Source organism: Thermobia domestica, chromosome 8 (assembly GCF_964235325.1).
Source record: "Thermobia domestica chromosome 8, izTheDome1.hap1.1, whole genome shotgun sequence".
Lineage (NCBI taxonomy): Eukaryota > Metazoa > Arthropoda > Insecta > Zygentoma > Lepismatidae > Thermobia > Thermobia domestica.
In genome coordinates, this window is record NC_137461.1 from 150556768 (window position 1) to 150700946 (window position 144179).

General features: G+C 35.8%; 3 protein-coding genes across 3 annotated transcripts in view; all 3 read left to right on the forward strand.

Moving 5' to 3' along the window:
* The first annotated feature begins 9719 nt into the window (after positions 1-9719).
* On the forward strand, positions 9720-53399 carry LOC145691497 (uncharacterized). Its single transcript, XM_081766906.1, has 4 exons — positions 9720-9823; positions 24681-24813; positions 42935-43026; positions 53247-53399. The coding sequence occupies exons 2-4, from the start codon at positions 24687-24689 to the stop codon at positions 53397-53399; spliced, it is 372 nt and encodes a 123-aa protein (XP_081623032.1). The 5' UTR covers positions 9720-9823; positions 24681-24686.
* Positions 53400-70217: 16818 nt separating this feature from the next.
* LOC145693280 (uncharacterized) lies at positions 70218-113637 on the forward strand. Its single transcript, XM_081769126.1, has 4 exons — positions 70218-70602; positions 82002-82112; positions 104328-104475; positions 113429-113637. The coding sequence occupies exons 1-4, from the start codon at positions 70450-70452 to the stop codon at positions 113455-113457; spliced, it is 441 nt and encodes a 146-aa protein (XP_081625252.1). The 5' UTR covers positions 70218-70449; the 3' UTR covers positions 113458-113637.
* Positions 113638-125602: 11965 nt separating this feature from the next.
* The window catches only part of LOC145693282 (alpha-tocopherol transfer protein-like), a 52112-nt gene continuing 33535 nt past the window's right edge, over positions 125603-144179 (forward strand). Inside the window, exons 1-3 of the mRNA XM_081769130.1 lie at positions 125603-125706; positions 136918-137098; positions 141723-141814. Coding sequence (XP_081625256.1) covers positions 136930-137098; positions 141723-141814 — 261 coding nt within the window. The 5' untranslated portion in view covers positions 125603-125706; positions 136918-136929. The remainder of the gene's footprint in view (positions 125707-136917; positions 137099-141722; positions 141815-144179) is intronic.

Genomic DNA, 144179 nt, shown 5'->3' on the forward strand with positions numbered 1-144179 from the left:
GCGATCGTGATTTTGTAGTTCGGGTAAATGAATTGGAATCTCGTTTGGACATAACGCTCTGACAGATATTTGATAGAATAAATCCTCCCCGCTGTTCTAGTGGCTAGCATGTGCGCCTTTCTTGTACATGTCTTGGGTTCGATTCCCAGTGGGAGAGCCGTTGGGAACTAATGTTGTATGTGACACATTATGACTCCTTTAAAAATGTACAATTTTAAATTTAAATGCAGCAATATGCCACAATTGAGAATTCCAATATACGATATTGACATGGTGAACTACAAAAAGAAGTGAAATATGAACAAAAACACCAGAGGTGCAAAAAGTGCAGCCAAGTTCGTCAGCCTCAAAAAGTGTTGAGATGAGGATGGATGAGATGGATGACTAAGTAGATTAAATTTAGCAATATTAAAGGAAATGTCAACCACGTTTGTTTTTTGCTTCTATTTTTTTTACTTTTTTCATAACTTTTTTTACAAAAAAAAAAAAAATGAAATACCCCCAGACAACAACGGGTGCAAATTATGCTACTTTGAACAAACATATGCACAAAATATTGCTATTGTATTGGTTTATTTCTGAAGAACAAAGAAAAAATTAAGCATTCATATATGTCAATCAGCCAGCACAAGAATTTCGCTTTGTTTTCACGTTTTATCGAGAAAATCCCTTTTTCTTAAATTTCCCTAGATTAGAAAATTTCCCTTAAGCTACAAACACTGACTAAAAGTAAAAAATGTTGTTTCAACGCCTTCTCCAATCCTTGTAATTGACATAAGAGTCAAAAAACCAGCACATGTGTCGATTCCACATATTGATACCTGGTGCTAAATAATTAACTGTGTTCACCATCCGAAAACGTACGATTGGTCTTTGCGGCACGATCACCGATCATCCGAAAACGTTTAGTCTCGTCGTTGTTAGGTTTTAATGAACATCGGAAGCAATGAACATAATCTGGAACAACTGATTTAGTTTGAAAGTTCTGGTATTAAACTAAAAATGTTGAATTTACTATGCGGCAGTGTATATTGTGAACATCCTTAAGGTAGAACAAAATGATGAACTCGAAATTGTTTCTCCCTCTACCATTTTGTTTACAAAACGTTCTTAGATACAATTACCTAGGTATAATTGCAAATATGTGGTTTGAAGACTGAATGGAGTCCCTTAGTTTGGTATTGGTGATGTCCAAAACCCCAGTCGCAGTGAAGGGACATATATATGGAAGACTATTGAAGCGGAGTTGCAGTCAGTCGGCGGGTGTAGATATTTCTTAAGGCCCAGTCGCAGACGAGCAGGGGCGGATCCAGGACGGACTTCTGGGGGGCGGTGGGTTGTAATACTGCTACTTAGAGCTACTTTTAAGAGCTCCAAACTCTTGGATGGGTTTTATTTATTTATATATAAACTCGTCTGGCCCCCTGGATCCGCCACTGCGAGGCGAGAGAATGAGATAGGCATTTCCGAGGGCCCAGTCGCAGCCAACGGAAAAAGGAAATCTCGAGACACAGATGCATCCAGAAGATTGCGATAAGAAATTCTCAAGACCTGTCACAACCAGGAGAGGCTGAGTAAATCTCAAGTCCAGTCGCAACCAGGTGATACGGTTGGGTTGGATCTCTCAGAGCTCAAGACAAGGAGCTTCTGACAGACAGTCAGACTGTACTTAGCTGGTGTGTTTTAACCATGGTTAGAAGTTTGGGGGGAGCTTGCCTTCATTCTTGTTTTTCAATTCTTATGAGTGTTTTCGAACGTAATTGTGTTGAAGCGACCACTCAGACAAAGTGGGTCCGCGAATGGTCTGTTCTCTTTGGTCTGGCAGACCGCTTTCTGTGTATTGTCCGGCGTTAGTAAGTTGTTTGGTTGAAGCATGTTTTTCCAGTATGTTATCAAATCTTACTTGCTCCTCTGGCTCGTAGAACAGGCCTTGAGGACCATGCAGGGGATAATTCCGTGGGCCGGAGGATGGTCTTGTGAGTCCTCGGGCCAGCTCAAAAAATCCCAGCTGTAAGTGGCACTGTTCATCTCAGTGACCCCGAAAACTATGGATTCGACACTAATATCGATCATTTTAGATCATTTTTATATATCCACCTTCTAACTCTCCCAAATTGCGGGGCTAAGTTTGATTTAAACGGCATCGGAAATGTCACTGTTCATCTTAGCAAACCTCAAAAACTGTGGATTCAACACTAATATCGGCCATTTTCTTCATTTCTATATCTCTCCCCTCCCCCCTAAGTTTCACCGATAAAAACCATTCCGTGTCCGAATCTCATCTGTGTTGGAAATATGATCTAAATCGGTCTGGTAATTTAAGATTATTAAGTCACAAACATAGTTACTTCCATTTTTATTTATATAGGTAGAGATAAGAAAAAACTGAATCTGTTTATGAAAATAGATTTTTAGTTCACTTTGTCTGGAAAATCGTATGTTCGTCGAAGAAAGTACTCAACGACAAAAGAACAAGAAAAATGTGTATAGGTATGCTTACAAAAAATGCGACTGGAACTGTCTTCACCATCTGTCAATAGGAATTTCTGCTCTCGGTGATTTCAGTCCACTTTCGTGCCTATTAGTTCTTCTATTGTCTGTAGCATCCTTCTGAAACTTATATCTGGATTTGTGTAATACCGGTACTGTTTCATCCTTTCGAAAGTTGGTATCTGCCAGATCTTTTGCTACTGTTTGTACCAGAACCCTTCCTTGTTGTTCTTCTTTTGTTTCTTTTTTTTTAATTTGTTATGCACGTATTAAAAGAAAACTCGGTTCCGTAATTTATCTCCTTCCGTAACTCGAAAGTACACGAATCCGTAATTTATGAATTTTCATGTAAGAATCTGTAAAAAATGAACTTAGCAATTTACAAAGCACGACTATTATTTCTGGGAAGACTACTATTTTCATTTCTGTGACGTAGGTAGGTGAAATTTTCAATGTTTTAGGCACGATTTTCTTTTCGTAATCGTAAAATTTGATGGAGAAGTTGTTAGTAGTATACAACATATTCAAGTACAGCTCTATACAATGAAATTAAAAATAAACGATTTGTAAAAAAAAATGTACTTATAAGAATATTAGTCATAAAAATTATCAAGAAAACATCATAGTGTGTTACCTATAAAATCATCTGTACTGACGCTGTTGGTTCTTCACTAGCTTTAATCTTCATTTTATTAAATATGCGTCTGTTCCTAATTTTCCCATGAGTTCATGCATGTGTATTTCAGCCTGAGAAACCACTTCATTTCTACACAGTATAATTATAGCTTTACATCCTAAATTACACTTCCAGTATGATTTATCTTTTGCTTCCCTTTTAACACGATACATATAGTTCTCATAACGCAACGGTTTTCCACGTCCCAAATGGGCTTTGTGGTGAACAAACACCGTGTTCGTGGGTTTCCTTGGGGTTCTTCCGTTTCCTCTTATTTTATACTGTTGTCATCGGACCATTACATTCATTTCTCATCATCACCATCTCTTTAAGCCTAGCCGGCATAATCATGCGACCTAAAACTGAAAGATTTCATTTCATTTCAATCGTTTTCCAGCCTTTTTCCTACTAAAAAAAAAAAAAAAAAAAAAAACGGACATGATTCAATTATTACTGAAATAAATTTTCTTCAACACTGAAATTACAATAAAATATTATATTATATCTGAAATGTTAAAAAGTTCTGCCATCAATAAATCAATTCTGACAATCGTAGAAGTAATAGTAGTAGTAGAAGTAATTGTACAACGTGGGAAATTAAGATAATAAATGGAATTGTTTGCCTCTCGAGTTCGGAAGTTATAGCATGTCAGGTTGGCATCACTGGCTTTAAATTAGGAGCGTAGAGTGGGGAAAATTATCCAACTTTGACATATTAATGAGTTAAACAAGATTAAATCCTTTGAACGTAAATCATCATGTGTAGTGTTCGAGAAAATTCATAAAGACAGTTTTTCTCATTAACTACAAATGTATACTCTGCGACAACCAAGTTAACTATTAAGATGAAACTAACACTAAAATATACGCCCATCAAGCTTTTCATAATAATCCTAGTACGACAGTGGTACACATCTTCTTAATAAGATATAATATTCTGTTTGCAGCGGTTGTGTCTATCCCCCCAAGGTCTTTAAAGACCCCCCCAAATTTACCCTCCGTCCTACCGTAATTTATCACTTCCCCGCTAAATTCAGCATTCCTACTACATTTACCCTTCTGCCTTACAAATGAACATTTCCCAACCTTACATTTACCAATTTGCAGTTTACTCAATAAAAAATTATATCTCTCCAATTTTTCTCATCGGTGAGCCTCCCTACTCTTCGCCTACCATTGCTCATTTTTAATATGAACTTAGCTAATTTTGTTATCGGAAATTTTGTCACAGTAAATTCGTCACCGGAAGTTTTGACACCAATTATTAGTATGTAGGTAATCTTGTTAACGGAAATTTTGACACAGTAATTTCGTCACCGGTAATTTTGCCACCAAAATATTAACATGTAGTTGAGTTTATCATCGGAAATGACCAGTGTCTTTTAGAACATAATACAATAAAAGAACAAAAAGTTTTTGAACTTACTTTCCTTAATCTTTAACTGATATTCCAGAACCTAACCGAATAGAAGTAGAAATCGCTATAAAGAAATTATAGAAACATAAATCATTAGGTGTAGACGAAATTCCGGCCGGAGTTAATTTTAGCTGGAGGCGAAAAATTGTAAAACTAGACACACAAACTCATCTCCTTATCTGGGACAAGGAAGAATTGCCACAAGAGTGGAAAGAATCAATCGTTCTCCAATTCACATGAAAGGCGACAAAAATGATTGTAATAATTATCGAGGTACTTCTCTTCTGTCAACTAAAATCCTCTCAAACATTCTGTTAGCAAGATCGACTCCATACACAGATGAAATTATTGGAGATTATCAGTACGGATTTAGATTAAATCGATCAACTATCGACCAGGTATTTACCATTCGACAAATACTCGAAAAGAAGTGGGAATACAATACCCCGGTACATCAACTATTTATTGATTTTAGAAAGGCGTACGACTCGGTTAGGAAAGAAACATTTATACAACATTCTTACAGAATTTGGAATGCTGAAAAACCTAAGTAGATTAATTAAGATATGCTTAAATGAATTCCAAAGTAAAGTCCACGAGCTTTCACATCGAGAATAGCCTGAAACAAGGAGACGTGCGTTGTTGCCATTATTATTCACCTTTGTCCTGGAGTACGCTATAAGGAAAATCAAAAATAGCAACCAGAGCCTAGAGTTGAATAGTATTCACTAAGTTGTGGCGTATGCCGATGATGTAAATTTAATAGGGGATGATAGGAGAACAATAGAAAGAAATGCAGAGCTTTTATTAAACGCTTGCAGGGACATGGATTTAAAAGTAAATGCAGAGAAAACTCAATACATGGAAGTTTGTCGGGATTGTAATATGCCAAATTATGGATGCGTTAACATACCAAATAATACTTTTGATAGAGTAGATACTTTCAAATATCTAAGATCAATATTAACAGACGAAAACCATATTCACAAAAAAATTAAATGTCGACTAAAAGCAGGGAATTCGTGTTATTATTCAGTTCAAAATTTCTTGTCGTCGCGAATTCTGTCGAGAAGCTTAAAATATACAAAACGATAATCATGTCTGTTGTTCTGTTGTAAAACATGGTCGCTTACTCTGAGGGAAGAACGTAGACTGAAAGTATTTGAGAACAAGATCCTCAGACAAATATTTGGACCGAAGAGGAACGGGTATGGGGAATGCCGGAAGCTTCATACGAGGAACTACATAATTTATACGGTTTACCAAACATTGTTAGAGTCATCAGGTGGGCAAGTCATGTAGCCGGAATGGAAGAAGGTAGGAACGCTTTGAAAGTTTTAACTGCAAGACCTATCTGAAAACGACCATTTAGAAAGACCTAGGCATATATATATATATATATATATATATATATATATATATATATATATATATATATATATATATATAGGTATGCGGACAAAATCTCGCGGCCGAAACATCGCCGCCCAAAATCTCGCCGGCCAAAACCTCGCGGGACAAAATCTCGCCGGGCCAAAACCTCGCGTGGCCAAAACCTCGCCGCCCAAAACCTCGCGGGACAAAATCTCGCCGAGCCAAAACCTCGCGTGGCCAAAACCTCGCCGGCCAAAACCTCGCGGGACAAAATCTCGCCGGGCCAGAACCTCGCGTGGCCAAAACCTCGCCGCCCAAAACCTCGCGTGGCCAAAACCTCGCCGCCCAAAACCTCGCGGGACAAAATCTCGCCGAGCCAAAACCTCGCCGCCCAAAATCTCGCCGCGAATGAAACTTTTCTTTAAAATTTACCCAATGTGTTTCCTAATATGCAATTCCACATTACAAATAATAATAATAATAATAATAATAATAATAATAATAATAATAATAATAATAATAATAATAATAATAATAATAATAATAATAATAATAATAATAATAATAAAAATAATTAATAATAATAATAATAAAAATAATATACAAAACATCGTGTGCGTGGGCTTTCTCGGGTTATTCCCGTTTCCTCCCACTTTCTTTATTCGATCATTTCCTTCATCCTGGTCATCTACGTCTCCTTTAACCTATAGGACATAATCAAGGGACGTCGTAAAAACTCATATATTGTTTCATATTTTCATAAATATTATTAGATTTTTGTTAAAATTTTAAGTTTTTGGATGTTCCAAAGTTCACGAAACTAACCTCGTTAGTTGTCATTACTTTCCTTATGCAGACTTTCTTTCCCTATAACCAGTTTAAAAACATCCTGTCGCCCTACCTTCACATTGAAATCCTCTAATACAGAAATAGAATTTTCATATGGTATCGCGGGACTTGGTCAAATACCCGTGATACTTCTTCTGAAACAGCGTCTTTTATACCGTCATCCTTATCATCTGTTGGAACATTTACATTTTGGTCAGGCGAGATTTTGGGTATGGCGATATTTTGGGGCGCGAGGTTTTGGCCCGGCGAGATTTTGGCCCGCGAGGTTTTGGGTGGCGAGGTTTTGGCCAGGCGAAGTTTTGGCCCCGCGAGATTTTGGCCCGCGAGGTTTTGGGAGGCGAGGTTTTGGCCAGGCGAGGTTTTGGTCCGCGAGGTTGTCGCCGCGAGGTTCTGGCCGCGAGGTTTTGTACCCAAACCATATATATATATATATATATATATATATATACAATTAAACAGTTATATATTTTTGATGTTATATTTGAGAGATGAGAGAAAGCAGAAAAGGAAAAGAATCATGTTATGTGACACATACCAAATTATATTAGTAACAGGTTATCAAAAATCTTTGTTATTTTACAAATTGTGTCACGTTGCTGTGTAAACATTTCTAAGATTTTTCTTTAATGCACGAACAACATGTTTCCAGTAATGACGTACTGGGAGCAAGGAAATTAGAGCTCAGAACCGTTAAATAAGGTTCAAAATAAAACTTTTTCTTTTGAAAACATGTCAGGTGAATGTAAAAGTATGTGTCATAAACCAAAATGAGTGAGAACAGTTTGGCATGATGATGGATTTTATAAGATTCCCGCCAGGATGAATTTCAATACACGGTGGGGGATGATAGCAATAATGCAGAAATACTGGTAAACCACGTTCAGTACAATTCGAGATATACCGCGAGGAGAAACCGGACCCCTCCTCCTACTAGCTACCTCCTGAAATCATCATTGGTTGGGTATGTGTGGCATAGGAATAGTTAACTATTATTTCTCGTTCCTTCATAATTAAATTAGAATGTAAGAATATTTCATCTGAATATTCTGTATTATTTGATTGAAAAAAAAATAAGTGAGTAAAGAAATAAAAAGTCTCTCAGTTTAACGTCCAACGATTATGTCCTTTAGGCTAAGGGACACGATGATTAAAGCAAGTGCATGATGATGGATGAATTGGCGGGATGATAAAGTGGGAGGAAACGGGAGTACCCCGGGAAATACTACGGACACGTTCTTATCCACCATAAACTTACTTGGCCGGGGGTCGAACTAAGGACCCCACTCATCAGAGATAAGAGCTATACCACTGAGCCACTGTGCCACTGTGCCTGAGTAAAGTGTATATCCACGTGATTGGATGTAGTACTTATCTACGAACTTTTTCGAAGGAAAACCTTTTGGAATAGTCAAATTTTCAAATCATTGTAACTTTGCTCCTATCTGTTCAAAATACTTCACAACGTAATCATAGCATTCGAGACAAAGATAGTGTGGATGTATATACAATGCCCGTCCGATTCATTTGCCTTATTAATGTTGAAGAGCCCACCAAAAATTTTAACGTTTGTTAACGTTTATGTTGCTATACCCTTAGTTGGCAACTACAATAAGTGTGATATAGGATGATTTTATTAATCTTTATAGATTTGAAATTTGTAATAGTCTGACGTAGTGCCATTAAAAAAAAAAACTACAACTGTATGTTGGTTGGCAACACTGTTAAAATGGTGGTATTGATGAGTATGTCAAACAATGTTGCCCTGCCGGTATTTACATTATGCAAAATTTCGGTGCTTTTTTTTTATTTATTAGTTTAAAAGTCATATGGGCGTTTCAAGATAAAAAGTCTATCCAGTATACAGGGTGTTACAAAAATTTTTGTCACAATATTCCTCGCATCAAAATAAGAAAGAATGTTCATATGGAACCGTCGTCGAAAGTGCATGGTTTCGTAGTTACATAGTGCTGAAAACGTGAAAAGGTCCACTACTATGGGACGGATCGTAGTCGTGTCAAAACATCACTGAGGAACTACTATGTGAATTTTCCAAATATCCATCTTTCAGAACCTCCGGTACTTGCACAATCGTTTTTAGAGAGGCTGTTTGGGAGTACTTGAACTCTAAAAATTGGCGTGCAAGTACTAGCGCATTTTTAAACTTTGATATTTGGATAGTTCACATACCAGTTCCTCAGTGACGTCTTGACCCGACTACAATAGGTTCCATAGTAGTGGAGCTATGGACATATAAAATTCACTTATTTTACGTTTTCGGCACTCTATAACTCCGAAACTATCCACTTTTGAGCATAGGTCCATTAGAACTTTTTTTTTCTTATTTTGATGTAAGGAATTTGTTCCCAAAATATTGTGTCACGTTTTTGTAACTCTGTATATAACATGTATATATGGATATGCTATGCTGTTTATCCTGCTACTTCTTTTCAAGGATAAACAGCCTTTTATTGACCCCAGAAGAAATCCAAACAAAGAAATAAACAAAGAAAAATCTATACATATCTTCCTGCCAAAAATTTGCGTCAGCTTGCCTCATTCAATAAACATTTCCTGTATGTTCCTACAAAACCTATTGTTTTTTTTAATTTCTCTTTTTTCTTTTCTTTGTTCACTTTTTGTCTTTCTTGCTTAGTTTTTCCTAACACAAGTGTAAGTATACATTCTTACTCACCTTTGGGAGACCCAGGTATTACGCAATATATAATTCCCATGCTTTTTTTTTCTTTTTAGCTCTTTCCCCCTTTCTTCTCTAGGTGATCATTTAAACCTAAGGCTAAAGTTAAAACAAGTTTTCGTGCAAGTTCACGAATATTTTGATGGACTCTGAATGCGTGCGCAATTTTTTCCCTCATTTTTTTTCCTTTAACGTGTTTCTTTCATGAAGAAAACTGTTTTGGCCTTCACATCACTGTGGTTGCTTGCGAAAGATCACAATCGCTATTAAGTATAGCAGTAATACTGACGCTCGGCTGGGAAAGTAACTACTTAAAAAACAGGTAGGATGAACGAATTTCCATATTATTTAGTTTTCTCAGAACATTTTATTCACTTTAATATTAATTATATGGTTCTAACAGACTTTTCTTGTGAACAGTTTTAGAAGATTATGTACTGGCTGTAAAAATGAAGATGTTTAACATTAAAGTATCGGACGGATGAATATTCAACGGTTAACTAGAGGTAGATTATTATATTGAGAATGGGCGAAATCCCCCAACAAATTTTCGGTTCTCCCCTAAACAAAAGCAGCGAAAAGGCCATTGTTGGTAGTGACGAATAGGATAACTTCGTAAGTAGACTAAATTTCTTTCAATTTATCCTTCTAAAACAACATTATTATGATATAATTATATTACATCGAGGAAAGATACCAGTAGGGGGAACACGCCCGTTTCATCTTGTTTCGCGGCTATCCCTCGAGTTGGAAGAACATACCCGCATTATGTGTGAAGATTCGATCGGCAGCAAAGTTAGTCGTCGGTAAGTTCGGTAAGTAAAAAATATGTATTTTATGCCAATAAAAGTAATTTTCCTCTCTTGGAGAATAAAGTGGCCCCCGGTAGCGTATTCTTTAACACTTTCGCCTTTAGAGGTAGCGGGCCCGCATTCGATTCGCGATGGGAACTCTCGGTTGGAAAATTGTAAAAGCTTTTTAAGACCAGCCATGCTAAGTAAGATTTTCCCTGCGTAACTCACCTTTTACCTACCTTCCTCATACTTTTCTTGCCTAATTCTGCGGGTACTGTGATCTTCGGCCGACGTTATCCCTTATACATGACGGGCTAACGGCCACATCCCTTACATGGCCATAGACACCGAAGGCCCAGAAACCTCATTCCTAATCCTAATATATTATTTATTGTAATTACATATAAATAATAATAAATACAAAATATAACTCTTTCCCTTTTTCTATAAATCTTTCACCGATCGCCCTTAATAATCCAATAGCATCTCTTGTGCCCTTACCTCTTCTAAACCCGAACTGCTCCTCCTCAACTTTTTCATTTGTTCTTCTGTTCGAAAACACCGAAACATATGTCAATTTCTCTCCGGAAAAAAGAAGGAATAACAAACGCCATCGACATGAAGAACAAGATTGTATGATGTTACTTGCTAATATCTCTTGTCTTTAGTTCGTAGAAAATGGGAAAAGGTGATATGAAAATGTATTAATTATATTGCTAAAGGAACAGATATTATCATGTGAAAAAAACAGGTCATATTCTGTGTAAAAACGCTATAGAAAAAAATCAAATACATGAAACATAAGCATATTGTTTGTTGTTGCAAATGTCCACCACTTTTTACTTTTTTTCACTCTATTTGACCTGATGATGCTTTTATTCGATGCAGCGTACCAAAAAACCTATACTACATAGACACCTTACATCCCTATTTCAGGCAACAAAGGAACTCCGTTATTTTCGCCTTCCCTCTCCAAAATATTTTTCCCCTAGAATTTTCATGGACTCTTCGGTTTTGTAACCCTCATGTCTAAGGCGACGTATTACTAAAGTTTCGTGAATGAAGGAATTCTTCATTTTTAAAAGTCTCTTTTACTTGTATATACAATCGCTACATATTCAAAAATTAGCACAATATCGGTGCACCAGCCTTCCCCTTATTTCTCTAGGCCTATATCTCCAGAACGGTTGAGATCGAGGGGTTTTCCCTCTAATGGGTTTAACTGTACACAAAAGCACTTCACTTGCGCAAAAACTCGTCCACAATATCGTGTCACACTTGAATCGTTTTCCTTGTGAGACAATGTGAGACGTGGATCTATGAGATCTGAACCACTTGCACTTCCAATAAGAATCGAATCCGGTTTGGGAACATTATTTTAAAATCTTATCCCTCCTTAGGACACGTATTTTAATCAAAGTAACAATGATAAAAACTGCAAATACCAACTGTTTTCAAAACTGTTTCCTTTTAGACGGTTCGAAGGTGTGGACATGTGTACCGGACAAATATAAAAACAATCATTCTGCTTTATATACCAGATTATTGAGTTGTACGTTCCATGGTTGTGCCCTTTTTGACTAAAGGAGACGATGCGAAATGAAGGACGATAATGGCATGAGTTCTGAAATAGCATTACTCATATTCTAAGCACGATTCGAACTCGTGGTAGACAGATCTTCTGATTGCTAACCTAATGTCTTAGACAGCTTGTTGTATTTTTCTATATGTTTTTACTAGTTGACAGGGATGTACGCAGGAATTTATTTCGGGTGGGGTCTAAAGCGTTCCGGGGGTGTCCAAATACAATTTGAGGCTAAATTATATGAAAATTTCTAAAATTGATCCTAAAAGTAGACTACATTTACAAAAAAGTTGGGATTTCGGGGGGAGGGGTTTCGGACCCCCAGCACCCACTCCCTGCGTACGCCCCTGCTAGTTGAAATACCCCTTCTTCGTGCAGGAAAAATAGGCTTATGGCAGGTACGCTATTTGAATCACTCACCACTTACAACACACATTTTAATGAAACTGTAATAACAAAAATCCATAATGTCAGCCCTTTCCAACCCTACCCCTGACCTCTTTTCATCTCCGTATCGGTGGGGGTTGAACTTGTACTGAAACGGCATTAGGAGTACCACTATTCATCACAGCGAGTTCAAAACCTATGGATTGGACAATTATATCGATCGTTCCTGATTCTTTTTACATGTTACTCTCTTTCACTAGCAACCTGATCCCCACATGTCAATAAGGGATTAATTTGGACTTAAATAGCATCAATAGTGTCAGTATTCATTTCAGCAACCTCTGACAGTATGAATTGGATACGAACGTCACTCATTCCCCCTTTCTCATCCCCATCCCAGTAAGGGATTAATTTGGGCTTAAACGACATCGGGAGTGTTAATATTAATTTCAGCTATCCCGAAAACTATGGATTGGACACAAATACTGATATTTTCTTCTTTTCTTTTTTTACGTGTCAGCACTTTCCATCCCTCCCCCTCACTCCCTCACACCCCATGCAGAAAATTGTCAGGTAATAATCATAAGGCCCTGGGAGATCTAAGGTAGATAATCATGCCAATTATCATTTTAATTGATTCAGTAGTTATTGCGTGCACACAAACTCGTATTTGCTTATATACGTATATATGAGTACCCACCACTTTTATGGCATACTGCATTTGTCAGTAGCAAACCTCTGTGCCACTCAGCTAGTTTATTTACTAACAATACTCTCATAAATTCACACTTGCTTCATATGTTAATACTCCAAACTATTTTTCAACTTCGTCTAATTTCAGCATGAACTCTTAACCACAGATACCATTGCATGGTAGCTGGTAAAAAAAAAAAATGCTAAAAATTTTGTTGCAAAAATATGTATCTGTGTATAAGTCTTTACTAGTATATGAGTCACAAATAAAACTTTCTGTGTCACTGTTAGAAATATGTGTATCAAAATTGGAAATGAAATGAAATGAAATCTTTCAGTTTTACGTTCCACAGGAGAACAACAGTGATGGTGAAAAATGAATAAAATGGTGCAATGAAGAAAGTGGGAGAAAACGGGACAGCGCCGAGAAAAACTCTCACATACTGAGTTTGTCTACCACAAAGCCCACTTGGCGCGAGCTGGGATTGAACACGTGTCAAAGTTACGAAAAGATAAAACAACAATTGATAATGTTTCTACTTAATAGTACAGGGCAAGTCAAAATGATAAAACACGAATTAAGAAACGTATTCTGTGAAATCTAATAAATATATGTTATTGTGAAACATGTACTGAGAAGGGTAACTTGTCAAAGTTTTCCTCAAACACATCGCAAGTGTTCTATGTGAGCACCTCGCGTAACACGGCACACATCAAGCCGATAGTCTATCTCGTGCCAAACGTTTTGTAGCATGTTTTGCTCAATATCAGCAATGGCTGCAATGATGCACGGCCCGAATCTCTGAAATGTTCATACCACTTACGAATGTCCTTCCCCGCAGGCGGGTCTTTCCAATGTTTGGTTCGGAAATCCCGTTGCACTCTAATTACACACTTGTTTACATGATAATCAAGCACACAGAAAGATCTTTGTTTTGCAATCCATATTCCTTAATTGCTAGCTGCTGACTCTTAGCGGTAGAAAGTGTAAACTAAACTTTGATCCTGAAACTAAACTTTGGTTGAAACTTGAGATCCTGAATCGCTTACAGAAAGCCGTTTGTCACTGTCTATTCATATTTCTGTTCTATTGTGCTAAATGTTGAAACCGAAAATCATTAATTTGAACCACTTCTCGTTTGAATAGAGAGTTAACAGAAAAGATGGAGCCTAAGCCAGGTAAGCTCAATCAAATGCAAAAAAAAAAAAAAAAAAAAAAAAAAAAAAAACTGCATCTCGATATCTGAACGTTTTTGCTTATAGAAATCAGTATTGAAACCGGAAGTAAAGTTCAACTACTTCCTGTTTTAGTAGAGTGTTGTCGATAGTCATGATATGTTGTCTTGAGACGTTGATTCATTTGTAAATAAAAAATAGCTTATCACTTTCTGTTTCCTGTTCATGTCGATAAACATTGAAGATCCGGTTTGAATACAAGGTTAAAGGAGAAGATTAAACCTACTCTTTGGACATTGAATCAATTGCAAAATGCATTTCTTGATAACTTTTACCATTTTTGCTCTACAAAAATATATTGAAACCGAAAGTAATAGTAAATTTCAAACCATTCGGGTTTGGTAGAGTGTTGTAGAGAGCCATGATATGTTATCTTGATACGTAGTGATAAACGTTAAAACCGAAAATCTCTAATTTTAACAACTGCCGGTTTGAATACAGATTTAATGGAGGAGATAGAACCTATTCTATGGATGCTGAATCGATTACAAGAAAACCGCATCTTGATAGTTTTTGGCATTTTTGATCTACGGAAATAGGCATGGAATCCGGCAGTAATACGCGTAGTAAATTTGAACCACTTCTGGTTTCGGCAGAGTGTTCTAGATATTCGTGATATGTTGCCTTGAGATGATGAATCTTACTTGAGTTGCAGAAAAAACGCTTCTAGCTATGTTTTCGTTTTCCTTTTATATTAATAGACAATGCCTTATATATCGAAACCGGAAGTAATAGTAAATTTGAACCACTTCCGGTTGTAAATAGACATGTCTTAAAACGTTGAATTGTTTGCAAAAAGAGCGCTTTTCGCTATGTATTACGATTTATGTTCTATGGAAATAAACGTTAAAATCGGAAATGGCGAATTTGAACCACTTCTGATTTGAATAGAGGGTTAACTGAGGAAGTGGAACATTTTTTTTGGACGCTGAATCGATTGCAAAAAATCACTTCTCGATATATCTTACTATTTTTGCTCTGATACCAGTAGATAGACAGACGGGCGGACAAAGCCGTTCTATAAGACTAATACTATATGTGTGTGTCTGTTATCAATTTTTTCGCATAAAAATAAAAGCGCCATTACCGGTAAATGTCCTACACAGAGAAATCCTCTTCAGATCTGATAACCTACCAATCCCCCCTTTTTTTTATCAGTTTTCGACTCAGATGAATTATCGGGAGGTCAAAATGTACACATGTATCTCATAGATTGTAAGAACGCCTTGGGTGCATGCAACCATCATTACATATCAGTTATGCGGGCTAACATCAGAAGATAAATGACAAGGACATTCTTCGTCTGTCTCTTTTCATTCACGTTGTGAATTAAGACTCGGCTCCAACAGATGCTTACATCTAATAAATTAATTACTAATTAATTATATATTTTCCACATTTATTAGAATAATTTTATTTAAAACTTTCTCAAAACTAGACCTAATACATACAAAGAAATTTCAGATTGAGGTTCAGGAAGTCAAAATATATAAAAGTCAGGTACTTTCATGCAGAAAAGACATAAAATATTTAAATTTACTGTCTAGTGTTATTTGATTTTGTAGGAAGTTTAACCTTTATCAGCTAAAGTAAAGGGAAATGATAAAACCATTATTTTTTTTTTTCGAAATGAAGCTTAATCTTATTTCTCACGACGTTATATGAAATGAACTAATCATCACCATTATTATTATAGGTATTCTGCCTTTATTGGCAGGTCGTTTGCCGCAACTAAGATGATTTCATACTTCATGCTTCATAGTCTTCAGTCAATCTTTTCGTCTTCATGTACTATTTTTTTGTTTTGTTTTGATACCGTTCATTAACTTAGCTTCCTTCGTCTCTCCCTCTCTTTGCTTTCACTGCATTCTCTAGCATGTCTCTCATGATACAGTTTCTTCTTAGCCAACATCCCAACCAGCTTCTCTTTCTCTTTCCAATCCATATATATATATATATATATATATATATATGAAATTGACTGTTTGTGACTTCATACTCTTGACCCATCCGACTGATCTTGATCAAATTTTCAACATAGATGAGGTTCGGGAATGGGATGGATTTTATCATTTTAATTTGATGGTATAACGTAGGTAAGGGGAGGGAGGAAATATATAAAAGTGATCGAAAATGACCGATGATAGTGTCGAATCTATTTTTCGGGGTCACTGAGATGAACAGTGACACTTCCGATGCAGCTTAAATCCAAATTAAGCCCTGCAACTTGGGAGAGGGATATATATATATAGAGAGAGGGTTGATTAATTCGTGTGTCAATTTCATTTGTTCGCTGTGCAAAAGTGGTATTAGGTAAAGCCGTGCAATTTGGTCTAACTTTAGAGAAGGACATAAGTTTTGTTTCGCCATAGAAGCATACAGATGACCTTGAGAACCCATTTGACATGATGAGGTACGGACTTTGCGTTGTTTTCAGTGTATTCAAATGTGTTCTCAAGATGACCTGTGACCTTGATCTGACCGTGACCTCTGACCATGACACTTGATTGACGCATATTTGGTCGGCTTGTGACATAGAATCATACCATACAGCTTTCTCTTTGTTATCACTTCGATTTACGTTTTTTCAGGCTGTTTCAGAATTTACCATTGCAGTCCCATAAGGAAAAAATCGAAATTTGACCTTTGACCCTATATCTCTTCAATCTTTAGTACGAGTGGCATGCTTCTATGGCGAAACAAAACTTATGTCCTTCATCTAAAGTTACGCCAAATTGCACGGCTTTACCTCATACAACTTTTGCACAGTGAACAAATCAAATTGACACACGTATTAATCAACCCTCTGTGTATATATATATGTATAGATAGATAGATATATAAATGATCGATAATGACCGATATTAGTATCGAATCCATAGTTTTCGGTGTCGCTGAGACGAACAATGACACTTCCAAAGTCGTTCAAATTCAAATTCAGCCCTTTATGTCCAAAGGGAAACGTATTCTCCCCGAGCAACGAATGGTTATTTTGCCAGTAATATCTAAAATTGTTATTTTCTCCCACACCATTTCCTACACTCTCTCATTCATTTTCTCTTTGACCCAGCTTATTTTTTTTGCATTCTTTTCAACATTCATTTCAAGAGTTTCAACTGTTTTCCATCACTTTTGTGTAATGTCAATGTTTCTACCCTATACAATACAATTCTCCATACGAAGCATTTTAAATATACTCCATAGTTCTGGATAATCACAATAACATTTTAAAACACATTTTTCTGACCAGAACAAAATGAATTATTAAAAATCGTAAAGTTTTAAATAATTAATTTTGTTCTGGTCAGAAAAATGTGTTTTAAAACGAAGCATTTTATGAGTCTTTTTCTAATGAATATTAAAACTAATTATGAATTAGAAGTAAACAAATAAATTAAACAAGTAAACTTGCCATCTCACTAATCTGACAGTCTAGAACTACATGAAAGCAATATGGTAAAGTATCTACGTATACTTGAAAATAAATCTATTTCATTTTAAAACCTGAAAGGACAATTAAAAGTATAGCTTGTAAAAAAAAAAAAAATCAAGGAAATTTTAATTTCAATTAATTTTACTTTTATCATAGATTTTAGAAATGGTTTTATTGTCCATTATTTTAGGCGAAATAAGGACCCTTCTTTTGTAATCTTTGTTTCGACTAAATACATAAATCTTGTTCATACTATTGTATCTTATGAAAGTAGATGACAACAGTCTTGATTGAGTAGGCTTGTTTGTATGTGGTATTAAATCTTCATGTCATTAAACCATTAAAATATTGTCCTCTCATTATTTCTTAAAAGCCTTGACTTTAACTCATTCAGTAACTTGACAAACTAGTTTTGTAAATAGCTGGCGGGTGAGCAAATAACAGAAAGTGAATTAATTTCTCGTAAGATTCCCGATTACCTTATTCTGTCAATAACTAATGGAGGTCACGAAACAATCAACATTCTTTTGGTGTTGAAAATCATATTGCGAAATAATTTGCTTCCTGGGATAACTTTTTGGGTATGAATAAAATAACAAAGTAATATAATTGACAAATTATTTATTTATATAAATACTAGGTCTTGGTTAAGTTTTTGATTCTGGGAATGCGAGAGTTAAAATCATGAAAATTGATAATAAAAAATTATTACCTTCTCTAATTATTCATTAAAACATCTTGGCAAAGATCTGTTAGAGTAGTGGTTTCCCAAAAATCGGTGTGAAAAATGGTCCAGGAAGAAGTTACACTATTTTGGACAATCTGTAATGTTTCCGTGTTTCGTCTATTGTAACGAAATAAAAATATTTCGTTATAATTACTTCAATCTCAAAGAAAATCTCTTACATACTGTGTTACCTTCACGGGTATGTCCTTTTGCTCAAGATGATGAAAATGAAAAGTGAATGGTAATAATAAAATAAATGATAACAGGAGAATATGCTTAGAGTCAAACTACGACAGACAAACCTTATTACTTCTAGCCTAAAATCTTATACTGTCCAACCATACACGACAGTCTACTCAAAGAAAACTTAACTTAAAATGTAAGGTAGAAACATTATAATCTAATCTATTCGTCACGGTTCAACTCGCAAATAGCTAAACAGGAACGTTAAACTCTAAAGAGACCAAACAGAATTTTCTAATTATTGCAACTATGCGAACCTAATTTTCCAAGAATTAGGGTCAAGGCTAGGGTTATCAAGTCTAGTGTAGTTAGAATGGAAAGCCAATAGGAAAACGATCATTAGGAAGACCTAGGCGCAGATGGGAGGACAAATTTAAGATTAATCTTTCAGAAATAGGAATAGGAATCCAGTTGGCTAAGGACAAATGTCAATAGAGAGCTTTTGAAACAGGGCTTTGAACCTGCGAGCTCCATAAATCATAGAGTAGGTTGGTTAGTTTTCGAAGAAAGCGATTTTAATTTGTTATCAACTTTGACCAAATACATTTATGTTTGGAACACGAATGATTTTATTTGGTATATTTTTTTTTCATTGATTTTCTTGAGCCAAAATTTATATCGATCTGGTGATTTCTCACGACTTAGAAACGTAAGAAAAGATACTTTCTGTCCTCAGCTTTAATTGCACGAGAATTACAACAGAAAACACAGCAGGTGTTAGGCATTTCTACTTCACTTCACAGACACAGCATGCGCTGTACTAACACGTGTTTTCTCGGGGGAAGGGGCACTTAGTATTCGGAGAGGCACATTATTTTTACACAGTACTATTATATTTATCATATTATAGACGTATTATTTTGGTCTCCTCCGGGGGAATCTCTCAGAGCTCCGGGAGACAGTGCCATCCTAAAAACATGTCTGGAAGAAACACTGTTTCGCACAACAAACGTAATTACTGCTATCTCTCTACTCTTTTTTATACTAATGCTGTAGGATAAAAAAACTAACAAAAACGTCCCTCAAGAATTCAATGATGCTTATCTTGGTAGATGTTATGCTAAATAACACATTATTATATCTATACTAAATTGAGCATTAAAACTGAAATTATAGCTACTTTCCAGAATTGTCTTACGTCACCCTACTTACTTATTTTCATTTTACTTGTCAACAAACTAACTATAATTCAGACGACATACTTCACACGTTCTCACGAAATAGTGCCACTACATTCCTTGACAATAGGGTAGGTAATGGTGAAATTGGATCACCTTTCCACAAAACGTCAAATTGGAAGTTTTTTAATATGCTTTTAAACGAAAAGTACATCTATAATAATAAATGAACATTCATCTAATAGATTATAATGAAAAGTTTATAAATTTTATAGTTCTTACTCTAAAAATTTCACTTTGTAACAGATGATAGATCGATCCGATTTACCACAAAGTTGTGAGGTAAATCAGATCAATGTTGGGGAAAATCGGATCACGTTATTGTGATGCAGCAAATAAACTTTTTCTTACCAAGAACATTAACACAACGTTCGTAGAACCACGCTTTACAAGTCAGACACTGTATCCAGTCTCCCACCTTATGACTTTTTTCGTGATAGTAGTACTTACTTCAAAATCCACAACTCCATACTTCATTGACTGCTGTCTTATTTGACGATGTGACGTTTTCCTCTTCGACACTCTGCCTCTTTGCTTTCAATTTGTCCTTAAGAGCATGAATATGTGGATCTAATCTCAGATGCAGAGAAGATGTAGGATGTCTTCGTTTTTGCTTCATTGATGTGTTCTTATAAAGGATTCTTTGCTTTGAATCTATGGCACTTGTAGATAGGGTGACTTAGTTGTTTTCAAAGTGAAACATGATAACGAAGATGAACTCGAAATTTTATTCACAAATTTGTGTTCTGGTACAGCTGATGGATTGAATGGCTATATACCAGTAACCTCAAATCCTTTAATACCATTACCAACAGTAGCTGCCAAATTCCACGCCTGTTTGAAGATGCAGCTAAAACTTAACTTTGATATTGTCACCGGAAGGATTTTGGTGAAGTCAAGATGTTGTCTGCTGGTTGAAATATGCCTTTAATGGCTTAAAAACACAAACATCAAACCGTTGCAGAACATGTGTTGTGTGAGGTGGCAACAACAACCTTCTATATCGTATTTTTCACACACGTCTACCACATATTTACTCAACATCACTCACAGGTGAATCGTGCGGAGCTGCCGTTTTTCTTTGAAGAGATGTAAATGGAACACCAAATACTTCTGCGGCCTTCCTTATAGAATATTGTCCTTCTCGAACAGCAGCAACAGCTTCTTTCATAGCAACAACTGACCAGGAAGCATTAGGGCCATGAACAGTTTTACGAACATAGTTTCAAGGCATATGTATTACAGCATATTTTTAAATAAGAAATGAAATCTTTTGCATAACATCCCACAATTATGCAAGCTAAGTGCTCAAGAAGACGGATGAAATTGCACATGAATGTTGATGAAAGAGTTCGTGAAATGATAAAGTGAGAGAAAACTGGAAAATTTCGAGAAAATCTACGAAGACGATCTCGTCCACCACGAACTCACGTGCCCTGGGATCGAACCAGGGACTCCTGGAACTAGAGGTGAGAGCTCTACCACTGAGCCACAGTGTCCCCTATGATCATAGCAACATCATATAAGAGCTTTAAAAAATAAAACGATATATATATATATATATATATATATATATATATATACGAGTATATATATATATATATATATATATATATATATATATATATATATATAGAGAGAGAGAGAGAGAGAGAGAGAGAGATAGGTAGTTTCAATACATTCCCAATCTTCCTACAAACATCTCAAGCAAATTATAAATTCAGTGACCCGATTTTCTCCCAACTGCACTTTTCTTGTTTTTTATTTTCCTTTTTTACACAGTACGTTTAATAATTTTTGAACAACTTGTTGTACAGCCTCATGATGCATGCGTCCATGGGCGGCGATTAGGGGGGGCAAGAGGGGGAAGTCCCTCCACTTTTTTGAATGACCACTTAACTCTCTTAAATTATATCATCTATTTTTCGGTGATAGGCTAGAGTCTTCATTATTCGATTGAAAAAAGGACCAAAAAAGCTTTTCACTTCTATTTTTTTCTCAAGCCTGGAGGCATTGTAGAACACGTTACATATGCTTTCACGCTTTTACAACCTTTCGTCAAACATAATGCTAGAAACAACCAGGAAAACTAACATTGATATACAAATATTCAGATCATATCCCCCCCCCTTACTTTTAACGTCCAAACGCCGCCACTGCATGCGTCAGTGAATGGAACAATGAAAACCAAATATAATTCTCACAGTTAGAAAATAGCTTATTTTGCAACAAGGAAAACTTACATTTGTTATTTTTTGTCACTCAGAAAACACATAATGTTGTCACTAAACAATGTTGCCTGGAACTCTTCTGACGCCAAATCAACAGCGTCTTCAGTTAGTACCCATTTCTTCTGAGAGATGGCACTACAATGCGTTCCACGTCGACGCAAAAAATATTCTTTTGGTGTTCAATCACAAGGGTTGTTTGTGACTGATCAGATTTTCCCCATGGTCCGATTTCCCCGCACCTATCCTACTGCTTTCGTGGCATCATTAGCACTACTTCAAAGTTTATCAGCGATTTGTAAACATTATGACGTTCTTTAAAATATTTAAAGCTAATATTTAAAGCTCATATGTATATCAAGTTTTATCAAACATTACGTAAGGCAGAAATAATCTTAAATTCTGAAAATTTTTATCCTGTTAGTATTATCCTAGATACAGCTAAAAGTTGACAAAAATCTTCACTAGTTTTTTAGGAACAAATGAGACCTTGTTTCCTTGATTTTAAACAATTTTCAAAATAATCAGAATCCTACTTTGTAACCGAATAATACGCATTACGCATTTGATTCCAGATTTAATTCCTGGTGGTAGTGCAGAATTTTCAACGGTGACTAGCTTCGTGAGGTAATTAGGGACCTGGTTGAATTAAGGGGTAGCGAACTTTGCTGTACAGAGTCAATAGTATCGATTATGTCAATTATGTTAACTGTTTGCCGACCTAACTTTAAAATATCATTTTTCCCCAGCATACGAAGGATATTTTGAAGTTTTTCAAAAATTCTATACAACAATTCGGTATTTTTATATTTCAAAGGCATACAAAGCAAAATTATATTTAGAACTACAATATAATTAAAAATTATATTTTAGATTATTTCTTCGCATTGATAGAGGTGACAATACTGATGTTAGCATATATGAAGAAACTTTTTTTTTTTTTGTATTACCAAATTTATGTTTAGGTCTTATGTTAGCTTTCTTCACGAGTATTGTATTGTATATGCATGCGTAGTCCAGAGATAATGCTCTAGAATACAAACAGGCAAGGAGATAAGAAGAAACAGGATTTGCAAATGGCGAGCTACATCCATTGATCATCGTCCTGGATATTAGATTCACGACGTGCATAACCCATCACTCGTCCGGAAAGTGTTAAAAAAATATCTCTTGGTAACAGGCCCACAATATGGTGAGACAAAATATCATTATTTGTCTAAACGTCAAAAGGAAAATCGCGTTCATAAACCTATTACACATTTCAAATGTCATTTATTTTGTATGGGAGATAGATATTTGATTGTTTGTTTAATCAATTTCAACGTTCCTTTCAGCACCGAGTCTGTATGAGACGTTTATTTGATTATTGAAGTGTGGCATCTTTTTCCAGTTCACAGGTCATAAGACATGAATCTACAGTTTGAGGTAGAATCAAAGTATCGTAATGCATCCAAATTTCTATATTTTCCCACGGCGAATCGAACCGTAGACCAGGTATACCAAAGGCACGCGATAGCTGCTAAACTAGTTGAATCGGTGATACATCTTTCAGTGAAAAAAAAAAATCAGTTGCTACGTCCCTTTCTCAAGGCGTTCTTCTTCTTATTATTATTTTAAAATTATACTCATAAAGCTCATTTACCGACCAGAGATGGCGTAGGTGAATAAAAACTTGATCTACGACCCACTGATCCACCACTTACTGTGACCTACTCTGACCCACCACCCATGTGACCCACTCTGTGGCACTCAATTTTTGCAAAAATTCGGACCTCCACTTATCTCTTAGGATATGTATTGTAATGAAACCAATATGATAACATCCCAGTTGGGATTGGAGCCTAACTATTTACCAAAAGTCATTTCATTTGGCTTAACATTTGGATGTGATTATCACGCACACATAATTACATTCAATTTCTTATATAATAATTCATAGACTCCTATATTAGAGATGATTCAAAAATATATTTTTTCTAGTAATTAACTCCTAAAAAACCGCACAGTCTGTGTCTCGAAAACCAAGTAGCAATTCCAATTGCTATTATTACAATAACAAATATCAATATTTAAAAGTACCTGAAGTTTTTTTCTTCACTTAGGTATACGTATCTCAGGCAAGTAAATAGAAACAAATAAAAAAGGAAGAAAAATTAAGGCCTTGAAAGTAAAACGTAGACCAATTCACCAGTGTTTAGAAGATGCTGTCTACAATGCACTGAGCAGGGTGTGTCGGCGGGTCAGAATGGGTCGTAGTGTGTCACGTCCTGTTGACCCACGACCCATTGACTCATTCACAAATCTTTACCCACGACCCACTGATCTCTGTTACCGACCATGTTCGTTTGTGCTTCTTTTTTAAAGTGTTTTTTTTTTCGCATCAAAGAATATCCACAGTAAGTGGTAGTTACACTCATTCACTTAGAATCGATCCGAACTCAAAACTTAACTCATCTGATCTACAACCCACTACTCACTTCATCTCTGATACTCATTATAATTTGGTATTACGTCCTAGCTGGTGTTCAATAAATATATTAGAAATACACAAGAAAATAGCATATTTTAGCTTTTTATGTAACAAAGGTTATGATAAGTTTCATTTGTACATTAAAATGTTTATCTATATTCTAATCTATATAAAATTCTAATATCAGTATGTCTTCATCTACTAGGTCTCGATGGCAGAGATAACTAACCCAGTTCCCAAAGATATACCTCAAATAGATTATGCCAAAGCCTATGACGATGCTTTCAATGATCCTAATACTAAAGAAGCTCTGCAAGAATTAAGGGATATGGTTTTAGGTAAGTCTGTTTCTTTAAAATTATTTATATACCGTAAGACGGGGAATTTAGCACATCAGCGGTTACTTTGCACAAAATATGAAAAGAGTTGCACAGTCCTCTGTCGGTAAAACCATGAACTGTAAAGAGAAAGTTTCAATTGCTACCGTAAGATGGAACATCTAAGTGTATTTTAGCCATAATATTGGCAGTTAACTTCAGTTCTAATTACCGGGAGGGTTTGTTATTGTAGAGGTATGGAAAGCAGTCACTGTAAAAGCCGACAAAATTTGAAAGATATCACCTACAAGAATTTCCGTTAAGTCAGTTTCGTAGAATACCACTGTGTATAATGGGACTTTGAGACAATAGTTGAAATTGAAGTGTGAAATGTTTTAAAGTCATAAAAAAAGAAACTGGGAATCGAGGTTATTTGCACCGGTCGAAAGTAACCCCTTAGATAGGAAATTACTACTGCTGGTACCTCCTGTCTTCGAATTTTAGGTAAATTTCCTATTTTGGGAAAATGTCGGAATGGATTGCTTCTTAGAAAATAAATTAGGAACAGTGGCGGATCCAGGAAATTAGTTTGAAACGGGCTTCACTCAGAAAAGCTTAGTTTTTTTTTTAGAAATCACTAGACTTTTTTGGGGGTGGGGACTTGAAGCTTATACGCGTAGGAATTACTAACATTATGTTTTTTTATCAATAATAATAATAATAATAATAATAATAATAATAATAATAATAATAATAATAATAATAATGCAATTTGGGTGGGTTTCAGCCCGAGGGTCCCAAACGTAAATATTCCATTCACGGGGCTTTTTTTTTTTTTAGCTGTGGGGCATATGCTATACTATCAGAATATTGTCCTGTGCCGGCACCCCCCCCCCCAAAAAAAAACCTTTACAAATATCGATATTTCGTACTAAGTACTGGTAACAGTACGATCATTCTAATATCAGTATTTGTTGACTGCATGCAGTTTCATGTAAGAAGTAAAAAGTGTAAATACTGAAAGGAAAACATTCCAAAGAAACATTATGTTCATATGTTGAATATATTTTTTTATGTTATGCAAAGTATCCCCACCTATGAGGTTACTTTGCACCAAAGTTGCACCAAGGTCTTATGATATTTATAAATTGGAATTTAGTACCTTTTTTTAAAAATTCTAAACCTCTCCAATACATCAACACTTTTCATAATGCCAGACTACATGTAATGAGTTATAGGAGACAGGACTGTTTAAAAAGGACTCTTGAATTCGTATAAAATTCATTTGAGATTTGTAGTCTGATTTTCTTGTAGAGATGGATACTAAGACAGATATTTGGAGCTCCAGACGTCACCAAAATGAGACATAGAACAATCTCTATCTCATTTCATTTGGAATATTTCATTAGAAACAAAGTACTGAATTTACTCAAAATGCATTTCATTCCTAAGGTATGTGCATGATAGAAAAACAATTTCCTGAATATGAAAGTAGTCATGACCTTGTTGGGGGCAATAGGGAGCAACTTTATCCCTGATCACTTGGTACAGTGAACCTGTCTATGTTGACCATCATCGGTTCCATTGAAAACTGGCCAACTTAGAGAGGTGGCTAACTTACAGAAAATATGTGTGATTGGTGTATTTTTAGAATAGGATTTCTAGTATTACTTGATTGTAAAATTTTAATAAGTAATGGCACGACAGTTACTTTTAATATATATATATATATATATATATATATATATATATATATATATATATATATATATATATATATATATATATATAGAGAGAGAGAGAGAGAGAGAGAGTATTTATTCGTTTTGACGCATTGCACATTCTAATTTTGTAGGGAACTACCTCTTGTTAATGAGCTACAAGTGTTTTCCTTGGAGCAAAAGATGTTTGAGAAAATCTTAAGGGAATTCATACCTCAAATCCTCTACTACCTTTCAACAAACCGTCAGGTGCCAATAGTTGACAATTGAGATGGTTAGCTTTAAAACGTGAGAATTTTACGGAATTACTAAAGCTCCCCACTGAAGAAATAAGCCGATATAGCTAATGGTTTTTATCAAAACAGACAAGATAAACAAATACGTATGACTTTTCCTGAATTGCTGTATGTGCTTCTCCTTATTCACATCTTCCTTCACCACCCGTTTATCAGGGTACTGTTCTGGCCATTGACCTCCAAGAACAAATCGTGAAAATCCATGCTTCTTTGTATCCAGTCACAAATACAAAACATCTGTTTCTCATATGGGAACAGGAAAGAGTTAAGAAAAATAACAAAACGGTATTTTGCATGGCCAAGATACGCAGGTACCTAAATTTATAATTATCATCATAGGGTAAACATTGCTTCATTGCGGCCAACTTCCAAGATAGACAGGTGGCCAACTTACAGAGTAATAATTAACGAATATCTTATGGGGAAAATGCAGGTTCAAGACGAGGCAGGCCAAGATGAGCAGTAGGCCAATTTAGAGAACAGTAACCCGGTATGAACCTTAAAATTGTAGATTCACAGTAGTGGTTCATAGTAATGTGAAATACAAAAATATACATTTTTCCCTAGGTTTTGCAATTTGATTGCTATAAAATTAATCATTTTGTTTCAATTCCTCGCGGCACACCAGCGGTCCATTCACGGCACACCAGTGTGCTGCGGCACACCGGTTGGGAAACGCTGTTTTAGATGTACACAACATATATATTAATTAATACAGGAAAATTTTGTGTTTGAATGAACAACAATAAATACTCTTACATAATAAATTGCAAGCGGTAATTTTGACACAGATCTCATGCTAAGCTGTAGGTCCAAGTTTCATATAGCCTCGCTGCTGAACTGGACGCTAAACTCAAAATTAAATCAAAATCAATGTAACATAATTATTATTGACGCATATTGTATAACTCTATTAAGTACAGTAAATATATTAAATACTGTATAGGGTGAAAAAACAGGTAATAACACGTTTTGACATGTGTTTCGAAGAATCGAATCTCTTTCGAAAATCCAAGGGAGGGTAATTGCCCCCTTGCCTCCGCTGCAGGCGCCCATGATACGAAATGTATACTTTGCTGAAAATAGAAGTCATATTGATTTTTAAGATACAATATTTTATTTTCCATCCTTAATCTGATTTTTCTTTTTAAAAATATCAATATCTCAACGACAGTATTTTAACAATGTAGCTTAACTGTTTGAAGAAGTGTCCTAGATCCAGTATAAAAACCGCAACAGACAAGATCGCTAGTATTTGTATTTTTCATTTAAGATAATGAAATACGTTTTTAAGATGATTAGACCATTGTTTCAGGGTTCTTTTATGTTTCACCTACAATGCAAGAAGAAGAGAAGGGATAGTTCACTAAGATGCCCATATGACTCGTTGAAAACTAAATATTCACGAATTTTATACGAAAGAAGCAGGTGAAGAAAAAAAACATCACAGTTCACGTAGGGGCATTTTCTAATCTATGTATAAACATTCATGTAAATCTATGTTGATATTTCATAGAGGCGCAACATTTACAGCTCATTATTTTCCATAATTGTACGTTTCTGGAGTTTTGTGTCAAGTATACAGAAGAAGACAAAACATATTCTCAGTAGTTAATGTGCAACATATTTAAAGTTTCATAAAATCGTCAGTAATGTTAACTTACTGTGAGAGTCGCCTTGAGTTTCGAAATTCCGACTCCTCACCTTGACTAGAAAATGCATTCTAGTTAAAGATGTTTTGCACTTAAAACATAGTGACTGCATTATTATTATTATTATTATTATTATTATTATTATTATTATTATTATTATTATTATTATTATTATTATTATTATTATTATTATGAAAAGAAAAATACATGTAACTTTACAAATTACCTACATTGGATCTGAAGTGTATGATATTGATTCAATCAAATGTTATAGTTCCGTAAGATATACCAGTGAAATAAAGAAATATATCAGTATGTTTTAAAATATGATTAAATGATAACACTAGAAACATAAAAATGCAACATAGAAAAAAATATGTATTGTATACAAGTATGACACTTCACCGCCCTTTTCCAGATGTTCGTCGGATCTCAAGAGGACATCTTGAGAATACCTTGAGAAATTTCTTAAGAATCTCAATTTTAATTTCAATCTTAAGCTGGATCGCTAGCCATCTTTAGGGTTAAACCTTCTCACTAGATGGCAGAGCATATTGCGATACATGCGATGTTGCCACATGAGTTACAGATAGAAAAGTGTTTAGACACGATCGCATTTTATACATGATTTACAACAAAGAGAAATGAGAGCATTTATTTCCATTTTACTCAATACTGCCTGCTTTAAAAAATGAATTAATTATATTCTTTGATCAAAAGTGATTTTTTAACTCATGAAACGTTATGCGTATCTTTCAAACTAGATGTCTTTACGGTGCAGATTAAGAATACCTATACTAATACAAAATCATTACATAAATTTCATCTTCTGGACAAAACAGACTCTTAGTACGCTCAAGAATGGTGTTTTGTAAGCGTAATTGTAATCCTTGGTGTAAAACTTATCTCTAAGGGCAACTCTATTTGCATTTAGGGGAAAATTATATCATTTCTATGGTAATAGTTTCTTAGAAAAAGGCAGTTAAACGTTATACATTTATTTATAATTAGATACCTCTACGGTGCAGATTAAGGATACGTGTACAAATACAAAATCATTACCTAGGTAGACAGGACAAAACAGATTCTTAGTAGATTCAAAAATGTTATTTCATAGACAAAGTTGCAATCCTTGGAGCAGCTTTACTTTAGAGGCTTAAATATCATGGCTAACATCCCAGCGTTTTCTGGGCTCAATTCGACTCAAACTGCATTTAAGGGTAACGAGAACTACTTTTATGGTAACATTTTCTCTGCAAATTATAAAGATATACGTTTATCTATAACTAGATGTCTCAAAGGTGCAAATTAAGAATAAGTATACAAATACAAAACCATTACACAAATCCGATCTTTTCAACAAAACAGGCTTAGTTCCTTTAAACAAGGTATTTTGTCAGTTGTATTCCCGTGCAGGTATTTTGTAAGTTATGTTCCCCAGTGCATATATTTTGTTAAGTTGAATGTCTTAGTGTAACTTTACCAGTGTTGGGTAAGTTACTTGTAAAATTGTAACGCGTTACAAGTTACTTTACTTTCTCTTAAAATGTAACGCGTTACTTGCCCCAAAAAAGTAACTGTTACTTTACTTCGAAAGTAACGCGTTACTTTTAGGTCTGAAACTTTAAATATGTGAAAAAATGATAACTTCAATTTTCCGTACTACTATTACTACTGCTATTATTATTATTATTATTATTATTATTATTATTATTATTATTATTATTATTATTATTATTATTATTATTATTATTATTATTATTATTATTATTATTATTATTGCACGTTCTGAATCGCTTTATGTAAATGCAAGGACACATTTTTACTTGATATGTGAACATTTTCATATAATATAACATTGATAAAATGCCATACTGTGTTATTCGTGGGGATGGGCACGAGCGACTTCGAACGAGTTTTCTTTGAAACTCGTATCAACTAAAAACAGACATCTTTGAGCTCGACCCGAGAACTCGGCTCGAAAAATTTCCTCCAACTCGACTCGAGTTGGGGTCGAGTTTCGAGTCGAGTCGAGCCAAATCCGGCGTGTAGTTTCGAGTAAATTCTTCAGGTATATTAGATAGACAATATAATTATTATCAATGACACTACTACTACTACAACTTTATTATTATTATTATTATTATTAATTATAACAACACTGTATATAAACATGAAAGATAGGCGGTTTATATTTGAATACTAAAAAAAAAAAAAAAAAAAAAAAAAAAAAAAAAAAAAACTAGCTGATTTTCAACCTCTGTAGTCGTGAAGTCTACGAGTCAAGGACATTGTTAACGAGCTTCTGAATTTGGGTTGAGAGTCTAGGTTGAATATTCGGGCTCGAGCCAAACACTGTTAAAAGTTATAGGGCACTGGCCAAATATCTTCAAAACTGCTCGGCCCGGGTTTAGAATTGTCAACGACTCGAGCAGCACGGCTCACAGTTCATTCAATATCGACCCGAACCGAGAAGTGAGCCGAGCCAATAGCTCACCCAACCGACTCGACTAGAACCCTCGGCTCAGCTGAGCCGAACCCAGCAAATGGCTCATCCATACCAAGCCAGCTCGAGCCGATGTTTCACTCCAATCGAGCCGGCTTGAGCCACCTTCTCAGTTGAGCCGAGCCGAGCTGAGCTTGTTATAAAAAAAATTCTTGTGGTCTCGCTACCGAGAAGAGATGAGATGCTATCAGTGTCCCCTCTTGTTATCAACCCTAAAAGTATTCCATATTATGTTTAGCTTACATTTCTCATGGCTTTCGCTTTCCAGTGTAATCAGGCCATGATTTCAAGACGAGTTTAAACGAACGAACCATTTATCAAACTCGACTAGACTTGAAACTCGACGCGAAAAACTGAATCGGCTCAGAACTCGATTCGAGAATATTACCTTTGACTTGACTCGAAACTTGACTTGAATTCGAGTCGAGTCGAGTTTTAGCTTGACTCGTGCTCATTCCCATGCGTTAGAAAAAATGGTTGCTTATTATTATTCTGCTAAACTAATTATATAATAATAACAATGTTGTTATGTAAAATTAAAAATACAGAATATAGAGAAACATTACACTACAACTAATAAAATGAGAACATATGAACTGGGGGTTAATCAAAACTTGCCAGTAACTCTAAAATCGATACATGCTTTTTAAAGCTAGTTTCAAATTCTATAATCAACAGGACTTTAGGATAAGCAAACTGATCTGAAAGAACTCCAATATTACATACTACCAGCAAACTATTTTCTAGTAATAACGTAAGCCTGCTCATCAGAACACAGTTTATTCATATTAACCCCTTACTGTATATCGTTAATTATGGCACCCTAGTTGTTGATAAATATTTTCCACCGGGGTACTTCAGACACTTTATTTTTAAATTCTGTCAGCCATCATCCTCAGTTCTTAAGAAAAACTTATTCTTTCAAATGTTCGAACGGTAAAGTATTTTCGTTCTCCATCTTTATAAAAACAACACCAATCAAAGTAAAATAGACTACCAGTCAGTGGCGGCCGGTGGATTGTGGTTTCGGGTGTTGCAGTACGAACGATAAGAGACAGAAGATATAAAGTTGACTCATTGACTAATCAGCATAACTTTAGATACAAATGCTATGTGACATGTTAAATTAAATAAAATTCTGTTTTTAAAATATAAAAAATGCAGAACATTTAATCCGACTAATCACCTTAATTAATTAGTAAGTTCATTCTTCTCTCTTTGATTGGAGCAAATCTGTCTAATACATGCTGGTTGAACTCTAGTATTTTTATTGTCAGATCTTTTTCGATGGAAAGCATAACCAATGGTGATAACCTTTCTTGGGACATTCAATTCCTTGAAAGTGTCAATTCTTTCTCATGTGTAAAAAAACTTTTCGTCTTTTGCTGACGCCATAAGCACAGTTAATATTAATTTCAGAAGCTTTGTAGATTCACTAAATATGTCTTCTAGATTATTGTGAACGATTCATTCTAGCAAACTAAGTCCCTGACAGTGATCCGAATTCCTCTTCAGCGTTGACTGAAGAGAGTTCGTAACAGAGATTAATGTTATAAAAAAAAATGTCCATTGAACACACTTTACTCACAGTTTATCCAGGAAAATTTAAAATAAATTGAGAAAATGTATCTGGTGCAAACAACACTACTGCCATAAGATATCCTGTAAATTTAAACTGGATTTTTTTAAACACTCTCCTGAATTGCCCTTTGCTTGTTTTGTCTAAGCCTTAATTGCAAATTTTTCCTCAGTTGAAAGCTGGTCAATGTTTTTTGAAAGTTATTTACAGAAGTCATGGTATACAATTCATTCAGAATTTGTAGGTTATATACAGAATTAAAGCACACACAATAAAATTAAACCTAATAATTAAAAACCAAACCAGCTGATACAAAAGAGGTACTGGTATATGAATTCTGAATGTCACATATTCATACACACACACACACACACATGTGCGTAAAAGAAAAAAAAACTACATTTCAAATCATCCGTCTTGGTTGTTACGCAATGCACGATGAACACAACATACTTCCACATGAGGCAAAGCAACGCTTACCAATGTGATATGTTCTGGAAAGGAAACCTCGAAACCCGCGAGATGAAGGATCCGCATGTAACAGAAGCCAAAAATCAAAGAACATAAAAACAAACAGCACTGCCAGTTCTACACCCAGAAATGTTAACTGGGAGGGGTCCAAAGTATTTGAGGGAGGTCCAATACGTCTACATAATATGGAACCTGTCTTATACTGCACCCGAAAAGATGGTAAGTAATTCTTACTTACTGTCACCTATATTTTTAGAAAAAAAATGATAGAACAATTATTTTTATAAGAAAAGAAGAGTACATGATGAGGCGTAAAATAAAATATTTAGCCTACATCAATCGTTTCTCTGTTAAACAAGTATAGTTCGTTAAGAAAGTCTACAAATGTTAGTCAAGTTTCGAATTTTTTGGGAGGTCCGGACCCGGTGGACCCCCTTCCGTGGCTACACACTGATCATTCCTAACTAGTCCCAAATTCAATGTGGCGTTCCCCATCATACAGTTTTATGTGGAAATTATCAAGAGTATAAAATATACTTGGGGGGGGGGGCGATTCTACATACTGACTTATTAATATTTGATTCACAAATTACTGTAGAAGAAGCCCTCATTATCAACATAAGCTAAGAATTAACTTGTAAATGAGGGTCTACTTTCATTTGTTTTCTCCTTTACTAGATATTTTCTTTGTTATTTTGTAATTCTGCAATCACTTTTTTTTAATTGTCATTATATTGATTTGCTTCAGTATGGTCCCGTAATTTAAAAATATGAATGTATAAAAACAAATTCCATTTCTATTTACTAGTGAAAGAAAATTCAGAAATCTTATTTAGCGCGAAAAACCTTCTCGTTCACTGGAAACCATGCTGTGTTGCAGAAGCACTGCAACGACCAGTCCCTTTAACTTCTGAGATAGGGGAAAAGAGACTTTACATTTGCTCCAATTGCCGCGCTGAAGGAATCTGGTCGTTGTATGCTCGCTGCAACACAATATAAACTAAAGACTCTGTGACGGATTATTTTTCGCTTTTTAAAACGGATTAACGGAACGGACAGTTACAGAAGTAAAAAATATGTTATTTAAAGTGTATATATGCAAGTATTAAAAAGTATTTTTTTTTTGTTCTTCACTACTATTGATAATATTTTTTTTTCTTGAAATACTTTGGTCGTTGCGCAACGCTGCAACACTAACATTAGCCGCCACTGCTACCAGTATCATTGCACTCCTAGTTCACTCATTGAATGTATTGATTTGGAGCTGTCAAAATCTATGACAAAACCTTCCAGGTGCTTGCAATCAGTACACGTGATTTCCCTAAGGCTGTCCTCATCTTCAAAAAACAGCAAATGGCACTACAAACGCAGATGGCAGGACAATATTAAGATGGATCTCGCAGAGATTGGAATACCAAGTAGAAACTGGATGCAGTTAGCTAAGGATAGAAGTCAGTGGAGAGCTTTTGTGAACGCGGCATTGAACCTCCGTGTTTTATAGGCCATAGAGTTAGTTAGTTAGTTATTTTGATATGAGGAATCACCTCTTACAGTTTGTCGATGTAGTTCATTAACACCCTGTATATATAAACGATATATGGTTGTGTGATACAATATATCTCCGCACTAAGGATTATCAGTAACTGAAATTTCTTGCAACTTTCTTTTCATTTTTTTTTCGGTTGCGTTGGTTCTGAAAGCTCTACAAGTCTATTCACATACTCTATCCGACCTGTACGGGAGCACTGTGCAAGTAGGCTCTTCCGGTAGATAATAAGTAACGCGCGTGGCCTGTCTTTAGGCATCAGGCTACCCAACTCATTTGATCTAATGGTTGCTAGTTCAAGGTGATTCTCGACTCAAAACTTCAGCTATACAAAAAAAAACAGGAGCAAATAGTTAATATAATAATTTACGGAATCGCAATTGCTTAAATTACTAGTACTTATAAGGGTGATGGTCCTAGGTTCAATATTTAATCGTTCCTGTTCGGGAAAGCCAGATATAAGGGTATAGGGATGGTATCGAGACGAGACGAGACGAGACGAGACTTTGTACAGTCTCGGTCTCGTCTCGGTTGATAAATAACGGTCTCGGTCTCGGTCTCGCCTCGAGTAAAAGATCACCGTCTCGGTCTCGGTCTCGTCTCGGTCAACAGATGCTTGTCTTGATCTCGGTCTCGGTCTCGAGTTCCAAATCTCGGTCTCGTCTCGAAAGTCTCAAAAGTCTCGAAATAAATAATGTGAAATTAAAATAGTAAAACTATTATTCTCGTACAGTCTGTCGTTTCCGCTTATTTTTTCCTTTCATTTTGACTTAGAATTATGGTATCGTGTACCTCTTCGTAGCTAATTTGCTAGTGCTAATGCTTTCCATGCGCGTATTTCAGGTTCAATGATCAGTGGATATATCACGCTAAACCCAAATAGAACCCATATTTCACTTTCAGCAATAGACTTTGTCTCATATAGCCTCAGAACTGCGTATACAATTAAACTCTATTAAATTAACTCCAGTACTCTACAGTAGTTTATTTCCTTCCTTTGAATCAGGATTGTTCAATACCTCCTAACGGATAACGCAACACATAGCAGCACGAATGTATTTAATCGTACCGAAATTGAAACTTTACAATTTCTCATTTATTATTCAATACATTCTGTTTGACTGTCATTTTAAAAACAAAACATAACGTTCATTATCTTAACAAATAGGGTAAATTATTACTACAATATACGTAATTTGTTTGAAATTGATGAAATGTTATATTACCGTTTCACATCTCCGTGTTTAATTGACACTTTATAACACGAACGTCCTGAACCTTGTGGTGGGAGCTACTACACTCATCTTTGCTATCTGAGGTCTCGAGTTGGATCACAAAACAAATTAGATTCAAAGTCCGATGTTTCGCATAGTTCGCGTCTCATTTTAAGTGCATTCTCTTTCTTATACAAGTTCATAAGGTCGTAATGCATTACGTAAGCACATATCCAATGCCGTAACAGATTAATCTTATTCCTGAGCTCTCAACGGTGCATGCAATCTTTATTCGAGAAATCTAATCTTGCTTCATTACGTTGAAATTTTATATTGATTAAAAATTACTTGCGAAACATGGACATACAGGTAATTCGAGTTATCTGTATCTATTTTTTCTCACTCGCCAAAACAAGTCATTCTTAACTTTCTAGTTTTCTTTTGTATTAATTTTCGTAGTTTTGCTGCAACATGATGGATTGAATCGTCTAAAATATTTTTTTTCGCTCTATGATTTTCATTAAATTTTGGATCCATTTTTACCCTACCTTACCTAGTAAAAGTAATATATTTAGTCTTAGTTAAGGAACCGGTTTTTCGTATCTGTAAAATTACGAAATTATGACTTGGTTTAGTTTACCTCCGAGGTCCAGATATACTAAAATCATCACCATCATCATAATCAACCATTATCAATCCATTGCTAAATGAAGGTCTTTCCAATTCTTCTCCACAACTATCTAACTTGGGCAATTCTTTTCCAGGTTACTCCTCAGTGGCTCTTGATTTCGTCACACTTTCTTGTATGGGGAGGTTTCCTAGGCTGGTTTTGTCTCGTGGTATTCAGTCTAGAATTGTTTTCGTCCGTCGATCATAATTTCTTCTTGCAATACGTCCAGCACACTTTCCAGCTCATATTAAATTATTTAATTAGCACCATCAGTATTCATTCCTATATATTTGGGGTACAAATAGTTCGAATTCACTACTTTCGGAGTACAGACACGCTACTTTTTTAATCTTCAGATCTGGCAACTCTGACTGAATGATTTAAATCAACACAATGTGAGGACCCCCATTTGGTCTAGCGGCTAGCACTCTTGTTTTCGGTTCGCGTGGTCTGGAGTTCGATTTCCGGTAGGGGTAAAGTTGAACGACCGAAGTGGTTCGGATTCCACTATAATCATTAGCTCCACGTCTCCTTTAGCCGTCCTAGTATAACTGTGGGACGATAAACTAAAACAAAACAAAACAAAAGTGAACACTGTGTATTACTAACTGTAAGTTCTTGAATTATTGCATATAGCTATTTGGTATAGATCGAGTTTGAGGTGGTCGGTGGTCAAACTAAAGCAAGTGAAATGTAATTAGAGTGTAATTAGAACTTTTAATTAAGCACGCTCTTAATCTAAAGTGTACACCAGGCCTAAGGCTTAGGGAGAATAACTAGTGTTACTGAAAATATATCAGTTATATTTAATTTCAGTCACAATTTGCATTTACATGTATTGCTGGAACGAAGACTTAAACATTAACATTATAAGTAGCCCAAAGACTATGAAAACCGTCGTCTCTTGAAAGCATTCTTGTACCATGAAACAAATTACGAGTAATTTTAAAATATTTTGTAGTTTATCTATTTGCACATATTTAGAATAATATTTAGCAATTTATTTAAGTGAGCCACACTGCTTAAAATAATGTAACTGCGACTTGTTGTAATTAAGACAACCAGAAACTATTGTTGTAATGTTATAGAAGCAAAGGAAAGCAATGATCATTATAAAAATTTAAGACAAATACATCATTTTAAGCAGTATAACAATCACTACCAATGTGTTTGGTATCTCTGACAGTGTTGCCAGATCTACTGATTTTGCAGGAGATCTCCTACTTTCTCTCCGTTCTACTGATCTACTGCGAAAGAAAATGAAAAGTGAACAATCTCCTGCTTTTTCTTATTTGAGAAGTTGAAGTAATCTATTATTATTAATATTGAATTTTGAATGTTTCCTCACATAAAAAGATGAAATTTCTCTGTTATAATACACTAAGCTCTGTAGAGCGTATAGATATAGAGCTTAACTGTATATAATATGAATCCAAAGAATACAACTGTACGTCATCTTCTATATGCATTATGGTTAGAGTTTTTACGACTTTCTGTAAGATTTACAAGTAAGTGTTGTTTAGCTTGAGACTTGGGTTGGAAGAGTGGCTTAGATCATTTCTCCACGATCGTCAGCAAGAAATCGTCTTACGCCACGATCATGTGTGACTGTACCATATAGCTACGTTATCGCTATGTGCATGAAAAGAAATTTTCCCACTCCACTTTGCTCTTTCACTACGTTTTACTTCACACACGTGTGTATCAAATAATACTAATATAAAACGGGACTTTTCCCTTTCATTTGCTCAACGTAGTTCATCGGAAATGAATTCTGGACTCCTTGTTTTGACTACTGCACCCGTAATAATGGCAAATTTTACTGCTCCCCCTTCCCCGGATTTACATTCAAACGCCACCACTCTATGTGTCTACTGCTTTCTCCTGTTTTTTTATCTTCGAATCTCCTGCTTTTCCAATTGACTGGTCTGGCAACACTGATCTCTGAAACGATTTGAAATAACAATTGTTGTAAATGGCGTTATAAGCATTTAAGTCTTTTGAAAGCATCTGCATGATGAGACGTGATATGTCAGCGCGTTTTCAAAGTAAAGTCTTTAGAAACATTTAAATTTTCCGTTTCTTGTAGCTTTGTTCCTTCATTCATTCGAAATATATTATACCATGATCACAGTATTTGACGCTAAGGTACAGTTGATGCGCATTGCACCGTCCATGCCATTTGAGTTATTAGAGATTTCCAAGCTACACTAAATAATGTATGGGCTATTGTGGTTTTGTTAAATAACTAAATTAGAAATATGTAATACTTTACGTAGCGCAATTTGAGAAAATACAACTATTTTGCTTTAGCAACATTGCTTGTTTATCTAGTGATATTGCAGAGTATCAAGAAAAATTTCCCAACTTGGTACAAAATTTCAGCATTTTTAATAAATATATATATATCGCAGATCCTTGGGGAGGGCTATAGGGACTATAGCCCCCTTTAACGCTCAGGTATGCACTGGATAAAATGGGCTTGAATCCTATTTCCTTTGCACTGGATAAAGCGGCAAACCATGGTTTAGCCCCTCCCTTGATCATATACTGGGTCCGTGGCTATATAGCCAGGATGGCCCATTTTAATCTTTCCACGGAGATATCTCGAAGACGGTTGGACATAAATGAACCAAAGAAAATCTCAAATAGGAAATGCCATGGGGCACACTGAATGGTGTTGTCGCGGCGCCTCACGGGGCCGCCTTTCATGGGGTACCAGGGCCAAACTTTAAAATTTTAAATGGAAACATGGGGCGAGTAATACCTCGTTCCATAGATCTTTAAAAAGTAAAAAGCGTTGTGGCAAAAGATTTTTCATATGGGTCACCGTTTTCAAAATGGCCGCCAAGACATGGTGCCTGTATCAGATAAAACGTCCAGTACCACTAGATCCCTAATATGAAAATAGTTGGAGATAAATGAACAGAATAAAACTCGTATAGGAAAGCACAGAGAGTATTTATCATTCCACGGCTCGAGTATAATGCAACGGGGAAAAAGATTATTAAAATATAATTGACATGATGCAAAAGAGGAAATGATAGAAAATTATCTTTCCGATCTCTGTCCGTAAGTAGGTGAAGCGGGAATGAATGGTAAAATCTCAAATGAGAACCTCACTTTTAGCTATTTGCAATAGATATGGTTTGTCTGAAACACTTGTGTGTACAAATGACTGGTACTATAATGAGTAAAAATAAAGTGAAATAAGGTGAATAAAAATAAGGTGAAATTCAAGTTTAACAACATTTTACTCGCCGCTTCGCCCCTGATAACTTAACGCATTGCGTGCTAGATTTTTGGGACATATCTGCATCAATATGTACCGTTTTGTTACTAAGGATCACAACTGAAATTGAAAGTTATTCGGAATGTAACTGTGGACATCTCAGTGAAACTCATATTCTATCACATGCAAGAAGACATAGAAGGAAAAGAAGCGAACCAATATCATGCAGAGGACTGTTGAACAAACCCAACGTTTGTAAACCTTGTTCTAAAATTGCATTGTTTGACAAATTTGTTTCGCATTTCAGTTGATTCATTTTTGCATCAAACCATTGCGCGCAATCAAAATGGAAGGTACCATTTAATAAGAATTTTACATACTTTATCCCATTACAGAGACATTAATCTCTTATAAAAACACATTTCAAATAACTTTGTTTCTTAGATACAATTTGCAAAAACTAAGGCTCTTATTAGCAATATCACCGATCCTTCCCGCTTCACTCACGTACGGAGTGAGGTTGGAGCGATAATTTTGTAGGAGTTAGATTTCTTCCTTTCCATTATGGCACTTTCACTCTAATCATCTTTTCGACTGTTGCACTCTAATCATCTTTTCGACTGTTGCAACATTCCCGAGCTATAGAATGATAAATACCCTCTGTGATTTCCCTTTCTAATATTTGTTCTGGTGTTTTCATATTAGTGATACTGGACATTTTACCTAATGCAGATACCATGTCTTGGTGGTCATTTTGAAAACGGTGACCCATATGAACAATCTTTTGCAACAGCACTCTTTAGTCTTTAAAGATATGTCGAACGAGGTATCAATTTACAATATTGAAGTTGCGCCCTGGGCCCCCATGAAGGGTGGCCCTGGGAGTCTCCGCGACAATATCAATCGATGTGCCACATGACATTTTCTATTTGAGTTTTTGTTCGATTCATTTATGTTCAACCGTTTTCATATTAGTGGTCTGGTACTGCACGTTTTACTGTATCTGATAAAGGCAACATGTCTTGGATTGGAGGCCACTTTGAATACAGTGCCCGATATGAAAGATCTTTTGCCACAACGCTTTTTAGTCTTTCAAGATCTATAGAACGAGGTACCACTCACCCCTTGCTTCCATTTAAAATTAAAGTTGGGCCCCCGGGAACCCGTGCAGGGCGGACCTGGGTGGCAACGCGACCATATATACATATATATATATATATATATATATATATATATATATATATATATATATATATATATATATATATATATATATAGAGAGAGAGAGAGAGAGAGAGAGAGAGAGAGAGAGAGAGAGAGGGGGAGAGAGAGAGAATTCTAGTTGCATCAGCAGTGGGTTTTGTTTCGGGAGATGCTTGAGGAACGAATAAGAAACATTTGCGTTGTACGTGCAATGCAAAAATTTATCACAAATTTATTTCGGGAGGGGTTTGAGCCCAATAACCACCCCCTAAATACGCCACTGTACATGAGTCAACCGTTCTCATATTATCTAACACAGCAATGAAACAAATTTTGAGTGAAGGTAATTTTAGTATTTATCAATATCAATATTCGAGACGAGACCGAGAGTTTCGAGACTGACCTAAGTCTCGTCTCGGTCTCGTCTCGATTTATAGAGGTCTGTCTCGGTCTCGGTCTCGTCTCGGTGTTTAAAAGTCCGTCTCGGTCTCGGTCTCGTCTCGGTATATAAAACTTAGTCTCGGTCTCGGTACCATCCCTATAAGGGTATGAGATTCGATACTCGTTTGTTCCAGTTCGAGAAGACCAACTAATAATATTGGGATTCGAACCTTGGATCTTGTTATAGGTCTTCCTTAAAACATCATTCATTTGTAAAAGACTAATAGATCCAATAAGGAACCGGCAAGTAAACAAATAGTCTCACTCCCACGGTCTTGGGATTCGGGCGTTTTACATATCAGAGGCATAAGCCGTATACCCACCGTCGCTGGTACGTCAGCTCCAAGATACACTGGTCAATACCTGTAAAAAATACAAGGTGGGACAGCAATGCATGATTTACGCCAGATGGATAGTGGGTCGAGTCGAAAGTAAACATTTGAATTTCACCACTTCACAAATACCTTACCTGTTTAATTCTACTCTAAGCCATGTACACTATTAGAAGGTAATATCCTCCATTCGCTGCGAAAGAGACAATGTAGATCACACACTTTGAAATTATTAAATATTATTTCTCATTGCATATTAAAATTGAGATATTTTGCAAATCACTTATATTTAACTTTTAACTTCAATAAATATAAAACATTTACAAACGTGTGAGAACACAAGATTTGACTTAGAAAAAAGAATGGCCCAATCACTGTGGTATACGAACCGATACGTAAGCGCGCACGACGATTCCGGCAACTATACGGAATAAAATTCACTAGTGCACTGTTGGATAAAAATGAGTTTTGCATCGTTTTCCATAAATTTCCTCATTCGGAAAAGTCAACTACAACCGGTGGATATGTCTACGTCGCTTACTAGAAGTCGGTGCTCTCCTTGACATTGCGAATTGTGAATTTCCGTTATATTATTATGTTGTTTTCATTATTCACTGGTAAATGAAAAGGTAATGATTTGCTTACTTAGATTCGAGTGTTGTGTTGCTCAAATCATCTTATATTATTCTTGGGAGTTAAACACTAAAACTTTACATACTTTAATGGTCTTCGTGAAGACAGAAACTTAGTACATTCACTTCACATGACGGCTAGCAGGACACACACGCTTCTCTTCATGCGTCACATAGTTGCCAGTTAGCAGCGCAAGAATACACTGACAAAACTAAAATATAGTTCGTAGAAAACATTAAGTTTTGACTTATTCTATTGCTAATAATATACAAAGAATGGTTCATAAGTTAATAGAAATCACATTAAAAACACTAATTGTTCCAATAAGTCGTGGAATTGACGATTATTGATAGATTTTTACATTGTCACGTAAAAGTCTGTCATCGTCATGAGGACTTGTGCGTAGGTGTTTATCTCGAGAGTAGCAAAATTCCTCTTCCTTATATGGGCTGACGGGAGGAAGCAGGGCTGTCTGGAAAAGTGAGGCACCTTTTGAGTGACAAATTCCTGAGCATTGTTCTCCTCCAACTGTTAACTGGTTGCGTTTCATTTCTAAGAATTGACGTTGGAAAAATACGAGGGTTGATTTAAAAATTCATGCCAGTCCATCTTGTTATATACTTACTAATCTTTTGTCTTTTTTCAGGTGAGAAAAATTTGAAAACAGGGACTGACGACAATTTTCTAATGAAATTTCTTTGGGTAAATGACCTAGATCCAAAAAAGGCATTTGAAAGGGTAAAGTAATATTATTTATACTAGAAGAGTTTATACTAGTATATTATTTATGCTAAGGAATTCTATAAAAAGAAATTCTCACTTACACATTTCTACTATCTTGAACTTCTAAAGTTATTACTATCTTGAACTTTTAAAGTTATTCTGTGTTCCCCGCATGGAAGTTATCTCGACACTAAGTTATTGTGTGTCCCCTTTATTAAGATTATCTCAACTCTTAAGTTATTGTGTGTTTCTTTTATTGAAGTTATCACGACATAAATATGTTATACTTTAACTACATCCATACGATAAATTAATGTTTAGTAGACGATTTAACAGCAACTAAATCTAAAATCGAATTGTAAAAATATGTAACAATTGAGAATGGAGCTGTGGATCTGGATTTAATTAAAACTCTTGAATTGATTTCAATATGTCACTTTGAAGAGAACAAAAGATGCTTTTTTCCTTCCCAATATAATGCATATTATTAGATTTTAATAATTGTGATACAAAATTGGATAATCAACGTGCTTTAGATCTAATAATAGAAATGTCGGACTATCATCTATTTTCTTCTCTCTTCTTATGACGGAATTATTTCTTACATTCTAACTTTAAAAATACAACAGATGTTCATAGAAAAAGTTGTTGTAGTTTTAGATTTAATTAATGTGTCTATAGCACTTCAAAGTATTGGTCGCTATATATGCTTGCGTTGACATGCACTTATTTATCATTCTTATGCATGTATGTGTGCATATTGGTTTTGTTTGAATGCTTATTTCATATTATATGTTGTATTCATTTGTACCAAATTTTGAAGTTTTGGAGGCCAAAATTAAGAATACATTTATTGTTATTTGAAAATAACATTAAAAAACAACATATGCACCATTATATTCCAGATTTTCTGTCATTTTCCCGGCAGCCCCGTAGTCTGCGTCGCTATTGACCTTCTGTAGCTTCTGATTAAAAAAAAAAAAAAAAGAAAAGAAAAGAAAAGAAAAAATGGCACATGGTTTTCATAGTACTGTTTTGAAACTAACTTAACGCCATTCAAGGAGTGCCACAGAGACCGAAACAAGCGATACTCTGACATGCCAGGTCTGGGCTATATGCTGACATCAAAAACTTTCCAGCCAAGTTCTCTCAATTTATTACGTTAGAGATGTATGCGGTCTGGCGTTATCAGTGTAGTATATGACACCCGAGTTCCGGCCGTTTCTTTTGAATTGCTAGTTTAACTTGCACTAATTGTTAACAGCGCAGGTCCGAGTATATCATTCTACTAGGCGGCAACAGCTCATATCCAGCATGCCTTTACAATCTCATCAAACGGACAGCATAACTTTCCTGGGCGTCAATGTGGACTTTGCCATAAATTGTGGAGCGCAGCTTCTCCTTATTTTGATACTTTTCACCATTCGTGAGTGACCGTTTCAAAAATGGCACGAGTTCGTTACGTTTAAGGTTGGTTTAAAAAGACAAGTTTTCAAATTTTTAGAAAAGAAACTTCATAATCTATCGAAGGCAATAATTTGTGCAGATTTTTTATTTAGAAATTTCTTCATTGTTGGAATGGTTTGATTGTTGAAATGGATATCCAAACCTTTAACAATGGAACTGTTTCAACAATTAAGAAAATTCTGAATAAAAAATCGGCACGGATTGTTCCCTTTAATAGGTTATGAAGTTCCTTATGTAAAAATTTGAAGTCTCTAAGTTGAAATTTGTAAGAGAAATTGTAAATTTTCGTGAAAGGTAAAAAATGCACGGGAGAGATACGAAGACTGTAGTGACATCTATCGGCAAAACTTGTCCCTTTACACTAACCTTAAGTAGAGATTTGCAGAAAGAAATGCCATAGAGTAAATCGTTTTGAGTCAGATCATGTGACACTCAAACGTAGAGCTTCTTTTTGTAGCTAACTTTCTCTAAAACGTTTAATACTGTTTGCTGATGGATGCTTAGGTCATTGGCGATGTAATGACTGCTTATATGCTCTTCTTGCTCAACTTTTGTTAGGATATCGTCCACTTTTTCTGTGATTGATCGCATACTGTAATAAGCATTATGGACATCGAAACGTGTAGAACGAAAGCAACTGAATCACCTTTTGAGCCTGTTTCGATAACGTATCATGCCCGTAAACAGCACACAATTCTTCATGGTGATGCATAGCATTTGTGCCTTTATTGAAATAAAATTGTAAAATGTAGTGTAGTTTTCACAAAAGTTCATTCATCTTTACAGCGCAATACGTTTCGCCTGATTATAAGATTTCCAGCACATTTTGCACTTGTACTAGCTTCAACTGTCAGTTGTCAAATGACGTTAGCCCTGACCCGCTAAAATATTTGCAGATTCCAAAGCTTTGAGGATAGGAAGATGCAATTCTGTAATCTTATTGGCCGACACAAGTATGACATCAAGAATAGATTAATTGAATCGAGAAAGATGTCTCATACCATAGCAAACAGCACTAGTCGTACTTAGTGTTCGTAGTTAGAGGGAAATTTCCCTAATGTAGGTAAATTTAACAAGAAGTTTTTTTTTTCGATAAATTGTGAAAAGCCAGGGAAATTCTCGCGCTAAGTAATTGACCAACATAAATGTTTAAATTTTTCTTTGTTCTTCAGAAATAAACCAATACAATAGCAATAATACAGTGTGTCCGTCAAGTTGTGCAACCCAAAGTTTGATTGTGTATATCTTTTGATCTAAAAATGATAAAGACCTGCGACTTGAAACAAATGTAAACATGTTCTATGCAAATATTTTCGAGATCATGACCAATGCTGGAACTTGTAACGTTTTTGTGTAGTAACGAAAGAAACTACCGTAAGTGTAAAATAAAAAAATGTGCAAAATGAAGAAAATCAATATTCAGTTGCAGAAAACTGATTTCCTGTGGGTGAATTCCTGTATATATGCACAGTATGCATCAACATTTATCCATTGTTGCTAAAATGTGATAATGTTGATGTAATGTTGCCATATAAAAAGGCTATTTAATGCGTCCGTAAAATGGGTATATTTTGACAGAAACGAGGCTCCTGGCAACAATGTTGTAAAATTACTCCAACAGATGTGTTTTAGATTAATTAATGATAAGCACATAATTGATAATATGAATTTTTATGCAAAAATTTGCGATATCTCCACGAAACTCAATGTCCGTGAACCTGGTCCCTCCCACATCGGCACTAATTTTAAAAAAACATGCCAAAAATTAGTGCCCAATTAGTGCTGACGACCTGTAATGTTAAAAAAAAATTGTGCCGTTACACAGACTTCAAAAAACAAAAAAGATTCTGGGTGGGGCTAGGTTCACGCTAGCCCCACCCACTCAACCGAACGAGATGAAACCTATACCCAAAGTTAGAGTTAAATTAGTGCTGTTGATACCGCATGAAAAGAAAATTAGTGCTATTATCAGAAGGCCGAAATATATTCGAAAATGTTCAATGTCGGCATCATCAAAGAAAACAAAAGATCCCTCATTTTTATGGTAAGATATACAGTACTAATCTTCTTTCTATGCTGTATCGTCAGCACTAATTTAGCACTAATTTTTGACATACTTTTCCAAATTAGTGCTGTTACACAAATATCAAAAAACCAAGAATATGTGGGTGGGGCTAACGTGAACCTGGCCCCACCCACTCAACCGATTGAGATGAAACCTATGCACAATGTTAGTTGTAAATTAGTGCTGTCGATACCGCAGAAAAAGAAAATTAGTGCCATTATCAGTAGGCCAAATATATTCGAAAATCTAATATGGCGGCATCATCAAAGAAAACAAAAGATCCCTCATTTTTATGATGATATATAGCACTAATTTTCTTTCTATGCGGTATCGTCAGCACTAATTTAGCACTGATTTTTGGCATAGTTTTCAAAATTAGTGCTGTTACACAAACGTCAAAAAAACAAGAATATGTGGGTGGGGCTAGCGTGAACCTGGCCCCACCCACTCAACCGATTGAGATTAAACCTATGCACAATGTTAGTGTTAAATTAGTGCTGTCGATACCGCATAGAAAGAAAATTTGTGTCATTATCAGTAGGCCAAATATATTCGAAAATCTAATATGGCGGCATCATCAAAGAAAACAATCGATCCTCATTTTTATCATACTATACAAAGCACTAATTTTCTTTCTATGCGGTATCGTCAGCACTAATTCAGCACTAATTTTTGGCATAGTTTACAAAATCAGTGCTATTACACAAACTGCTAAAACCGCACTACTGTTTCCTTTATTGCTTATCTGCAGGTGTTGAGTTATGTCATGAATCTCCCATATGAAATACATTTGGATATTTTATTGTTCCAAATCCAATCACATTCGAAAGCACTAATTACCTCTAATAGTGCAATTGTTAGTGATTCGTAAGTGCTTCGTAGTGTACCAACAACTGAAGTTAATGCTTTATTAGTATAGGTGCTAAAAATAAAATAGGTTTGAACGTTAGGGTGAAGTTAGTTGTCCCACATCAAGTACTAACTAAAAAATGAGTGGCATTCGTTAGTACATCATTAGTGCTTCGAAAAACTAACAGTTGCAATAATGTTGGACTATTAGTTTAGTTATGGCCAATTACATGTCACGAAATTCACATAAGAAATATATGGGGAATTTTTCATTGCATTGATTCCCGCCAAATTCATATGCACTAATAATCTCTTCTAAGGAAATCGTTAATGCATTTTTAGTTCTTCTTTGTGTACCAACACCTAATGTTAGTGTTTCGTTAATATAGGCCGTGCGTGAACTTGGCGCCCCCACTTCAAGCACTAACAAAAATATTAGTACCATTCCTTAGTGCATCTTTAGTGGTTGTATGAAACACTAACAATTTCGTTAGTGCTTCACTGTTAGTGTATTTATGTCAAATTACATGTCAGAAAACACAGATAAGAAATGTATGTTAAATTTTTCATTGCGTCAAATTTCCGCCAAATTCAAAAGCACTAATGATCTCTTCCAGTGCAATCGTAAGTGCATCATTAGTACTTCTTAGTGCAGCAACCACTAACGCTAGTGCTTCATTCGTGTAGGTGCTAAAAGTAAAATATCTTTCGATTTTGCTTGAACTCCCCCCCCCCGAAAAAATTAGTGATATTTATTAGTATATCGATAGTGCTTTCATTAAACACTAACAGCTTGTATGGAATTTGATGTTTCTGAAGTTGGCCCTTCAATAAAAATCTTCAATAAATTACAATATATGGTAGCACTAACGTTAATGCTTAGTACGTTTAAATGCACTAACAATGCTATAACGATTGACGTTAACCCCATGTTTCTACATCAATTTGTATAGATATGGATATTTCTGGAGTTGTACCCCAACTAAAAATATCCAATAACTCGTAAACTCTGATACCACTAACATTAGTGCTTAATGCGTTTACGCGCATTAACGATGCACTAAGGATTGCCATTAACCCCAAATTTCTACGTCAATTTATATGGAATTTGATATTTTTGAAGTTGGCCCCCACCAAAAATCTTCAATAACTCGTAAACTCTGATATCACTAACGTTAGTGCTTAGTGCGTTTAGTGGACTAATGATGCACTAACAATCGCGACGTTTGTTGTAATTTGGAAGGTGGGAGCCAAACTTCAGACACGTCGCATAGAAAAATATTAGTGCTATGTATAAACCTGCTTGTAGTTTTCTCCCATCTCTTCCAAATTACACCAAACGTCACACATCGTTAGTGCATTGTTAGTGCACTTAAACGCACTAGGCACAAAGGGTAGTGCTATCTGAGTTTACGAGTAATTGAAGATTTTTGGTGAGGGGCGAACTTCAGAAATATCAGATTCCATATAAATTTATGTAGAAACATGGAGTTAACGGCAGTCGTTAGTGCATCGTTAGTGCACTTAAACGCACTAAGCACTAACGTTAGTGTCATCATATTTTGTGATTTATTGAATACTTTTGGTGGTGGGGCTGCTTCAGAAATATCAAAATCCGTACAAATGGACGTAGAAACATGGGGTTAACGGCAATTACAAATCCATCATTAGTGGGGAGAATAACTACATATGAAGTTGGCCCCTACCAAAAATCTTCAATATCTCGTAAATTGTGATTGCACTAGTGTCATTCGTTAGTGCTTCCTAGTGCACCGACAACTAACGTTAGCGCTCCATTAGTGTAGGCTCTACAAGTAGAAAAACATTTGGGACCAGCGTGAATTTGGCTCCCATTTTAAGCACTAACGGAAAGTAAGCTTCATTCGTTCATGCATCGTTTGTGCTTCTCGAAAACACACATAGTTTCGTAAATGCTTAACTATTGATGTAGATATGGCTAATTACATGTCACGAAACTCCATAGGCGTTAAATTTCCACCAAAATCAAAAGCACTGATGATCCCTTCTAGCGCAATTGTTAGTGCATTGCTAGTACTTCTTAATGCACAACAACCTACCGTTCCTGATTTATTAATGTAGGTGCTACAAGTAAATACAAAATTTTTGAAAACAGCGTTAACTTGGCAGAAATAATGAAAATATTAGTGCCATTTTTGTCGTTTTTGTAACAGCACTAATTTTGAAAACTATGCCAAAAAATTAGTGCTAAATTAGTGCTGACGATACCGCAAAGAAAGAAATATAGTAATATGTATAGTATGATAAAAATGAGGATCGATTGTTTTTTTGATGATGCCGCCATATTAGATTTTTGAATTTATTTGGCCTACTGATAATGACACTAATTTTCTTTTTCTGTGGTATCGACAGCACTAATTTAACACTAACATTGTGCATAGGTTTCATCTCAATCGGTTGAGTGGGTGGGGTCAGGTTCACGCTAGCCCCATCCATTTATTCTTGGTTTTTTGACGTCTGTGTAACAGCACTACTTTTGAAAACTATGCCAAAAATTAGTGCTAAATTGGTGCTGACGGTACCGCATAGAAAGAAAATTAGTGCTATGTAAAGTATGATAAAAATGAGGATCGATTGTTTTCTTTGATGATGCCGCCATATTAGATTTTCGAATATATTTGGCCTATTGATAATTGCACTAATTTTATTTTTATGCGGTATCAACAGCACTAATTTAACACTAACATTGTGCACAGGTTTCATCTCAATCGGTTGAGTGGGTGGGGCTAGGTTCACGCTAGCCCCACCCACATATTCTTGTTCTTTTACTTCTGTGTAACAGCACTAATTTTGAAAACAATGCCAAAAATTAGTGCTAAATTAGTGCTGACGACACCGCATAGAAAGAAAATTAGTGGTATGTATAGTATGATAAAAATGAGAATCGATTGTTTTCTTTGATGATGCCCCCATATTAGATTTTTGAATATATTTGACTTACTGAAAATGACACTAATTTTCTTTTTATGCGGTATCGACAGCACTAATATAACACTAACATTGTGTATAGGTTTCATCTCAATCGGTTGAGTGGGTGGGGCTAGGTTCACGCTAGCCCCACCCACATATTCTTGTTTTTTTGACGTCTGTGTAACAGCACTAATTTTGAAAACAATGCCAAAAATTAGTGCTAAATTAGTGCTGACGATACCGCATAGAAAGAAAATTAGTGCTATGTATAGTATGATAAAAATGTGGATCAATTGTTTTCTTTGATAATGCCGCCATATTAGATTTTCGAATATATTTGGCCTACTGATAATGGCACTAATTTTCTTTATATGTGGTATCGACAGCACTAATTTAACACTAACATTGTGCATAGGTTTAATCTCAATCGGTTGAGTGGGTGGGGCCAGGTTCACGCTAGCGCCACCCACATATTCTTGGTATGGCCACCTACATATATATACCGGTAAAAGACTGTAAAAAAAACGTATGGTCTATAAAAGGAAACAAGTGATAACCAAAAGAGATTAGTCGCAACCAGTGGCGTATTTACGATTTTGTTTCGGGAGGGGCTTTGCCTGGAAATGTGAAAATTCTGCAAGATACTTCATTTACTTTACTATACTAAGTAAGATTTCAGGGGGGGCTTAAGCCCGGAAGCCACCCCCCTAAATACACCATTGGTCGCAACAATACTGTAAACCATCGAAGTAAACAAGGCTGGATTTAGAGAAGTGCTGGATAAGAGATGGCGCAGTAAACACTAAATATTGGAGAGCTTTGCTCTCATTTTTTATCCAATTTTTACTATTTACAATTCATTACTTTGGACAATTTTATTATTTGTTACAATCTTCATATACTGTTTTTCATTTTCAATATGTTCATGCGCCGCTTATTCTTCTTTATTACATTAATAGTGTGATACACAATTATATTTAAAATGCAAATTCGGTTATCTTGGCACGTGTCATTTCAGTACATATTCTTATTTCAAACAATTTATAATTAAAACAAATATAGTGACGTAGTCCACAGGGTTCTAAGGCCGGGACTTCCTTTATAAATCTCCCGTAAAGGAGGTAACTGAAACTGAGAAGTACTACCACAAAGCGCCATCAAAATAACTTTACACATAAAGGTATGAAGTTACATTTTTATCGTTGAATTACCTTTTTATAACCCAAGGAATTATTTTCTATTCTTCTCTATGTAATATAATCGTTCGAAATCCAAATAAGTGCCAATATATATACACTAGATTCCCGAGTATCTGGCTCGTGACTATCCGGCCTATTTTTCTTCTATCGTAATTAAATGAGGAAGGCAAGATGTTGCATTGGCAACATTGCCAAGGCATTTTTAGCGGGCGTCTGCTATGATCCTCCTACGTGTCGTGTGCAAAATAAGTTGTGACAGGAAAAGAGCAGCGTTCTGTTCCTTGTTCATTGTTCCGTCAGTGTGTAACGGACTTCAATCAGTACGTAGAGTACTGTATTAGTAAATTGTCCTAATGGTATGCTTAATGAGTTCATAGAACTCCGGCTTATCCGGTTTTTTGTTATCCGACCTGCCCTTCCGCTACATTAGGCCGAATATTCGGAAGTCTACTGTATATAGGATGTTTCACAATACATATGGGAAGTCTTTCTACTCACGAAAGAAAACCAAACATAGTCAATATGCACGTAGGTCGAAATCGGATTTGTTTCTTAGTTACAAGCTTCGCAACACGAAACAAAATGAAGATCTTTGAACAAACATTATTGGTTTAACAGGAACCGGTGTAGAAAAGTTGACAGGAACCCACAATTCAAATGGGTTTCAAGCTGTTAACGGTAATGAGAACTTTCGCCATTTCCATGTTTCAGCCCACTGATTTACATGAGGAATTATTTTTTCTGTTTTCTTTGAAATTAATTAAATTTTTAATGGTTTAATGTCGACCCGTGGCGGCTCAATAATACTGTTTTCACCTCTGATAAATGGGGGTCCCTGGTTTGATCCCAGCTCGCGCCAAGTGAGCTTTGTGATGGACAATCACCGCCTGCATGGGTTTTCTTGGTGTTCTTCAAATTCCTCCCACTTTCTTCATTCCGCCATTTCGTTCATTATCATTAATAACTTCGTTGCTTAACTGTAGGACGTTAAACTAAAAAAGAATATTTTATTTATGGACTGATTTTCTTCTAAGTCTACTTAAATTGTTTGCTTAAGATGAGATTATATGAGACATGGACCTACAGTTTCAGTTGAGTTGATTTTGAGTTTAACGGCCCTTTCAGCAGCGAGGCTATATGAGACGGGATCTACTGATTAACGTGGAATCCGAACCATATGAGCCCCCGTCGCAAATCGAACCCAGGTGTCCCATGCCAAAGGCGCGTGCGTTAACCGCTTAGCTACGAAGGAGCTCTGGATCTACAGTTTAGTATAGGATCCGAACCACCCGCCGGGAATTTTTGCACTAATACGTGCATGACTAATATTTGCACGATGTCTTTTACGTTTCTTGTGCGATAGGTGATCTGTTATCTAATGACCATATTCTTTAATATTCTGTATGTCTGGAACGGTGCTGTATAACGTATATATTGACCAATACAAGTCTATCCGTTAAGAACCATCTGAAGTTCCATTCTTAAAGAACCATTCTGTGCGTATTACATTCGAGTTACGCTCCTTCATCTATTTATATGTGAGGATAAGGTTAATTTTAACTTCAAACTCGTTAGTATTGGCTATTAAGAAGGCAGATTTTATATACATTCTGTGGAAGATTTTAATTTCAAGTATTATAGGTCGAATATAATTTACATTGTTTTCTTTTTCTCACTAATAATATATTTCACCATTGTATTTGTAGATAATCAAATACTACAGAACAAGGAAAGATAAAAGTCGTAATTTCTGTCATGAGAATCCATTGAAGTACAAACATCTCTTTCCTTTAAATTTGTTTCGACTACTAAAGAACAGGGACAAAGATGGAAGACTTATAGTAGTGTGTTATGAATAAGGCCCGGATTTTTATGTTTTTACATATTTTTTCCTTTGTATGTACGCTGGTGAAAATATGAAATGTTCGCAAAATACGAAGTAAGAAGCCATATAAACCAAAATCACGTTACATATTTTTACATATTTTGAAGTCTGTTACATATTTTCCGTCTACTGTACATATTTTTAAATAAATTCAGTTTTCTGGCTCCTTTTCGCTAATTTTCTTTAAATAATACGCAAATAAAAATAGGCCTATATATGTAATAACAACTCAAAAAGTACTTTATTTAATTATCTGTATTTTTTCTCTCACTTTGTTCAACCGATTTGCATTGAGGGAAAGCTAGGTTAAACCAAATCGTACACTCTATAATATGCAAAAAAAAAAAAAAAAAAAAAACCGTCGTCAGTTACCGCTTTCAATCCTGAAAAAAATCTGTTTTCTTATATATAAATAAAGAAAACAATATAAGGATTTTTGTGCTTATCGCCTTTGCAAGCAGACGCCACTCGGGTGTGCCGACAAAACAAACTAAAACGCATACAGTTGGCTGGCTTTCTCACCTTTTTTGTATGTGCAACCTCTACGGAAACACAAGAAACTCAACATTGTGCAGGGAGAAACAGGTGCGAAAATTGCCCGAAAGTTGCAGTCAGTTTTGAAGAGTAATCCAGGATAACTAACATTGAGGACTGCATGCAGGATATTGGATGGAGAAGAAACGGAGGCACCTGAGGAAATCAGTCCTGGAAAATGTCATTTGCTGAAGTTCGCGCCTGTCACTTCCTGCGACGTGGAAAGGTCTTTCTCAGCCTATAAAAGGATCCTGACTGACCAACGACTCTCTTTAGCTCCTGAACAATTGGAAAAGTATGTAGTGGTTCATTGAGCATCAGCAAAGTAAGCGCTTTTTTTTCTAAGATTTTTTCATCATATACAATAATGTGGTTTTCATTTTTTCTGAGACAATTTCATTTGTTACTAGTAAAAGCTTGAAGTATCTGTGGCAAGTGAGAGATTTTTTCGAATACCATCATATAAAATACTTAGTGGTTCATGGTGCGCTCCGAAAGTAAGCGCTTGTTATTTTAAATATTTTTTTCTCTTTTGATATTCAATAATGTGATTTTCATTTCTCCACGAGACAATTTTATTTGTTCTTAGTGAAAATTTGAAGGTATCAGTGACAAGTTAGTGACAAAGTTTTTCCATTGCGTAAAATTATTTAGTGGTTCATTGTTCGTCCCAAAAGTAAGTGCCTTTTGTTTAAATAAATATTTTTTTTGTGTTTATATGTTCAATAATGTGATTTTTTAACTTCTTTATACATATTTTCATTTGTTTCTTCTGAAAATTTGTACGTATCTGTAGGAAGTTATTTACACTTGTTAAGCTTTTATTACATAAATATGTTACAGTATATTAATTAGCTAAGAAAATAGCACAGACACAAAATAAACACGAAAAAATATTTTTACATATTTTCATATTTTAAACATATTTCTTACATATTTCATTGATTTTTGCTACATATTTATGTACATATTTCGGTACTTTGGACTACATAAAAATCCGGGCCTTAGTTATGAAGGTAAGAAGTTTTTAATTTATTTCAGCAATAATTCTCATAACTTCTTTTGATCTGACGTGAATAACACACGATTAATACTCGTTGGGTGAAAAAGACTGTTATAAATTCTGTGATATTGATTCTTGTTTATTAAGAAACATGTACTGTACATGTCCTTTGTTACATAAGAGAGCAAAAGAAAATATTAAATTTCAACATAGACACCTATGTTATTAACCAGCTTACTCAAACGGCCAGAGGTGCAATATTGATACTTTTTTCTTTTCTTTTCTTTTCTTTTCTTTTTTTAAGGAAGTCAGGTGGGATGTTGGCAATAACTTCTTAAATCCATGCGTTTTATCCCTAGTTTCAAGGCCTCCCAGCTGTCCTATTTTTCCTATATTTTGGAAATTTGTGTATGTTTGTCCCATATTTTAATCTTGTCCTTTATTTCCTGTATTTTTCAGTCATTGGATTATTAAAAATACAAGCCAAGGGTAGTTTCAGTGATAATTTAAATTGCTACATATTAGGAATATGATAAATGTGTCTTAGCATTTTCTTCTGAGGACTAGTCACTAATTCTCACTCTATTTTCCCATGTCTACTCTTTTTTATCTTTGTTTCCTATGTGCTTGTTCTTCCCCAGCGAAGCTTAACAGGAACCTTGCCATGCTCTAGTTTCTTATAACGCAAGGTGTATCAGTGTTTTCTTTCAACAGTGTTTGCAGCAGTATTGGCTGGCCATTGAGGTGTGTTGGTATTCACCAACTTTCCCAGTGCCTTCCAATATTGCTGTGCATAATATATAGTGTTCCCGCGTCCTGGTCCTGGAAATAAAGTGTGTTGTGAAAACGCCCGGGAAAAGTCATAGAAAGCAGAAAAAGTGTGAAAATCCTAGAAATTATTTATGAACTGGAAAAAGCCTGAAATTTATAGTGTACTTAGGTATAACAGTTGTTAGAAGTGTGTATGTAATTCTCAGAGTTATGATGAATAAAATTCCTTTTACATTGTTTATTTGAGAGGGAAATACAGTAGAGCGTCGATTATCCGAACGTCGTTCAACCAAACGACCGCTTAACCGAACTGTGTACTCGCTCGCACCTGTTACTCTCCCACCCTACCGTCCATCATCCCCCTCACTCCCAAACCAAGTTTTCCACAGTAGTCGCCGCACTGAGCCACCTCTGGCGGAACATTGCTTCTAATGGGGCCTTCATAAGGCGCTGCTGACCGGCCAAGCCGCCAGTCGCTGTGTTTCAACAATCAGCACACTTCTGTCGGTTTGGCACTGGCTGTAGAAGTACAGTACAGTACAGTACAGTACAGTTCGATTATCCGAACAAACCAGTTTTCCGAACACCCATGTCCCCCAATTACTTCGGATAATCGACGCTCTACTGTACGTTGATCATTTTTCTTTAATCAGAGAATCAAGTCATTTATTCCAATCAGTTTCTTTTTCTTCTTTTTTTTTTCAAAACAATGTAGCAGGTCTATTAAGTTTTAAAAGCAAAAGGCTATATATATTCTTATTTTTGTTTTAATCTAAATCTTGTTTCCAGTTGCCTATTGGGGTGAAGGGTGGCCTTTTCTTACAATACATTTTTATTTTATTTTTATTTATTTATTTGTGCTTCAGATCATAATATTCTATTGTATAAACCAAACTGTACTATATTTTTTAAATGTCCTGCTGGGAGGCCTGAGCTTCACAAGAAAAAATCCACAAGATTGGCCATATCTTCGTGCCAAATCAGAATTAAGTCCGCAAATTGCATCCTTCGGTCACAGTTACGAATTTCAACTTTTGTTTCATAATACAGCTTCCATGGGCGAGTTCTTTATGCAAAACCACGTATTGTATGCTCTGATGATCCACTTTCGCAAGCTGCTTAACATGTTGATTTTTTTCAGGCTGTGGGCAAACATTTTTTGAACTCTTACCACATTTTCCTTCGACCCTGATGTATTATAGATGGGTGGCCACTTCTTATTACATCATTGAGCTTGCGGTAATTTATAAGCTTATATGTGGTATTATATAGCTTATATTAGTGTGACAATACTTCACTTTCTCTGAACGAATTATAGCATTCACCCGATTAACTGCAGGCCACCAACTCTGCACTAAAACGATTTATTTCCGCACTTCATAGCTCGTAGCTTTCTGAGCTCGCTCATAAACAGATAAGCGGTTCGCCATGTTTGTTTACATTGCGTAGCGGTCAACAATTGGCTTAATTGAAGCAGGTAATGTAAATCCACTGCCTGACTCACTGATTCCCTCATAAACCGATATCAGGAACTACTAGACCTAGAAATTTCACATTTTGTGGAAACGTTCCTCTTGCACCATAAACTGTGAGATAACATGGGATTTTAAGAAATAGGTATTCTAATGGGGGATGGGGGCTTGTATTATTTTATACCGTTCGGTAGATCTCCGAAACTGTTACACGTAAACCCTTGAAATTTCCGTAAATATTCTCCGTTCACCCTTGGCTGCAAATAAGCCAGGTTTTTGAAATTATGTATCCTAAGGATGGATGGGTGTTAACTATTTTCTTTTGGTGTTGGCAGGTCTCCAAAACTATTAGAAGTATAACATTGAAATGTTGCACAAATGTTCTGCTTGCACCCAAGGATGCATATAAGGCAAGATATTCAGAATCACTTATCCTAAGGAGAGATGGAAGAGGCTTAAATAGTTTCTTTTGATGTTCGCCAGATCTCCGTAGCTATTAGATGTAGAAATTTGCAAGTTTGTAACAAATGCTACTCTTGCACCCTAAGCTGCATATATGGTGAGATTTTGCAAATTGTAAAGGTGGGGAAGTAAATATAAATGTATTTATTTAAATAAATAAATAAATAAATAAATTTATATTTACTTCCCCTCCTTCTCCCTCATACTGCGTGCCTGAATTTGGATTTAAATGGGATCGGAAGTGTCACTGTTCATCTCAGCGACCCCGAAAACTATAGACTGGACACTAATATTGGTCATTTTCGATCATTTTTATGTATCTCTCTTCTCTCCCTCCCGCAAGTTGCGGGTCTGATTTTGGTATAAACGGGATCAGAAGTGTCACTGTTCAGTTCAGTGTTCCCCAAAACTATGGATTCGACATTAATATTGATCATTTTCGATTATTTTTATATATCTACCTTCCCCTTCCCCCAAGTAGCGTTTCTGAATTTGGATTTAAACAGCATCGAAAATGTCATTGTTCTTCTTAGCGACCACGAAAACTATGAATTCGACAGTAATATCGGTCATTTTCGATCATTGTTAAATCTTCCTCCTCCCCTAAGTTGCACCGTCAGTGTGATATGATAGGAACCATTCCGGATCCGATCCTTATCTATGTTGAAAATTTGATCGAGATCGGTCGGGTGGTTTCAGAGTGATGAAGTCTGTCATTGTCATTTTTTATACGTATCTCTCTCCGTTCCCCTCCCCTACGAAGTACCGTTGAAGTGAAGTGATAAAAACACTCCCACACCTAAGTCTAATCTATGTAGAAATTTGATCGAGATCGGTCGAGTGGGTTTTGAGTTTAGCGTCCCTTCCAGCAGCGAGGCTACATGAGACATGGACCTAGTGATTAGCGTAGAATCCGAACCACATGAGCTCCCACCGGGAATCGAACCCTGGTCTCCCACCGAGATCGGTCGAGTAGTTCAAGAGTAATTAAGTTTTATTTATTTTTTATGTCTCCAATCCTCCCTCTCCCCTAAATTCCACCGTCAAGGTGAATAGAAAAAAGCACCCCCTGGTCCGAAACTCATCTATGTTCTAGAGTTATTAACTCACAAATATAGTCACTTTCAATTTTATAATATACAGATTAATAAAAACAGACAGTTTTGATAATTGAAGTAGTAGAATGAATTTAAAATTTGGCAAGTAAATGAATCGGCATACAAATGATAATCAGCACGAAATTAATTTATGTCTGGATAAGACAAAAATAAATATGAAAAGAATTTTAATTAGTTTTTTTGATTAAATTGTCCCCTATGGTGCACCAAGATGGCTTATTTATTATAGTCTGAGATGCATTTATTTATGTAGATGTTAGTTATCGATCGTTTCATTGATGAGACTATGCAGATTCAAATTACATACTAAAGAGTCCAAAGATAAAATAAAAACATGTTGCTATCTATTGAAAGGTCTTGCATCGCTACCTTTCATACAAACAAGAAGCTCTATGTAGTAAGATTAACTAAAATAGTGTGTTAATTATGCCGTGCCCCTCCCACAACCAAGATTTAACTCTATTAACAATCCTTTAGGATACAATTTAAACAGTTAGCGTCAGTGTCTTATCAAAACTATCCCACAGGTGCTACATGTGAATGTTGGACAAGAAAGCTAAGAGAATTCAAATGGTTGATTGCATTCATGTGAAAGAGAGTGAATATCTGTTAATAGGGTCTATGCCAATAGCATGCATATTATTATAATATGTAAAAATATATGCAAATATTTTGCAAAGAATAATATGCAAAAAGCTAGAGGCGTATCAACTGAGTACTAAGCAATTCTGTGACCTATTAATGTTTTTTTCTTATAAATATTTAGCATATTATTCTTCAATAAACCTTTCGAATGAAGGTGGCTTAAACTTTTGTTAAGGATTCTAAATCAAAATACGATGGAATAATTAAATTAATTAGTACATATAAAAAGAAAAGTATAACCTTGCTTTCTTGCCCGTAATTTCAAAAATGTATACATCATTTAGGATAGAGAACTCACATACCTTTAATAATAAAGCAGCTTGTTCCATATCGCCACCATCCAGTACAGTACTGTATATTTTGTATGATCAAATAAATTTTGTTGCTAAGACATCTGTCTGTAATTTTTCAACAGTGAATCAATAAATATTAAAATAGCTTTGAGATAGATATTGTTTTTCTAAATAAGCATTAGTTTAATGACGTCTAAGTTTGATCAACAATAAGTAAACAGAAAAGGATTAAGCATTCCGTTAGTAAACTTACCTGAAGTATCAGAAGCAAGTATTATCCCTATAATACCCAGAGTGTGATATCATAGAATCAAAAAAATATGCTTTCAAGTACTTCTGGGAGGACAAAATGACAAGAAGTTCAGCAATAATCCAGTAGGTGGTGTTGAGCGTACTGTTACAGATGTGTCACAGTGGGCATTAGCAGCAAAACACCATTGTATTCAATATAAAGAAGTAAAATCCCAATGTTACATATATGTAACGCGGGGTATTATAGGGTTATGATAAGCTATGCCAACAACTACATGAGGTCATTAAGATGAAATTGCAGTGTAATTCTTTCTTGTAAGTTATTGACAAGGTCACATATCCTACATTGTGATTGCTAAATTGACTATCTTGGGATTCCAATTATTGTGGCATTCCTTATTGATCTGATCTGGCTGTCTCTGATTATTTTTCCCAAATTTGAAAAATTCCTGAACTGACATAATTTTAGAACAGTTCTAACGTCCAATATATTACAAAGACCTGGTGTAAAACAGAGTCAATACGAATTTTTTTTTTTTTTTTTTTTTAAAAAACGGTTAGAAAGCTATAACATTAGTATATAAAGTTCATCACTCTCAATGATACTATATTGAATAACTATATACAGATGGTGATCAGAAAAATGGAAACACCTGTAGTTGGCAACACGTCAGAGGTGTCGTTGCGCCCGCAGTGCCGGACCGCTGGTGGTGGTGTGTTAGGTCGGTCTCCATACTACGTCAGGCGCAGTGGAACAGCAGTGTCCAGTGGCTGCAGCAGACGGAGGTAGTGTAAAATGGGAGACACCTCAGATTTTCAAAGAGGGCAAATTGTTGGTGCGCGGTTATGTGGAGTGAGTGTGACGGCAGTGGCTACTGTGTTAGGTGTGTCGCGTGGGACAGTGTCGAAGGTGATGACGGCCTACATAACACACGGGAAAACCATATCGGGGAAGCGGAACAGTGGGCGGAAGAAAATCATGAGTGACAGGTCACGCCGGGTATTAAAGCACATTGTCACGCAGAACCATCGTGCCACTGCGGAGCAAGTGACGGAGAAACTCAATCAGCACCTCCCCCACCCTGTTTCGACAATCACAGTCCGCCGCGAATTACATGACATGAACTTACGGGGTCGTATTGCACGGGCCAAACCGCTCATCAGGGACCATAACGTTTTCGCACGCCGCAAATTGTGCCGCGAACATGCAACTTGGACCGTTGAGGACTGGAAACGTGTGATATGGTTGGATGAGCCATCCTTCACCCTATTCCCAACCACGGGCCGTGTTTATGTGTGGAGAACGCCCAAAGAAGTTCATGATCTGCAGCGTCTCCGCCCAACTGTGAAACATGGCGGCGGCTCGGTGATACTGTGGGCCGCCATATCATGGTTTTCATTGGGTTCTGTGGTGACACTTAGCGGACGAATCACTGCCAACGATTATGTCGCAATTTTAGGAGACCACTTGCATCCTATGGTCCGGATGTTGTTCCCGGACAATGACGCCATCTTCCAGGATGATAATGCACCCATTCACACAGCTGGCGTTGTTGCAGCGGGATGTGAGGATCATCGGGATGAAGTTCAACACCTCCCCTGGCCCGCCTAATCCCCAGATCTCAACATAATTGAACATCTGTGGTCCGTCTTGGAAACACGACTCCGGCGACGATTTCTACCTCTGTCACAGAACTGGCCATGTCCATGAAGTTAGCAGGCCACCTATGGCAGGCCAGAACTTCAACATCACAGATCGTTAGTGCTTCGTTAGTGCTCGTTAGTGCCGCAAACCCCATCGTTAGTGCTACAAAAATAACGTCTGAATTTTAATAGTTACTATTGGCCTGCTAACTTCATGCCAGCAGGCCAACATATGAGAATCACACCATAAGTGAAAGAACCGGTTTGAGCATCGTTAGTGCTCGTTAGTGCTGTAAACATTGACGGTAGTGCTTCTATATATACAGTTTTTAGGGTAACAAAATGGGTCAGTTTTATGAAGCTAGCATGAACTTAGCAGGCCACATATGGCAGGCCAGAATTTCAAATTCACAGATCGTTAGTGCTTCGTTAGTGCTCGTTAGTGCCGCAAACCCCATCGTTAGTGCTATAAAAATAACGCCTCAATTTTCACCAGTCACTATTGGCCTGCTAACTTCATGCCAGTGAACTTGGCAGACCACATATGGCAGATCAGAATTTCGACTTCGCAGTTCGTTAGTGCTTCGTTAGTGCTTGTTAGTGCCGCAAACCTCATCGTTAGTGCTACAAAAATAACGTCTCAATTTTAATAGTTACTATTGGCCTGCTAACTTCATGCCAGTGAACTTGGCAGACCACATACGGCAGACCGGAATTTCGACTTCACAGATCGTTAGTGCTTCGTTAGTGCTCGTTAGTGCCGCAAACCCCATCGTTAGTGCTACAAAAATAACGTCTGAATTTTAATAGTTACTATTGGCCTGCTAACTTCATGCCAGTGAACTTAGCAGGCCACCTATGGCAGGCCAGAATTTCAACTTCACAGATCGTTAGTGCTTCGTTAGTGCTCGTTAGTGCCGCAAACCCCATCATTAGTGCTATAAAAATAACGCCTCAATTTTCACCAGTCACTATTGGCCTGCTAACTTCATGCCAGTGAACTTAGCAGGCCACCTATGGCAGGCCAGAATTTCAACTTCACAGATCGTTAGTGCTTCGTTAGTGCTCGTTAGTACCGCAAACCCCATCGTTAGTGCTATAAAAATAACGCCTCAATTTTCACCAGTCACTATTGGCCTGCTAACTTCATGCCAGTGAACTTGGCAGACCACATATGGCAGACCGGAATTTCGACTTCACAGATCGTTAGTGCTTCGTTAGTGTCGCAAACCCCATCGTTAGTGCTACAAGAATAATGTCTCAATTTTTAACAATTACTATTGGCCTGCTAACTTCATGCCAGTGAATTTAGAAGACCACATATGGCAGACCAGAATTTCGACTTCACAGATCGTTAGTGCTTCGTTAGTGCTCATTAGTGCCGCAAACCTCATCGTTAGTGCTACAAAAATAACGTCTCAATTTTTAACAATCACTATTGGCCTGCTAACTTCATGCCAGTGAACTTGGCAGACCAGAATTTCGACTTCACAGATCGTTAGTGCTTCGTTAGTGCTCATTAGTGCCACAAACCTTATCGTTAATGCTACAAAAATAACGTCTCAATTTTTAACAATCACTATTGGCCTTCTAACTTCATACCAGTGAACTTGGCAGACCACATATGGCTAATTTCATGCCAGCAGATCAAGACCAAATCTACGTAGACCACAATTTTGATTACACCCGTTATTAGTGACTTGTTAGTGTTAGCTAGTGCTGCATATTCCATCGTTAGTGTTCCACAGTTAAGGTCTAAAATTCTACAAACTTCATTTTCCTCTCAAAATTTCATGCAAAAAAGCCACGCACTAAACCTACAACAGACCACAATTTTGATTACACCCGTCATTAGTTCCTCGTTAGTGTTTGTTAGTGCACCATATCCAATCGTTTGTGCTTTACAGATAACTGGTACATTCTTGAAGAAAACCATTATTGGCCTGGTAACTTCATGCCAGTAGTCGAGGGACGAAATAGACGGCAACCCACAAGTTTGGTTACATCTGTCATTAGTTCTTCGTTAGTGCTCGTTAGTGCCGCACATCTCATCGTTAGTGTTCGCTAGTACTGCATATCCCATCGTTAGTATTGCATATATAACGGCTACATTTTTTAAAGAAATCCATTGTTGCCATGCTAACCTCAACCCAGGAAACGAGGAACAAAATCAACTGGAGGGTACAATTTTGATTACATATGCAATTCGTGCTTCATCAGCACGCGTCAGGCGCGCATATTCCACCGTTAGTGATCCAGTGATAAAGGCTACACTTTTTAAGAAAGCCAATATTGATCTGATAATAGTATGGTAGCAGACCAGTGACGAAATCTACGGGAGACACACAATTTGATTACGCCCGTCATTAGGCTTCATTAGTGCTCTTTTGTGCCTCATATGAAACCGTTAGTGCATCTGTCATTACTTCTTCGTTAGTGCCGTACATCCCATCGTTAATTTTCGTTAGTGCTGCATATCCCATCGTTAATATTCCATATATATGGGCTACGTTTTTAATAAAGCCATTACTAGTCTTTTAACTTCATTCCAGCATACTAGGGACCAGAGAAGACACAATTTATATTACATCCTTCATTAGTGCTTAACGAGTGCTCGTTAGTGCAGCATATTCCATCGTTAATGGTTCACGAATAACAGCTACATTTTTTAAGAAGCAAGTATTGGCCTGCCAACTTGATGCCATCAGAACAGGGACGAAATCTAAAGCAGGTTACAATTTAGATTACACTCTTCATTAGTACTTCATGAGTGCTCGTTAGTGTCGCATGTCAGACCGTTGATTCCTCAAAGCTAACGGCTACATCTTTCAAGAAAAACATTTTTTGCCTGCTAAATTTATGGCAGCAGAGCAGGGATGAAATCTATGCAGACAACAATTTTGATTACATCTGTCATTAGTGTTTCTTTAGTGCTCTCTAGTGCCACACATCCCATCGTTAGTGTTCGTTAGTGCTCCATATCTTATAATAAGTACTGCACAATGTCGACTATATTTTTTAAGAAAGGCAGTATTGGCCTGCTAATTTTATGGTAGGAGACATAGACGAAATGCGCACAAGAACACAATTTTGATTACACCTGTCACTAGTGCTTCTTAAGTATTTCCAGTGCCGCTATCCCACCATCAGTGATCCACCGATTACGGCTACATTTTTTAACGCCATTAGTGACCTGTTAACTTCATGCCAGCAGACCAGAGGCGAAAACTACGGTAGACCACAATTTTTATTATACCCGTCATTATTGCTCATTAGTGCTGCATATCTCATTGTTAATGCCTTACAGATAACACCTATACTTTTAAAAAAATCCATTTTTTCCTTCTAATTTCATGCAAACACGTCACGCACGAAACCTACAGCAGATCACAATTTTGATTTTATCTATAGTTAGTGCTTCGTTAGTACTCGTTAATGTTGTATATCATATCATTAGTGCACGACACATTACAATTAGTATCAAGTTGGAACCACCACTTTTCGACTGGGAAAAATAAATAATGTCATTCGTTTGTGCTGTATTAGTGTTGGTCAGTGCAGAAATTTCAGCGTTTGTGCTATCAAAATAACAAAGTTATGAACAATTTAAATTTCGGGGCCAACTTGACGTCAAGCTAGCCCCGCTTTTTTTTCCTTAATTAAGATAGAATTGACTTCATAATGGCAAACTTTGTGCTACGTTAGTGCGGGTTAGTGCCCAAATATGAGCGTTTGTGCTGTTCAAATAACGCCAGTATAATGAAATAAATTAGCGTCAAGTTGGCCCCGCTCTTTTTCCTAATTGAGATAGAATTGATTTTGTAATGCCAGACCTTTGTGCTACGTTATTGCAGGTTAGTGCGCAAATTTGAGCGTTAGTGCTGTTCTAATAACATCGTTATAACGAAATCAATTTCCGTCAGGTTGTCCCCGCTTTTTTCCCTAATTGAGATAGAATTCATTTTCTAATGCCAACTGTTTGTCCTACGTTAGTGCTTGGTCGTGACTCAATTTGTCCGTTAGTGATGTTGAAATTACACGTTCGTGAACTTTGCGCCTCCACTTAACGCATTATCGATAAAATTAGTGTCAATCATTGTTGCATCGTTAGTACTTCTTAGTGCACCAACCCTAACGTTAGTGCTTCATTAGTGTATATGCTACAAGTAAAACCCCTCTCGGGTTCCAAATTGACGCTGGTCCCCACTTTGAGGACTAACGAAATAATAAGTGTCATTCGTTAGTGTATCGTTAGTGCTTATTACTTCACCAACCGCTAATGTTAGTGTTATCTGTAGGGCATTAACGATGAGTTATGCAGCACTAATGGGCAATTATGACGGGTATAATAAAAATTGTGGTCTACCGTAGTTTTCGACTCTGGTCTGCTGGCATGAAATTAGCAGGCAAAAATGTCTTTCCTTAAAAATATATTCGTTTTCTGTGAAGCACTAGCGGTGGTATATGGGGCACTAACGACTACTAACGACGCACTAATGACGGATGCGATCGAAATTGTGGTCTGTCGTACATTTCGTCCATTGTCTGCTGCCGTTAAGTTGCAGCCATTAATGTTTTTTTTAAATGTAGTTATTAACTATGAAGCAATAACGATATAATAATCTTCAGTAACAAGTACTAACGAAGCACTAATGACGGGTGCCATCTGTCGTAGGTTTCGTCCCTGGCATGCTGCCACAAGTTAGCAGGCCAATAACAGCTTTTTACAAATTTGTAGGCAATATCTATAGAGCAGTAACGATAGGGCATGCGCCACTAACGACCACTAATGAGTGCAATAGAGATTGTGCTCTGGGGTAAGCTCTGTGGGACGTGTGACATGCAGTTACGTGAGGAAAATCGATTTCTTAAATATTACACTGTATATATCCGTTGTCTTTGAAGCACTAACGAAGGGATGTATAGCACTAACGAGCACGAACGAAGCACAAACGATATGTGAGGTTGACATCGTGATCTGCCATAGGTGGCTTGTCAGCTTCATGAAACGGGCCTATTTTGTAACGCAAAAATCTGTATATATAGAAGCAGTAACATTAATGTTTATCGCAATAACGAGTACTAACGCTGCTCAAACCGGCAGTTTCATTTCTGGTGTGATTTCGATATGTTCGCCTGCTGGCATGAAGTTAGCAGACCAATCAAGCCAATACTAACTATTAAAATTGAGACGTTATTTTCCTAGAAATAACGATTGGGTATGTGGCAGTAACGAACACTAACGAACCACTAACGACGTGTGAGGTCGAAATTCTGGCCTCCCATAGGATGCCTGCCAAGTTCTTTGGCATGAAGTTAGCAGGCCAATAGTGATTGTTAACAATTGAGACGTTATTTTTGTAGCACTGACGATGGGATTTGTGGTACTAACGAGCACTAACGAAGTACTAACGATGTGTGAAGTCGAAATTCTGGCCTGCCAGTTCATTGGCATGAAGTTAGCAGGCCAATAGTGACTGTTAAGAATTGAGACGTTATTTTCGTAGCACTAACGATGGGATTTGCGTCACTAACGAGCACTAACGAAGCACTAACGATCTGTGAAGTCGAAATTCCGGTCTGCCGTATGTGGTCTGCCAAGTTCACTGGCATGAAGTTAGCAGGCCAATAGTAACTATTAAAATTGAGACGTTATTTTTGTAGCACTAACGATGAGGTTTGCGGCACTAACAAGCACTAACGAAGCACTAACGAACTGCGAAGTCGAAATTCTGATCTGCCATATGTGGTCTGCCAAGTTCACTGGCATGAAGTTAGCAGGCCAATAGTGACTGGTGAAAATTGAGGCGTTATTTTTATAGCACTAACGATGGGGTTTGCGGCACTAACGAGCACTAACGAAGCACTAACGATCTGTGAAGTTGAAATTCTGGCCTGCCATATGTGGCCTGCTAAGTTCATGCTAGCTTCATAAAACTGACCCATTTTGTTACCCTAAAAACTGTATATATAGAAGCACTAACGTCAATGTTTACAGCACTAACGAGCACTAACGATGCTCAAACCGGTTCTTTCACTTATGGTGTGATTCTCATATGTTGGCCTGCTGGCATGAAGTTAGCAGGCCAATAGTAACTATTAAAATTCAGACGTTATTTTTGTAGCACTAACGATGGGGTTTGCGGCACTAACGAGCACTAACGAAGCACTAACGATCTGTGATGTTGAAGTTCTGGCCTGCCATATGTGTCCTGCCAATTACATTGGCATGAAGTTAGCAGGCCAATAGTGACTAGTGAAAATTGCGGCGTTATTTTTGTAGCACTAACGATGGGGTTTGGAGCACTAACGAGCACTAACGATCTGTGAAATTGTAATTCTGTCCTGCCATAAGTGGCCTGCTAAGTTCACGCTAGCTTCATAGAATGGACCCATTTTGTTACCCTAAAACTATATATATAGAAGCACTATCATTAATATTTATAGCACTAACGAGCACTAACGAAGCTCGAACCGGCAATTTCACTTATGGTGTGATTTTGATATGTTGGCCTGCTGGCATAAAGTTAGGAGGCCAATAGTAACTATTAAAATTGAGACGTTATTTTTGTAGCACTAACGATGAGGTTTGCGGCACTAACGAGCACTAACAAAGCACTAACGATCTGTGAAGTTGAAATTCTGGCCTGCCATATGTGGCCTGCTAAGTTCATGCTAGCTTCATAAAACTGACCCATTTTGTTACCCTAAAAACTGTATATATAGAAGCACTAACGTCAATGTTTACAGCACTAACGAGCACTAACGATGCTCAAACCGGTTCTTTCACTTATGGTGTGATTCTCATATGTTGGCCTGCTGGCATGAAGTTAGCAGGCCAATAGTAACTATTAAAATTCAGACGTTATTTTTGTAGCACTAACGATGGGGTTTGCGGCACTAACGAGCACTAACGAAGCACTAACGATCTGTGATGTTGAAGTTCTGGCCTGCCATAGGTGGCCTGCTAACTTCATGGACATGAACTGGCCGATGCCCTGCACGAGGAATGGTGTAAAATGCCACTTGCTACCATTCACGATCTCTATGCCTCCATCCCACGTCGCAAGGCTGTTCTGAAGGCGAAAGGTGGCCCGACGCCATATTAATCTGGTAAGTTGCAATTTCGTTCAGGTGTTTCCATTTTTCTGATCACCATCTGTAGGTTCATCCCTATAGCTCTAGTCTTGACGAAACCATGAACATTTCCACACTCCATTCTACAACGAGAAATGTTCTTTTCCCATCGAGGATCAATTGGTTTTACAACCAGGTCCAGATTTAAGCAATTACTAGAATTGCCATCTCCCATTGCATCGAATTGATAACAAAGTGATACGTATATTGTGTTAATCGAATTAATAGGAATCAAATTGAAGATAAACGAGAATAAATTACTTTTGAATACTAAAAATAGATTACGCAATAATAAATGTTATCACCCCGATGGTGATCCTTCATGAAGCGTTACAATACAAAAAGTTAATGAAAGTTTCTTCACATGTTAAAATATAACTCAGATCTCCCACAATTGTTATTAAAATTTAATAATAATAAACTAGCAAATGTAAAATATATAGCAGAACGAAAACATATCAGAAAGACATGTTACCAAATAAACCAATAAATGTGTGAGAAAACATGAAGGAATAGAGTGAAACAAATAATCATGTATGTAAACATAAGTAAGAAGATTCAAATTAGGTCTAACTTGGAATGACCGTGTAATGAAAGAAAGCAATTATGTAAACATAAGAGTGATGATAATAGAACCTGATTAGGAGAGATGAAAATAATAAGCAGAAAAAAAAAAGATGTCTTGAATAATGACTTCCATGAAAAAGGAACGAAATGAAAAGAAATCTTTAAGTTTTACATCCCACGGTTATGCCAGCTAGACTAAAGGAGACAATGGTGATGAGAAATCAATGAAATGGTGGAATGAAGAAAGTGGGAGAAAACGAGACAACCACGAAAAAACCTACTCACACGGTGTTCGTCCCATGAAAAGAGTTTGTCGAATTCTCAGCCCTGATTTTACGCAGAATACTAATCAACACATTCATCCACATAAGTACAAAGATGAGAATGAAAGTAGAAGATCTAATGTACAACGCCTACTCCCTCCCCTCCCCCCCCAAAAAAAGAAAAGGAAACTGTAATATATTGGATAACTAAAAATGTAAAAGAAAATAGTATAGTGTTAATCCATTAGTAAAATTTTCAAGATTTAAGACTAAAAGATTTTATACAATAGAACAATACAAAACGAAAAAAAAAACTCTAAATAACATATAATGGAGAGAGAAAGATTCACACACAACACAGAAAAAAAATCTACTTTGTTTCCCACAGTCTAAATAAGCTGGCTGAGATTAGAGTTTCTGCAGTAGCAGAAAGAAAGTCACTGAGAGACTCGTTTCCAGAATTAACATGTGTCGAAGTAGTTCTATTTAACTAACAAATTAATGAAACATTCAATTATTATCATGGATTGTAACACAATAAATTTATAAATAATGTGTGCAAAAAAGGATGACGTAATAAGTTAATTACAACAATCTTAACGCAGTGCTCTACGATGCCAGGTTACGAGTACAGGGCAACACTATGGAGTCTAAACAACAGTTATCCATACGTTAACAAGTATGACGTGAAACACATCTACATAAAAAGTCTCATGGCAATCAACCTGTTCGTGAAATATATAATTCAAAATCAAATATGTTTGTAATGCTATTTGAAAATTAGCTCAAACAATAATGCTATAATTATTTTGTATACAGGCAATTTTGATCCATCTAAACATACTTTCGAAGATCTTACAATAATGGACGATATAGCAGCTACTTTGTTCCTTGAGGATGAGCAAACTACAAAGGCACGTGGCGGTGTACTAATCCTCACGGGTACCGGCTTCAAATGGCAAGTTATGAGGTGGATTACCCCCAGCAACATAGTCCTCTTCGCCAAAAAATTTGAGGTAAGCCTCTTTTATAAAATTAATTTTAATATGGAAACAATACAGTTTATAGCTATATAAATATCACACACAAATGAAAAAGAACTGCATTAAAAAGATCTGGAAACTTCCGAATTCTTCTTGTGTGGGTTATCTGATTGAGTATGTGTCATATAGCATGATTATCTCATGTTACGCAAAGATCATTAATCTTCTTTTTTTTACACGTTATTGTGATAAGCCTCGCAACAGCATCCTCAAACCTTCACCGAGATTACAGACAAAAGATCTCCTCCAGTTCCTTATCAGAGGGTAGCGTTCCCAAAACTGATGCAACGTTCCCTCTTTGTACTGCCATGCTGATGCGTTGCAGTAGAAAAGAGGTTGCTCTAGCATCTCCTGACGATAAAGAAATGCGGTGACCAACTTTTTTTTTATAAAGTTAAGGGCTTCGGGACCCCATTAAGCACCCGATTCAATAGCTATAGCGACAAAATCATATTTGTCGAGTAAATTGCTATACTTCCTGCGTTTTTCTGTTTCTCGGCGAGCAGCCACGTTGCCAGCTTGTGCTGAGGAAGAATGTAAATTTGAAGGAGCGAAGATGTCGGAACAAGTAAAATCCCATAGAAGTGCTTTTCCTTTCTTCCACGGTATTAGGGTCATAACATCTGGCCTCTTGCCATCTGCACGACTGCATCCCAACGGTTCACATATAGAAGGAACGCCTGCTGAAATTAGTGCCCTCATGATAATGTCGTTGACGCTGGAGTGGCGTGAATGTCTGCCCGCACTATTGGCACAGGAGAGTCCATGAAGGCCCTTCTTGTCTACGACACTTCTACAGGCAGGACATCTGTGTTGCTCGCAAACATCTGCTCCCAAACGCAGTGCACTGGCAATTCGAAAACTGTCTGGGAAGATGTAATCCTAAAGAAGGTGACGGGATAGCATGAAGCCAAGCGCCTGCTTCTGGAGATGATGTAGCTAGAAGTCTGGCCTTATCTTCTGGGTTATCGGATGACTGAAGTAGAGCTGAAAAGTAATGACTTATAAGAGGATCGTCCCAAGAGGATTGTAGTCCTCTCTTATCAAGGTCAGGTGGATCTGATCCCACTATAGATGATCACTTAGCAATGCTATCGTTGACATCCGAATCCGATACTAGGCTAAGATCTTGTTGGAGAATGGTCTCGATCAATGGCTTAGCGCCATAGAATGAAGACAGGAAGGATGAAATAGCCAGATCCATGGCGCGACGAATGCCGAGACCTCCGTGGTTAACAGGAAGGGACGCCTGCAACCAAGAGTTATTGTTGAGTGAACAATTCAGGATAGATTCTAGACCGGTTTTCAAGGTGTTGTCATAGCATTCCAGTAGATCAGCATCCCGCCAAGAAGGAGCACAGCGAAGAAAATATAGCAGCCTTGGCATGGACAATGAGGCACGTAGTATGTAAAAGGTAGAGTGAGCTGAAATCAAGGAAAGACGTGTAAAGAAGAATTCTAATTTAGAAATTTTGTCTTTTAATATTGTTCGTCTTGCCTCATTAGATAATGCTGCTCCTAATAAGCTGGCGTCATCTGTCGATATTCTTTGAATCCCAGGCGCGGCTTCGTCAAACAGCTTGAAGAGGTTATTAGACTGTTCATTGGAAACTCCGAGAAAGCTGACCTCACATTTGGAGAAATTCATTTGCAATCCGATCTCCTTAGCCCGTCTACGGATCATTTCTAATGTCTCTAGTACTGTATCCTTGTCTCCAGCTATAGTCCCGTCATCCAAATACCATATGTTCAGTTCTGTATTTATACTATTAACGATGGATTGTAAAGTTAGTGCGAACAAACCAGGGCCAAGAGGGTCGCCTTGTTGTACGCCACGCTGAGAGAGGATTATTTCATCTCCTAAGTATAAGTTGCTCGGTAACATATAATTTAGTTATATAATTTCACTAATATGAAATAATTATTTTACTTTCTGTTCCATTTTGAAAAATATAGTTCATATTTACGAAGTTCACTCCTAAAAATAATTTAATTATGTATCATTGTAGCACTAGCTTCATTCTCAGTTTTCATTAGATGAAGTGAATCCTTATTTTAATTGTTATTAGTGTTGTCCACGATACGAGATAACAGGTTTTTTTTTTTTTTTTTTTTTTTAATGGTGAGATACGACACGAGAAGAGCTACTCCAGTAGAAACAGACACACAGAAAAAGCACTTTCGCTTTATCTTTTTGAGACGAGACAACCCCAATTATAGTCTCCAGGGCAACATTAATTGTTATTTACCAGACCTAACCTTTCATTTCAGTGGAAAAGATAGTAATTACTGGAAATAAATATAAGCTATTTGAGGTTATTACCTGTATGAGATACAATTTAATTCATAAGATATAATTAATCGCATCGATTCGTCGAAGTTATGTAATATACACGACATTTTCTCTAATTTCAAGTTTTTCCGTCATTGTTAAAAGTAAGCTACCACTTATAGAACTGGTATATAAGTGTTTCATCTCGTATAAAATAAAAGGTCTATCGAACTGAATTTCTACTTTAAGTACAGCTTATTAGCAGATTATAATGAACTTGTACATGGAACTTCCCATCGTGCAGTTTAAAATCATTTAAAAATAATTTTAAAAAAAATCTCGATTGTTTGAAAAAGTGAAAATGGATATTTACTGTTTCAAAATAATGGAATATAAATAAAACAAAATAAAAGCTTTTCAAACAGAAGTTTTTCATTATTTTCATTATTTGTTTATTCTCTGAACTACTTCAACACAATAACTATCAAAACACAAGTTTTTATGTTTGTCATGTCTGTAACAAATACTGAGGCATCAATGATTTAATTTCATGTTGTATGCATTCGATAAATACATTTTTCTTAAACAACTTTATTTACAAGTCATCATTAATACACAATAATTCCCTAAGTAAATGTTAATCTCCACAACAATGGAACTTAAAGTAGAGTTTGCGGTTCTCTGGATGTCTACAATGAATTCATAATGTATTTAGATCCTAATGTAAAATGGTTTCTAATTTAAAATAAATAATTCATACAAAATATTAGTTCATTGATTGCCACTCTCCTCTTAAAAAAAAAGTTAATATGACTTTTGATTTAAACAGTAAAACCATCATAAAGGTGTCATTTCGCCATAAAATACTGCATATTAGAAATCGAACTGTTAGTTTTTCCACAGTTACTGTAGTGTGGTTACTTAAACAACAGCAACTGGTGTTTACAACAATGTAATGAATAACAGGCTCAGCTTTTCTGCGAAATATTTTTTTAAGAATATCTTAAACAGAAATTCTAGAGCTGAATCACAGCAAAGTTTCTTTTACTTCTGTATACATGAGAAGTGTCCAGCTTTCAGTTTTGTTTCACTTGGTGACTTTTATTCTTGGTCTACTTTCGTCTTAAGAGCCTGCCTTACTAAAAATAATACAAAATTTACCATTTTTCTTTTGCTTGTTTATTCATCAATCAGGCACGAAGCCAAAATTTCGTGAATGGGGGGTCCGTGACATGAAATACTGTGGTCATCACACCAGGGGATCGATCATTCTAAACAATTTTACTGGAACATATATTGGTTCGTTTAGCCAGGATTTCGTAACGGGGGGAGGGGTAACATGAAATTCTGAAGGCCCAGGAGCTCGATCAATCTAAACTACTTTACTATCAACTTATATTGGTTTGTGAGGATATGTTGGTAAATATTTTAATAAACTATGAAGAAATCTCGAGTAAAATAATAATAAAAAACGTATTGAAAACGATTATACAATATTTACATCCTTCCTCTGTTTATTCAAATATAACAATTTTCCTTTCATTATGACTTCAATCATTATAAAAAGTACATACTCAATAATGTATTATAAAATATTCTGCAATATCTGCGTTCCTTTTTCTGTTAAATCAAATGTTAGCAGAACTTTCTTTCCACATATATTTTTGTGTATATTATTCCGACAACTATTGTCTGCTTCAAATGACAGGTTAAAGAAACAGTAGAAAATTGTTTTTGAAATAATATGTTTGATATTGCAAGGATGCGATGACGAAAAATTACGATAAAAAATGTCCATGCTGTTACACAACGGCACTATGCTTTCGGAAGCTTGAAATCTCCCTGACTAGTAGCAGAAATTTTGAGAATTCCGCAACTTTTCTAGAAATTTCAAATTCCCGGACTCTTCCAGGATATATCGGTCACCTCGCAACCATGTATTGCAAGTAATACAAATTTCCTCATAAGAAAGAGTAACCAAAAGCTTCCTGTAGTTTATTTTTAACGCTGATCCTTCTTGTTCTCATTTCATTTTGCTTCATCCTTCATTAATCTTTTTTAATTTCTAGTGTCGAAGGGGGAAGGGGGGTCCGGACCCCCCTTGGCTACGTGCCTGCATCAATGAAAGGAGATAATGAACTGCAAGTCACCACAATCATAGATAATGATATTCTACAACAAAAAATATGAACCTGAAGAATGTTCAATGTTGCCATCCATAGAAATTGCAGTGTTGCCAGAAAAACAATTTCCCTAAAATCTAAGTTAAGGTAGGGAGTAGAGGAACAAACTCATTTGCATTTGGTTACGTATCATATTGTGTTGGTTTCCTGTGAACTACTTTTTAAATAATAGTTGTACTTAGTTTGTAATAAACAAAATAGTTTTAACATACAGTTATTAAAACTAAATAATAATGTTAATTAAAAAGTAGTTCACATGAAACCAAAACAACATGATACGTAATCAAATGCAGTTGAGATTGTTCCTCTACTCGCTGTCTTAACTTAGATTTTAGGGAAATTGTTTTTTTTTGGCAACACTGTAATTTCTATGGATAGCAACACTGAACATTCTTCAGGTTCATATTTTCTGTTGTAGAATAGCATTATCTATGATTGTGGTAACTTGCATTTCATTATCTCCTTTCACTGATGAATAGTCAAGCAAAAAAAAAAAAAAAAAAAAAGGTAAATTTCGTATCATTTTTAGTAAGGCAGGCTCTTAAGTGTTGTCCACGAGACCGTGAAATTTCTCATACCGTGGGCAATTCTACTCTGAAATTACAATTTCGATCAAATATTTACAGCGAAACACCACAATAGAAACAACAGTGATAGAAAAAACAAAGAGAGAAGTAAACATGGTGCATGAAGTCCGAAAATAAATGAATCAGCTGAATATTCCACTTCTGGTATCAATGAAAGTGCAACGCCCCAAAACGTAATTTCGAGTCTCTAATTCATTAGCTGCTAGCTAAAGAAAGCCTGCTATATTTCATATTTATTTTCATTCAGATTCGTTTTCTTACGCTTCTTATCTTTGATTCAATTTTCCTTCAAAGTGTCTATTCTCGGAAATTTAAAGAAGCGTCGTAGTAATACGTTGTTTTACTGTAACGTTAATAGGTGAGTGGAAAATATAATCATTTTTTTAAGTTCTATATTTTATATACATACATTTCATTAGATCCCACCGAAAACCACTGACACCAGAAATCGTGTTGGAATCACCTTCAACTTGACCCATACATATCAACACAATTACCCTGCGACAGTGTTGCCAACAAGTTGGCCCAAAAAGTCGCTGAATGGGAGATAAAATTACTCCAATTTTGAGTGAAAAGTCGCTAAAAAAAATTATTCCTGGAATTTCGCCTCTCTCTCTCTCTCCACACACACGCACACACACACACATACACTTTATATATATTACTTTATGACCAATTTCAGTTCAGTGAAATAAAAAATGAGTTTAGAGAAACGAACAGAAGTAAAAATCTACAGAAGTAAGTAAAATCTGACAAAAGTAAAAATAGAATCTTACATCCACTTCACTTTTACTTACGTTTCTACAAATTATCAGCTTACTATTGGTAATGCTATGTACTTTCCCAGCTCATCACTGCTTCCGCTAATTCAAATAAACAGAAGAAAAACAAACATGTAGGCCTATCTAAACTGATTCAATCTAATAGTACTTGATTACAGAAAGACAAATTGTTCGTAGTACACAAGTCGATAGATTTACAAGTAAGTCGCCAAAATGTTATTCAATAATCACCGAAAAAGTCGCTAATCGGAAAAGATATTTTTTGTCGCTATCCTGGATGTCGAATCCCCTAGATTTAGCGACTTTTCCCCCAAATTGGCAACACTGCCCTGCGACCTACTGTTGCAACAGTTTGACAGCTCCTCGTGATCATAAATTCTCTGCCAACGAAACACCCATTCGGCAGACGAAGTTTCTTCGTGGGAAAAGTCAAGGTTAAAATAGACTAAGGATAAATAAATATTTCTTTATTTCTGTTCAATTTTTCTGTATTAATTGATATAAAAATAATATTCAGGAATTAACTTAGTAGAGCCCTGTTTATACGAGCCCCGATTAACTGAGATCAGGGTTAACCGAGGTGAAGTGTACGAATGCGGCAATCGGTATAAATTAACAAAAAATAATTTTTAAAAAAATCCAAAAGAAATCGAGAAGATTGAAACGCTCGAACCCAGGATCACTACCATTAAACTTTAGTGCACATGACTATCTTCAGGAGTATTTTGTAAGGTAATTTTGAAAAATACTGTACTGTGCAGGGCCACACCCATTGGGGTTCCAGGGGTCCGGATCCCCCAAACTTCCTAGCTCAACATACATTTGTACACTTTCTCAATAAAACTATAGTTGTTTAACAGGGAAAGGATTGATGTTGCATGAAAATTGGATCTTATACTTCATCTGTAGTCTTACAAAAACATTCTATCGTTTTTCTGCAAGAGTAAAAGTATTTTACAATTACTTACGTCTTTTCGAGTGGAGAATAATACCCGTTCAGTACTACATAGACGTAGTAGCTTGTACTATTGGACACCCCCACAAAGCTCGAACCCCCCCCCCAACAAAAAATTCTGGGTGCGCGCCTGGTATTATGAGTTTTTAACCTATACTAAAACGATTAAACACACTGTACATCAATTACAGAGGTTGTTCAGTCTACATTTGGCCAATACATCTGTAATATAGCCCTCTTTGATTATTATACTGTATCTCACGCCTTTACTACTGTACGTACAGTACTCTCCTCCATTTCGGGGAAAGTCTCTATTATCCGAGTTTTTGGTTATTCGCAGTTAATCAAGTCCACATTAACTCAGATAATCTTTGTTTTACTGTAATAATCCTTAAATTATTTCCAACAATGGTTAACTCCACACGATGATAATGATAAATATAATTTTAATAGTCCTATGTCATTTCAACCACGCTTTGGGTCAGCAGAACTGTTTTCTTACAAGTGGTCCACATTACAGTAAATTTGAGAACTGCTGCATTAGAGAATGATCTACTAATAACATAATTCATTAATATTCTTATCCGTAAATCAAGCCCCAAATAGAAAAATATAAATGTATATATGAAGACTACGTTGTTGTTTCTGTGAAATACAAGTATTCCGTTAGTTTTGCTTATTATACTGTATCTCACGCCTTTACTACTGTACGTACAGTACCCTCCTTCATTACGGAGAAAGTCTCTATTATCCGAGTTGTTGGTTATTCGCGGTCGCAGTTAATCAAGTCCACATTAACTCAGATAATCTCGGCTCTACTGTAATTATCCCTAAATAATTTCCAACAATGGCAACTCTACACGATGGTAATGATAAATACAATTTTAATTAGTCCTATGTCATTTCAACCACGCTTTGGGTCAGCAGAACTGTTTTCTTACAAGTGGTCCAACATTACAGTAAATTTGAGAACTGCTACACTAGAGAATGATCTACCAATAACATAATTCATTAATATCCTTATCCGTATATCAACCCCCGAATAGAAAAATATAAATCTATATATGAAGACTACGTTGTTGTTTCTGTGAAATACAAGTATTCCGTTAGTTTTGTAAAGAATTAACTCGAATGAAGAGTCAAAGTGAAATTAGGACACTTCCACTTTTATGAGAGCTCAAGGATCAAAGCTTAAAGTTTATCTTTCACATTTGTATACGAATCGTTAAATATCCGTACTTTATCAACAATTGCAATATTCTTCAAAGTAGATTTTACAAGATGGTAAACATACTCTAATCTATTAGCAAAAATGTGTAAGTATTCATTATCTTTCCAGGAGCAGGTGTTGTGATTTAGCTCAATCTATCATAATACCACAGTTTAGCCGTGGTTTCATATTTTGATATTATTATTATTGTTATTATTATTACTATTCATAAATTTTGAATAATATCTAAAAAGTATTCAACTTCGTTCTCATCCTTAACAACACTCGTCACGCTATTTCCTAATAGTAAAAAGTCACACTAATAGGTGCCGGTATTTGCACTGTCTATTTGCTGACGTTAATAGGCGTCGCTAGTGTGCATGTAATTTGCCGATTTAAAACTATTATGACAATTTAATTGCATTTTTAAAAACTGCATTATTTCAATTTAATTTTTCAAAGTACAACAAGGTCCATAACCATATTCATATTTGAGCATTAGTAATTAGTTGGTTGCGACTTAGTAAGTGTGTAAACTTTAAAAGAAAGCCTATAAACAATTAGAGCTCTTAATTATCACCATTTTAAGCTATAGTGTACAATGAGCTGAAGGTTTGGGTTCAACTAGTCTTAACAATGAAAGACGAACGTCCCAATTTGTGCATCACGAAATTTCTAGTACGCTAATATGCCGCTAGCAGAGATGGCGTGGGTCTACAATGCACTGAGTAGAGTGAGTCGGTGGATCAGAGTGAGTCACAGTGGGTAACATCTGTTGATCTATGATCCACTAACTCGCTCAAAAATCTTAACTCACTGCATCTCTGGTCGCTAGATATGGACTTACTTCTCTGATTGGTGCTAATAGACATCGCTGACTTGCTATCCCTTGCTACAGAATAGTTTAAGTCGCCACAATGTTTTGTATAACGAAGTCCTTGAATAATTGCATAGATATGGAAATATAGTATGGAGTTTTGAGTGTTGGTGCACAAAATTTACAAAAAACTGTAAGCAATTATAGCTTTCAATTAACCACGATTACGCTTATAGTGTACAGCAGGCCGAAAACTTGAGGGCAGTGTTGGGTAAGTTAATTGTAAAAATGTAACGCGTTACAAGTTACTTTACTTTCTCTTAAAATGTAACGTGTTACTAACGCGTTACTTGCCCCAAAAAAGTAACTGTTACTTTACTTCGAAAGTAACGCGTTACTAATGCGTTACTTTTAGGTCCGAAACTTTGAATATGTGAAAAAATCTTATTACTTCAGTTTTCCGTACTACTATTACTACCGCTATTATATTATTATTATTATTATTATTATTATTATTATTATTATTATTATTATTATTATTATTATTATTATTATTATTATTATTATTATTATTACTAAAAAAGTAGTTGGTTGTCAACCTCGCTAGTCATGAAGTCTAGAAGTCAAGGATATGTTAACGAGCTCCTGAATTTGGATTGAGGGTCTAGGTTGAGTATTCGGGCTCGAGCCAAACACTGTTAAAAGTTATAGGGTACTAGCAAAATATCTTCAAAACTGCTCGGCCCGGGTTTAGAATTGTCAACGACTCGAGAAGCTCGGCTCACAGCTCATTCACTATCGAACCAAACCGAGAAGTGAGCCGAGCCAACAGCTTACCCAACCGAGTCGGCTAGAGCCCTTCGCTCAGTTGAGTCGAACCGAGCAGATAGCTCATCCCAACCAAGCCAGCTCGAGCCAATGGTTCACCCCCAAGCGAGCCAGCTTGAGCCATTGGCTCAGTTAAGCCGAGCCGAGCTAAGCTTGTTATAAAAATCTCTTGTAGTCTCGCTACCGAGACGCGACGAGATGCGAGCAGTGTTTCCTCTCGTGAGCAACACTAAAAGTATTCCATATTACTGCTTAGCTTACATTTCTCATGGTTTTCGCTTTCCAGTGTAATCAGGCCATGATTTCAAAACGAGTTAAAACGAGCGAGCCATTTATCCAACTCGACTCGACTCGAAACTCGACGCGAAAAACATGAAATCCGCTCGGAACTCGACTCGAGAATATTACTTTTGACTCGACTCGAAACTCGACTTTGATTCGAGTCGAGTTTTAGCTTGGCTCGTGCCCATCCCTATGCGTTAGAAAAATGGTTGCCTATTATTATTCTGCTAAACTAATTATATAATAATAGCAATGTTGCTATGTAAAATTAAAAATACAGAATATAGAGAAACATTACACTACAACTGACAAAATGAGAACACATGAATGTGGGGGTGAATCAAAACTTGCCAAAAAATCTAAAATCGATACAAGCTTTTTAAAGCTAGTTGTTCCAAACTCTATAATCAACGGGACTTTAGGATATGCAAACTGATCTAAAAGAACTCTAATATTACATAGCATCAACATTACATCAATAAAGTAGGCCTGCTCATTAGAACACAGTTTATTCATATTAACCCCTTACTATATGTCGTTAATTATGGCACCCTAATTGTTGATAAATATTTCTCGCCGGGGCACCACTTTACTTTTAAATTCTATTCACCACCATCTTCAGCTTTTTTTTTTTTTTTTTTTTTTAAAAAAGCATTCTTTCAAATGTTCGAACGATAAAATATCTTCGTTCTCCATCTTTATAAATTCAACACCAATCAAAGTAAAATAGACTACCAGTACCATTGCACTCGTAGTTCAGTCAGTAAATGTATTGATTTGGAGCTGTCAAAATCTAAGACAAAATCTTCCAGGTGCTTGCAATCAGTACACGTGATTTATCTGAGACTGTCCTCATCTTTCAAAAACAGCAAGTGGCACTATATTTTGTTATAGAAATAAACAAATCAAATTTTATCTATGAATGTATTTGCAAGCCCACCAACATAAAGTTCGTAAGGCGAAACGGGAAAACGCACATCGAGATTTCCCGTTCAGCCTTACATTAAGATGAAAAGTGATGATAGGTTTTACATACAAATTTCATTGCTAGAGGTCATAAGGCGAAACGGAAAAGGGCGAACAGTGCAGGAATCGTCGGTCACTGACATCGTTCATGCTCCATTGTTCCATTCTGAGAAATTCAATTACAGGACAGAAACATTTGTTTCGAAAAAAAATACATATATTGTAGTTACTCATCCGAAATGTAACGCGAAAAAAGTAACGCAAACTAGGTACGTTACTTAAAAATTTGTAACGCGTTACCGTTACAGTTACTTTGGAAAAATGTAACGCGTTACTAGGAAACGTTACTTAAAAAGTAACGCGTTACTTACGTTACGTTACTTCCCAACACTGCTTGAGGGACGTAGTAATCTATAATTGTGTAACATAATGAATTTGATTTCATATCTATGTATTTGTTTTGTTAACGTATGTATTCCTTTGGTTTCAGATTCTACCATTACATGAACAACACAGTCATTTCGTTAATATTCCATTCCTTCTACGCGCACCAATTGCTATTGGCTACGCTTTAATAAGCAGCTTCGGAATAGCCAGTAACGTAAGTAGTAATTTGAAATTTATATTTTTCATACGGTTGGTCTCTGATTAGTTCTAAGTATTTCTTCTCTATGAGTTGCTAAATTAAAATTTGCTTGGTAACAGTAATTAACTTAATCTTGTATTATTCGAGTCTAGTATTAAAATCCATTTCTGAGCGAAATTTATTTTATTTGAAAAAAAAAAAAATAATGAAATGCCTTACGCCCGTTAGGCTATGGGAGACAATGATTAAAGCAAGTGAATTATAATGGAAGAAATACAAATACAGACTAACTGTAGATATACAAACTACAGTTAGAAATACAAACTAACTGTTAATACACACACCTATAATATTTCGTATTTATTTATTAAAATGTTCCGTTACAAGAACGAAGCATTCCTTATCTGAGAGCAACTAACAACGAAGAATACGAAGAATGTCATCCAGAACCCATTCAAGCAATGCCTGTGTAACAAATGAAAAATTTAGTCCCGATATCTTGTAACGGAATTTGATCCGGGATTCTCAGATTATGAAGCGCAAACAATAACATCAATTATGTTTATTTGTCTCTTTCTATGATCTTCTTTAGCCTAAAGGGCATAATCGTCAGACGTTAAACCAAAAGATTTCAATTTTTATCATCTTTGTATTATTTTCGTTTCATTGTTTATCAATCTTTCAAATATAATTTCAACAAAAGACGCAGTATCATTGATGCTTATGGTTTATTAATAAAGTTATAAAATAGCTCATAATTCTGATTTTGTATTTATCTTTAAAATCCTGATTATTTTAACCAATCCAGTGCCAACTGCTTTCTGAGATAAGTTAATTATGAGTTTGACGTCACGGAACTTCTGATATACTGTACTCTGAGTTGTCAATATGCAGTTCTTGCCAACTGCGCTTGTAAACATTTTGAAAGAATTCTAGTATGATGGGTTAGTATTGCATCTTCAGAAGTCAAACTTTAACATATTCTTCCTTTATGTATATAGTAACGGGTGCACATAGCCTAATTTATTATCACACTATTCGGTGAAAACCTGGGTACGGTAGAGGCATCAAAGTAATGTGCACACCAAGAAAGCAAACTATATAGTTTGCTAAGGGAAAACTAGTACAATTAATAACATTCATATATAAACTATGATTTGAGCTCAGTAGAACCACAAAGAAACATATTATCTGTAATGAAACGTATCGAATACTGCGTAAGAAAATCTAGAACTAATACAGTAAATTACAACTTCAATATGGCTCCGAAGCCTCCATTCGTACAGCTTCATTTACATATCAGTCTCTACATTGAACTATTGTGCCATTACATTTATTAATGTTTAGAAATCTTCGTAGATTCTATATATATGATAAAGATATTTACGCGTATGTACCATGCTAAAACCAAATCTTTAATTCATACTAACTGAATCCCCTTCTGTTTCTTCAGAATTATGGAACTTATGCTTTATACGTATTCGTGATTTCCAATATTGCACCACAAAGCTATGGAGTGGGATCGAATTAACTCAGTTGACGCATGAGTAGAGGTATTTTTTTTAATTAAGCGATGAAAAAAATATATCATTCAGTTACCAGACTTTTAACATCTCTTATCAGTCATTTCTAAGTAATCTGTATAATACAGCATAAAATATAAAGTTACGAGAAAGCTGGAAAGAGGCAATACACTTGTAACTTTCTGAAGATAAGAGTATTGCTTGTTGTTGGCACTTAATCTTGTTTTCACGAGAGAGCGTAACAATTTTCTCTCAAGTAATACTTAAAATTGCCAGTCTATTATCTGTATCACTTGATGCCGTTTTTTGTAGTCTGATGGAAGGGATACGGTAACCCGGACAAACCTACTCTGATCCGATGACCGAGACAGACGCGCTCTAACCCGAAGAAGAGAAACATCGTCATTTGTATATATGGAAAGTTTCTATGAAGCTGTTATTGTAGTTTTAACAAACACGCTATTCACTCTTCTCTCTCTTTCTGTCTTATCACTAAATCTTCTTTCTTTCTTTTCTGTCGTGTACGTCTCTGTGTGTGTGTGTTTGCGTGTCAAAGCATTGCACTGAAAAACAACTACAAGGTTTATCAGGGTACTAGCGCATGATAATCATAGAAATAAAAAGCTACATGTTTTTCTGATGAAGGAGTGAGCCTGTGGAATCTGCCCTGTACTCAGCCCAAATAATATTTTGTTAAATCTTTTTGTATAGTTGGTGCTCAAACTCACTGTATCCAGGTACATCCGAGGATTTTTTCTAAGACCGATTACAGGAGGGAGGCAGAAGTCTGACACGCATTAGTGTATACGTGCATATACTATTACAACAAATCAATAATAAATAACACTCTGGTTCTAAAATTGAGCCACAATCTAAAATTGAGCCACATTAAAATAATATACACTTCATTCGGCCGCTTTTACTTCCATTTATTATTTATATCTGTATATATGGTTGTCCCTGACAAAGTTGCCCTTTTCATAATTCTATTTATTTATATTCTTATCTGGTTGTCCTGCCAACCACGTATTGACAATCTCATTATTTTAACATATGAATATCTTTATATATATATATATATATATATATATATATATATATATATATATATATATATATATATATATATATATTAGCATTATCGACAATATTTTGAAACATTTCTTTCTCTTCTTCTGCAACCAGCCTGGTACATATTTCGAATAACTTATTGTCCAAATTTACAAGAAAATATACAAACGTACTGTTGTATATTATGATGCCCGAACGTAATTTCCCTTTTTATTCATTAACTATCATAAAAAGGGAAAATAATTCTGGACCGTTTATATACATATGGAAATTATTCGAGTTTTCGAATGTACCTCGTATATTTAAAATTACAATTCATATAACTATACATATATATTATACCTAATTCTATAACAATATCATTATCATATTTATTTATCATATTTATTTTTAAAAATATTATCATCATTTTCATTTATTTATACGTTTTACCGACGATAAGGCACATTCGAAATTAGATTAATAAGTTATTTAAGACCTTTTTCAGGTCCATTAAATGCTGGTTATAAGCTATTTGATTCCTTTTCGGGGCCATTAAATGCTGGTTACAAGCTATTAATAATTATTTACTTGGGCATCATGAAGAAGGTTTTGAAAAAGATGTATGTGATATTCATACAGTCGTTCTTTGAATATAACATGATCGAATATAAGATGTAGTTAAACAAAATATAAATTAAGATTGCAATATCGATAATAATCAGGACATAACATAAGAATTAATGTCTTATTAACATCATAACATGGACAATGTGATTGATATTGCATTTTGGCAATCATAGGAAAACACATAACATTACGATATTTGTAGACATAATTTGAGTAATTGCTATCATATACATGAATTCAAGATACGAACAACACATGAAATCATAATGACATTTGAAGCAAAATCAATTGAGTACGGTCCCCTCAGACGCCGTAACTCCAATTTAAGTTACATGTCCAACAAACTCGTTATAGAGAACAAAACTTATTAACTTCAATATATATATATATATATATATATATATATATATATATATATATATATATATATATATATATATATATATATATATCCTCTCATTACAAAGATGCTTTTCAATATACGTCAATAACATGGGACACGAATGATGAGATTGATAGTACACATATCAAAGGAAACACATAACATTAACAGATATGTTGATATAAATTGAATAACTGTGATCATAGACATGAACTCAAGATTAAATAACATAAAATAAAATACATTAAACCGATTGACATATCCATAGAGTATGTTTGTTTTTCTTCAACGCAGATTCAATCCACTTCATATCAACATAGTCTAACCCAAGTCACGGTGTCTTATAGCTTCAGTTAGGTCACATTGTATTGCACAATCTTGGGAGTTTTCTTGACGATTATGCAAAGTTACAACATACGGTTTCCTATTCCTATGTAAGTAACTACTGCCATCTGTATATCTCCTATTCCTATCAAAATAATTTCTACCATCTGAACTTCTATTTTGCACAAAAGGGCGACGGTTGTTGTTCCTGTTGAAATTACGGTTGTTATTTCTATAATTCCTGTTTACGTTACCACGGTTCGTTTGCATCTGGTTACCGGTAGCATTGTTTATTCTGCTATCGAATGTGTTTTCAGATTGTATACTTAAATTGCGCACTGGGGCATATTGTACATGACCCCGATCAGAGTTGCTTTGACCTTTGTCCTGTCCTCTATTACAGTTTTGTGCTACAAATTGACTTTCATAACTCTGAACAAGCATTATTAGAAGATTAAAGTTAACACATTGCGCAGACATTAAAAGCTGTTGTAATCTAAAAGGCAATAGTATCCGGATAGAAGCGATAATTCTTGATTCTGGATGACCCGGATTTAACGCTCTCAACTCATTAAATGTAAAAATTACAAATTATGTAATACTCCTATGCAGCTTTGGATTGAAGGGTTTCGATCTTAACAACGCGTCTCTATTTGCTATCATGAAGTCGTTTTCATAATTGGAAAGCAATGCATTTTTAAAGTCAGCATACGTACGGAGGTTATTCCTAATGGCCTTAAACCACGTTATACATGGTGGCAACAATACATGAGGCAGTAATTTCAAATATTGTGATTTATCTATGTCTATCAATTCACAGTCATCTTCAAATTTTTCGAGAAATCCCCTCGCAGTTATATCTTCCGGTATACCACTAAATTTTGTGATTGACTTCACTTCACTAACACGCAAAGATTTATTTGTTTTAACCCTTAAATACCTGTGGTCCCGCTTCTGCAGAGATGATCGCCTCACTCTTCTTTCTCCTTCTGTACTATCTTCATTACTCGAAGATTGGTTATCTTCAAGCGTTGTTCGGTGATGGTGTGCAGATTCCCAATCGTTGGATGTGGGATGTACAGGATTCATGTGCCCACCATCTTGCACTGCGCCTTCTGACATACGATTTTCTTTTCTGAAATTCAATTCATCCTGCAGTTGTTTAATTCGGTTGTCATGTTCTTCTACGACCGTCTCGATAACGTTCACAGAATCTTGAATGTCAGTACACCTTTGTACTATTTTGCCCATTTCAACCTCATGATGTTCAAATTTAGCTTTGGTCTGTTGGTTAATTTGTTGCAACTGCTGTTGCAAACCGTCATTGCACTGTTGCAATTGCTCCAGGCGCTCATCAATGTTGGGCTTGCTGATTCGTCTTTTGATCTAGCTTTTCTAACTGCTGATTCAATTAAGCAAATTGTTCTGCTTGTTGTCGGGACATTTCCTTGAAAATTTCCAACATATTGGATGAATCTATTGTTGGGCTGTCCATCGTTTCACCATGTATGTCACTCATTCTGCTCCGATATATAACTCGGCCGCTTCTTAAACAAATATAATTAATATCTGACTCAATTTTGGTCGTTTTTTACTGAACTTCAAAAACGCTCCTTCTCAATTCCCGGGTTTCCGGTGCCATTTTTTAATACAACAAATCAATAATAAACAACACTCTGGTTCTTTTATCGTAATCTAAAATTGAACCACATTAAAATAATATACACTTCATTCGTCCGCTTTTACTTCCATTTATTATTTATATCTGTATATATGGTTGTCCCTGACGAAGCTGCCCGTTTCATAATTCTATTTATTTATATTCTTATCTGGTTGTCCTGCCAACCACGTATTGACAATCTCATTAGTTTAACATATAAATATCTTTTTTTATATATATCAGCATTATCGACAATATTTTAAAACATTTCTTTCTCTTCTTCTGCAGCCAGCCTAGTACATATTTCGAATAACTTATTGTCCAAATTTACAAGAAAATAATAATACAAGAAAATATACAAACGTACCGTTGTACTATGTTATATAAACCAACACTTATTTACGCACACATCTTATTAACTACAGAGAAAACTGTTAAATATATTAAGTACTACTACCAAACCCGAAGTCCTGCGCAAGCGCAGAACACTACTATATGTCTGAATGATTGAATATGATACAAAATTTAAAATATTTATGACTAGCAAAGTAGTTTTAATAACACGTTAATAATATCTTTAATTAAGAATTTCTCGATAATTACTCGAATTTAAGACGTCCTCGAATCGAAGACGCACCCCAATTTCGCTGGGTTAAATTAAGGTAAAATAGTAATGTGTTCCTTTTTTACTGTTACTAAAGCGCTCTTTGATATTGGTCATTTTCGGTGAGTTTTATACGTCCCTCTCCCCTTCCCATGTTGCGGGGCCTAACACGATAAAAAATATCCCAGGCCCGAATGTCATATATGTTAAAAATTTGATCGAGATCGGTTGGGTGGTTCAAGAGTTAAGTTCTATTTATTTTTATTTATATATCTCCTCTCCTCCTCCTATCCTAAGTTCTACCGTCGAAGGGATATGATAAAAAAAATTAAAAAAAAAAAACACCCCAGGTTCGAACATCTATGTTGATAATTTGGTTAAGATTGGTTCAGTGTTTTAAGCATGACGATGTCACAAAGACACTCACTTTTATTTTTTATTATTATTATCTTTTTTTTTTTTTTTTTTTTTTTTACATATATATGTCCCTCTTCTCCTCCCCTACATTGTGCCGTCAAAGTAAAATGATGAAAATATCCCAGGTCCGAACGTTACCTATGTTGAAGGTTTCGTCGAGATCGGTCGGGTAGTTCTAGGGTTATTGTTTTATTCATTTTCATATATTTACCCTCCTCTCCTCCCCTCCTCTCCTCTAAGTTCTACCATCAAAATGAAATAATGACTTCCCAGGTTCGAACTTCCTCTATGTTGAAAATTTGATTGAGATCGTTCGGGTGGTTAAAGAATTATTAACTCACTAACATGGTCACTTTTATTTTTATATTTATTAATTTTGTATATCTCCCCCTCCTCCCCATCCCTTACGTTATTCCGTCAAAGTGAAATGGTAAAATACATCCAAGGCCATGAACATCATCTATGTTGAAAATTTGATCGAGATTGGTCGCTTGGTTCAAGAGTTATTAAGTTTCATTTATTTTTTTATAATTCCCTCTCCTCTCCCTTTCCTAAGTTCTACCGTCAAAGGGAATAGTTGAAAACACTCTCAGATCAGAACTGCATCTACGTCAAAAATTTGATCGAGATCGGTCGGGTGATTTAAGAGATTAAGAATAGGCTTAAGATGGAATCCTAACCACGTGAGCTCCCGCCGGGTATTAAACTCAGGTCTCACACGCCAAAGGCACTTACGCTAACCGCTTAACCACAAGAGAGCTCCCCAAGAACTGAAAACGCTTTAAAAATCCAGGAGCAGTTGCCCCCTTTGCCCCCTGTTGCGGGCATCCATGACAATTTTTCAAAAATGTCTCAAGGGAATTTGTTCACATTTCATAAATAAATGTTTCATTAAAACCTTGTAATGTTATGTAACTCACTTCTCATGAAGAATTCACAAAGGTTAAGTTTACTCTTAGGGATAAGTTTCTTTTATATAAAGCGACCAGTGCTTATAAATCTGAAACAGATCGAGATAGAAAGAATGATACTAAAAATGAGACAGGAAAATATTCGAATACACATTGATTGAAGCGTTCTGTTTACTTCACAGAATCACCTATATTAGGGCCCCGGGGGTCAACTGAAACTTTTAAATAGCAAAGTAGGATTTTCTGTTTATATACATAACTGAAAAGATACTGGAGAAACAAACAATATTTGTAGGAGAATTTTTTGCGTATAATTCATTGTTTATGAAACGACTACCGTTTAACTGAGAGTTTTATCTGATGGCTCGATGGTGGCTATTTCCCAAACGATTCCTTACAGGGAAAACTTTATCCTGAAACTTGTTTGTTTTCAATGTTCCTTTCAATGATGTATCAAATTACAAAACATATCATTTAAAATTGAGGAGTTTGATGTAATAGGGGCGAATGCAAGAATGAGCCTTTTTTGCATCAAACGCATTTGTGGCTTTTGCCATGCTTGTTTAGCCTCCTGGTAACATTTCAATTCAATAAAGGAATAAAATGCTGTATATTACGTTGTTTTATGTACGAAAAAACACTACTTAAATTTTCAACACCGTTTTTCTACAACCGTATGTTTCAGACTTACGCCCTTATTGCATCAAACTCTTCAATTATCGGATTGTCCCTAAGGCTAGGACAGAAACCTCTGTGAAGGCAAGCAATTTGCTCATTTCCGTACGCCTTCTGATATTTTCCTACCTTTTCTTTTGTTTCATCTTTTTATATTGATCTGTTTTAGACTTATAAGCATTGGACGTACTATCTGAATGTGTAAGAAATCACACTTACATAGTGACCATTTTGTAAAGGGTATCTCACACACACAAAAAACTTTATTCTACAAAAGTTGTTTGTCCATGGTTGTATAAAATCTCTTCTCTAGGTGATAAAATATACATCTCTTCAATGGTGTATAACATTCAATGCTTTGCTGTTTAATATTTTCGGATGACTACTTGGAGCATAATTGAGAGTCCTGTGGCAAGCAAACTGCTTTATTCGATGCACCCTCTCATATATTCTTATCTCACTTGTGCTTTTGTTTCATCCTCGTATCTCCAACCGTTTGTGATTTATAAGTATATGCTGTCATTCAAAAATTGACAATCGGTTCCTTTAGATTTCTGACATAAATTTCAGAGCACGCTTTCGAGTTTACTCATTTCCACGGCCACTATTTCCTGAAGGCAATGTTTATGTTTTGATGGTACTGTAGTCGATAATCAGTTGCTGTTTTTTGCTTACATTTACAAACAGACATTCCTTTTCATTCCTCCTCATTTAATCATTCATCTACTGAGTTTGATTTCTTTAAAGATTTCTACAACATATATAACCATCCAAAAGCCGATATGCCTTAGATCTGGAGGTGACCTGGTTTTTGAATGACAGTCTGGACTAGGTGCTTTATCTAAAACATCTGGTATATACTAATTTTGCAAAGGTATCGGTAAAAGTGCATATTAGCAGTTATTGTGCACGGCAGCCACATTGACATTTGACCTTGAAACGATCTGCTTATTGCGCCAACCTGTGATTAGGATTCCGATTCGGTGTACATACTATATGGTCTTAGTCAGACGAGAACTTTTGAAAGCAACTTCCTCGCCGAAGGTTTGACAATAGAGCGTCCTGATATCATTGGCTTACTCCAAACACGAGTTCGTTTGTACTGTAGTGTAAATTTGCATAAAATAGAATTTGAGCAACAAAATGGATCAGTTGCTACATTTCTTGATGAAATATTTTTATTTTAACCTCTTAAAATTAATTTGTACACTTGCTATTCATGACATCTCACATATGCTACCATATACAGGTTGTTTCAAAAAAAAATATATATATATATACAGATGGTGATCAGAAAAATGGAAACACCTGAACGAAATTGCAACTTACCAGATTAATATGGTGTCGGGCCACCTTTCGCCTTCAGAACAGCCTTGATGCGACGTGGGATGGAGGCATAGAGGTCGTGAATGGTAGCAAGTGGAATTTTATACCATTCCTCGTGCAGGTTATCGGCCAGTTCTGTGAGAGAGGATGGAGATGGAAATTGTCGCCGGAGTCGTGTTTCCAAGACGGACCACAGATGTTCAATTATGTTGAGATCTGGGGATTGGGCGGGCCAAGGGAGGTGTTGAACTTCATCCCGATGTTCCTCAAACCACGCTGCAACAACGCCAGCTGTGTGAATGGGTGCATTATCATCCTGGAAGGTGGCGTCATTGTCCGGGAACAACATCCGGACCATAGGATGCAAGTGGTCTCCTAAAACTGCGACATAATCGTTGGCAGTGATTCGTCCGCTAAATTTGACCACAGGACCCAATGAAAACCATGATATTGCGTCCCACAGCATCACCGAGCCGCCGCCAAGTTTCACAGTTGGGCGGAGACACTGCAGATCATAAGCTTCTTTGGGCGTTCTCCACACATAAACACAGCCCGTGGTTGGGAATAGGGTGAAGGATGACTCATCCGACCATATCACACGTTTCCAGTCCTCAACGGTCCAAGTTGCATGGTCGCGGCACCATTTGCGGCGTGCGAAAGCGTTATGGTCCCTGATGAGCGGTTTGGCCCGTGCAACACGACCCCGTAAGTTCATGTCATGTACTTCGCGGCGGACTGTGATTGTCGAAACAGAGTGGGGAGGTGCTGATTGAGTTCCTCCGTCACTTGCTCCGCAGTGGCACGATGGTTCTGCGTGACAATGCGCTTTAATACCCGGCGTGACCTGTCACTCATGATTTTCTTCCGCCCACTGTTCCGCTTCCCCGATGTGGTTTTCCCGTGTGTTGTGTAGGCCGTCATCACCTTCGACACTGTCCCACGCGACACACCTATCACAGTAGCCACTGCCGTCACACTCACTCCACATAACCGCACACCAACAATTTGCCCTCTTTGAAACTCTGAGAGATCTCCCATTTCACACTACCTCCGTCTGCTGCAGCCACTGGACACTGCTGTTCCACTGCGCCTTACGTAGTATGGAGACCGACCTATCACACCACCACCAGCGGTCCGGCGCTGTGGGCGCCACGACACCACTGCCAACCCATATATCTGACGTGTTGCCAACTAGAGGTGTTTCCATTTTTCTGATCACCATCTGTATATATATATATATATATATATATATATATATATATATATATATATATATATATAACAATTACTTAAAATTTTACACAGAAGTACTATAATTATCCCTGTTAGTGTTAAAAATTGTAACACAGTAACTCACATATGGTATGTAACCTCTCTTTGTTATTCTACATACATCAACTCAGTAATCAATTCCTTCCAGACCAGTTTCAACATAGTTTCATCAACAGTTTGCACTGCAGCAGTAACGTGCTGTTGCAGTTCACCAACATCTTGGTGAGGAGGTGATTTGCACACAATGTCTTTGAGATGTCCAGAGGAAGAAAAATCGGAGACGGATAAGTCCGATGATCTTGATGACTAATTTACAAGCTGTTATTCATCTGCCGTAGGCAAACGACCTTTCTTTGAAAATGTAGTGTTTCCTTGAATTGTTGATACCACTTGCGAATGGAGTTCTTTGAAATGGCTAAGAGCATATAATTTGAAGTACTCACCAACTACCTCTATAAAAATTGTTGCGTGAGTACCTTAGGATAGGGCACATATTAGTTCCTAAGTAAAGTCTTGACCCGACTATGGTAGGTCCCATAGTTTTGGAGGCTGTGGACCTTTAAAATTATTTTTTTTTATGTTTTTGGCAGTCTATAACTCCGAAAGGAAGCATTTGTGCACCCAAGTTGGTCTATACTTTTTGTCTTATCTTGGTGTCAGGAATCACCTCCCAAACGTTGTCGGTGTTGTTTTGAAACATCCTGTATACAGGGTACGAAATCCTCACAGTCGAAGTGGAGGTGGGGATGAGGTGGGATAGGAGTGTAAAAAGATAAAACACTTAGCACTGGAATGCTTCGATATAGAGCGTTCACATATTTAAACATCCATAACTGTTAAACTATGTGGAATTTGGGATGTGTTTTTGCCCTTCCATACGACTAGGACACACGTTAATTATAGATTAAATACATTTTCGTTACTTGAGAATTATTGAAAGTAATTTACAATATTTTGACCATAGTGTCTTTGTTGACCCCAATAATTTACTAGTGGGGTGGATTTTATTTGAAATATTTACAAGTAGGGTTGAGGATTGTTCCACATCCAAGGATTTCGCACTGTGCCTATATATAATATTGAAAATTTTCTGAATGCGGACTTTGGTACAGTTTGTCGAAGGTGACCGTCCTGCTGATGGCATCCCCTGCACAAGATTAACATGTAATTACAATTTATTTTAGCTCTGGGGTCATCTGTCATTTGACTAACGCTAAGGAGATAGAGCCCACTTGAACCTATGCCTGGAAAAATACCAATTACTTGTTCCTGTGACTCAACGTAAAGTTGTGGATCCAAATTCACTATAGAACAAATGCTGAAAAGGGAGTTAAAGTTAAGAAATAAAAAAAAAATAATAAAAATAACATTGGCAAGATAAAAATATCTATGACATTCACTAAATGTTTCTGAACCTTGTAAACCTTAGTCAAGACCACAGTTTTTATCAGTGCATAGCTATAGAGAAAAAGGAATTTTTTAATTATGCAAAGAAATAAAAGTATTTCGCCAGAGTATATTTTTGTAAATATAATTGGATGTGTTACAACATCAGCATAATGAAATTAAGTTTTAATATAATGTAAATTTCGTTCGAGATCAACTCCATTTGGGAAGTTTTCGTCCCTGTTACCCTTGAGCTGTGCTGTCCAGTCTCTTAGTAATTAAAATTTGCTTGTGTCTAAAAAGAAGAAGAAAAGAAAGAAAGGAACAGGTAGATAATTATATGTGGATGAACTGGATAAACTAGATCTGGCATTGATTTACAATACACGATTGTCTTCAAGTTTTATAGATGTACGCCCAACTTATTTCTAACGCTGAGCGTGTTTTCGGTTTCAATAGCATTAAAACTCTCGAAATAAAAAGCTACTTAAATTTTCAGCATTTCCATAAGCAATTCAAAAACTTATTCGGCCCATGAATTAAAAATTATTATATTATGGAGAAAAATAACAAAATTTATTTCTTTTTCTTTTTCGAAGTTTATTGAATATCAGCTCAAGAATGTTGGAACCTCTATTGAACAGCATCGTGAGTTTCGATCTTAAATCGTAATATGAGAGTTCTACAGAGATAAATACTCTATGAACACTTTATAAATTTTACCATTTTTCCATTTAGCCCTATATCACTGTTATGGTAGATATAATTTTAACCTTCTTGCAACCTGGGAGTCCAAGGTTTGAATCTCGCAGCCAGTCCTCCACACATTTTTCTAGTATTTCCCTTGATCACGTTAATCAACTTCCTTCCAAAATATCGTATTAACAAATTTCATTATTTAATTGTGTCAAGTGAAAAATCTTTGATGCACAATCATAAGAGGTTAACTAAAATAATAGTAATTTTTCAGATGAGCAAAAATAAATTTCAATATATGTCGCTGTAAAGCTTAAAAATCGTCAGAATTTATGAAATGTGGTTAGAAGCACATTCCTAATTGCACCCAGACATACTTCCATAAAACCAAATGAAAGATAGGTTACAAATGTGTCTTGACACTATTCCTCAAATTACTTCATTTTTTTCAGCGTTAGGTTCGAGCATCAAAAATTAAAGTTGAAATATCATTGATCTCATTGGCAGTATTACATTACTTTGTTGCTGGTTACTCTTTATATTTCTTACGAACATTTCCCCTACATGTGATTCTGACTAACAAACTCAAGAGAAACTTTTAATGTTATTGTAACATGATCAATCATTGTATATTCTGTGCCCAAGATGCTAAAGAAAAAATAATATTGAAAAGTAGTCCACAACCTATGGCAATCTCTTTTAAATTCTCTGAACATAACAGAAGCAATATTTCAAGGCTGAGTTCATCTATTTAGAATGATGGAAGAGTCAAGTAAGTGAATGCTCTCAAGGTCATGAGAATGGTCACGTGGTGCATGCGTATGTTTGTATGTAAAGGACAAAAAGAAAATAAAAGACGGAAATTACACAACGAGAAAGAAAGAGAGGCAATTTAATCGAAAGATGTTAACCCGATAGAAGACATTAATATTGTTTACCAGAAATTCATAGTGCGAAATATTTATTGTAATAGAAAAACTTCTGATTATTAACCTACAAAGAGTTTTGAGTAACCAAATACCTATTATTTTAATTATACATATTATGAGTTTAGCCTTTCGGTTCCTTTTGAAATAAACCTTTTGAAAATTTAAATGAAATAAACTTAAAATAGTCGGAGAGCAAAGCGGGATTTAACAACTCACACAGAACGCTCTTTTGACTCTAACTTGATCCTGGGAAAATCAAGAATGAATAGGCCTACTTACTGTAAAGACTTCGTTTAAGACAAATCAAAATATTTTAAATACCCTCTTACAATTTAGAATGTTAAATCTGGATCTTGTTATTTTATACTATTTTATGCAAGTAAACATATTATTTACGCAATTGGATAATGCATTTACATATTTCACTCTCAAATTACTTCAATGCACAATGTGTTACTTTTATTTAGATCCAAAATTGAAATAGAAAGCAAGATACGTTTAACATGTATTTTCTAAGAATGTAGGGTAAGCATTCGTGTACTCTAATTCGTAAACAAACAATTAATCATGGTATTTGATATCTGTTAGACTTCGAACACATGCAGTGGTGTCATTTCGTCTACTCTCTGCTGGCAACAACGTGATGCATTGTCAACCATAACCATATCAAGTTTTGCTCCACCATACACAAAGTTACTGTATTTTGTTTATAGGGATGGGCTCGAGCGAGTTCGACCGAGTTTTCATTGAAACTCGACTCGACTTCAAAATAGACATCTTTGAGCTTGACTCGAAAAATTTCCTCCAACTCGACCCGAATTTGACTTGAGTTTCGAGTCGAGTCGAGCCAAAACGAGCCACATCGAGCCAAATGCTGTGTGTAGTTTCAAGTATTTTTTTCAAGGATTCTACATAGACAATATAATTATTATTAATGATACTTACTACTACTACTAGAATTTTATTATTATTATTATTATTATTATTATTATTATTATTATTATTATTATTATTATTATTATTATTATTATTATTATTATTATTATTATTAGCCGGCTCGATCCAATGGCTCACCTGAACCAAGTCGGTAGCTCATCCCAACCGCGCCGGCTAGAGCTGTTCGCTCAGCTGAACCGAGCTGAGTAGGTTGACATTACTACCCGGCTTGGGCTTCAGCTTGGGCTCAAAACTTCGACCGTGCAGGTCTCAGCCTTGATGGTAAGAACTGCAGTATTTAGTTATATTGGTGCTCACGACATTTGAGGCTGTCTAGTTATAAAAATCCATTGTCGTCTTATTAATCGAGATGGAATGTCTCATCGCGTGAGCAACAGTAAAAATATCAAACTTACTGCTTACACTTCTCTAGGTTTCGCTTTTCAGTCTAATCAGCAATGATTTCAAAACGAGTAAAAACGAGCTGAACGAGCGAGCCATTTATCAAACTCGACTCGACTCGAAACTCGACCTCAAAACAGTGACTCAGCTCGGAACTCGACTCGAGAAAATTACTTTTGATTCGTCTCGAAACTCGATTCGAATTCGCTCCGAGTTTCGAGTCGAGTCGAGTTTTAGCTCGACTCGTGCCCATCCCTATATGTTTATCTCTATATGTCTCTAAAAGTCTGAATATGTATATACGGTATCCCTTTTACGGTTTCCACTTTTTGAGGTAAATTTTAGACTTTCACTCAAACAGCTACTGTTTCCTTATTATTTATCGTAGGATAATGGTTCATACCTCGTTCTTTTTCAGGATAGAGCACCACTCGCTTCTCCGTATTAGGGTAAATGCATGTCGAAGATACCTCGCGATCGAGGTCGAGGTACAAGTCGCGGTCGCTACCTCGATGTCTAGGTCGCGATGGATGAAGGGCGCACATAGCGAGGAGGTCGCACCCTCGCTGTTAAGTTCTCAGTTGTCATGCGTTTCATTGCTGTGACGCATGTGAAATTATTCCGTCAGTACATAAAAATCACTGCGAAACCACATTTTGAAATTGAAAGGACCAAACAGTTTATAAATAGGGATGGACGCGGGACGAGATATGAAAAATGGCAAAGTTTCGTCTCTTGTTTCGCAAAAATATTTGAGTCTCATCTCTTGTTCATCTCTATCAATATTCTAAATCAAAGACTTTTGCCTTTTATTCAATTTTCTGTGAAGAAATGCCCTCTTTCAGCACTGAGGCGAGAAATCGTTTCCCAGTAAAATTTAATAAATAAATAAATAAATCAGGTATGTCTTTAGGTTTCGAGGTAGAGGAGGTATTAACTGCAGCACATGAAGTTTCGGTACTGCAATTTCATTATTCGATGTTTCCTCCCTGTGAATACGTGCCTGTCTTTACAGGTATTTCTTTACCTTATATCAATAACGAATTTAGAAGAAACCTTTTTTATTAATCTCGGAATTGGGGCGGGGGCGTGGAGTTTTTAAGCATAGATATGATTAATAGTAGCTTCTTTTTTTTTTCTTTAAAAATTCTACAATTTACGGACTTCAGCACGAAAGCTCCCTCCCTGTGACTGCCACTGCCTTTTATAATAATAAGCTACAGTATAATTCTCAAATAAATAAGTTATCTGACATTCCCATTTCAGTTGCTATTCTCTGTTTAAAACGTGCCTATTATGATGTTTGTGTTTTTTTTATTCCATATTGCTGGAATATTCCTCATTAGTTCTGTTAATATGTATTTCATAATCAAATATAATAGTGCAACAAAACCTCTTGAGCATAAACACACACACTCCTCTGCAGACGAAATTCTAAACAAATGAAGACTTTATTCCGTGCAGCGCATTCAGGGAGAGCCAATGAGAATACGAACCACAGCGATGCTTCCGCTGAACATCGATGTAAAAACAAACTCAGTTGTTCATCATCGCGACCACTAATTCACCCTCGCGGTCGACCTCTAGGTCGCGATGTAGCGTGCATCTTCGGCATGCGCTCACTCATTTGAATTCATGGGTTTGTGCCAGTATCGAGGGTGCGACCGCGACTTAAACCTCGACCTCGATCGCGAAGTATGTTCGGCATGTCCCTACCCTTATACACCAGAAACGTGAAATCGGGGAAAACCGGGAGATTTTTGATTTTTTCAAAAATTTGCGCCCCTCTGTCCCGGGCTTGGGTTCACGTGGGGGATCTGCATATAACATTATTGCATCACTACTATTTGACCCAGAGTCATGGTTTAAACGCCATTTTCTTCAGTATAGCGAGCCCTTTCCAACGATACTACTCACATGTCCGTATCATATACCTAAACTGGAAAAATTGGGAAAAAACAGAATTTTTCTGAGAGAAATTACCCCCACGAAATAGTTGCGTCCCTCAGGGGTGGGCGCAGGTTCACATAGGGATCTCAAAAAATTGAGAAATACTCAAAGGTGCATACAATTCGTATGCAAAGTTTCAATCGGATATCTTGAAAAGTAAAGGCGTGGAAAGTTTTTGAAATTTGCTTTAAGAAAAACAAATCACGCCCCGCCGCCCCCACTTGGCGCCGCGAAGTTGACCATCCGATTCCAAACTTTGGGGTGTTCTTTTGTCCATCCTTGGTTTGACCAATTAAAAAAATCACTTCTAATAGATATCCATCACTTTCTGTTGTAATAAAGGAGTAAAATCAGAGGTGAAACATCTTCTTGCGGTATTGAATCTTTATCAAAAAATTGCTTATCGCTATCTATTTCCATTTTGTTTGTTATGCGATCAGTGTTATAACCAAAAACCAGTAGATGTTTACCACTGCCGGTTTAAACAGGTAAACGTCGAGACAAAATTCATTATTGGGACGCTAAATCTGTCAAAAATAAAAACCACTTTTCGAAATCCCTTAAAATCGTCTTCACCCTATGGAAATAAATATTGAAATAGGAAGTATTAGTAAATATCAACTAATTCCGGTTTGAGATAGTGTTCCTTCTGGTGATGGTACGTTCTCTTTAGACACTGAATCTATTGTTGAAAATCACTCGTCACTATCTATTACAGTTCTTGTTCCATAGCGATCAACGTTGAAACCTTAATTCTGATTTCTACCACTACTGATTTGAACAGTGGTTTAACAAATGAGATGGACCCTATTCTTGGGATGCTGAATCGAATACATAAAACGCTTCTCTATATCTTTTACTGTTTTTGCCGTTGTAAATCACCATTGAAACCGGAAGTACTAGCAGATTTTAATCATTTCTGGTTTCCGTAGATTGGTGCAGGTAAGATAGGATGTTTTCGTGAGACACTGAATCGATTTTTTTTAAAAAAAAAAACCGCTTGGAGCTATTTGTTACCATTTATCGACGTTGAAACCGGATTTTTTTTTTTTTTTTTTTTTACTATTTTCAGTACTAGAGGGAAACATTTTATTTTAATAAATTATATACTAATATACCTAAAGAAAAACGTGAAACTTACGTCGGTGGACAATCTTGTCATCCCTTGGTAAAATCGGAAATAACGCTACTGCATGTTGCTTAAAGCATAGAGCGTCTCTAAGGTTGCTCTGTCAGACACGCGACTTGTGAAAACTCGTACTTTTTAAGCTTCACTCTTCATTTTATTTTTTTCCTTTACAGATTGAGTGTTCTCATATGCTGTTACTATCTTCAATGCTCATTCTTCGCATTGTGACAATAGGTTTATGGTTTGGTATTTGAACCTCTATCCCCGTTAGATATCTATTTCAATGATAGTGTAATGATAAACATTCGTAAATCTCGTCCCTTCCCTCCTTCATGCTGAAGGGAATGAATTTGGAGTTAAACGAAATCGGCAGTGTCACTATCCATCTTAGTGGCCCCGAGAGCTATGGATTAAACACTATTATTGGTCGTTTTTTTATTATTTTTACATGTCACCTTTTCCCATCCAATCCTTTCTTTCTTTTATGTCGATAATGTAACAAAAGCCCAAGTTTGGCTATGATCTACTTAAATACCAAAAGTTACCTAATTCATATACCGGTCTGGGGGGGAGTTGCCTGCTAGACATCGCTATTTTCATTTTTATCTATTTAGAAAAGAACACTCTGCCCCCCTTAAAACGAACATTTTCACAACTGCTGGAATGTAAGTCCCCTTATTTCTAATGAGGCGATACAGCGAGTTTTTTTTTTTCTAACTTAAAGGGCTCGTGAGAACTATAGTTTTGACATAAATGTTTCAATAATTCTACTCCTCTTAAGATAAGCTATTCCCGAAAAGTAATATAAAATCCTATTTTCGGCCAAGATTCACTCATTACCAAAAATCATTAAAATTGGTCTAGCGGGGTAGGAGGAATTAACCATCAGTGTTACACTTCATTTATAGGGTCTATATATGTTTGAAAACAACTGTACGATGTAATATATACACAAGTACAGTGTTAGCCATTAATCAATGAAAATCAATTGCAATTAATCAATCAATTCAAAGTAATTGCTGGGGAAAATAATTTCAATCCAATTAATTATCAATTACATTCGATTGCAATTGAATGACTGAATTTAATTGCAATTACTTTCAACTGATTGATAAACTGTAATTGATTCTCGTTTATTAGCAATAAACAATTGGGCATTTCTTACTCCAATTGTTAATTGCAATTAATAATTAAATTTACTGATTAATTGTATTAATTCAATTTGCAATTTGTCCAACACTCGAATTAGGTAATCTATAAAAATTATACATGTTCAGCTACTGGAAGGAACCAAATTAAAACTTATTTTGTAAACATAGTAAGCTGTTCTATGAGAAATGTTCTAAAAATTAAGGCAGTGAACTTCTACTAGCTCTCATCAATAAGGCGAGTAAGGATCTAATGCCTCTATCGGTTATCTACCATATATGTTTAGTGTATTTTAATATCTATCTCGTTGAAAATGAAATGAAATCTTTGAGTTTTACGTCCAACGGTTATGCCGGTTAGACTAAAGGAGACGGTGATGATGAGAAATGAATGAAATTGTGGAATGAAGAAAGTGGGAGGAAACGGGAGAACCCCTAGAAAACCCACGAGCACGGTGTTTGTCCACCACAAAGTCCACACGGCGCGAGCTGGGATCGAACCAGGGATCCCAAGCACCGAAGGTGAACGCTCTACCACTAAGCCACCGCGCCCTTCTATCTATCTTCTTGAGAATACCATACAATCCCTTTACTATTTTTATTATAAAGTGAGTTTGATTCTCTTTGAATAACAATATATGAACGTTCTTGTGTACCTACATTGTATATTATTACAGGAGTTACAACACAGAGTCGTGACGCCCCTCAGCGTCGGCTGTCTTACGTTAGTCTAAGTGTATCGTGACGACGTGGCCAAGGGCGGATCCAAGGGGGGGGGTATAGGGGCATATAACTCAACATGCATATTTTCGTCTTTCATTTACTTTTCTTTTTTTCTTTTTCTTTTTTTAATCAAAATCACAAGAAAAGTAGTATATATCGTATGTCTTCAGGTAAACTCATCCGGTTTTCATCAACTTACCGTAGTGGTAATCCTTGATCCACTTAGTACGCTTGTGAAATATTTTTCTCTGTAAGGTTTTGGTTTCCTAGCTATGAGACATTGCAGTTGATGTTTGAACTTTGTGAAATTTTTACAGAAAAAAAAAAAGACTTAGAACAAAAATACATGGAAGTATTAACTTGGGCGTAAGAAAGTAAATGATGATACAGTTAATTAGCTATGTTGTAAACATGGTGTGTAATAAAGATTTGTTTAAAAAATGATTGAAGAATGTTTTCTGTGTTAGGTTACTCGTTGAATGAGATATATTTTAAATTACGTCCTCTGTCTTGTTGGAAAAGCAGAATCTGTATATGAGATCCAAAATCGATTTAGCTCAGTGACTATGTATTATCTACCTCTTCCACTTTTAATTATTTAGTCCTGTTATAGTATTTCAATTCTGTGTTTTTACATTTAAGGTAATGCAATCTAGTATATATATATATATATATATATATATATATATATATATATATATATATATATATATATATATATATATATATATATATATATATAATACTTGTAAAATTTATTCGGATGACTGCTGATCGTATAAAATATACATCGTTGTTGTAAGATATGAAACGGAAGGATAATAGAAAGTTTGATTCATTGTTATAGATCTAATACTAAAATATAATTTTGTCATTATCAAGTAGTCATTATTGAAGGTAAACACAATACACTTTTAAACGTTTTTAAGTAATTCGTAAACATTGTGGTGTACTTTAATATTGGGGTGTAATATTAAAATTCTGATAGCCATAATACCGTTAATTAATGTCAACAAATTATCTTGGAAAGAATTTTGAAAAGAATTTTTGTTTTCCAAAACGCCTGTCACAATTTAATAAGTTACACTTTTAATTTTAATTATGCAAACGTGAATATGTATGTAAATGATGTAAGAAAGGATGCTAGGATATTTACAATGATTTATTTAAATATAAAAAAAACAATATAAAACTAATTAATTGAAATTATAAAAGTGACATTTAAATGGAAGACATTTCCTACTACATAGTAAGAATCCTAAACATTTACTATTGAAAAATCACAATTCGACATTTATCCATATTCTAGGATAAGAGAAGGATTGTCAGTTACGTTAATACTTGGCAGAAGAGACCAGAAGATCCAGCCTTTGTTGAGCAGGAGAGAACCATCTCGATGCTCCGAAATACGGAGACTTCTAAAGACAACTGCCTTGCCTCTCCACCGTTCTGACTGGAACCCCGAAGCAAACTTACGGCAGTCTTGTATATGAATCGTGTAACTGTGGTTAAATTCCTCTTAACCTATTTCTGTTATGACCCACTTACCTACAGAAGGCTCGTAGCTTAGAATAATATTTAGAATTTTACTGTTAGTTAGAAACTTCTGGTCTCTTCTAACTCAAAGAACATCAAGAAATAAATAAATCTCTGGTTCTTCAACCTGTACGAAAAAAATATTTAAAATATATACTTTTTTCTCGATTGTGATTTGCACCACAATATACTCTGTAGGTCAATGAGTAATATTAACAACGATTCACAGATTTATATTTATCTTAGGGAATTCCTAGGCTATACGATGCATACCATCAAAAATCATTTTGTGTTTTTGTATTAAAATGTGCGATGAAAAACCATGTTATATTGAATGTAATGTAGATGGAGTGCTTAAGATTTTTGCAATAGGATGAAATATCTAATTTATGCTGTGTTCTAGAATGAGGGCTGAGGACAATTCTTGGAAGAAACTGTTCCACACTTAGATCTATGAGTACATGATTAGTGATTGTACTTTCTCATAAACAAAGGAAAAAATGAGGTGATCATTTGTAATAAAATATAATTTAATAATTTTTCAGATTTGATATATTATAAAAAAAAAAAGTGTCAAAGGAAATTTCTTTTCTAAAATTATATTCGTAATATTCCTTGCAGATGTATTTCCACTACAGAAATATTCAGGCCTTACACAATTATTTTGATCCATCAATTCTACCGGAAAGCTTGGGTGGCTTGATAAGCGATGACGAAGCTTTTGTAGATTTAGAAGAATACATTTCACAAAGAGAAGAAAGATTAGCAGGTATGTAAATGTAGTTGTTAAATCTTATGTTACTTGAATTTACTTTTTCTTTAGTTACTGAATCAATATCATAATTTTAAAGAACTAACACTCATGCCACTGGTAAAAAGTGCCCACCTTTGAATAAATTTTTAATTGCGCTTTTTATACTAAGTTAAGGACATTAAGACACCTAGAACTATTTTCAAACACATCTTTTTATGGGGTCACGAGAAAAATGACCTCAAACTTAGAATTTTTGAAGTATCGTTTACGTCAATGGTGAAAGTGTCTAGCTTGGATTCATGCCTAATTGAACTTTTCATAGCAATTAACTGGACACTGAATGCAATGAATTTATGTTACAATATATTTGTCCATGAGATTGCAAGAAAAATAACCTCAAAATTACAATCTTTGAAGCACCGATGATGCCAATGGTGAAAGTATCCACTCTTGGATACATTTTTAAGTCGACTTTTTGTACTAACTTGAAAAACTTGAATCCAATTGAAGTATTTTCAAACATACCACTCCATGGAGTCGCGAGAAAAGTGATCACAAAGTTAGAATATAATAAATCTACATATTCGGATTTTGACGTCATTTCTCTCGTAACTCCATAAAAAGATAAGCACCTGTCCTGATTCGTGAGATGACCAGCGTCCCGACGTAGCTCAGAAGCGACTTTAAGGTGTGGTGACTTTAGTCTTGCTGTTGAAACTGGTGACATCATTAGACTTCCAAACTATGCTATACATAAGTGTCGGATGTATTATAGAACAGTTTTGTCCATCTGTCCGTCTATTAACAGATATCAGAGCAAAAATGGTAAGAGAGGTTTTTTTTTTTTTTTTTTGGCAATCGATTCAGTGTTTTAAGGATAGGTTCCAAATCCTCCGTTAACTCTATATTCAAACCAGAATTGGTTCAAATTAACCATTTACGATTTCAACATTTATCGCTGAAGAGCAAAATGGTGTTAGACAGCGACAAGCGCTTTTCTGCAAACGATTGAGAGTCTTAATAGAACATACCATCACAGCCTGCAACACTAACGAATACCGAAAGTGGTTGAAATTTACTACAACTTCTGGTTTCAATAACGAGATATCGAGGTTCGATCTCTTCGCAATTGATTCACCTTCCCACAATAAGTTCCACCTTTTCCATTAACACTCTATTGAAACCTGAAGTGCTTCAAATTAACCATTTCCGGTTTCACTATTTATCACCATAGAACAAAAATTGTACTATAAAGCGACAAGCTATTTCCTGCAGTCAGTTCAGGCTATCAAGATAACATAGTATCACAACCCTCAACATTTTATCAAAACCGAAAGTGGTTGTAATTTACTACTACTTGCATTTTCAATAGAGAGCAAAAATGGTAAGAGATATCAAGATGCAGTTTCTTGTAATCGATTCACCTTCCCAAGAATAGGTTAGGTTCTATCTCATCCCTTAAGCTCTATTCAGGTGGTTTAAATTAACAATTTCTGTTTCAACCTTTTTCACCACAGAACAAAATGAGTAAGGCATAGCGAGAAATGGCTTTCTGATATAGATTCAGCGTCCAAGCAACAGATTCAGTCTTTGATCTTGATCTTATTAATCTATTGCAACCAGTAATTATAGATGTACTATTTCAAGTTTAAATATTGAATTTCCATAGTTTGGAATCCTACTGCTACAGTAGTTTTACCCTGTGAAACGAAACTCACTTGTTTCTTCTTAGTTTTACTCGTTCCAATCTGTAAGGCAGGTTTGAAGAAGTGCTAATAATAGATGTCAGCACAATTTCCCTATCTTTCTAATGAATTGTATAGAAAGTGTTATTGTATAGAAAGTGGAATATTCGCAATACTTCGTGCAAGATCAAGATATTTATATTCAAACATTATCCAAAAACAAATTAAATCAATAATTACAGAATAATTCGAACACTTTTATGCTAATTTGTTTCTTTTATTATTGATAGGCTTGTTTATTGAAAGCATGAGTCTGAAGAGTACAATGAAGTGTTCTCCAGAATGTATAAAACAACACGATCGAAAAATGTACGAATTAACTTCTGAACAAGGCTAAAATTGAGAGGGAACGCGCGAGGACGCCCTTCTCACACTTTCAAAAATATCTGTTGCGTCGCCCCACTTCTTAAAAAAGTTACAATGGGCAAAGATAGGTACGCAGAACGGCGTGACATCGTCCATCCCCCTAGTTTCAGATCCACTCTTATCCCTGCTTCTGAATATATATTCAACTTGAATTTGAACTAACTTTGAATATTCGTCTCTTCAATTCCGTTGAATTAATTCGGATATTGTCCTCCTTACAAAATTTATTGGAAAATTGGAGGAAAGTGCTGCAATCTATTGATGAAGTCGTGCCTTTACACTCATCGTAAGTGCTTATGTGCGGAACGTAAACAAATAAATTCAATACCGAATGATGAGCTGTACTATATCATACTTTCCTTATGATACTCTCCGTCATGCTATATGGCAACTCATACCTTGTAAGTTTGTAGTTTGCAGTTGAGTTTGTAATGCTTTTTCAAACTTTATCTCTTAAGTGATGTGTTATGTTGTGTTGATTTTGTGTCTAAGAAATTTTATTCTGTACGTACAGTTTGGAAAGAGGATCGGGAAAATGTTAATATATAAATTAGAGCAACGTATTTAATTAGAACAGAACTGAAATATAATTACAAAATTTAGGAATTAAATTAAATAAATTTGTAAATAGTAATATGACAAGTAATAAAAACACTTTGACATAGTGGAAATTAATAAATAAGTGTGAACAAAAAATAAACAATGTTTCACGAAGTGGTACAATTTCAACATTTTTAAAAGTTTCACATTTTTAGTGCTTAAGCTTTGTAGAATTATCTCGGTAATATGTTGACGAAATTTAGTTGAAAAAGCATGACATTGAATATGAAGGTCAAGGGGAAAAAACTAGGAATGTCACAAAACTGTATTTTCGAGAAAACGACGCTTTAATATTGAAAACCCCGTACAAAATGAAATATTTTCCCCTTTCCTTGGACATTTCTACATCTACTCATGCATGGCATATACAGTCAAATAGTACCAAGAGTCATCAACAGATAGGGCAAAGCACCCGTTAAAGCACACACATGGACATTCTTTGTTTTTTCTCCTTACCCTTCATATACCATACATATAAATATAACGTTACTAACGATAGGAGAGGAGTACCGTAAGTCTTGTATTGATACTTCCCGCTTCGGTGAATGTGGTAGATGCCGTGTAAATTAAACCTTCGAAAGAATGATGTAATTAGTTTTCAGAAGTAGCCTACTCAGGTAACATTCGGCAAATTATCCTGAGTTTCCTGATGAAAATTAGGAAAAAATAAAGTGCTTTTATTTACGGATTTTGAGAAATAAATTAACGTAACAATCTACTTCATCTCTATCTAATCTAAATAATTCTTTGAAATTAGTCAGCTTTTCTATTTTTCTTTAATGAAAAGGCATTTCTTGACAATTTCTTGCTTACAATACACATATTAAAATTTCAGTATATAATGCTAAAGTATAACTAACCTCCCAGTTAACCTAATTAAATCATGAGTGGCCACAGAAAGTCAGTGATTACGAGTCACAAAGCTTCAATGTAGAGAGAGACCAAATGCCAATCAAAAACACCTGAAATCGTAATTCACGGGGTCAGAGTAGTCCCATAACGATGTTTTAATTTTAAGGATACACAGAATGTGTACCAAATCCGTTCCTTTCAATTTCGAACTGTTGTAACTTGGCAATCAACTATAAGAGACGATTGTGAGACATTTATTGTATTTTGCTTCTGAAGCCGTAGTAGTTGCTTCCTTACTTATCTATTTAATGGAAACATCTGAAAACATTGCAACTTACCAAATTTATATGGCTTTGCACTACCCTCAGAATAGCTCTAATGCGTTGTGGGATGGAGTCATAGATTCCATGAATAGTAGTAAGTGGAATATTACACCATTCTGCGTGCAGTGCATAACTTAGTTTCGTGAGAAAGGATAGAAGCAAAAATGTGCACTGAATTTGAGACACCAAAACAGACCAGAATTGTTAATTATGTTTAGCTTCGAGGATCGGGCAAGCCAGAGGAGCAGTTCAATTTATCTTTATGTTCCTCAAACCATGTCGCAACAGTTTCAGCTGTGTGAATTGGCACAATATTATCCGGGAACATGTCATCATTGTCTGGAAACATTACCTGAACCATACAATGGACAAGGCTTCCTAAAATACCGACACAATTACAATCAGTAGCGCGACCGTTTAGTGCCAACTCATAACTCACCAAAAGCCAGGATATTTGAGGCCCATAACATGACAGAGCCGCCGCCACGTTTCACCATTGTTTGGAGGTACTGCGGATCAACGCTTCTTTGGCTGTCCACCACACATAAACACGACCTGTGGTTTGAAATGCGATGAACAATGACTCATCAGACCCTATCATATGTTTCCAGTCATCAGCGGTCCATGTTGTGTGTTGACGCTACTATTCAGGTCGTGCTAAACCGTTATTATCCCTTATCAGCGATTTCCTCTTGCAACTCGACCCCGTAATGTCCATGTCATGTGACTCGCAGTGGACTTTGTCTGTTGGCTACAAGTGATGCTGCTTGTGTTTTCTTGTCATTTGCACTATAGTCGCACGGTGCTTCTGAGCGACAATTCGGTTTAATGCTCAGCGGATCTGTCGCTGAAGTTTTTCTTCCTGTCACTGTTCCTCTTTGGCGATGCTATTTTATCGTGAGTTTTGTAAACTGCCATACATTGAGTTCTCACCCTCGCGACACTACCAGCAAACTTGCCACTATCTTATTGTTATTAAAGATAATGTGTGTGCGTGTGTGTCAATAGATTTTTGCACAATAGAGAGGTGTTACGTAGAACTACAAAATTATATACTCTCCGGATGGCATTTAACCACACGTTTAGGAAAGAAGGGACATATCAAGTGGCTGGGAATTGAAAGAGGCAACGCCGAAGGCGTTGCTAATCGTTATTTATTTTACTTATTTCTTTATTTTCGACTAAGGTGGCAACGCCGAAGACGTTTCCCGGGAATTAACGAAAATGTGATTTGATCTGGGAATTGACAGGGACAATTCGTATAATAAGTTGTTTTCTGTTGTACTATGATGTTTTTCCTTTCTTTTCATACAGGCTGTCAATTAAAATTCGGGAACGTCGGCTATTTACAGATAGTAATCAATTACTCTATGATCCACCAAAATAATGCTTCATTTTTACCAGTGTAATATTATTTGCTTGACAGAAAGCGTTATTTTTGTCCGTAATTTGTTTTTTCCAATAATAATAATAATAATAATAATAATAATAATAATAATAATAATAATAATAATAATAATAATAATACTATATACACATCGTACGTGATCCGCAGAACTCATCCGATCGTGACTAAACATGACATAAAGGCAGATCTGGACTTGGTTAGTATTTGACTAATATTTTAGTGTGCAGATCCTTAGTTTCCAAGCGATGGGTCATTAAATTTGGGGTTTGAAGTTAGACAAGTTTTTTAGTTTCGCTAATGTGTGTTCAGAACAAGAATTAGGAGAAAATGCATGGAACAAATCTTCTAAATGTTGATTTGTGATTGAATATTAACCTGTTATGTGTTAAGTAACGAGGGAGTTAGAGAAATAGAGGATGGACGTAGTAGGACTTCAGGAAGTTAGGTGGGAAGGAAATGGATCTGAGAATTCCGGAAATTTTACGTTCTTTTACGGGGAAGGAAATAAAAATCACCAATTAGGAACGGGGTTTTTCGTTCACAAACGTATATTACCAGCAATTAAACGGGTTGAATTTGTTACTGACAGACTTTCTTTTATTACTCTTAAGGGACGGTGGTGTGATATTATTGTTTTAAATGTACATGCCCCAACGGAAAATAAGGATGACGATATAAAAGACAGTTTTTACGAAGAAGTGGAACTGATATTTGACCAACTCCCACGATACCATATGAAAATTCTATTAGGGGATTTCAATGCGAAGGTAGGACGAGAGGATATTTTCAAACCGATTATAGGGAACGAAAGTTTGCATAAGGAAAGTAATGACAACGGTGTTAGACTCGTGAACTTTGCAACATCCAAAAACCTAATCGTGAAGAGTACAAAATTCCCACATCGCGACGTTCATAAATACACTTGGACATCTCCAGACGGGAAAATACATAACCAAATTGATCACGTTTTAGTAGATAGAAGAAGGCAATCTAGCATAATTGATGTCCGGTCGTTTAGAGGGGCTGATTGTGACACTGACCACTACCTGGTAGCAGCGATAATACGAGAGAGGTTATCGTTGAATAAAGGTAATATTCATTGTCCGAAAACGGAGAGATTCAATTTAAAGAAATTAGAAGAGAGCCAGGTAAGAGAGGAATACCAGATTGAAGTTTCGAATAGATTTTCGGCTTTAGAAGATTCGGAGTGCACTAGTGTTGAGGATACCTGGATTGAAATTAGAGATAGCATTAAAATTTCAGCAAAAGAAAAATTGGGACACACGGAAATACGTAGTAACAAACCATGGTTCGACCAGGAATGCATAAAACTAGCAGAGAAAAGAAAACAGGCAAAATTACGCTGGCTACAAAATCCGAATGAAATGATTACTCAAAATTTCACAGATATCAGGCGGGAAACTTCCAAAACTTTTAGAACAAAGAAACGCGATTTTCTGAAAGCTAAAATTAAGGAACTTGAAGATAATAGTAAAAATAAAAACATCCGGGACATGTATAAGGGAATCAACGAATTTAAGAAAGGCTATCAACCTCGTGATTATATATTAAAGAAATCTGACGGCACAGTTCTCACTGACACGGATAGCATCTTAAATAGATGGAAAGATTTCTTTGACGATTTGCTTAACACGCAACCAAAAACTAGTGTTCGTGGAGAAAAGGAGATACACACCGCAGAACCGTATATTCCAGAACCCAACCGAATAGAAGTAGAAATTGCTATAAAGAAATTAAAGAAACACAAATCTTCGGGTGTAGATGAAATTCCGGCTGAGTTAATTTTAGCTGGAGGCGAAAAATTGTGGAACAAGATACACAAACTCATTCTCCTTATCTGGAACAAGGAAGAATTGCCTCAAGAATGGAAAGAATCAATCATTGTTCCAATCCACAAGAAAGGCGACAAAACTGACTGTAATAATTATCGAGGCATTTCTCTTCTGTTAACATCCTATAAAACCCTTTCAAATATTCTGTTAGCAAGACTGACCCCATACGCAGATGAAATTATTGGAGATTATCAGTGCGGATTTAGGCGAAATCGATCAACTATCGACCAAATATTTACCATTCGCCAAATACTCGAAAAAAAGTGGGAATACAATCCCCCGTTCCATCAACTATTTATTGATTTTAGAAAGGCGTACGACTCGGTTAGGAGAGAAACATTATACACCGTTCTTGCAGAACTTATAATACCGAGAAAGCTAATTAGATTAATTAAGATATGTTTAAATGAATCCCAAAGTAAAGTCCGGGTAGGAAAATTTTTGTCCACGAGCTTTCACGTCGAAAATGGCCTGAAACAAGGAGACGCGTTGTCGCCATTATTATTTAACTTCGTTTTGGAATACGCTATAAGGAAAATCAAAGATAGCAACCAGGGCTTACAGTTGAACGGTATTCACCAGGTTATGGCATATACTGATGATGTAAATTTAATAGGAGATGATAGGAGAACAATAGAAAGAAATGCAGAGTTATTATTAAACGCTTGCAGGGACATGGGTTTAGAAGTAAATGCAGAAAAAACTAAATACATGGAAGTGCATCGGGACCGGAATACAGAAAATTATGGATGCGTTAAAGTACTAAATAATACTTTTGATAAAGTGGATAGTTTCAAATATCTAGGATCAATCTTAACAGAGGAAAATCATATTCACGGAGAAATTAAATGTCGACTAAAAGCAGGGAATTCGTGTTACTATCGGTTCAAAATCTCTTGTCGTCGCGAATTCTTTCGAGGAATTTGAAGCTTAAAATATACAAAACAATAATCATGCCTGTAGTTCTGTATGGCTGCGAAACATGGTCCCTTACTCTGAGGAAAGAACATAGACTGAAAGTATTTGAGAACAAGATCCTGAGACGAATATTCGGACCCAAGAGGAACGGGAATGGGGAATGGCGGAAACTTCATAACGAGGAACTACATAATTTATATGGTTTACCCAACATTGTTAGGGTCGTCAAGTCTAGGAGGCTTAGATGGGCGGGTCATGTAGCTAGAATGGAAGAAAGTAGAGACGCTTTCAAAGTCTTGACTGGAAGACCAATCGGGAAACGACCATTAGGAAGACCTAGGCGCAGATGGGAGGACAATATTAAGATGGATCTCGCAGAGATTGGAATACAGAGTAGAAACTGGATGCAGTTAGCTAAGGATAGAAGTCAGTGGAGAGCTTTTGTGAACGCGGCATTGAACCTCCGGGTTCCATAGGCCATAGAGTTAGTTAGTTAGTTAGTTAGTTAGTTAGTTATGTGTTAAGTAAATGCAGAGTGTACTTATAACAAAGATTCGATAAAATCCGTGAGACGCCCCTTTATGTAATCAGGATTCTAATTACTAGTCGCTTTTTAAATAACTTTTCTGGGAACCAATTTGCTCTATATTTTGAAGTGCTTGATTCTAATTAAAGATTACTTTCTACATGTAAACACATTTCCATTCATAGTATTATATTTTACTGACACCAAAACAGACACCAAACTATATTTTACTGTGTGCAGACTTGACTGGATTCTCTATGTCAATAAGGTTATATTGTAGTTATTACAAAAATCACAACATTGGAGTTTATTATAAATATTATTTATTTCTAATTTGATATCGTATACAATCTATCGTATTTTCATTTCCTTTTCAGAACTACATGGTTACGGATATGACAAGTGATGGAGATAAAAGGAAATAATACATGAACAACAAATTTTTTTACTTCTTTTTTTCTTTCTTTGACTAATTTACATCGTCTTTTAAGTTTTAAAGTTGATTGTAGATATATATATTTTGTACAAATATATTGATTGTTGTATATGAAACTGTTTTACAATAAATGTATTTAAAATTGTTAAAGGTCTTTGTTTCTTAAACTATTTGTATAATTTGATATTATGCGTTTTGCGAATTTTTACTCTAAATAATTTTAATGTCTGAAATCTCTTTTGTAGATTTCGGTATGCCCATTTTGGTGCATTATAAGCACTAAACCCGAATCTCATTCTCTCTAGCCCTATATTGGCATAATCTGTCCAATACATACTCAACTGGTGTTCTAGTACTTCAGTCGAATAGTAGCTAATGAAATAAATATGTTATTCTATCATGACTGTGTATATTTATGAAGAATTTCTTATTTTGTAACAGTGTATGCCACGATTCATTTTGTAATCAATATATTTTCGGAGGTCAATGGACCTCGGGTTTTAACCACCCTTGAGCAAGATATTATTGAAAAATAAATATTATTACTGTATATTTCTCCAGAAAGTAACGAAACGGTCCAGGAAATAAAATTACTACTTATTAAACGTATTCGACGTACTCTCTGGTTATCAACACACTGCTGCCAGTGTGATCTCAACGCAACGTACGACTCCTGAAAGTCAGCTTCCGACAATCTCCACAGAACACCCGTCGTTGCTGCTTGAATGGTCAACATATCGTTTAAACGGCAACTTTTCGAGCTGCTTTTGAGTGTGTGTAATTGAAAGAAGTACGCTGGACTCATGTTGGGACTATACGTGGCTGGGCAACGTGATTACCTTGATTTTAGCCACTAATAACATCACAATGAAAGCCGTATGAACTGCGCGTTATCGTTATGAAATTTCCAGCATTCGGCAGTTTCCAGTCGGACCCGATTTCCAGTCTCGCAGATAGTACAGAACTTTCACGTAATAAGCTGAGTTGACAGTATTCCCTTGGGACAAAAATCCTTTGTGCAACACCCTTTTCTTATCAAAGAAGACAATGCGCATTGTCTTGATCATAGACTTGAATTTGCCTTTGGGGGCGCCGGAACTCCTTGGTGTGCCGTATGCTGTTCGAACTTTGACAGTTGCTTTTAGAATCGTATTGGAACAATCATGTTCCGTTGCCTGCTTTTACGTTGTCTAAAATGTCCGTTTCGTTCTCCACTTGCTCCAACATTTGACCGTCATCCAACAATTTTGGCACTTTGCACAAATCTTGCACACGTTCAGATTTTCACTAACAATTTCGTGCACTACTATTTTGGGTACATTCACTTCTTAATCTATCATTCTCACACTTAAACGACTGTTTGGTCCAAGAGTTTCTTCACTGTAACGAAATTTGTGTCCACACGACTGTTCGAAGAGCGTCCAGGGCATACGTCCTTCTCCATGTTTTCCCGTCCACTTGTGAAATCTCCACGCTAACGGAAAACCTGAGCCCCTGATAGGGTTCGGTCCTGCTATAGTTTATTCAAGGAACGTTCAGTACCTCATGTAAACAGATACACGTGGTAATTGTTTCACTTTATTGGTTGAAGAGCCTTGGAACATCCATGCGGCAGAAGAAAATAGTCCATTGTCAAATAAGCTGTTTTTCAATGTTTTTGTTGCTTGTAAGGCTTATTACCAGAAATGCACTTTCCTTACAGTTATATAACAGAAACAACATGGTGTCTAAGAACTAAATTGAATTAATGCATTAAAAGAGAATACGCATACGCAGAAAGTGGCTTTGACCCACCTTACGCGCGAATCACGGTTTACAGTATGGCTGCGTGCGAGGAATATGTAAAACACCTACAGGACACAAGCACGTGCTTCTCGAAAGAAGCGCTGACCGATAGCCAACCATCCGATGACTGGCGGAGTAATACCATTCTGTAATGTTTACATCAGGATCAGAAGGTTCGTTGAATGAACTTTAGGCCTCTTTAATCATGATGAACATTTTTGAAGCGGTTTTCTCCAAGCTTGAGGAAAAATTTAATCTCGTATCGTTGCTCAAGCGAACGCTGCATTTTGAGCTTACAAAAAATACCGACGTCGTTCTTAAACACAGTTCGCACGATAAGCAACCCTTCCTTTACCAGAGGTCGGAAATAACTGATCATTATAGGGTTGGTAGCTAAGACCACCGCCTGCTGGAACCACTCTTCTCTCACTCACTCTCTATATTCCATGTCGAAACAACGATTCGTAGCGTACGACGAAAACAAAACAAAAAATGGCTGCTAGAGGCTTGATCTCGTCAATTTCAATGTAGTTATACAGTATTTCAGCATACTTTTCTCCCAATTTTTGAAGGAACTAGTACAATTTTTCAATCATTTACTTACATACACTATGTGATCAAAAGTATCCGGACACCTGGCTAAAATGACTTACAAGTTCGTGGCTCCCTCCATCGGTACCGCTGGAATTCAATATGGTGTTGGCCCACCCTTAGCCTTGATGACAGCTTCCACTCTCGCAGGCATACTTTCAATCAGGTGCTGGAAGGTTTTTTTGGGGAATGGCAACCAATTCTTCACGGAGTGCTGAAATTAGGAAAGGTATCGATGTAGGTCGGTGAGACCTGGCACGAAGTTGGCGTTCCAAAACATCCCAAAGGCGCTCTATAGGGTGGACAGTGTGCAAATTACAAAGGAGATGAGGGGGAATCCCCTTTGGCTAGAGCATACACTCAGTATTCTCAAAGGGGATTTGCCCCTCATCCCCCTTGTGATGACATACACAATGTGCATACTGTGCAGAGATATAGACACAAAGCGTCAAGAATATTTTTTACATAACGACTATAACACGTGATATCAATATATTTACGGAATAGGTTACATTTTGATGCTAGCTTACATTGAACATTTTACAACTGATTTGAACATTTCTATTGTTTTATGCACTATAAACATATGGTGAATTAATATTTAATTTGTCGTTACAAATGGTTACTTTATTGGAAAAAGCAAAAAAGTTGACTCGAACCCGAACCCGAGATCCTTTGCACGTGAGTCATAGATGCTCCATACTCTTAAAAAAAAAGACTTCCTGACTTATTTTATAGTTCCATCACTTTTCAGCACTACTAGACTCGACAGGGACACGAACAGAGAAACATCTAAGACAGTTAAAATGCCGTCCTTGCTACTACAGAGGAATTCAAACCCTCAATGGTTTTCACTTCACGATCGTCAGCCTAACGCCTCAGACAGCTCGGCTACACCCATCAGTTACTGTGCCACACTGTCACTTGATAACTTTGCACGTCGCATCATATTTGCGGCAAGTCGGAAACTTTAAAATGCTTTTCTAGGCTATTTGTAGCTATTACACTCTCCTAGTTTGTAATATTAATACTTTAAATGTGCACTACTACTTCGCGAAAGATGGCCCCGAAGTTCATTTACCAAAGTCTGCTTTCTCTTTGTAAGTAACGCTCGCTGGCAGAAAGAAGCTGACACTGAAGTGGGAGCATTTATTGCCTTCTAACGTGCTGTACAAATGATCATATCCACAGTGGACGACGTCATTTAATGAAACCATGATCAGTTCAATAACAGCCTTTACAAGCTGCGGAAATAGTCTGCACCAGTGTTTCGTGGATGCTTATTAGAGTCCTTTTCAACTACCCCATACGTTATAGTACATATATTAGGGGTAACATGGTGATGAAAATTGTCGCCTAGCCCTTCTTGCGTGATATGGGCTGTGACTAAATTCAAATGAAAGAAACATACCACCTACTCCGCACTACAGCAGTAAACCAGGCATACAGAACCGTGTTTAATACCTCGGTGTAAGCAACAACGTTAGCTCTGGCACTTTGACAAAAGAAATGTGGAAGCACCATGTTCCCTCACTGCTCACGACCCCGAGAAGCATCATTGAGGCTTGAAATTTGGTGCGCATGCCAGTAGCAACCTTCTCGTTGCTTTTACACAGACACCAACCATTTCTGTGGCTCAGATTTTGATACTGAACAAAGATTTTCGCATTGGAGAAAAGCCAGAGCATTATAGGTTCCTCCGAATGTAGTATCTTATTCAGGAGTCGCTTGGCTCTGACCAGTCAGTTCGTCCCAACTCTTTCGGACAGGAACTGTCATTTCCGCGTCACGTATGACATTTAACAAAGATTCTCATGAAAGGTATATGTCTGTACCTAAGTGTTTAAAATGTAAAAAAAAAAAAAAAAAAAAAAAAAAAAAAAAAGCGATGGGATGTTGTACAGGGGCGCACTCACCGAGGGTTCCACAAGGTCCAAGCCCTCTCGAAACTTCGTAACTCTTAAATAATATACTTGTGTTTTATCTAAGTCAAAGGTGTACTGACAGGGCATCCATATTGTCCAAAACTCCTTCAGTTGTTCGCTTTGGAGCTCCCTAGCAAAAATGTCTATGAGTGGGCTCCTGGTTTTGTGAAAACATTAAACTTGTGTGCTAGTAGTCTGTTCCCATAGGGCAAAGGTTGCAAAGCATTGGCTTAGGGAACTGCAAAACATCTTGTAAGAGTAAGTTTAAATCAAGTTAAGGCTAAAGCTGAACAAACCTTCCGATGGTTGTATGTGTGTTTTAATGTATGTTTATCAGTTGGCATACATTTTTTTCTTCTCGAGTTTTAGTCAACAAAGAATTCAAATATATTTTCACTCGAGAAATGTGAGCATCTTCGCTGCTTTAGTGGCTAGCGCCTGTGCCTTTGGTGCACACATACCCGGTTGGAATCACAGTGGGTGAGCACGAAAACTTTAAATTTACAACCATTCACTTTCACAACCACCCATCTTCTTTAATTTAAGGACAAATGTTTTGTACGTAAAACTAAAAATTTCATTTCATTTTTTTCAAAGGAACTTGAGCCCGTTGGAGGAAAAGCAAGGGGAAGAAAAGGAATATTCCCTTCACGTTTAAAAGGATTGTGGGATTGGGAAGCTTACTTTTCGAGATTAACGTGTAAAATTTGATAAAGGTGCAGCTTTCTTTTAGGATCATTATCGGAATCGAGCCCTTTGGTAGAGATTGAATAAAAGTATTTGATGAAACATGAGCGTATGGGTGGTGTAAGGTAAATGTAATTGAATCAGCATATAAACCGCTTGAACGCCCAAGTACTGTAACTTCAAATTGGAAATATTTCAGAAGAGAAATTTGAGAGAATTTTATGGTTGCATCCGAGAAACTATGTTAAGAAGTTTCGGAGATATGGGCTTCAATATATACCAGTACGTAACAATGGACAACAATTTAATATACGTAGAATGATATATGATATATTGTTGAAAATTTGCCTACCAACATTCTTATACCAAATAAGAAAGTTTTAACAAAATTCAAAAAATTAGTGTTAGAAGGAATACATTTTCAACTGGGGATGAGGACATGTGGTCTCATTGGTACGGTAAAGGTTAAAGTGATTCTTGTAGAACAAATGGTAATAACTTCATAATTTTAAGTTTTTCTACTAATTTGTGCACTTACTATCCGTCATGATGTGTAGAACATGAAGGTAGCATATTTCGTTCTGGTTTGAAAAAAAACAAAAAACATACAGGATGATGCAAAATTCACTTTTGCACTAGACAAATTATGATTTGGATTTCAGAAAAATGAGGAAATTGCAGCAATTAACGTATGATCTGTTTGTATTTCTGAAACCTAAAGGGGTGTCATTTATAAGCCATAAAGTGGTGTGTCAGTGTCAGGTATCATGGAATCGAATCTGTTATATTTTGTAAAAAGAATAAGTTAGTACTAAACATCATATACAAAAAGTCACTTTGCGTCAACGATAGGAAACGTTTTTTTTTTTTCAACCGGAACTCAAAGAGGGCGATACTATTCAATTTGAGCCTTATTTCGTTAAAATATGTTAAGAAGTTTCGGAGATATGGGCATATATACTAGTACGTAAAAATGGATAACAATTTAATATACGTAGAATGACATATGATATATTGTTGTAAAGTTGCCTAACAACATTTTTATACCAAATACGAAAGTTTTTCCCGATTAAAAAAATTATTGATAGAAGACATACATTTTTGGCTGAGGATGAGGGTCATTTGGTCTCATTAGTATGGTAAAGGTTAAAGTGATTCATGTAGAACAAGTGGTAATAACTTCATTATTTTTAAGTTTTTTTTTCTACTAATTTGTGCATTTACTATCCATCATAAGTAGAACATGAAGGTAGCATATTTCGTTTTGGTTTCAGAAAAAGAAAAAGATATATCCAGAGTGATGCACAATGAACTTTTGTACTAGACAAATTATGATTTGGATTTCAGAAAAATGAAGAAATTGCCACAATTAACGTATGTTCTGTTTGTATTTCTGAAACCTAAAAGTATTTATTCGTGGGGTGTCATTTATAAGCCATAAAGTGGTGTGTCAGTGTCAGGTATCATGGAATCGAATCTGTTATATTTTGTAAAAAGAAGGAGTTGGTACTAAATATCACACAAAAAGTTACTTTGCGTCAACGATAGGAGACGGTTTTTTCAACCGGAACACGAAGAGGTGCTCACACATAGTCTTCAATTTGATCCTTATTTTGTTAAAATACCTAATTATGCAGTTTAGTTCCTAATGCTGATAGTGAATAACATTTTTTGACGCGATTTACATGGAATATTGAAGTTCAAAGCTTTCTTCCATTAAATTTCAATTTTGGAGTTATACCACTTGAGATTCGCACGGTCTATATTATAAATTCACAACTTTTATCAATGAAAACAGAAATGCTCCCTGGACTGCCCCTTAATTTATCTCTGGATCTAGCACCCAGGTGACACAACATTCTTCTGAAACTTGGGAGCCTACTGTTATATTTGTGTCTGTGTTTATAGACATAATGGTGGTAACACGTTTTTCTATTGAACATCATTTGAATTATATTTGTAGATTGACTTGAAAGAATCAATCAAGGATGTTCAACCTGGAAGCACTAACAGTGATGGAATGGGTCATGGGTGACTTTGATCACATTTGTCACTTAAGGCTGCAGACTACTAAATATTTTTGAAAAACTAGTAATTTTTCTTTTGCCCGTTTTTCGTAAGTGGAAAGAGGTAATAAAATGTAACTTACCACAGTAATAGATAATGTTATTCTACACCCGAAAATATGAATCGGAAGAATTTTCATTGTTTCCATCCATAGAAATTACAGTGTGACCAGAATTTGAATTACTCAAAATTCTAGGTTAAGGCAGCGACTAGAAAAATGAACTCAATGGTAATTGATGACTTATCATGCTGTCTACGTTCCTTGTTCACTACTTTTTAAATAATATTTCTATTTTTTTTATAAACCTTACATAAATTATTACAAAATAAATAAGTCATTACAAAATAAATAGAAACATTATTTCAAAAGTAGTAAACAAGGTACGTAGATAGCATGATAAGTCATCAATTACCGTTGAGTTCATTTTTCTAGTCGCTGCCTTTACCTAGATTTTTGAGTAATTCAAATTCTGGCCACACTGTAATTTCTATGGATTGCAACACTGAAAATTCTTCCGCTTCGTATTTTCGGGTGTAGAATAACATTTCTATTATTGTGGTAAGTTACATTTTATTACGTCTTTCCACTTACGAAAAACGGGCAAAAGAAAAATCACTAGTTTTTCAAAAATATTTAGTAGTCTGCCCCCTTAAGTCTCGACTTTTGTCCGAGTTATCCAAATCTGGGTCTCGCTTCTCAAACCCGGTCTGACCCGGAGACCCAAAGGGACCCGTCGATCCAGAAGCAGCCAAAAGCATTTCTGTACCATTGCTGCAGAGGTTTATAGTTGATTAATGATGTTCACTGCTTGAACTCGATAATTCATGTTCGATTCCCTGTATGACATTTCTTAATCAAGATATCGTGTTTTGAATATTTCATGTTTTCACAAAGATAATTAGATATTTAATCGATTTTTCATATGTAGCTTTTGAACATATACGTAGCATATAGAAAAAGAATTAATAAAACACTGTTCATTCTTAGTGTTATCTTTTATATTCAAAATGACAAATTTTACAGGTTGATTAAACTTTGACGATCGTTCGTAAGAGAAACATGTTGCTTATTCTTTTGTAGTTCTGGTAGGTTTGTACTATGATAAACCTTGTAGTTATCTTTCAGTGCAATGTTTGACACAGACTCAAAAAGCAAGCGAGAAAGAAAATTATATTTAGTGAAAAGGCAATGAGAGAGGAGAGACTCATGTCTGTTAGCATTGCATTAGTAGCTTCACCCACACTCCCCACGTGTATGGCGACGTTTCGTCTTCGGATCATGGTGGGTCAAGTTGGGTCATGCATCTGTCCGAGTCAGCACGAGTCATGGGCCTATTCTGGTTAAGAGTGTAGTAGGGTCATTCCGGACCATGGATCTGTCTGAGTCACCTGGTCTGGTGGATCATGGATTTGACTGCCCCTGAGTCTTCCGGGTCATGAGTCACGAAGTTTCTGGCCCATTCCATCACTGAACACAAGGTACATCTATAGTATAAACATATAAGATGTGCGGTCTTGTTTAAGAAAACCTACCTTTGTCCATCTCTCTGAAAAGCTCTATATTATTATCCACGGATAGAATTGAATCAAAGGCAAACCGTCTTTAACCAGTTTCAATCTTTATTTCAAGACAAGAATTTAAAAAAGGTACAGATGGTTGTGAGAAAAGGAGTGGCTATTTTGTTATTATTTTTATTTATTTAGTTTAACAATGCTGAACTTATGTATTTAACATTATCGCCCATCTTCTTCATGAACTGGTGAGAGAAACGATCGGATGATTTCCGATCAATTATTGTTTTATCACTGTTATCTTCCGGTATTGAGATGACACACACCCTTCACGTTTTCTCGTCTAAAATTTCGGAACGAATCCAATCAGCCAATTTTAATTATTTTCTTTGCCATAGAGAGAATCTCATTCCTTGTACAACACTGACGTCAACTTATTCGCAGATTATTACGAAATTATTATCGAAGACGTGAACTGTTTTGCGGGTGACTTAAAAATGTTCTGTAAATTATTTATGAATTTTTTGAAACTGTATTTATCTTGACTATATGCCTGAAGTGGTTTACAATAGTACAATAGTACAAACAGTACAATAAGAACTGCGATAGATTAATTGCATGTTAACAGGCTGGTAACACTGATATTTGCAAGTTAGTTACTAGTTGTATGTTAGTTTGCACTCGTTTGCTGGTCAGGATATAGTAAATTCTCACTATACCAATTAGTAATGCACATGTTGAACGTAGTGTTACCGAACAGCCGTCCGTTTTCAACCGGACAGTTCGGTTTTATTATTTGCTATCCGGTGCCCGGTTCATTAGTCAGACCGGACGCCTTTTATTCGACTCTTTTATTTACAAGAATTACCGTCAAATGGGGTGAATAGAAACACATTTTTGGCTGTATGAGAATATAAGTCTGGTAATGTTAAAGATTTCGCGTATCAGATTATTCCAAAAGAAAGGTCTTAATATGCTAATGAATTTCAGTAAACGTCATATTAATTTATCAACTCCACTTTTCTTCACCTTGATTTTTCTTAATGTTTCTATTCACCCCCACTCATGGGGTGAATAGAAACAATTACTTTATTTTCACTGTTGTTTCTTTTATACTATTGGAAAGGTAAAAAAGAAATAGCGTATTTGTTGAAACGAACTATTTATTTGATACCTGCAAGATATTAGTTCAATAAGACCAGTATTACATAAGTTACAAACTTATAAAACAATACAATGTACAATATAGGTATAAACGACCATATAGTTTTGATGATATTTGAATAAGATTTAAACCACTGAAATCATCAGGGAAACTTATCATGAGTTGAGTTGATTTTGAGGTTTACGTCCCGTTCAGCAGCGAGGCTATATGAGACTTGGACCTACTGATTAACGTAGAATCAGAACTACATGAGCTCCCGCCGGGAATCGAACCCGGGTCTCCCACGCCAAAGGCGCGTATGCTAACCGCTTAGCCACGAAGGGGCCCGAAAGTTATCATATACTTAAAGCGTGCTGACGAACTCCTAATAAAACCCAACAGTTTCGTTCTGAAAATTTCATTGTTTATGTGCTCTCTTATAAAACACTCCCACATATGCATCATGTTCCCATTTTCGCACTTGGGAGCTGAATAGTCTCATCGAGTTTTAGCTTCTCATTTTACCACAGCAAAATCACCAGCTTTAGAAAACCATCATCTAGTTCGTGATCGTCTGGAATGTTGTCTTCTGGAGTGTTGTCTTTCTCCTCTTCCGACAATACAAAGGTAGGTTGAGTTTCGTTGTGATTTGATGAAAATGTATCATTTTCAGAAAACAAACCAAAACTCTTACCAGAAACATCTATTCGTACTCTCTTCTTCCCTTATTTAATTTTTTCATCTTCTCTCATGCTCCTGAGAAGATCCATAATGGAACGGTTTACAGTCTGAGATGACCTTTGCTGTTCTGTTTCTTCTCGTTCATTGTCTTTTTTTGGCAACATCCTCAGTATTTGGTCTCGACAAAGGGGGAAAATTCCACACTTTTCAAATCCAGCCCTGATATTTTCCTCCTTCAGTTTCACACTTTTTTTTTTTTCAGAAGACTTGGAAATTTGTTCTTAGAGATGGTTGATACATCCCTATCAGGTCCTTTTTTCTGCTCCTCAAGAAATTTCCACTCCTTGAGGAATTTCAAGAATTTCCCAAGAAGTGTTTCTATTCACCCCACTAATTAAAAATCATAACAATAACCCAGTAAAGTTAAATTTTCATTAAAAATAATTTACAAAAGGAAAACTTTTACTATGAACGTCAGTAAATGAAACAACAAACTACAAAATAGGCATATGTTCAAATGCAACAAATATGAAAATGTCATACTTACCAAGAAAGTTTAAGGAGCGCTAAAATACCGTGTAAGATTTCAGTAACACATTAATGCTACTGCCGTCTACCTCAGTGTTCCCAACTCAGTAAAACATTTTGTCTCTGCCCTGGACACTTTAGCCGTATAAGACTATGTTAAGAAATTTCAGTTTTCTTGATTAATTTATCGTCCAGATAAATCCAAAACTAATCTGGGAGTTTTGTTTCTATTCACCCCCATGTTTCTATTCACCCCATTTGACGGTACGTGCATACTTAAAGGTATATTGATTAGTTCCTTTTTTTTTTAATTAGGTCGGGACTTTATGCAAAGGCGGGGATCCAAATTTAATGAACTTTGTGCATCATATTATTTATTATTCCCCCGAAACAACTCTTACATGGAAAAGATTAACAGTAGGATAAAGCACATATAGAGTAATAAGAGAAATAATCTGCTGAACTTCTAATGTATTTTCATATCTCAGTGTCACGTATGGAATTTTTAGATAGTAGGCGATTGACAGACGAACCGATGGCTTGAGAGAACAACTATTAAAAATAGGCCAAATTCTACTGTTATTGTATACATAGTTGTTACTTAATATAAAGGGCAAAAACTAAGTACACCAGTAACACTTAATAGTTTTATGTTTGGCTTTTATTCATTTATTTTTTCTTTTTTCAGATCATGATGAACATTTGCACTTTAAGAAAAGAGAAAAGAAAATCCAATAAAAGACACCGTAATCCGGTTCAGAAGTCTGACGGAACTTAAGTTCATATTAAAGGTTAAAGTTTCTTTATGACACTTTAAAAAAATCTATTGGTGTCTGCAATAATTGCGACAAATAGTTGCTCGCTTTGTCTTACCTATTTGTCAGACTAATTGTAAAAGAGCTGAACATGGCAGTAATAGTAAAGAATAAAATGATATAGTTTTATTTTATTTTCTGAAAATGATTTTGTTTAAAAACGCCCCAAAAAGCAAAACGTGACCACCTCATTTTATTTCACAAGATGTCAAGGTGAAGGTTATCATTAGAAACGGGACGAATTCATTGGTCTGATAGTGTCATTCCATTAACACAATTTTGATACTTGTTAGGACATAACCCTTACAAAAAAAAAAAAAAAAGTCAAATAGAATGATTTATCGATGACATGTTCACATTTTATTTTTTTTTTACATAATATCCTCTTTCTGTAAATTTCTTTATGCGTGTTAACATTATTCGTACTAGTTAGTCCAGAAGTTAGTGTCTCCATTCAGAAGTTTCTTCACTGACATACAAACAGGTAAGATAGTGCTGTAGACTATTCAAATTTGGAATTTGTACGTATTTACAAGGTATAAATTATTAATTACAAATCTCTCATCTTTTCCACAAAAGAGTTTACATCTTTTTAATATTTGTTGCGGTTTGATAATAATTAAAAGGTCAGATTGAGTCAGAATCCGAGGCAGAAGCACGAAACTTTAAGTCAATGATTATACTATACTTCGTTTCACTCAGAGAGGATTTGCAAATCTTTTTACTTATAGCTGTATTATTAGCAATCAACACTACAATATCTTTACAAAATATACGTGTTCCCTATATTCATGTAATTCAATATATGAAGAATCCAAGGGAAAAATAAAGTTCACTTTTGGACCGAATTTTAAATTGTGTTACAATGCTGTTTCAGAGATCAAGTACTACGTTGTAATATACTGAAATATGCTACAAACATTAGTAGTTCACTAAAATATTATGATAGGAAAAAAGGCATAAGAGGAAAAACGGAGTTCCTCATAAATGGGAAAACAGAGTACGAAAGTGGACTTTTATTGTTTTTCTCCTATGTACCCTTCATATCCGTCAGGCGCGGATCCAAGACGGACTTCTGGGGCAGCGGTGGGTTGTAATACTGCTACTTAGAGCTACTTTTAAGAGCTCCAAACTCTGGAATGGGTTTTATTTAGATATATATATATAAAATAAGAAAGTTTCCTCTTCAGGGGTGGGGGCGATGGGGGCGATTGCCCCCCTGGATCCGTCACTGATATGCGTTCGGTCATTAAGTTTGGAAAATGTGTATTTAGTTCAGGTTCATTCTCTTAATTAATATTTGAATTCAAAATATAATTTCCAATTAGGATTGTCCTAACATCAATCTAGAATAATAATTCTTGAAGCATCTTCCCGATTAGGTAGACTACACCAGTGAAAATTCAACCTGGGGTACATAGTAGTAGTGGGCTAAATGATAATTCTCAGAGTTGAAAAAAAAAAGCTTGAATAGCATTAGGCTTTGCGGTTGATTATGTAACCCAACTCTGAGAATCCCAACTATTACTTCCCGAACACATATGACAACATGCACAACAGAAGGAAACGAGGGGCCAGGACGTGGGATCCCTGATCTGATCTCAGCTAGCGTCAAATGAGCTCTGTGGTGAACAAACAACTTCTGCCTGCTTTCTCTCAGAGTTCTTTTTCCTTCCCACTTTATTAATTCCACCATGTCATTCATTATCATCATCACACATTACTTTAACATCGGTGCATAATCATAGGATTAAACTCAAAACAAGCTAGTTTCGTTTCACAACGTGAAACTATGGTAGACTTCCAAACCATATGAATTTACTACTCTAACCTGAAATAGTACATCTAGAGAGTATAACTATTAGTTGCAATAGAGTAACAAGATCAAAGATACAACCTGGCAATCGGACGCTGAATCCTATTCTAAAAGCTAAATTTCAGCCATTTTATTTATTTATTTATTTATTTATTTCATAAGGACAACACAACAGGCTTAATGCCCAGTTATAGTGTCGTATACAGAATTATTTAACATACACTATTATACATACACAAATATACGTTATCTAATTATACATAAGTTATTGCATGATAATTCTTTTGAACTTGTTCTCTGACATACTAAACACATCTATTATATGAAATCTAATCATTTCATTATATGAAGCACTCATTCTCCACAGAGGAGACTTTTGTAATGTTTTTGTTCTTGCTTTTCTACAATAGAATGTCCCAGCGTTTGCTGTCCTCGTCTTACCTGTTGGAACACGTAATAATACTTCTGAAGCTAATTCTGGACAATCAATTTTACCATTTAATAATTTATGTAAGAACAACTAATCAAAAACACATCTCCTTTTTTCTAATGTTTGAAAATTAAAATTCCTTACCAAGTCTTCATAGGAGACATACTTTGGATAGAAACCGGCTTTCTTGTATGTAAGCATTTTTAAGAATTTAAATTGTATATTTTCTATTGCATCAGTGTATTTAGTGACATTTGGTGTCCAAACAATACAACAGTATTCTAATTTTGACCTCACATATGAAAAATATAACCTTATAAATGTTGATTGTTTGCAGAAATCCTGTCCTATCCTATAAATTAAACCTGGGTTTCTATATGCACTACTCGTTGTCGCATCAGTGTTGAGTAAAGGTTAATTTGCTATCAAATATAATTCCTAGATCTTTGATAGTATTTGGGGTAGACAAGGAAGTGCCACGTAAAGTATACGTAAAGTTAATTTGATTTTCTTTCCTCGTGAAAGATACAGATTTACATTTGGAAACATTCAGGACTAATTTATTCTTATCACACCACATTTGAATACTCTCTAGATCTTGCTGAAGTTTCACGCAGTCATCAATTGAACTTACTTTGGAGTACAATTTGAGATCATCGGCAAAAAGAAGAATTTGAGAAGTTTTAATACATAGAGGAATATCATTAATAACAAGAAGAAACAACAGAGGACCTAGATTAGATCCTTGAGGGACTCCTGATAGAGTATTACATTTTTCAGTAACAAATCCTTTGTATGAAACATATTGTTTTCGGTTATGCAAGTATGATACAAGATACTCCATTGCTTGTTTCGAAAAGTTCAGAGATGCTACTTTCAGTAGCAAGACATCATGATCAACGACGTCAAATGCCTTGCTAAAATCAGTATAAACGACATCTACTTGACCGCCTCTATCTAATTCCGTTACTATAAAATTTGTTAAAATTGATAAGTTTGTCGAAGTAGACCTATTTCGTAAGAAGCCGTGTTGATAAGTTGAAAGAACAGGTTCTACATGATTTAAAATTCGCGCATACAATATACTTTCAAGAATTTTTGCAAAGGGCGATAGAATAGCAATCGGCCTGAAATTTTCTATTTCTCTCTTGTTTCCAGATTTTGGTAATAGACAGACTAAACTTTCTTTCCATTTATCTGGGAAAGTGTTTGTTTTAATAGAAATATTAAATATAGTGCGAAGTGGATATTTAAATATATCACTGCAACCTTTCACAACATAAGGGGGAATGTTATCAGGACCACAAGATGCTTTTGGTTTCAACGCTCGTATAGCATTTTCTGTTTCTTCGAGTTTTATTTCATCTAATTGAAAGTTGTCTAATATATTACATTCGGTTCGATTAGCGAGAAAAGAGTCAACGTCGTATGTGGCGGGTACATTGTTGTACACTGAATGGAAATAGTGTGCAAATGCCTGTGCTATTTCACTGACATGTTGGATATCATGACCATTGTATGTAAGGGAGTTTGATGACAAATGTTGTGTTTTGCGTTTAATAAAACTCCAGATCTGGTTTGGGTCTTTCTCGATAGAGCATTCTGAGTTTAAAATAAAAGTTTTGTAGGCTAATTTTATGTCAGATTTTATTGCTTTACGCAGTCTCTCAAATTGGTCGCGATGATAAAGTATATTTGTTGATCCATTTTTCCACTTGTTATGGTGGTATGTCTTGGATTTTATTTTCTTAATTATAAGTAAACCAACATGGATAACTTCTGCTGATATGTCTTTTAAGTGGAACACATATAGAAAATATGTTGTTAATCAAAATATGTTGTTAATCATTTGATAAAATTTTGTTAATGCTATATTTACATCATCCAATTGCGAAAGGCAATCCCAGTTTACTTTAGACAGTTCTATGTACATCTTTTGGAAATCTGCTTTTCTAAAATTAAAACCGGGTTCCTTAATTTCTTTCTTAGATTTCTGCAGGTGTTGAAATGGGAAAGAGATAAGTAAAGCTGGGTGATGCCTGTCTTCATTAGTAACAAGGGAACACTCTTTTATTACGGAAACGTCATTAAGATTTGAGAGTACTAAGTCTTGGGTTCGGCCATTACTATTTTGAATGTCATTATGGGAAATTAAGTCATACAGGGACATGAAGTTATTTAAGTATTTACATTTATTTGTTGAAAGTAGGAGGTCAAAATTAGAACACGTTATTTGACTTATATTAAATTCCCCTATGCAAAGAACGGTGCTTCATATTAGAACATTACTCTCAATAAATTCATTAAAAAAAAAAATTCATATGCCGTTACAGTTGAATCCGGAGAAATGTATACGGAATGTATCCGGAGGAATTTTTCGTTTTATTAGATTTTTGCAGGTGGTGACGATGTGTTCTCTCTTCTTGTTCACCTCAACCATGGGTTGGTAGGCAACATGGACATTTTAAAATTTTTCTCTCACTTGAGAGAGCTGTTTTATACTTTGATAAGGCATGTGTTCTCTAGAGACCGTAAATTGATTGCAAACATCCACATCTCGATATCTTTTACAGTTTTTGTTCTATGGAAATTAGTATTGAAACCGGAAATAGTAAATTTCAAACACTTGTGGTTTCGATAGAGTGCTGCGGGATGTAATACTACTTCTATATTGTCTTGAGACGTTGTATAGATTGCAGAAAACCGCTTGTCGCTATCTATTACCACTTTTGTTCTTTGGTGATAAATGCTGAACGATTTTCGGTTTGAATAGAGAGTTAACGGAGAGAATAGAAACTATTCTTGGGATCTTGAAACCGATTCTAGACATCTCTTTTCGCTTTTACTCTGATTTCTGTCGATAGACAGACGGATAAGAGTTCCAACGCTTATACACAGCATGATTTGGAAGTTTAAAAGAAGAAAGTTAGAAAGTTTATTATTTTATTATTATTTATTAGTTTTTATTAGTTGGAAGTTAAAAGTAGAAAGTTTTATTATTAAGTTACGAGAACTCAACCACCTCTTAGTTTTAACTTTTTGATTAAACATCTAAAGAAATGCACATCGTGTATATTTTTTTTTAAAAAAAAATTGAATTTTAGACTTCCAAACTATGCTATGCATAAGTATGAGAATTCTTACAACAGCTATGTCCATTCATCTGGCTATAGATAGACGTCCGAGAAGTTGCCCCCCCCCTATTGAAGCACTAATGATCTCTTCTAGTGCAATCGTTAGTGCTTCGTTAGTGCTTCTTAGAAAACCAACTCCCAACATTAGTGCTTCAATAGTTTGGACGCTAGAAGCAAAAAACTTTGGGGGAGCCAACTTCACGTTAGACCCCCCCAGAAAGCACTAACGATTAAACCTAGTGCAATCGTTAGTGCATCGTTAGTGCTTCCAGAAAACACGAATATTTTCGTTAGTGCTTCACAATTAGTGTGGCTATAGCCAGTTATATGTCACGAAATTCCCATAAGGAATACATGGGGAATTTTTAATTGGCTCAAATTCCCAACAAATTCAAAAGCGCTAATGACCTCTTCTAGTGCAATCGTTAGTGCTTCGTTAGTGCTTCTTAGAAAACCAACTCCCAACATTAGTGCTTCAATAGTTTGGACGCTAGAAGCAAAAAACTTTGGGGCGGGGGGAAACTTCACGTTAGCCCCCCTTCCAGAAAGCACTAACGATTGAACCTAGTGGAATCGTTAGTGCTTCCAGAAAACACGAATAGTTTCGTTAGTGCTTCACAATTAGTGTGGCTATAGCCAGTTATATGTCACGAAATTCCCATAAGGAATACATGGGGAATTTTTAATTGGCTCAAATTCCCAACAAATTCAAAAGCGCTAATGACCTCTTCTAGTGCAATCGTTAGTGCTTCGTTAGTGCTTCTTAGAAAAACCAACTCCCAAAATTAGTGCTTTAATAGTTTGGACGCTAGAAGCAAAAAACTTTGGGAGGGCTACTTCACGTTAGCCTTCCCCAGAAAGCACTAACGATTAAACCTAGTGCAATCGTTAGTGCATCGTTAGTGCTTCCAGAAAACACGAATAGTTTCGTTAGCGCTTCACAATTAGTGTGGCTATAGCCAGTTATATGTCACGAAATTCCCATAAGGAATACATGGGGAATTTTTAATTGGCTCTAATTCCCAACAACTTCAAAAGCGCTAATGACCTCTTCTAGTGCAATCGTTAGTACTTCGTTAGTGCTTCTTCGAACACCAAACCCAACATTAGTGCTTCAAGAGTTTGAATGCTAGAAGCAAAAAAACTGTGGGGTGGGGCCAACTTCACGTTAGGCCCCCCAGAAAGCACTAACGATTAAACCTAGTGCATCATTAGTGCTTCTAGAAAACACTAATGTTTTCGTTAGTGCTTCATTATTAGTGTATATATGGCAAATTGGGTGTGACGAAAGTCACGTAAGATAAACATTGGGAATTTTTTATTGGGTCAAATTCCCACCAAATTCAAATGCGCTAACGATATCTTCTAGTGCAATCGTTAGTGCTTCTTAGAACACCAACTCCCAATATTAGTGCTTCAATAGTTTGGACGCTAGAAGCAAAAAACTTTAGGGGGCAACTTCACTTTAGCTCCCCCTCAGAAAGCACTAACGATTAAACCTAGTGCAATCGTTAGTGGATCGTTAGTGCTTCCAGAAAACACTAATGTTTTCGTTAGTGCTTCACTATTAATTTGGCTTTGGCGAATTACATGTCACGAAACGCCTGTAAGGAATACATGCGGAATTTTTCATTGGGACAAATTCCCGCCAAATTTTAAAATGCTAATGATATCTTTTAGTGCAATCGTTAGTGCTTTTTAGTGCTTCTTAGAACATCAAGTCGAAACATTAGTGCTGCAATAGTTTGGACGCTAGAAGGAAAAAAACTTTTGGAGTGCAACTTCACGTTAGTCCCCCAGGAAACACTAACGATTAAACCTGGTGCAATCGTTAGTGCATCGTTAGTGCTTCCAGAAAACACTAATGGTTTTGTTTTGCTTTACTATTAGTGTATATGTGCCCACTTATATGTCACAAAGATGTCCAAACTCACGAGGTCGGCGCTCACGAGTTCGAAACTTACGCTAACTCGACCTCAACCTCACGAAGTGAGCGTGAGATAAGGCTGGTGATGTGAGCGTGAGGTTGAGTGAGCTCTAGGTGAGACAGGTGAGGTGAGCGTGAGGTCAGACTGGTGATGTGAGCGTGAGGTCAGACTGATGATGCGAACGTGAGGTTGAGTGAGCGTGAGGTCAGGCTGGTTATTTGAGTGTGAGGTCAGGCTGGTGATGTGAGCGTGAGGTTGTGTGAGCGTTAGGACGAAATGAGTTTGTGAGTTCAGGTCGAAATTAATTTTTTGAGCGTGAGCTTGAGTGAGGTTAGGTCAAAGTGGTCACCTCTGTTTACGAAACTCCCATAAACAAAGGGGGAATATTTCACTGGGACTAATTCCCGACAAACTCAAAAGAGCTAATGATATCTTTAATACAATCTTTAGTGCTTCGTCAGTGTTCCCTAGAGCAGTGACTCTTAACACTAGTGCTGCAATAGTTTGGTCACTAAAAGCAAAAAAGTTTCATAGACAAACGTGAAGTTAGCTTCCCAGGAAGCACTGACAATCAAACCTTGTGCAATTGATAATACATTGTTGGTGGTACTAGAAAACACTAATAGTTTCGTTAGTGCTTCATTATTAGTGACGAAACTCACGTAAGAAAAACATTGGGAATTTTTCGTTGAGTTAAACTTCCGCTAAATTCAAAAGCACTAATGATCTCTTCCAGTGCAATCGTTAATACTTCTTAGAGCACGAAATCCGAACATTAATGCTTCATTAGTTTGGATGCTAGGAGTAAAAAAAAAAAAAGGACTAACTTCACGTTTGTCCTTGATTTTTTTTTTTTTTGCTTTTAGAAACCAAACTATTGCAGCACTAGTGCTAAGAGTCATTACTCTAGGAAGCACTAACGAAGCACTACAGATTGTATTAAAGAATTAGTCCCAGTGAAATATTCCCCATGTGTTTATGGGAGTTTCGTAAACAGAGGTGACCACTTTGATCTAACCTCACTCAAGCTCACGCTCAAAAAATTAATTTCGACCTGAACTCACAAACTCATTTCGACCTCACGCTCAATCACCAGCCTGACCTCACGCTCAAATAACCAGCCTGACCTCACGCTCACATAACCAGTCTGACCTCACGCTCACCTCACCAGTCTCACCTAGAGCTCATTCAACCTCACGCTCACATCACCAGCCTTATCTCACGCTCACTTCGTGAGGTTGAGGTCGAGTTAGCGTAAGTTTCGAACTCGTGAGCGCCGACCTCGTGAGTTTGGACATCTTTGTAACATATAAGTGGGCACATATACACTAATAGTAAAGCAAAAAAAACATTAGTGTTTTCTGGAAGCACTAACGATGGCACCAGGTTTAATCGTTAGTGTTTCCTGGGGGGCTAACGTGAAGTTGCACTCCAAAAGTTTTTTCCTTCTAGCGTCCAAACTATTGTAGCACTAATGTTTCGACTTGGTGTTCTAAGAAGCACTAACAAAGCACTAACGATTGCACTAAAAGATATCATTAGCGTTTTAGAATTTGGCGGGAATTTGTCCCAATGAAAAATTCCGCATGTATTCCTTACAGGCGTTTCGTGACATGTAATTAGCCAAAGCCAAATTAATAGTGAAGCACTAACGAAAACATTAGTGTTTTCTGGAAGCACTAACGATCCACTAACGATTGCACTAGGTTTAATCGTTAGTGCTTTCTGGGGGGGTAACGTGAAGTTGGCCCACCCCACAGTTTTTTTTGCTTCTAGCGTCCAAACTCTTGAAGCACTAATGTTGGGGTTTGTGTTCTAAAAAGCACTAACGAAGCACTAACAATTGCACTAGAAGAGATCATTAGCGCTTTTGAATTTGTTGGGAATTTGAGCCAATTAAAAATTCCCCATGTATTCCTTATGGGAATTTCGTGACATATAACTGGCTATAGCCACACTAATTGTGAAGCACTAACGAAACTATTCGTGTTTTCTGGAAGCACTAACGATTCCACTAGGTTTAATCGTTAGTGCTTTCTGGGGGGGCTAACGTAAAGTGGCCCCCTCAAAGTTTTTTGCTTCTAGCGTCCAAACTTTTGAAGCACTAATGTTGGGAGTTAGTGTTCTAAGAAGCACTAACGTTTGCACTGGAAGAGATCATTAGCGCTTTTGAATTTGGCGGGAATTAGAGCCAATTAAAAGTTCCCCATGTATTCCTTATGGGAATTTCGTGACATATAACTGGCCATAACCACACTAGTTGTGAAGCACTAACGAAACTATTCGTGTTTTCTGGAAGCACTAACGATGCACTAACGATTCCACTAGGTTTAATCGTTAGTGCTTTCTGGGGGGCTAACGTGAAGTTGGCCCCCCAAAGTTTTTTGCTTCTAGCGTCCAAACTTTTGAAGCACTAATGTTGGGAGTTGGTGTTCTAAGAAGCACTAACGAAGCACTAACGATTGCACTAGAAGAGATCATTAGCGCTTTTGAATTTGTTGGGAATTAGAGCCAATTAAAAATTCCCCATGTATTCCTTATGGGAATTTCGTGATATATAACTGGCCATAACCACACTAGTTGTGAAGCACTAACGAAACTTTTCGTGTTTTCTGGAAGCACTAACGATCCACTAACGATTGCACTAGGTTTAATCGTTAGTGCTTTCTGGAAGGGGGGGCTAACGTGAAGTTGGCCCCCAAAGTTTTTTACTTCTAGCGTCCAAACTTTTGAAGCACTAATGTTGGGAGTTGGTGTTCTAAGAAGCACTAACGATTGCACTAGAAGAGATCATTAGTGCTTTAATGGGGGGGGGGCAACTTCTCGGACGTTATAGATAGTCCAAAAATTATAAGAGATAGTGAGAAGCAGCTTTCTGTAATCGATTCAACGTCCTGAGAATATGTGTCATATCTTCCCTTAGCCCTCTATTCAAACCGGAAATGGCACAAATAGACAATTTCAGGTCATAATATATATCCATATAGATCGAAAACGGTAAAGGACGGCGAGAAATGGCTTTACGACATGGACTGAGATTTCCAAGAATAAGTTTCATCTCGACTTTGATCGTCTTATTCAAATAAAGAGTGATAAAAGTCTATAATTTCCGAAGTGTTAAAACGTAATTAGGTAAGGAAAAACAGTTTCTTGATATATACCGCATGGATAGGCTTCATTTCCAACTTCATTGCTATATTGCAGACGAAGACGATGAAATCTACTACCATTTTTTGGTTTTATCTTGAGCTATATAGACCGGAAACGGTATATTAGAAATGGGCTTTCTAATATAGAATTAACATTACAAGAAAAAGGTTTTTTTTTTTTTTTTAACCTAAACCAAGAATTAGTAAAACTTCCGACTTTAATATTGGTTCCTATACAGGTCCGGCTCTACCATATGTGTAACATACGTATTTACACGGGGCGGCAAAATCTGTCATAACTATATTATTTAAAATAAATATTTCTTGTTGGAAACAGATTTCATGATGATGCTAGTTAAATTAACTAAGCTGGCTTTCTATTTGAGCACTACGTTCATAAATCATGATTAGGTCGCATTAGCTTAAGGTCACATGGACAGCGCTAAAGCAAATGGTCAAACAAATCCCAGCATGAATTGCTTATTTGTTGTCAAACACACGAACTCAATTCTCGAACCGTAGGAAACACTTCTTTCATTTAGTTAGTTATCACAGTTTTGATATGAAAACTAGTCTTGTCTTTGTCACAAACAAGTTCCTTATCATTGAAGGTGGGGTTTTTGTTTTTTAATTTTGTCCCAAAGAAGTCCTTTATCATTAAAGGTGGAAACAAGTTTAAAAAAAATCAACAGATGTAGAAGGAAAACAAGAAATAGAGATAAAAGAACTAATTGCACTGGAATTTAAAACTGATATATTTAGATTGAAACTCAATATTGAATTATATGAAAAGGATTACTATCTTTCTTCTGCAGGTGTGTTTGTTCTATCTTTCATTAATATTGATACCAATGATGTTCGAGAGGACAACGAAGTCTCTGTAACAACTTAATAAGTTCATCTTAATTTTAATTAAGTGCAGTACTGAGAGAAAAATTTCCAATATTCACATTTTCTTGGGGAAAATTGTACTAATTACTCTTGCTGTTATTGTCTTAGAGACTTCTATGAGTTCGTATCCCGAAATATTGTTCGTAAGTCGAGATAAAAATTGTTCACAAAACTTGTTCGTAAACCGAATTTTCTCAAATCAAATGGTTCGTAAACTATGTGTTCACTGTACCACAAAAATACACGACAAAATTATAATAATATTGTTTGATTTTTGCAATATATATCTGCTTAGGATGCTTTGCGGGGGCCACGTTTGCTCTACTTAAATGTTTCTGTTTTATTAGGTTTTCCTGAACATGGCGAAAGTGGAAACTGAGATTCGTCCTGTAGTCAATGGCTTTAACAATGTTCAACCATCTGTCGATGATGATGACGACCACGAAGAGAGTTCTGACACTGACGATGACTGGCGACATGACGAAAAAATTCAGGAAGAATTGGAGAACCTCCGAGAGCTCATAGAAGGTATGAAAATTTCTTTCTTCTTTAATTTATTCAATAAAAATGAATATAGTTTTGTTCGTGAGCGCATCACGGCGGAACATCTGATACCAACAAAGATGAAATTGAATCTGACTCAATCTGGATTTCTATCTTTGATTATGCTGCATATAGTAAAAGGATTAGCCGCATGGACGTCGATCATGACGGAACCAAAAGGACCCGGATCTCCCTGAAGTTTACTTGGGCCTATTATTTTGCTCTGACAAAAAGTCCTCATTGATATCTTGTTATATTATATCTGAAAAATCTGAATGAGCCCTCACCCCGAAAAAAAGTTATACAAATAGGCATCACTAGTTAGCAGGGATTCAAAATTTAAGAAAGAAAAAAAAAATCATCATTCTACTTATTATTTAATTAATAAGTACATTTAAATATTATTATTTTTCATAGCTACATATCATTAAACATTTTTCATTGTTTCTTAAGTACACTTTTAACATAAATCACACAATACAAGCGAGAAAACGGAGAGTAAGAAGGAAAACTTGGCATGCTATGTCCAACAGTGACTACCTGTAGAACAATAGAGGAAAAAGAAGTGACATGGATCAGAAGAAAGAGAATGACAGCGTTTAGGGTAGAGAAAGTAGTACAGGTTCATAATAATTGATGATTAGACGTGCAAAGTAGTAAACATAGTATATTAGCGGCCATGGCTAAAAATGGAAAGGTAGGGGGACGCATGACGTCACCCCGTCCTTGTTAACTGTCTTTGCCCATTGTAACATTTTAGAAAGTGGAGGGGACGCCATAGATATCTTTTGGAAGTGGGGGGACGACATCTCTCTGCGTTCGTTCCCCCTCACTTTTACCCCTGTTAACGGCTATAAACAATGACAATACTAATGCAATTTCACAATTAAATTAAAATGCGTGTTTCAAGGGTTTTAAAGTTTTCGCAAAAAGCGCACACTTTCAAATGAATTTTTTAACATACTTAAAATTGGGTATTGAGTATTTACCATTTTAATTTGATTGAAATATGCATCCTAGGAGAGGATTATACATATTTCAAATATTTATCATATACTTCTAAGCCTATTTCATTTCCATGCAAAGAATGCATGTTCATCCTAAAGTTGGAAAGAGGTTTCATATATATAGTGTTCGTGATACACTGAACACTATAACACTACTCGGTTTCGTTTATACGTGACCGTAAGAGAAGGAAAGAAACCAAGCTTTTGAATTAAATAATAGAACAGAGACGTACCCAGAGGGTGGGGCCTGGGTGCTCAGACCCCCGCCCCCAAAATCCCGACTTTTCTCATAAATTTAGTTTAAGTATGTGGTTATTCTACAAATTTTAATGCAATTTATCCTCATATGTGCCTGTAACAGGGTATGGGTCATAGGCGGCGCCACAATGGGTGCAGTGAGTCCAGCTGCACCCACATTAACTTCGATTTTCAGATTTCCTACAATAATCCTTTCTATTTTGTATATTTCTTGTTTCTTATGTTTGGATATATTTGAGTGACTTCCTAAGTCTCTCACAAGTTACTTGCTGTCATACCGTGATTTTCTAAGTTTTTTTTTTTTTTTTTTTTTTTTTTTTTTTTGAGTAAAACTTGGTGATTATTTTTGAGATCTTAAGGCTCAATAGTGCAGAGCATTCTGGCAACAAATTAGGATGTTTTGTTACATCCTAGCCTGCACCCACATTACCAAAATCCTGGCGCCGCCTATGGTATGGGTAATCTTCATTAAATTTTAGCTAAATCTCGATTTATTGCCCGGTCGAAGTTAACTCTCTATAACCACCAATTCCTTCATTTTCAGAGGCAAAAGAAAGAAAAAAATCCGAGAGAAACTAAAATGGCAATAAGAGTCATGAACGTCATATTAATTTATGAATGAATCATGTAAAAGCACTAATAACATATTACTCTTTACCACAACACAATACGACTCCAAGTTGCTTGATTAGTTCCTAGTATTGGAGTTCAGCGTCGCTTTAACCAATGAGGCTGTATGCAACATGGATCTACAGTTTAACGTGGAATCCTAACGACTTGATCTCTCACCTGGCACAGAACCTGGGTCTCCTGCGACAAAGATGCATACACTAACACATTTAACCTTACGAAGACAGACGTAATTATGATATAGATATATTTCTTCTTTGCTTTAAATTCAATTTTTTTTAAACTAAACTCCTAGGTGTTTTAAATAAACTCTTACAAAATTTCAATATCATTATTAAAATTGTGTATTACTCTTGTAATAATTTGATAGACCAGTTGATTTTTTTTCTGTTGAAGCACTTTGTCGATTACTTGTTTTACTTCGAGAGACGATAGGAACGAACAAAGTATGCTGATTGTGAAAAAAGGAATTGAATTTGAGATTTGAGAGTGATTTTTCGATTTCTATTCGTCCGTCTGTTCTGATGTGCATATACTTAACTAGATATCGTACCGTACTATATAATATGCCATGAATCATTTCTCACGTTTATATATACTGTACATATTTTTATATAACAGACACACACACAAAGAGTAATTTACTTTTGAGGATAAGTTTTCTTTGAACAATGTTTTCCAAAAATGCCTCTTATAATTTTGTTCATATTTCGTAAATAAATATTTTCGTAATAACTACAGCGCATGATTGAACGTAAGAAGTGGAAGTGAGAAGGTTTAGTGCGGGAACTAATACATTTTATTTCCATTGCTATCGATAAATAAATAAATAAATAAATAAGTCCACTCATCATCTGCTACTTGCTGCTGATCTTCCCAAAGAGGAGACGAGCCTTAAAGATATCTTTAAAGCAAGAGCAGTCCAGTAACATTTTATTGGGTCATGTTTACCCATTATAATGTTTTCTGTGCTACAAAAAAGCGAAAACATGTAAACAATTGTAATTCGAGTAAATAACCTTATATAATTAAACGAGGTCATTAGATAGTGATTCCAAAGAGCTCAAATTCAAAGTTCAACTAAGATATATTTTTTTTATTAAGCTGAAAGGTGTCAAGATCAAAATTTTAAAAAAAATGGGTTAAAATAGAAGTTTATTGAAGCATGCGTTGATTAAGATATTTTTGGAGTTTATATATTTTCTAGTTATGATATATACATTACATACTTTCCTTAGACTACACTGAGAAAAATCCTATCTCCGGATAGCGGTATATTGTACAAATATACGGAATCCTCTTCCTTACTACAGAAATAAGTACGGAGCATACGTTATCCGAATGCTACATAGGCACTGCCCTTAGATGTTACATCATGCCGATACAGGATGTCAGGATGTCTGATATCTAACAGTCTTCCTTATATTACATACATATATGTATGTTTCCTTCGTCAGCTATGTGTTACATAGGCCTACGTCCATTTATATGGGAGATCCTGACCGCCTATACTGTTTCATACGGAAACTAAGTACAGATGGAACACTTATACAGAAAGTATTATAAAACATGCGTTTTCAGTTATACGTTTACTGTACGTTAAGTCCAAAAACCACAGGATTTACAAATGTAACATGATTTTACGTACGCCACATACATTTTTTTCAGTGTAAAACTAACGAAATAGACTCAAATTCATGTGTAATTACACGTGATTCATTCAACTACTATAAACAAGCTACTGTATTTGGTTTTCCACCCAATGAAATCAACGTACCTGTACGGCACCGGATTTCATTACGGTAAAACGGCTGAACCTTTGACATGAACTTTTGGACATAGTTAGTATTTCGTTCGAAGTGGATTTCTAGCATGTCATTTTAATTAAAATGTGTATTCTAAAGAAGGATTACTTACAAGCATCTCAAGTTAGGAGGACTAATTTTACTGCAGAAGCAAGTGGTCTTCGTGGTGGACAAACACTGTGCTCGTGGATTTTCTTGGAGTTTTCCCGTTTCCTTCCACTTTATTCATTTCACCATTGCATTCTTTTCTCATCACCGTCTCCTTTAGCCTAGCCGGCATAACTGTTGGACGTAAAACTGAAATATTTCGTTTCTTTTTCTAGCATAGAAACATCTCATTAAAAATAAGTGGACACGTGTCACACTATTTTAGAAAATTCTGACTCTAAAAGGGAGAACTGGGATGTCGTCTTTTTACGAGAAACCGACTGAGCTTTTTTAAATGATTTTTTGAACATAACACCGGTCTAGCTATACTTTTATATTTTTATTTGATTGAAATTCATATCCTAAGGAAAGAAAATTGTTTAAATACACTCTTCAAACATTTTCCAGAAAACTTAATATTTCCGTGCGAAGAATATGCATTTCGGTTAGTATTATGATAGGTCACTGGTATTGTGGTCACTGGTTTTAACACTTGGCGTTTCTTAAATCAATTGTGGAGACGGTTGAAAAATCGAGATGTATCCTCTTCTAAATAGTTTTTTTAGAAGATTTGTGAAGCACAGTGGTTCAATGGTCCTTTGATGCGAAGGGTATCTGACCTTATCCCGAAGCACGCGAATATGCGATGAAAGGCATGATACTTGTGAGCTTTTTTCACAGTTCACGTACAATTGTTATATATATCAAATGAGTTTATTCTGACACTATTGGTGCTTTTACATAAAATTTGATTTGTTTCAGGTGAAGACAATTTTAAAGTTGGAATGGATGACAGATTTCTTATGAAATTCTTGTGGAATTGTCATTACAGCTCTGAAATATCATTTCATAGAGTAAGTATATTATCTTTATATTTACAAAGAGTGCTCAAAAAGTTTTGCACAATGACCATTTTTTTTTTTTTTTTTTTTTTTTGTTAGTAGCACTAGGACCATGACATTTTGTGTGTATGTACGTGAGTCCTTTATGTACTGACCATGTTACTCAATGTATCTTTCGTCCTGCTATGACACAATTAGAACACCGTTCTTTCCATGTCATAAATGTACTTCGTTAAAACTTCGGACGCTGACTTTTACACCATTGTTTCAAATACACAGTGAGTTCTTGTCATTGGGAAACTATCTTCCACGAAGGTGAATCTTCATACGACCAAACAGAAATAAATCGTATGGGGTCAGGTCCAGACTATAGGGAGATTTAGGGACCACTTTCCATCCCATACTTCTGATTTCTGTCAGCTAAAGACTGTATTAATGTTAGAACACTATCTACAGATAATCCAGTCGCTTCAACAAGCTGCCGTGTGGTTACATACCTGTCATTCCAGATGAGTTGATCTATGTGGTCTTTATTAGCGTTGTTCACTGCACTTGATAGTCTGCCGGACCGTAGTTGGTTCAGCAGACTGAAATCACCACTGTGAAACCTTTGTACTCATGGCTGGATATTACTGTGGTCCAATGTCTCATCCCCATATACATGAAGCAACTTGAGTAGAATGGATATGGCTGAGTGATCGCTGGTCGTACCGGAATTCAGTGGCTGACTGTTGGCGAGTGCGTCTTTCTACTTCCTTTTCCATTGTGGGCATATCTGTAAATAGATGAAGAAAATTTGTTATACAACTTCAGCATAAAGAACCAAGTACATGCACAAAAAAGTATGGCTTTAGTGCTATTCAGATAAAGGTTATGGCCATTGTGAAAAAATGTTTGAACGTCCTTCGTACGTTGTTTCTTTTCCAGTTACGTAATATTACGTTTCCAATAAGTTTTATTATTATTATTATTATTATTATTATTATTATTATTATTATTATTATTATTATTATTATTATTATTATTATTATTAGTAGTAGTAGTAGTAGTAGTAGTAGTAGTAGTAGTAGTAGTAGTAGTAGTAGTAATTGAAGTAAAATTAAACCTTAATATGAACTGACTATTTTATTTGTCAACAAATTAATTTGACGTACTATTATTAACAGAAAAAAAGAACTAGGTTCCATCTTATGACTATTGAATTTCGTCTCTAGTACGTAAGAAGCTTACTGTATCAAAGCAAAAGAAGAGGTAAATTTAATTGGTATGAAATCTAGCATTTCATTTGAAATTTCAATAAACTTGAAAATGAAATTTAGTTTTTATATTTAGTTATAGTAAAGGAAAAATAACTGGTCCGGAAATTTTAGGCATCAAATTGTTTCGACTTGATAGTTATTAGTTAAGTCAATGTTTCATATGGAGTCCAGATTATTAGGCTAATGAAGTTTAGTATGGTTGTAGTGTGTTTCTTGTTGAAGGCAATCTCTGCCTGATGTATACGGCTTACCATTTCGGCTTTGATTCTTCCATTTGATGTTATTTTGCGTCCAAGATGGATAAAGGAGTTTACACTCTCAAATCGGTCTTCTCCCTACTTTCAGTTAGCAGTTGTGTCAAGTTTTCTTATTACAAGAAAGTTTACTTGTTTATTCTCATTTTTTATTATGCAGACCCGTAAAGAAATTGACAAGAAACAAATAACCGTTTCTTATAACACGAATACTCTATACAAACAAGTAAATGTTTGCTATAATAAGAAACATTGAGAATAAAAAAGTTACCGTTTCTTATAATAAGAAAATTGAAAATGAACAAATAAATCGTTTTCAGAATAAGAAAATTGAAAACAAAAACTAGTAAACCTTCTTATAATAGGAAAATTTAAATTAAAAAAAAACGTTTATTTTTGTTTATTTTCATTTTTTTATATAAGAAAACTTTACTGGTTTGTTCTCAATTGTTTTTATTGTGAGAAATGTTAACTAGTGTCAATTAGGTATTTTTTAAATAAGAAATATTAATTTGTTTGCTTCAATTTTCTTCTTACAAGAAACGTTTACTTGTTTACTTCAATTATCTTTTATGAAACATTTGCTAGTTTGTTTAAAAATTTCTATTTACAATAAACATTTATCTGATTACTCTTAATTTTCTTATTATAATAAATATCTTTTTGTTTGTTTTCAATTTTCTTCTCAAAAAAAGTTTGCTTGTTTTGATAACTTTCTTATTAAAACCCTGTACTTATGTTTTTCAACTCTCTTATTATAAAAACACGTTTATTTGTTTTTCTTCAATTTTCTTATTATAAAACCCTTTGATTATTTGTTTTCAATTTTCTTAATATGAAAAGACGTTTACTTGTTTGTTCTCA

What these genes read in the sequence shown, in the direction of transcription:
- LOC145691497 (XM_081766906.1), top strand. Translation starts at nt 24,687, where the DNA reads ATGGCAGAGATAACTAACCCAGTTCCCAAAGATATACCTCAAATAGAT. An exon ending in ATTAAGGGATATGGTTTTAG is followed by an intron (nt 24,814 to 42,934) that starts GTAAGTCTGTTT and finishes GTCTTTTTTCAG; the next exon opens with GTGAGAAAAATTTGAAAACA. An exon ending in CAAAAAAGGCATTTGAAAGG is followed by an intron (nt 43,027 to 53,246) that starts GTAAAGTAATAT and finishes TTGTATTTGTAG; the next exon opens with ATAATCAAATACTACAGAAC.
- LOC145693280 (XM_081769126.1), top strand. Translation starts at nt 70,450, where the DNA reads ATGGACGATATAGCAGCTACTTTGTTCCTTGAGGATGAGCAAACTACA. An exon ending in TCTTCGCCAAAAAATTTGAG is followed by an intron (nt 70,603 to 82,001) that starts GTAAGCCTCTTT and finishes CTTTGGTTTCAG; the next exon opens with ATTCTACCATTACATGAACA. An exon ending in AAGAGAAGAAAGATTAGCAG is followed by an intron (nt 104,476 to 113,428) that starts GTATGTAAATGT and finishes TTTCCTTTTCAG; the next exon opens with AACTACATGGTTACGGATAT.